A 144,179-nucleotide genomic window follows, 5' to 3' on the forward strand; every position below is an offset into this window, starting at 1 on the left:
ATAATCGGGTGCAAGGCAGAAAATATATATAAAACTGGAACTGAAAGAAGGCACAAGGATGTTTTCAAAGACTGGTAGGATCTCTAAAACATTTTTAAAGGACATGTCATTGATAAAGCTAAATAATCACAGGTTGTGTAATACAACAGATTAATCATTGAGAAGAGTGAAATTATGCTGTTTTGAAAACTATGGCAGGTCAGATTTTCTGCCTAATTATATAAGAAGATTTCTCTACAAAATACACATTATTTCAAAGACAATTGGCTGTGAAATATGTTAAGGGTATTTCAAAAGGCTTGTCTGCCAAGCAAGGTGAGATGTAGCGAATCACAGAAAGTCGAGGTGAAAATAGGTCAATATATACATTGCTATATGGTGAACTAAGCCTTAGGCCAGCAACAATGGAGAGGACCTGACCCTTAGAAACGTACAAGTAAGCTGTAATCTTCAAAAGTTCAAATCTTTACAAGTAAAAAGATTTATTAAAATGAAAAACGAAGTGTTTTAATTGACATCAGAAGATGAAAACAATAAACCCTGAGAACATAGAAAAAAGATAATTAAAGTTAGGAGCAGAACTTAATACAACCGAAAACGTATAATATTCAGGTGATTTAGTAAGTCCAAAGAATCTTCTTTGAAAAGATTTAAAAGACACACTTTGATTAAGGAAAACAAAAATATAAGTAAAGAATACACAGAAAGAATCAGGACAATGTTAGAGCAGAGAATATATGAAATGCCAGTAAATTTGAACATTTCTGTAAAGTGGACCATTTCCTAGCTCCTAAAGTTTACCTAAACTGACACAAGAGGAAATCATTTAAGGTCATCATGTCTGCCCTTGGCATTCTCAGAACGCCCTGGCCTCAGAATGCAGCCTCTGTAGTCCATGGTAACCTGCGGAGTGGGGGCGGGGTTGAGGGAGGTTGGAACACTGCCCTCACTGAGGGAGTGGTTGTGGCCATCTCTGCTGTGACTGAACAAAGGGCAGGGGAGCAGGGGGCCCAGGGCAGGGCCCTCAGAGCCCGGCAGGCCCAGTGGAGTGTCACAAGCATTTAGGCCCTGGCCAAAGGACCCCTTCTTTGTCTGCACAGCTGCCCAAACTCTCACCTTTCCACTCAGGACGCCCTCTTACTTGAAGTGTGTGTGGAACCTGTCCGTGCAGTACACCTCACTGCACAGCTAACCATAGGTCTGGGCATCGTAGCTTCCTGCCAGGTGACCGAGGTTCTCAGGCAGATGGGTCCCTGGGACACACGCGGAGAGGCTCCTGCCCGGGTCACAGGCCGCCCAGAGCCCCTGCCCCAGATCGGAGGCCGCAAAGCAGCCCTGTCTGAGTCCCCTGCCTCTAGATGGAGTATTGGACCAACACTTGTAGCAAACGGGGTGCTTGCGGGCCACTCATTGTAGGGACACAAATAAATCTTTGCCGACTTTCTGCTGAAACTTACGAGCGTTCACACCTAAGCCTCTTACAAGGTCAGCTGTTTAGCTAAACATGAGCTCATGATCTAAATTTACACAATAATGAAGAAAGCAGCTACAAGGGGAGACAATCAGCAAAAACAATCAATACCAGAATTAGATTCCTAAGGCCATCCATCAGAGGTAGGAATAATCGGGTGCAAGGCAGAAAATATACATAAAACTAGAACTGAAAGAAGGCACAAGGATGTTTTCAAAGACTGGTAGGATCTCTAAAACATTTTTAAAGGACATGTCATTGATAAATCTAAATACTCACAGGTTGTGTAATACAACAGATTAATCATTGAGAAGAGTGAATTTATGCTGTTTTGAAAACTATGGCAGGTCAGATTTTCTGCCTAATTATATAAGAAGATTTCTCTACAAAATACACATTATTTCAAAGACTTATTGGCTGTGAAAGAAGTTAAGGGTATTTCAAATGGCTTGTCTGCAAAGAAAGGTGAGATGTAGGGAATCACAGAAATTCGAGGGGAAAACAAGTCAATATATACATTGCTATATGGTGAACTAAGGCTTAGGCCAGCAACAATGGAGAGGACCTGACGCTTAGAAACGTACAAGTAAGCTGGAATCTTCAAAAGTTCAAATCTTTATAAGTAAAAAGATTTATTAAAATGAACAACCAAGGGTTTTAATTGACATCAGAAGATGAAAACAATAAACCCTGAGAACAGAGAAAAAAGATAAATAAAGATATGAGCAGAACTTAATACAACAGAAAACGTATAAAATTGAGGTGATTTAGTAAGTCCAAAGAATCTTCTTTGAAAAGATTTAAAAGACACACTTTGATTAAGGAAAACAAAAACATAAGTAAAGAATATACAGAAAGAGTCAGGACAATGTTAGAGCAGAGAATATATGAAATGCCAGTAAATTTGAACATTTCTGTAAAGGGGACCATTTCCTAGCTCCTAAAGTTTACCAAAACTGACACAAGAGGAAATCATTTAAGGTCATCATATCTGCCCTTGCATTCTCAGAATGCCCTTGCAACAGAATGCAGCCTCTGTAGTCCATGGTAACCTGCGGAGAGGGTGCGGGGCTGAGAGAGGTTGGAACACTGCCCCCACTGAGGGAGTGGGTGTGGCCATCTCTGCTGTGACTGAACAAAGGGCAGGGAAGCAGGGGGCCCAGGGCAGGACCCTCAGAACAGGGCAGGCCCAGTGTAGAGTCACAAGCATTTAGGCCCAGGCCAAAGGGCGCCTTCTTTGTCTGAACAGCTGCCCAAACTCTCAACTTTCCACTCAGGCAGCCCTCTTACTTGAAGTGTGTGTGGAACCTGTCTGCGCAGTGCACCTCGCTGCACAGCAAACCATAGGTCTGGGCATCATAGCTTCCTGCCAGGTGACCGAGTTTCACAGGCAGATGGGTCCATGGGACACACGTGGAGAGGCTCCTGCCCGGGCCACTGGCCGCCCACTGCCCCTGCCCCAGATCGGGTGTCGCAAAGCAGCCCAGTCTGAATCCCCTTCCTCTAGAGGGAATATTGGACCAACACTTGTAGAAAACGTGGTCCTTGCGGGCCACCCATTGGAGGGACACAAATAAATCTTTGCCAACTTTCTGCTGAACCTTATGAGCATTCACACCTAAACCTCTTACAATGTCAACTGTTTAGCTAAACATGAGCTCATGATCTAAATTTACACAATAATGAAGACAGCACCTACAAGGGGAGACAATCAGCAAAAACAATCAATACCAGAATTAGATTCCCAAGGCCATCCATCAGAGGTAGGAATAATTGGGTGCAAGGCAGAAAATATACATAAAACTGGAACTGAAACAAGGCACAGGGATGTTTTCAAAGACTGGTAGGATCTCTAAAACATTTTTAAAGGACATGTCATTGATAAATCTAAATACTCACAGGTTGTGTAATACAACAGATTAATCATTGAGAAGAGTGAAATTATGCTGTTTTGAAAACTATGGCAGGTCAGATTTTCTGCCTAATTATATAAGAAGATTTCTCTAAAAAATACACATTATTTCAAAGCCTTATTGGCTGTGAAATAAGTTAAGGGTTTTTCAAATGGCTTGTCTGCAAAGAAAGGTGAGATGTAGGGGATCACAGAAAGTCGAGGGGAAAATAGGTCAATATATACATTGCTATATGGTGAACTAAGCCTTAGGCCAGCAACAATGGAGAGGACCTGACCCTTAGAAACGTACAAGTAAGCTGGAATCTTCAAAAGTTCAAATCTTTATAAGTAAAAAGATTTATTAAAATGAATAAACAAGTGTTTTAATTGACATCAGAAGATGAAAACAATAAACCCTGAGAACATAGAAAAAAGTTAAATAAAGATATCTGCAGAATTTAATACAACAGAAAACGTATAAAATTCAGGTGATTTAGTAAGTCCAAAGAATCTTCTTTGAAAAGAATTAAAAGACACACTTTGATTAAGGAAAACAAAAACATAAGTAAAGAATATACAGAAAGAGTCAGGACAATGTTAGAGCAGAGAATATATGAAATGCCAGTAAATTTGAACATTTCTGGAAAGTGGACCATTTCCTAGATCCTAAAGTTTACCAAAACTGACACAAGAGGAAATCATTTAAGGTCATCATGTCTGCCCTTGGCATTCTCAGAATGCCCTGGCCTCAGAATGCAGCCTCTGTAGTCCATGGTAACCTGCGGAGAGGGGGCGGGGCTGAGGGAGTTTGGAACACTGCCCTCACTGAGGGAGTGGGTGTGGCCATCTCTGCTGTGACTGAACAAAGGGCAGGGGAGCAGGGGGCCCAGGGCAGGGCCCTCAGAGCCCGGCAGGCCCAGTGGAGTGTCACAGCATTTAGGCCCAGGCAAAAGGGCGCTTTCTTGGTCTGCACAGCTGCCCAAACTCTCGCCTTTCCACTCAGGCCGCCTTCTTACTTGAAGTGTGTGTGGAACCTGTCCATGCAGTACACCTCGCTGCACAGCTAACCATATGTCTGGGCATCGTAGCTTCCTGCCAGGTGACCGAGGCTCGCAGGCAGATGGGTCCCTGGGACACACGCGGAGAGGCTCCTGCCCGGACCACAGGCCACCCACTGCCCCTGCCACAGATCGGGGGCCACAAAGCAGCCCTGTCTGAATCCCCTGCGTCTAGAGGGAGTATTGGACCAAAACTTGTAGAAAACGGGGTCCTTGCGGGCCACTCATTGGAGGGACACAAAGAAATCTTTGCCGACTTTCTGCTGAAACTTACGAGCGTTCACACCTAAGCCTCTTACAAGGTCAGCTGTTTAGCTAAACATGAGCTCATGATCTAAATTTACACAATAATGAAGAAAGCAGCTACAAGGGGAGACAATCAGCCAAAATAATCAATACCAGAATAAGATTCCCAAGGCCATCCATCAGAGGTAGGAATAATCGGGTGCAAGGCAGAAAATATACATAAAACTGGAACTGAAACAAGGCACGAGGATGTTTTCAAAGACTGGTAGAATCTCTAAAACATTTTTAAAGTATATGTCATTGATAAAGCTAAATACACAAAGGTTGTGTAATACAACAGATTAATCATTGAGAAGAGTGAAATTATGCTGTTTTGAAAACTATGGCAGGTCAGATTTTCTGCCTAATTATATAAGAAGATTTCTCTAAAAAATACACATTATTTCAAAGCCTTATTGGCTGTGAAATATGTTAAGGGTTTTTCAAATGGCTTGTCTGCAAAGAAAGGGGAGATGTAGGGGATCACAGAAAGTCGAGGGGAAAATAGGTCAATATATACATTGCTATATGGTGAACTAAGCCTTAGGCCAGCAACAATGGAGAGGACCTGACCCTTAGAAACGTACAAGTAAGCTGGAATCTTCAAAAGTTCAAATCTTTATAAGTAAAAATTTTATTAAAATGAATAACCAAGTGTTTTAATTGACATCAGAAGATGAAAAGAATAAACCCTGAGAACATAGAAAAAAGTTAAATAAAGATATGAGCAGAACTTAATACAACAGAAAACGTATAAAATTCAGGTGATTTAGTAAGTCCAAAGAATCTTCTTTGAAAAGATTTAAAAGACACACTTTGATTAAGGAAAAGAAAAACATAAGTAAAGAATATACAGAAAGAGTCAGGACAATGTTAGAGCAGAGAATATATGAAATGCCAGTAAGTTTGAACATTTCTGTCAAGTGGACCATTTCCTAGCTCCTAAAGTTTACCAAAACTGACACAAGAGGAAATCATTTAAGGTCTTCATGTCTGCCCTTGGAATTCTCGGAACGCCCTGGCCTCAGAATGCAGCCTCTGTAGTCCATGGTAACCTGCGGAGAGGGGGCGGGGCTGAGGGAGATTGGAACACTGCCCTCACTGAGGGAGTGGGTGTGGCCTTCTCTGCTGTGACTGAACAAAGGGCAGGGGAGCAGGGGGCCCAGGGCAGGGCCCTCAGAGCCCGGCAGGCCCAGTGCAGTGTCACAAGCATATAGGCCCAGGCCAAAGGGCGCTTTCCTTGTCTGCAGAGCTGCCCAAACTCTCACCTTTCCACTCAGGCCGACCTCTTACTTGAAGTGTGTGTGGAAGCTGTCCACGCAGTACACCTCGCTGCACAGCTAAGCATAGGTCTGGGCATCGTAGCTTCCTGCCTGGTGACCGAGGCTTGCAGGCAGATGGGACCCTGGGACACACCCGGAGAGGCTCCTGCCCGGGCAACAGGCCGCCCACTGCCCCTGCCCCAGATCGGGGGCCTCAAAACAGCCCTGTCTGAGTCCCCTGCCTCTAGAGGGAGTATTGGACCAACACTTGTAGAAAACGGGGTCCTTGTGGCCCACTCATGGGAGGGACACAAATAAATCTTTGCCGACTTTCTGCTGAAAGTTACGAGCGTTCACACCTAAGCCTCTTAAAAGGTCAGCTGTTTAGCTAAACATGAGCTCATGATCTAAATTTACACAATAATGAAGAAATCAGCTACGAGCGTAGACAATCAGTAAAGACTATCAATACCAGAATTAGATTCCCAAGGCCATCCATCAATTGTTGGAATAATCAGGTGCAAGGCAGAATATATACATAAAACTGGAACTGAAACAAGGCACGAGGATGTTTTCAAAGACTGGTAGGATCTCTAAAACATTTTTAAAGGACATGTCATTGATAAAGCTAAATACACAAAGGTTGTGTAATACAACAGATTAATCATTGAGAAGAGTGAAATTATGCTGTTTTGAAAACTATGGCAGGTCAGATTTTCTGCCTAATTATATAAGAAGATTTCTCTAAAAAATACACATTATTTCAAAGCCTTATTGGCTGTGAAATAAGTTAAGGGTTTTTCAAATGGCTTGTCTGCAAAGAAAGGTGAGATGTAGGGGATCACAGAAAGTCGAGGGGAAAATAGGTCAATATATACATTGCTATATGGTGAACTAAGCCTTAGGCCAGCAACAATGGAGAGGACCTGACCCTTAGACACGTACAAGTAAGCTGGAATCTTCAAAAGTTCAAATCTTTATAAGAAAAAGTTTTATTAAAATGAATAACCAAGTGTTTTAATTGACATCAGAAGATGAAAAGAATAAACCCTGAGAACATAGAAAAAAGTTAAATAAATATATGTGCAGAATTTAATACAAAAGAAAACGTATAAAATTCAGGTGATTTAGTAAGTCCAAAGAATCTTCTTTGAAAAGAATTAAAAGACACACTTTGATTAAGGAAAACAAAAACATAAGTAAAGAATATACAGAAAGAGTCAGGACAAAGTTAGAGAAGAGAATATATGAAATGCCAGTAAATTTGAATATTTCTGGAAAGTGGACCATTTCCTAGATCCTAAAGTTTACCAAAACTGACACAAGAGGAAATCATTTAAGGTCATCATGTCTGCCCTTGGCATTCTCAGCATGCCCTGGCCTCAGAATGCAGCCTCTGTAGTCCATGGTAACCTGCGGAGAGGGGGCGGGGCTGAGGGAGTTTGGAACACTGCCCTCACTGAGGGAGTGTGTGTGGCCATCTCTGCTGTGACTGAACAAAGGGCAGGGGAGCAGGGGGCCCAGGGCAGGGCCCTCAGAGCCCGGCAGGCCCAGTGGAGTGTCACAAGCATTTAGGCCCAGGCAAAAGGGCGCTTTCTTTATCTGCACAGCTGCCCAAACTCTCACCTTTCCACTCAGGCCGCCCTCTTACTTGAAGTGTGTGTGGAACCAGACCGCGCAGTACACCTCGCTGCACAGCTAACCATAAGTCTGGGCATCGTAGCTTCCTGCCAGGTGACCGAGGCTCGCAGGCAGATGGGTCCCTGGGACACATGCAGAGAGGCTCCTGCCCGGGCCACAGGCCGCCCACTGCCCCTGCCCCAGATCGGGGGCCGCAAAGCAGCCCTGTCTGAGTCCCCTGCCTCTAGAGGGAGTATTGGACCAACACTTGTAGCAAACGGGGTGCTTGCGGGCCACTCATTGGAGGGACACAAATAAATCTTTGCCGACTTTCAGCTGAAACTTACGAGCGTTCACACCTAAGCCTCTTACAAGGTCAGCTGTTTAGCTAAACATGAGCTCATGATCTAAATTTACACAATAATGAAGAAAGCAGCTACAAGGGGAGACAATCAGCCAAAACAATCATTACCAGTATTAGATTCCCAAGGCCATCCATCAGATGTAGGAATAATCGGGTGCAAGGCAGAAAATATACCTAAAACTGGAACTGAAACAAGGCACGAGGATGTTTTCAAAGTCTGGTAGGACCTCTAAAACATTTTTAAAGGATATGTCATTGATAAAGCTAAATACACAAAGGTTGTGTAATACAACAGATTAATCATTGAGAAGAGTGAAATTATGCTGTTTTGAAAACTATGGCAGGTCAGATTTTCTGCCTAATTATATAAGAAGATTTCTCTAAATAATACACATTATTTCAAAGCCTTATTGGCCGTGAAATATGTTAAGGGTTTTTCAAATGGCTTGTCTGCAAAGAAAGGTGAGATGTAGGGGATCACAGAAAGTCGAGGGGAAAATAGGTCAATATATACATTGCTATATGGTGAACTAAGCCTTAGGCCAGCAACAATGGAGAGGACCTGACCCTTAGAAACGTACAAGTAAGCTGGAATCTTCAAAAGTTCAAATCTTTATAAGTAAAAATTTTATTAAAATGAATAACCAAGTGTTTTAATTGACATCAGAAGATGAAAACAATAAACCCTGAGAACATAGAAAAAAGTTAAATAAAGATATGAGCAGAACTTAATACAACAGAAAACGTATAAAATTCAGGTGATTTAGTAAGTCCAAAGAATCTTCTTTGAAAAGATTTAAAAGACACACTTTGATTAAGGAAAACAAAAACATAAGTAAAGAATATACAGAAAGAGTCAGGACAATGTTAGAGCAGAGAATATATGAAATGCCAGTAAGTTTGAACATTTCTGTCAAGTGGACCATTTCCTAGCTCCTAAAGTTTACCAAAACTGACACAAGAGGAAATCATTTAAGGTCTTCATGTCTGCTCTTGGCATTCTCGGAACGCCCTGGCCTCAGAATGCAGCCTCTGTAGTCCATGGTAACCTGCGGAGAGGGGGCGGGGCTGAGGGAGATTGGAACACTGCCCTCACTGAGGGAGTGGGTGTGGCCATCTCTGCTGTGACTGAACAAAGGGCAGGGGAGCAGGGGGCCCAGGGCAGGGCCCTCAGAGCCCGGCAGGCCCAGTGCAGTGTCACAAGCATATAGGCCCAGGCCAAAGGGCGCTTTCCTTCTCTGCAGAGCTGCCCAAACTCTCACCTTTCCACTCAGGCCGACCTCTTACTTGAAGTGTGTGTGGAAGCTGTCCGCGCAGTACACCTCGCTGCACAGCTAACCATAGGTCTGGGCATCGTAGCTTCCTGCCAGGTGACCGAGGCTCACAGGCAGATGAGTCCCTGGGACTCACGCGGAGAGGCTCCTGCCCGGGCCACAGGCCGCCCACTGCACCTGCCCCAGATCGGGGGCCGCAAAGCAGCGCTGTGTGATTCCCCTGCCTCTAGAGGGAGTATTGGACCAACACTTGTAGAAAACGGGGTCCTTGAGGGCCACTCATTGGAGGGACACAAATAAATCTTTGCCGACTTTCTGCTGAAACTTACGAGCGTTCACACCTAAGCCTCTTACAAGGTCAGCTGTTTAGCTAAACATGAGCTCATGATCTAAATTTACACAATAATGAAGAAAGCAGCTACAAGGGGAGACAATCAGCCAAAACAATCAATACCAGAATTAGATTACCAAGGCCATCCATCAGATGTAGGAATAATTGGGTGCAAGGCAGAAAATATACATAAAACTGGAACTGAAACAAGGCACGAGGATGTTTTCAAAGACTGGTAGGATCTCTAAAACATTTTTAAAGGACATGTCATTGATAAAGCTAAATACACAAAGGTTGTGTAATACAACAGATTAATCATTGAGAAGAGTGAAATTATGCTGTATTGAAAACTATGGCAGGTCAGATTTTCTGCCTAATTATATAAGAAGATTTCTCTAAAAAATACTCATTATTTCAAAGCCTTATTGGCTGTGAAATATGTTAAGGGTATTTCAAATGGCTTGTCTTCAAAGAAAGGTGAGATGTAGGGGATCACAGAAAGTCTAGGGGAAAATAGGTCAATATATACATTGCTATATGGTGAACTAAGCCTTAGGCCGGCAACAATGGAGAGGACCTGACCCTTAGAAACGTACAAGTAAGCTGGAATCTTCAAAAGTTCAAATCTTTATAAGTAAAAAGATTTATTAAAATGAATAACCAAGTGTTTTAATTGACATCAGAAGATGAAAACAATAAACCCTGAGAACATAGAAAAAGTTAAATAAAGATATGAGCAGAACTTAATACAACAGAAAACGTATAAAATTCAGGTGATTTAGTAAGTCCAAGGAATCTTCTTTGAAAAGATTTAAAAGACACACTTTGATTAAGGAAAACAAAAACATAAGTAAAGAATATACAGAATGAGTCAGGACAATGTTAGAGCAGAGAATATATGAAATGCCAGTAAATTTGAACATTTCTGTCAAGTGGACCATTTCCTAGCTCCTAAAGTTTACCAAAACTGACACAAGAGGAAATCATTTAAGGTCATCATGTCTGCCCTTGGCATTCTCGGAACGCCCTGGCCTCAGAATGCAGCATCTGTAGTCCATGGTAACCTGCGGAGAGGGGGCAGGGCTGAGGGAGGTTGGGACACTGCCCTCACTGAGGGAGTGGGTGTGGCCATCTCTGCTGTGACTGAACAAAGGGCAGGGGAGCATGGGGCCCAGGGCAGGGCCCTCAGAGCCCGGCAGGCCCAGTGGAGTGTCACAAGCATTTAGGCCCAGGCCAAAGGGCGCTTTCTTTGTCTGCACAGCTGCCCAAACTCTCACCTTTCCACTCAGGCCGCCCTCTTACTTGAAGTGTGTGTGGAACCTGTCCGCGCAGTACACCTCGCTGCACAGCTAACCATAGGTCTGGGCATCGTAGCTTCCTGCCAGGTGACCGAGGCTCGCAGGCAGATGGGTCCCTGGGACAAACGCGGAGAGGCTCCTGCCCGGGCCACAGGCCGCCCACTGCCCCTGCCCCAGATCGGGGGCCGCAAAGCAGCCCTGTCTGAGTCCCCTGCCTCTAGAGGGAGTATTGGACCAACACTTGTAGAAAACGGGGTCCTTGCGGGCCACTCATTGGAGGGACACAAATAAATCTTGGCCGACATTCTGCTGAAACTTACGAGCGTTCACACCTAAGCCTCTTACAAGGTCAGCTGTTTAGCTAAACATGAGCTCATGATCTAACTTTACACAATAATGAAGAAAGCAGCTACAAGGGGAGACAATCAGCCAAAACAATCAATACCAGAATAAGATTCCCAAGGCCATCCATCAGATGTAGGAATAATCGGGTGCAAGGCAGAAAATATACATAAAACTGGAACTGAAACAAGGCACAAGGATGTTGTCAAAGACTGGTAGGATCTCTAAAACATTTTTAAAGGACATGTCATTGATAAAGCTAAATACACAAAGGTTGTGTAATACAACAGATTAATCATTGAGAAGAGTGAAATTATGCTGTTTTGAAAACTATGGCAGGTCAGATTTTCTGCCTAATTATATAAGAAGATTTCTCTAAAAAATACCCATTATTTCAAAGACTTATTGGCTGTGAAATAAGTTAAGGGTATTTCAAATGGCTTGTCTTCAAAGAAAGGTGAGATGTAGGGGATCACAGAAAGTCGAGGGGAAAATAGGTCAATATATACATTGCTATATGGTGAACTAAGCCTTAGGCCAGCAACAATGGAGAGGACCTGACCCTTAGAAACGTACAAGTAAGCTGGAATCTTCAAAAGTTCAAATCTTTATAAGTAAAAAGATTTATTAAAATGAATAACCAAGTGTTTTAATTGACATCAGAAGATGAAAACAATAACCCTGAGAACATAGAAAAAGTTAAATAAAGATATGAGCAGAACTTAATACAACAGAAAACGTATAAAATTCAGGTGATTTAGTAAGTCCAAGGAATCTTCTTTGAAAAGATTTAAAAGACACACTTTGATTAAGGAAAACAAAAACATAAGTAAAGAATATACAGAAAGAGTCAGGACAATGTTAGAGCAGAGAATATATGAAATGCCAGTAAATTTGAACATTTCTGTCAAGTGGACCATTTCCTAGCTCCTAAAGTTTACCAAAACTGACACAAGAGGAAATCATTTAAGGTCATCATGTCTGCCCTTGGCATTCTCGGTACGCCCTGGCCTCAGAAAGCAGCCTCTGTAGTCCATGGTAACCTGCGGAGAGGGGGCGGGACTGAGGGAGGTTGGGACACTGCCCTCACTGAGGGAGTAGGTGTGGCCATCTCTGCTGTGACTGAACAAAGGGCAGGGGAGCAGTGGGCCCAGGGCAGGGCCCTCAGAGCCCAGCAGGCCCAGTGGAGTGTCACAAGCATTTAGGCCCAGGCCAAAGGGCGCTTTCTTTGTCTGCACAGCTGCCCAAACTCTCACCTTTCCACTCAGGCCGCCCTCTTACTTGAAGTGTGTGTGGAACCTGTCCGCGCAGTACACCTCTCTGCACAGCTAAGCATAGGTCTGGGCATCGTAGCTACCTGCCAGGTGACCGAGGCTCACAGGCAGATGGGTCCCTGGGACACACGCGGAGAGGCTCCTGCCCGGGCCACAGGCTGCCCACTGCCCCTGCCCCAGATCGGGGCCCGCAAAGCAGCCCTGTCTGAGTCCCCTGCCCCTAGAGGGAATATTGGACCAACACTTGTAGAAAACGGGGTCCTTGCGGGCCTCTCATTGGAGGGACACAAATAAATCTTGGCCGACTTTCTGCTGAAACTTACGAGCGTTCACACCTAAGCCTCTTACAAGGTCAGCTGTTTAGCTAAACATGAGCTCATGATCTAACTTTACACAATAATGAAGAAAGCAGCTACAAGGGGAGACAATCAGCCAAAACAATCAATACCAGAATTAGATTCCCAAGGCCATCCATCAGATGTAGGAATAATCGGGTGCAAGGCAGAAAATATACATAAAACTGGAACTGAAACAAGGCACAAGGATGTTTTCAAAGACTGGTAGGATCTCTAAAACATTTTTAAAGGACATGTCATTGATAAAGCTAAATACACAAAGGTTGTGTAATACAACAGATTAATCATTGAGAAGAGTGAAATTATGCTGTTTTGAAAACTATGGCAGGTCAGATTTTCTGCCTAATTATATAAGAAGATTTCTCTAAAGAATACACATTATTTCAAAGACTTATTGGCTGTGAAATAAGTTAAGGGTATTTCAAATGGCTTGTCTTCAAAGAAAGGTGAGATGTAGGGGATCACAGAAAGTCGAGGGGAAAATAGGTCAATATATACATTGCTATATGGTGAACTAAGCCTTAGGCCAGCAACAATGGAGAGGACCTGACCCTTAGAAACGTACAAGTAAGCTGGAATCTTCAAAAGTTCAAATCTTTATAAGTAAAAAGATTTATTAAAATGAATAACCAAGTGTTTTAATTGACATCAGAATATGAAAACAATAAACCCTGAGAACATAGAAAAAAGTTAAATAAAGATATGAGCAGAACTTAATACAACAGAAAACGTATAAAATTCAGGTGATTTAGTAAGTCCAAAGAATCTTCTTTGAAAAGATTTAAAAGACACAATTTGATTAAGGAAAACAAAAACATAAGTAAAGAATATACAGAAAGAGTCAGGACAATGTTAGAGCAGAGAATATATGAAATGCCAGTAAGTTTGAACATTTCTGTCAAGTGGACCATTTCCTAGCTCCTAAAGTTTAACAAAACTGACACAAGAGGAAATCATTTAAGGTCTTCATGTCAGCCCTTGGCATTCTCGGAACGCCCTGGCCTCAGAATGCAGCCTCTGTAGTCCATGGTAACCTGTGGAAAGGGGGCGGAGCTGAGGGAGGTTGGAACACTGCCCTCACTGAGGGAGTGGGTGTGGCCATCTCTGCTGTGACTGAACAAAGGGCAGGGGAGCAGGGGGCCCAGGGCAGGGTCCTCAGAGCCCGGCAGGCCCAGTGGAGTGTCACAAGCATTTAGGCCCAGGCCAAAGTGCGCTTTCTTTGTCTGCACAGCTGCCCAAACTCTCACCTTTCCACTCAGGCCGCCCTCTTACTTGAAGTGTGTGTGGAACCTGTCCGCGCAGTACACATCGCTGCACAGCTAACCATAGGTCTGGGCATCGTAGCTTCCTGCCAGGTGACCGAGGCTCCCAGGCAGATGGGACCCTGGGACACACGCGGAGAGGCTCCTGCCCGGGCCACAGGGCCCCACTGCCCCTGCCCCAGAACGCGGGCCGCAAAGCAGCCCTGTCTGTGTCTCCTGCCTCTAGAGGGAGTATTGGACCAACACTTGTAGAAAACGGGGTCCTTGCGGGCCACTCATTGGAGGGACACAAATAAATCTTTGCCGACTTTCTGCTGAAACTTACGAGCGTTCACACCTAAGCCTCTTACAAGGTCAGCTGTTTAGCTAAACATGAGCTCATGATCTAAATTTACACAATAATGAAGAAAGCAGCTACAAGGGGAGACAATCAGCCAAAACAATCAATACCAGAATTAGATTCCCAAGGCCATCCATCAGATGTAGGAATAATCGGGTGCAAGGCAGAAAATATACATAAAACTGGCACTGAAACAAGGCACAAGGATGTTGTCAAAGACTGGTAGGATCTCTAAAACATTTTTAAATGACATGTGATTGATAAAGCTAAATACACAAAGGTTGTGTAATACAACAGATTAATCATTGAGAAGAGTGAAATTATGCTGTTTTGAAAACTATGGCAGGTCAGATTTTCTGCCTAATTATATAAGAAGATTTCTCTAAAAAATACACATTATTTCAAAGACTTATTGGCTGTGAAATAAGTTAAGGGTATTTCAGATGGCTTGTCTGCAAAGAAAGGTGAGATGTAGGGGATCACAGAAAGTCGAGGGGAAAATAGGTCAATATATACATTGCTCTATGGTGAACTAAGCCTTAGGCCAGCAACAATGGAGAGGACCTGACCGTTAGAAACGTACAAGTAAGCTGGAATCTTCAAAAGTTCAAATCTTTATATGTAAAAAGATTTATTAAAATGAATAACCAAGTGTTTTAATTGACATCAGAAGATGAAAACAATAAACCCTGAGAACATAGAAAAAAGTTAAATAAAGATATGAGCAGAACTTAATACAACAGGAAACGTATAAAACTCAGGTGACTTAGTAAATCCGAAGAATCTTCTTTGAAAAGATTTAAAAGACACACTTTGACTAAGGAAAACAAAAACATAAGTAAAGAATATACAGAAAGAGTCAGGACAATGTTAGAGCAGAGAATATATGAAATGCCAGTAAATTTGAACATTTCTGTAAAGTGGACCATTTCCTAGCTCCTAAAGTTTACCAAAACTGACACAAGAGGAAATCATTTAAGGTCATCATGTCTGCCCTTGGCATTCTCGGAACACCCTGGCCTCAGAATGCAGCCTCTGTAGTCCATGGTAACCTGCGGAGAGGGGGCGGGGCTGAGTGAGGTTGGAACACTGCCCTCACTGAGGGAGTGGGTGTGGCCATCTCTGCTGTGACTGAACAAAGGGCAGGGGAGCAGAGGGTCCAGGGCAGGGCCCTCAGAGCCCGGCAGGCCCAGTGGAGTGTCACAAGCATTTAGGCCCAGGCCAAAGGGCGCTTTCTTTGTCTGCACAGCTGCCCAAACTCTCACCTTTCCACTCAGGCCGCCCTCTTACTTGAAGTGTGTGTGGAACCTGTCCGCGCAGTACACCTCGCTGCACAGCTAACCATAGGTCTGGGCATCGTAGCTTCTTGCCAGGTGACCGAGGCTCGCAGGCAGATGGGTCCCTGGGACACACGCGGAGAGGCTCCTGCCCGGGCCACAGGCCGCCCACTGCCCCTGCCCCAGATCGGGGGCCGCAAAGCAGCCCTGTCTGAGTCCCCTGCCTCTAGAGGGAGTATTGGACCAACACTTGTAGAAAACGGGGTCCTTGCGGGCCACTCATTGGAGGGACACAAATAAATCTTGGCCGACATTGTGCTGAAACTTACGAGCGTTCACACCTAAGCCTCTTACAAGGTCAGCTGTTTAGCTAAACATGAGCTCATGATCTAACTTTACACAATAATGAAGAAAGCAGCTACAAGGGGAGACAATCAGCCAAAACAATCAATACCAGAATAAGATTCCCAAGGCCATCCATCAGATGTAGGAATAATCGGGTGCAAGGCAGAAAATATACATAAAACTGGAACTGAAACAAGGCACAAGGATGTTGTCAAAGACTGGTAGGATCTCTAAAACATTTTTAAAGGACATGTCATTGATAAAGCTAAATACACAAAGGTTGTGTAATACAACAGATTAATCATTGAGAAGAGTGAAATTATGCTGTTTTGAAAACTATGGCAGGTCAGATTTTCTGCCTAATTATATAAGAAGATTTCTCTAAAAAATACCCATTATTTCAAAGACTTATTGGCTGTGAAATAAGTTAAGGGTATTTCAAATGGCTTGTCTTCAAAGAAAGGTGAGATGTAGGGGATCACAGAAAGTCGAGGGGAAAATAGGTCAATATATACATTGCTATATGGTGAACTAAGCCTTAGGCCAGCAACAATGGAGAGGACCTGACCCTTAGAAACGTACAAGTAAGCTGGAATCTTCAAAAGTTCAAATCTTTATAAGTAAAAAGATTTATTAAAATGAATAACCAAGTGTTTTAATTGACATCAGAAGATGAAAACAATAACCCTGAGAACATAGAAAAAGTTAAATAAAGATATGAGCAGAACTTAATACAACAGAAAACGTATGAAATTCAGGTGATTTAGTAAGTCCAAGGAATCTTCTTTGAAAAGATTTAAAAGACACACTTTGATTAAGGAAAACAAAAACATAAGTAAAGAATATACAGAAAGAGTCAGGACAATGTTAGAGCAGAGAATATATGAAATGCCAGTAAATTTGAACATTTCTGTCAAGTGGACCATTTCCTAGCTCCTAAAGTTTACCAAAACTGACACAAGAGGAAATCATTTAAGGTCATCATGTCTGCCCTTGGCATTCTCGGTACGCCCTGGCCTCAGAAAGCAGCCTCTGTAGTCCATGGTAACCTGCGGAGAGGGGGCGGGACTGAGGGAGGTTGGGACACTGCCCTCACTGAGGGAGTGGGTGTGGCCATCTCTGCTGTGACTGAACAAAGGGCAGGGGAGCAGCGGGCCCAGGGCAGGGCCCTCAGAGCCCGGCAGGCCCAGTGGAGTGTCACAAGCATTTAGGCCCAGGCCAAAGGGCGCTTTCTTTGTCTGCACAGCTGCCCAAACTCTCACCTTTCCACTCAGGCCGCCCTCTTACTTTAAGTGTGTGTGGAACCTGTCCGCGCAGTACACCTCTCTGCACAGCTAAGCATAGGTCTGGGCATCGTAGCTACCTGCCAGGTGACCGAGGCTCGCAGGCAGATGGGTCCCTGGGACACACGCGGAGAGGCTCCTGCCCGGGCCACAGGCTGCCCACTGCCCCTGCCCCAGATCGGGGCCCGCAAAGCAGCCCTGTCTGAGTCCCCTGACCCTAGAGGGAATATTGGACCAACACTTGTAGAAAACGGGGTCCTTGCGGGCCACTCATTGGAGGGACACAAATAAATCTTGGCCGACTTTCTGCTGAAACTTACGAGCGTTCACACCTAAGCCTCTTACAAGGTCAGCTGTTTAGCTAAACATGAGCTCATGATCTAACTTTACACAATAATGAAGAAAGCAGCTACAAGGGGAGACAATCAGCCAAAACAATCAATACCAGAATTAGATTCCCAAGGCCATCCATCAGATGTAGGAATAATCGGGTGCAAGGCAGAAAATATACATAAAACTGGAACTGAAACAAGGCACAAGGATGTTTTCAAAGACTGGTAGCATCTCTAAAACATTTTTAAAGGACATGTCATTGATAAAGCTAAATACACAAAGGTTGTGTAATACAACAGATTAATCATTGAGAAGAGTGAAATTATGCTGTTTTGAAAACTATGGCAGGTCAGATTTTCTGCCTAATTATATAAGAAGATTTCTCTAAAAAATACCCATTATTTCAAAGACTTATTGGCTGTGAAATAAGTTAAGGGTATTTCAAATGGCTTGTCTTCACAGAAAGGTGAGATGTAGGGGATCACAGAAAGTCGAGGGGAAAATAGGTCAATATATACATTGCTATATGGTGAACTAAGCCTTAGGCCAGCAACAATGGAGAGGACCTGACCCTTAGAAACGTACAAGTAAGCTGGAATCTTCAAAAGTTCAAATCTTTATAAGTAAAAAGATTTATTAAAATGAATAACCAAGTGTTTTAATTGACATCAGAAGATGAAAACAATAAACCCTGAGAACATAGAAAAAAGTTAAATAAAGATATGAGCAGAACTTAATACAACAGAAAACGTATAAAATTCAGGTGATTTAGTAAGTCCAAATAATCTTCTTTGAAAAGATTTAAAAGACACACTTTGATTAAGGAAAACAAAAACATAAGTAAAGAATATACAGAATGAGTCAGGACAATGTTAGAGCAGAGAATATATGAAATGCCAGTAAATTTGAACATTTCTGTAAAGTGGACCATTTCCTAGCTCCTAAAGTTTACCAAAACTGACACAAGAGGAAATCATTTAAGGTCATCATGTCTGCCCTTGGCATTCTCGGAACGCCCTGGCCTCAGAATGCAGCCTCTGTAGTCCATGGTAACCTGCGGAGAGGGGGCGGGGCTGAGGGAGGTTGGGACACTGCCCTCATTGAGGGAGTGGGTGTGGCCATCTCTGCTGTGACTGAACAAAGGGCAGGGGAGCAGGGGGCCCAGGGCAGGGCCCTCAGAGCCCGGCAGGCCCAGTGGAGTGTCACAAGCATTTAGGCCCAGGCCAAAGGGCGCTTTCTTTGTCTGCACAGCTGCCCAAACTCTCACCTTTCCACTCAGGCCGCCCTCTAACTTGAAGTGTGTGTGGAACCTGTCCGCGCAGTACACCTCGCTGCACAGCTAACCATAGGTCTGGGCATCGTAGCTTCCTGCAAGGTGACCGAGGCTCGCAGGCAGATGGGTCCCTGGGACACACGCGGAGAGGCTCCTGCCCGGGCCACAGGCCGCCCACTGCCCCTGCCCCAGATCGGGGACCGCAAAGCAGCCCTGTCTGAGTCCCCTGCCTCTAGAGGGAGTATTGGACCAACACTTGTAGAAAACGGGGTCCTTGCGGGCCACTCATTGGAGGGACACAAATAAATCTTGGCCGACTTTCTGCTGAAACTTACGAGCGTTCACACGTAAGCCTCTTACAAGGTCAGCTGTTTAGCTAAACATGAGCTCATGATCTAACTTTACACAATAATGAAGAAAGCAGCTACAAGGGGAGACAATCAGCCAAAACAATCAATACCAGAATAAGATTCCCAAGGCCATCCATCAGATGTAGGAATAATTGGGTGCAAGGCAGAAAATATATATAAAACTGGAACTGAAACAAGGCACAAGGATGTTGTCAAAGACTGGTAGGATCTCTAAAACATTTTTAAAGGACATGTCATTGATAAAGCTAAATACACAATGGTTGTGTAATACAACAGATTAATCATTGAAAAGAGTGAAATTATGCTGTTTTGAAAACTATGGCAGGTCAGATTTTCTGCCTAATTATATAAGAAGATTTCTCTAAAAAATACCCATTATTTCAAAGACTTATTGGCTGTGAAATAAGTTAAGGGTATTTCAAATGGCTTGTCTTCAAAGAAAGGTGCGATGTAGGGGATCACAGAAAGTCGAGTGGAAAATAGGTCATTATATACATTGCTATATGGTGAACTAAGCCTTAGTCCAGCAACAATGGAGAGGACCTGACCCTTAGAAACGTACAAGTAAGCTGGAATCTTCAAAAGTTCAAATCTTTATAAGTAAAAAGATTTATTAAAATGAATAACCAAGTGTTTTAATTGACATCAGAAGATGAAAACAATAAACCCTGAGAACATAGAAAAAAGTTAAATAAAGATATGAGCAGAACTTAATACAACAGAAAACGTATAAAATTCAGGTGATTTAGTAAGTCCAAGGAATCTTCTTTGAAAAGATTTAAAAGACACACTTTGATTAAGGAAAACAAAAACATAAGTAAAGAATATACAGAATGAGTCAGGACAATGTTAGAGCAGAGAATATATGAAATGCCAGTAAATTTCAACATTTCTGTCAAGTGGACCATTTCCTAGCTCCTAAAGTTTACCAAAACTGACACAAGAGGAAATCATTTAAGGTCATCATGTCTGCCCTTGGCATTCTCGGAACGCCCTGGCCTCAGAATGCAGCATCTGTAGTCCATGGTAACCTGCGGAGAGGGGGCGGGGCTGAGGGAGGTTGGGACACTGCCCTCACTGAGGGAGTGGGTGTGGCCATCTCTGCTGTGACTGAACAAAGGTCAGGGGAGCAGGGGGCCCAGGGCAGGGCCCTCAGAGCCCGGCAGGCCCAGTGGAGTGTCACAAGCATTTAGGCCCAGGCCAAAGGGCGCTTTCTTTGTCTGCACAGCTGCCCAAACTCTCACCTTTCCACTCAGGCCGCCCTCTTACTTGAAGTGTGTGTGGAACCTGTCCGCGCAGTACACCTCGCTGCACAGCTAACCATAGGTCTGGGCATCGTAGCTTCCTGCCAGGTGACCGAGGCTTGCAGGCAGATTGGTCCCTGGGACACACGCAGAGGGGCTCCTGCCCGGGGCACAAGACGCCCACTGCCCCTTCCTCAGATCGGGGGCCGCAAAGCAGCCCTGTCTGAGTCCCCTGCCTCTAGAGGGAGTATTGGACCAACACTTGTAGAAAACGGGGTCCTTGCGGGCCACTCATTGGAGGGACACAAATAAATCTTTGCCGTCTTTCTTCTGAAACTTACGAGCGTTCACACCTAAGCCTCTTACAAGGTCAGCTGTTTAGCTAAACATGAGCTCATGATCTAAATTTACACAATAATGAAGAAAGCAGTTACAAGGGGAGACAATCAGCCAAAACAATCAATACCAGAATTAGATTCCCAAGGCCATCCATCAGATGTAGGAATAATCGGGTGCAAGGCAGAAAATATACATAAAACTGGAACTGAAACAAGGCACGAGGATGTTTTCAAAGACTGGTAGGATCTCAAAAACATTTTTCAAGGACATGTCATTGATAAAGCTAAATACTCCAAGGTTGTGTAATACAACAGATTAATCATTGAGAAGAGTGAAATTATGCTGTTTTGAAAACTATGGCAGGTCAGATTTTCTGCCTAATTATAGAAGAAGATTTCTCTAAAAAATACACATTATTTCAAAGACTTATTGGCTGTGAAATAAGTTAAGGGTATTTCAAATGTCTTGTCTGCAAAGAAAGGTGAGATGTAGGGAATCACAGAAAGTCGAGGGGAAAATAAGTCAATAAATACATTGCTGTATGGTGAACTAAGCCTTAGGCCAGCAATAATGGAGAGGACCTGACCCTTAGACACGTACAAGTAAGCTGAAATCTTCAAAAGTTCAAAACTTTATAAGTAAAAAGATTTATTAAAATGAATAACCAAGTGTTTTAATTGACATCAGAAGATGAAAACAATAAACCCTGAGAACATAGAAAAAAGATAAATAAAGATATGAGCAGAACTTAATACAACAGAAAACGTATAAAATTCAGGTGATTTAGTAAGTCCAAAGAATCTTCTTTGAAAAGATTTAAAAGACACACTTTGATTAAGGAAAACCAAAACATAAGTAAACAATATACAGAAAGAGTCAGGACAATGTTAGAGCAGAGAATATATGAAATGCCAGTAAATTTGAACATTTCTGTAAAGTGGACCATTTCCTAGCTCCTAAACTTTACCAACACTGACACAAGAGGAAATCATTTAAGGTCATCATGTCTGCCCCTGGCATTCTCGGTACACCCTGGCCTCAGAATGCAGCCTCTGTAGTCCATGGTAACCTGCAGAGAGGGGGCGAGGCTGAGGGAGGTTGGAACACTGCCCTCACTGAGGGAGTGGTTGTGGCCATATCTGCTGTGACTGAACAAAGGGCAGAGGGGCCGGGGGCCCAGGGCAGGGCCCTCAGAGCCCGGCAGGCCCAGTGGAGTGTCACAAGCTTTTAGGCCCAGGCCAAAGGGCGCCTTCTTTGTCTGCACAGCTGCCCAAACTCTCACCTTTCCACTCAGGCCGCCCTCTTACTTGAAATGTGTGTGGAACGTGTCTGCGCACTACACCGCGCTGCACAGCTAAGCATAGGTCTGGGCATCGTAGCTTCCTGCCAGGTGACCGAAGTTCGCAGGCAGATGGGTCCCTGGGACACACGCGGAGAGCCTCCTGCCCGGGTCACAGGCCGCCCACTGCCCCTGCCCCAGATCGCGGGCTGCAAACAGCCCTGTCTGAGTCACCTGCCTCTAGATGGAGTATTGGACCAACACTTGTAGAAAACGGGGTCCTTGCGGGCCACTCATTGGAGGGACAGAAAAAAATCTTTGCCGACTCTCTGCTGAAACTCACGAGCGTTCACACCTAAGCCTCTTACCAGGTCAGCTGTTTAGCTAAACATGAGCTCATGATCTAAATTTACACAATAATGAAGAAAGAAGCCAGAAGGGGAGACAATCAGCCAAAACCATCAATACCAGAATTAGATTCCCAAGGCCATCCATCAGATGTAGGAATAATCGGGTGCAACGCAGAAAATATACATAAAACTGGAACTGAAACAAGGCACAAGGATGTTTTCAAAGACTGGTAGGATCTCTAAAACATTTTTCAAGGACATGTCATTGATAAAGCTAAATACTCCAAGGTTGTGTAATACAACAGATTAATCATTGAGAAGAGTGAAATTATGCTGTTTTGAAAACTATGGCAGGTCAGATTTTCTGCCTAATTATAGAAGAAGATTTCTCTAAAAAATACACATTATTTCAAAGACTTATTGGCTGTGAAATAAGTTAAGGGTATTTCAAATGTCTTGTCTGCAAAGAAAGGTGAGATGTAGGGAATCACAGAAATTCGAGGGGAAAATAGGTCAATATATACATTGCTGTATGGTGAAATAAGCCTTAGGCCAACAACAATGGAGAGGACCTGACCATTAGACATGTACATGTAAGCTGGAATCTTCAAAAGTTCAAATCTTTATAAGTAAAAAGATTTATTAAAATGAATAACCAAGTGTTTTAATTGACATCAGAAGATGAAAACAATAAACCCTGAGAACATAGAAAAAAGATAAATAAAGATAGGAGCAGAACTTAATACAACAGAAAACGTATAAAATTCAGGTGATTTAGTAAGTCCAAAGAATCTTCTTTGAAAAGATTTAAAAGACACACTTTGATTAAGGAAAACCAAAACATAAGTAAAGAATATACAGAAAGAGTCAGGACAATGTTAAAGCAGAGAATATATGAAATGCCAGTAAATTTGAACATTTCTGTCAAGTGGACCATTTCCTAGCTCCTAAAGTTTACCAACACTGACACAAGAGGAAATCATTTAAGGTCATCATGTCTGCCCTTGGCATTCTCGGAACGACCTGGCCTCAGAATGCAGCCTCTGTAGTCCATGGTAACCTGCGGAGATGGGGCGGGGCTGAGGGAGTTTGGAACACTGCCCTCACTGAGGGAGTGGGTGTGGCCATCTCTGCTGTGACTTAAGAAATGGCAGGGGAGCAGGGGGCCAAGGGCAGGGCCCTCAGAGCCCGGCAGGCCCAGTGGACTGTCACAAGCTTTTAGGCCCAGGCCAAAGGGCGCCTTCTTTGTCTGCACAGCTGCCCAAACTCTCACCTTTCCACTCAGGCCGCCCTCTTACTTAAAGTGTGTATGGAACGTGTCCACGCAGTACACCGCGCTGCACAGCTAAGCATAGGTGTGGGCATCGTAGCTTCCTGCCAGGTGACCGAAGTTCGCAGGCAGATGGGTCCCTGGGACACACGCGGAGAGGCTCCTTCCCGGGTCACAGGCCGCCCACTGCCCCTGCCCCAGATCGGGGCCCGCCAAGCAGCCCTGTCTGAGTCCCCTGCCTCTAGAGGGAGTATTGGACCAACACTTGTAGAAAACGGGGTCTTTGTGGGCCACTCATTGTAGAGACACAAATAAATCTTTGCCGACTCTGCTGAAACTTACGAGCATTCACACCTAAGCCTCTTACAAGGTCAGGTGTTTAGCTAAACATGAGCTCATTATCTAAATTTACACAGTAATGAAGAAAGCAGCTACAAGGGGAGACAATAAGCCAAAATCATCAATACCAGAATTAGATTCCAAAGGCCATCCATCAGATGTAGGAATAATCGGGTGCAAGGCAGAAAATATACATAAATCTGGAACTGAAACAAGGCACAAGGATGTTTTCAAAGACTGGTAGGATCTCTAAAACATTTTTCAAGGACATGTCATTGATAAAGCTAAATACTCCATGGTTGTGTAATACAACAGATTAATCATTGAGAAGAGTGAAATTATGCTGTTTTGAAAACTATGGCATGTCAGATTTTCTGCCTTATTATATAAGAAGATTTCTCTAAAAAATACACATTATTTCAAAGACTTATTGGCTGTGAAATAAGTTAAGGGTATTTCAAATGGCTTGTCTGCAAAGAAAGGTGAGATGTAGGGAATCACAGAAAGTCGAGGGGAAAATAGGTCAATATATACATTGCTGTATGGTGAACTAAGCCTTAGGCCAGCAACAATGGAGAGGACCTGACCCTTAGACACGTACAAGTAAGCTGGAATCTTCAAAAGTTCAGATCTTTATAAGTAAAAAGATTTATCAAAATGAATAACCAAGTGTTTTAATTGACATCAGAAGATGAAAACAATAAACCCTGAGAACATAGAAAAAAGATAAATAAAGATATGAGCAGAACTTAATACAACAGAAAACGTATAAAATTCAGGTGATTTAGTAAGTCCAAAGAATCTTCTTTGAAAAGATTTAAAAGACACACTTTGATTAAGGAAAACCAAAACATAAGTAAAGAATATACAGAAAGAGTCAGGACAATGTTAGAGCAGAGAATATATGAAATGCCAGTAAATTTGAACATTTCTGTCAAGTGGACCATTTCCTAGCTCCTAAAGTTTACCAACACTGACACAATAGGAAATCATTTAGGGTCATCATATCTGCCCTTGGCATTCTTGTAACGACCTGGCCTCAGAATGCAGCCTCTGTAGTCCATGGTAACCTGCGGAGAGGGGGCGGGGCTGAGGGAGGTTGGGACACTGCCCTCATTGAGGGAGTGGGTGTGGCCATCTCTGCTGTGACTGAACAAAGGGCAGGGGAGCAGGGGGCCCAGGGCAGGGCCCTCAGAGCCCGGCAGGCCCAGTGGAGTGTCACAAGCATTTAGGCCCAGGCCAAAGGGCGCTTTCTTTGTCTGCACAGCTGCCCAAACTCTCACCTTTCCACTCAGGCCGCCCTCTAACTTGAAGTGTGTGTGGAACCTGTCCGCGCAGTACACCTCGCTGCACAGCTAACCATAGGTCTGGGCATCGTAGCTTCCTGCAAGGTGACCGAGGCTCGCAAGCAGATGGGTCCCTGGGACACACGCGGAGAGGCTCCTGCCCGGGCCACAGGCCGCCCACTGCCCCTGCCCCAGATCGGGGGCCGCAAAGCAGCCCTGTCTGAGTCCCCTGCCTCTAGAGGGAGTATTGGACCAACACTTGTAGAAAACGGGGGCCTTGCGGGCCACTCATTGGAGGGACACAAATAAATCTTGGCCGACTTTCTGCTGAAACTTACGAGCGTTCACACGTAAGCCTCTTACAAGGTCAGCTGTTTAGCTAAACATGAGCTCATGATCTAACTTTACACAATAATGAAGAAAGCAGCTACAAGGGGAGACAATCAGCCAAAACAATCAATACCAGAATAAGATTCCCAAGGCCATCCATCAGATGTAGGAATAATTGGGTGCAAGGCAGAAAATATATATAAAACTGGAACTGAAACAAGGCACAAGGATGTTGTCAAAGACTGGTAGGATCTATAAAACATTTTTAAAGGACATGTCATTGATAAAGCTAAATACACAATGGTTGTGTAATACAACAGATTAATCATTGAGAAGAGTGAAATTATGCTGTTTTGAAAACTATGGCAGGTCAGATTTTCTGCCTAATTATATAAGAAGATTTCTCTAAAAAATACCCATTATTTCAAAGACTTATTGGCTGTGAAATAAGTTAAGGGTATTTCAAATGGCTTGTCTTCAAAGAAAGGTGCGATGTAGGGGATCACAGAAAGTCGAGGGGAAAATAGGTCATTATATACATTGCTATATGGTGAACTAAGCCTTAGTCCAGCAACAATGGAGAGGACCTGACCCTTAGAAACGTACAAGTAAGCTGGAATCTTCAAAAGTTCAAATCTTTATAAGTAAAAAGATTTATTAAAATGAATAACCAAGTGTTTTAATTGACATCAGAAGATGAAAACTATAAACCCTGAGAACATAGAAAAAAGTTAAATAAAGATATGAGCAGAACTTAATACAACAGAAAACGTATAAAATTCAGGTGATTTAGTAAGTCCAAGGAATCTTCTTTGAAAAGATTTAAAAGACACACTTTGATTAAGGAAAACAAAAACATAAGTAAAGAATATACAGAATGAGTCAGGACAATGTTAGAGCAGAGAATATATGAAATGCCAGTAAATTTGAACATTTCTGTCAAGTGGACCATTTCCTAGCTCCTAAAGTTTACCAAAACTGACACAAGAGGAAATCATTTAAGGTCATCATGTCTGCCCTTGGCATTCTCGGAACGCCCTGGCCTCAGAATGCAGCATCTGTAGTCCATGGTAACCTGCGGAGAGGGGGCGGGGCTGAGGGAGGTTGGGACACTGCCCTCACTGAGGGAGTGGGTGTGGCCATCTCTGCTGTGACTGAACAAAGGGCAGGGGAGCAGGGGGCCCAGGGCAGGGCCCTCAGAGCCCGGCAGGCCCAGTGGAGTGTCACAAGCATTTAGGCCCAGGCCAAAGGGCGTTTTCTTTGTCTGCACAGCTGCCCAAACTCTCACCTTTCCACTCAGGCCGCCCTCTTACTTGAAGTGTGTGTGGAACCTGTCCGCGCAGTACACCTCGCTGCACAGCTAACCATAGGTCTGGGCATCGTAGCTTCCTGCCAGGTGACCGAGGCTTGCAGGCAGATGGGTCCCTGGGACACACGCAGAGGGGCTCCTGCCCGGGGCACAGGACGCCCACTGCCCCTGCCTCAGATCGGGGGCCGCAAAGCAGCCCTGTCTGAGTCCCCTGCCTCTAGAGGGAGTATTGGACCAACACTTGTAGAAAACGGGGTCCTTGCGGGCCACTCATTGGAGGGACACAAATAAATCTTTGCCGTCTTTCTTCTGAAACTTACGAGCGTTCACACCTAAGCCACTTACAAGGTCAGCTGTTTAGCTAAACATGAGCACATGATCTAAATTTACACAATAATGAAGAAAGCAGTTACAAGGGGAGACAATCAGCCAAAACAATCAATACCAGAATTAGATTCCCAAGGCCATCCATCAGATGTAGGAATAATCGGGTGCAAGGCAGAAAATATACATAAAACTGGAACTGAAACAAGGCACGAGGATGTTTTCAAAGACTGGTAGGATCTCAAAAACATTTTTCAAGGACATGTCATTGATAAAGCTAAATACTCCAAGGTTGTGTAATACAACAGATTAATCATTGAGAAGAGTGAAATTATGCTGTTTTGAAAACTATGGCAGGTCAGATTTTCTGCCTAATTATAGAAGAAGATTTCTCTAAAAAATACACATTATTTCAAAGACTTATTGGCTGTGAAATAAGTTAAGGGTATTTCAAATGTCTTGTCTGCAAAGAAAGGTGAGATGTAGGGAATCACAGAAAGTCGAGGGGAAAATAAGTCAATAAATACATTGCTGTATGGTGAACTAAGCCTTAGGCCAGCAATAATGGAGAGGACCTGACCCTTAGACACGTACAAGTAAGCTGAAATCTTCAAAAGTTCAAAACTTTATAAGTAAAAAGATTTATTAAAATGAATAACCAAGTGTTTTAATTGACATCAGAAGATGAAAACAATAAACCCTGAGAACATAGAAAAAAGATAAATAAAGATATGAGCAGAACTTAATACAACAGAAAACGTATAAAATTCAGGTGATTTAGTAAGTCCAAAGAATCTTCTTTGAAAAGATTTAAAAGACACACTTTGATTAAGGAAAACCAAAACATAAGTAAACAATATACAGAAAGAGTCAGGACAATGTTAGAGCAGAGAATATATGAAATGCCAGTAAATTTGAACATTTCTGTAAAGTGGACCATTTCCTAGCTCCTAAACTTTACCAACACTGACACAAGAGGAAATCATTTAAGGTCATCATGTCTGCCCCTGGCATTCTCGGTACACCCTGGCCTCAGAATGCAGCCTCTGTAGTCCATGGTAACCTGCAGAGAGGGGGCGAGGCTGAGGGAGGTTGGAACACTGCCCTCACTGAGGGAGTGGTTGTGGCCATATCTGCTGTGACTGAACAAAGGGCAGAGGGTCCGGGGGCCCAGGGCAGGGCCCTCAGAGCCCGGCAGGCCCAGTGGAGTGTCACAAGCTTTTAGGCCCAGGCCAAAGGGCGCCTTCTTTGTCTGCACAGCTGCCCAAACTCTCACCTTTCCACTCAGGCCGCCCTCTTACTTGAAGTGTGTGTGGAACGTGTCTGCGCACTACACCGCGCTGCACAGCTAAGCATAGGTCTGGGCATCGTAGCTTCCTGCCAGGTGACCGAAGTTCGCAGGCAGATGGGTCCCTGGGACACACGCGGAGAGCCTCCTGCCCGGGTCACAGGCCGCCCACTGCCCCTGCCCCAGATCGCGGGCTGCAAACAGCCCTGTCTGAGTCACCTGCCTCTAGATGGAGTATTGGACCAACACTTGTAGAAAACGGGGTCCTTGCGGGCCACTCATTGGAGGGACAGAAAAAAATCTTTGCCGACTCTCTGCTGAAACTTACGAGCGTTCACACCTAAGCCTCTTACCAGGTCAGCTGTTTAGCTAAACATGAGCTCATGATCTAAATTTACACAATAATGAAGAAAGAAGCCAGAAGGGGAGACAATCAGCCAAAACCATCAATACCAGAATTAGATTCCCAAGGCCATCCATCAGATGTAGGAATAATCGGGTGCAACGCAGAAAATATACATAAAACTGGAACTGAAACAAGGCACAAGGATGTTTTCAAAGACTGGTAGGATCTCTAAAACATTTTTCAAGGACATGTCATTGATAAAGCTAAATACTCCAAGGTTGTGTAATACAACAGATTAATCATTGAGAAGAGTGAAATTATGCTGTTTTGAAAACTATGGCAGGTCAGATTTTCTGCCTAATTATAGAAGAAGATTTCTCTAAAAAATACACATTATTTCAAAGACTTATTGGCTGTGAAATAAGTTAAGGGTATTTCAAATGGCTTGTCTGCAAAGAAAGGTGAGATGTAGGGAATCACAGAAATTCGAGGGGAAAATAGGTCAATATATACATTGCTGTATGGTGAAATAAGCCTTAGGCCAACAACAATGGAGAGGACCTGACCATTAGACATGTACATGTAAGCTGGAATCTTCAAAAGTTCAAATCTTTATAAGTAAAAAGATTTATTAAAATGAATAACCAAGTGTTTTAATTGACATCAGAAGATGAAAACAATAAACCCTGAGAACATAGAAAAAAGATAAATAAAGATAGGAGCAGAACTTAATACAACAGAAAACGTATAAAATTCAGGTGATTTAGTAAGTCCAAAGAATCTTCTTTGAAAAGATTTAAAAGACACACTTTGATTAAGGAAAACAAAAACATAAGTAAAGAATATACAGAAAGAGTCAGGACAATGTTAGAGCAGAGAATATATGAAATGCCAGTAAATTTGAACATTTCTGTCAAGTGGACCATTTCCTAGCTCCTAAAGTTTACCAACACTGACACAAGAGGAAATCATTTAGGGTCATCATGTCTGCCCTTGGCATTCTCGGAACGACCTGGCCTCAGAATGCAGCCTCTGTAGTCCATGGTAACCTGCGGAGATGGGGCGGGGCTGAGGGAGTTTGGAACACTGCCCTCACTGAGGGAGTGGGTGTGGCCATCTCTGCTGTGACTGAAGAAATGGCAGGGGAGCAGGGGGCCAAGGGCAGGGCCCTCAGAGCCCGGCAGGCCCAGTGGACTGTCACAAGCTTTTAGGCCCAGGCCAAAGGGCGCCTTCTTTGTCTGCACAGCTGCCCAAACTCTCACCTTTCCACTCAGGCCGCCCTCTTACTTAAAGTGTGTATGGAACGTGTCCACGCAGTACACCGCGCTGCACAGCTAAGCATAGGTGTGGGCATCGTAGCTTCCTGCCAGGTGACCGAAGTTCGCAGGCAGATGGGTCCCTGGGACACACGCGGAGAGGCTCCTTCCCGGGTCACAGGCCGCCCACTGCCCCTGCCCCAGATCGGGGCCCGCCAAGCAGCCCTGTCTGAGTCCCCTGCCTCTAGAGGGAGTATTGGACCAACACTTGTAGAAAACGGGGTCCTTGTGGGCCACTCAATGGAGAGACACAAATAAATCTTTGCCGACTCTGCTGAAACTTACGAGCATTCACACCTAAGCCTCTTACAAGGTCAGCTGTTTAGCTAAACATGAGCTCATTATCTAAATTTACACAGTAATGAAGAAAGCAGCTACAAGGGGAGACAATAAGCCAAAATCATCAATACCAGAATTAGATTCCAAAGGCCATCCATCAGATGTAGGAATAATCGGGTGCAAGGCAGAAAATATACATAAATCTGGAACTGAAACAAGGCACAAGGATGTTTTCAAAGACTGGTAGGATCTCTAAAACATTTTTCAAGGACATGTCATTGATAAAGCTAAATACTCCATGGTTGTGTAATACAACAGATTAATCATTGAGAAGAGTGAAATTATGCTGTTTTGAAAACTATGGCAGGTCAGATTTTCTGCCTTATTATATAAGAAGATTTCTCTAAAAAATACACATTATTTCAAAGACTTATTGGCTGTGAAATAAGTTAAGGGTATTTCAAATGGCTTGTCTGCAAAGAAAGGTGAGATGTAGGGAATCACAGAAAGTCGAGGGGAAAATAGGTCAATATATACATTGCTGTATGGTGAACTAAGCCTTAGGCCAGCAACAATGGAGAGGACCTGACCCTTAGACACGTACAAGTAAGCTGGAATCTTCAAAAGTTCAAATCTTTATAAGTAAAAAGATTTATTAAAATGAAAAACCAAGTGTTTTAATTGACATCAGAAGATGAAAACAATAAACCCTGAGAACATAGAAAAAAGATAAATAAAGATATGAGCAGAACTTAATACAACAGAAAACGTATAAAATTCAGGTGATTTAGTAAGTCCAAAGAATCTTCTTTGAAAAGATTTAAAAGACACACTTTGATTAAGGAAAACAAAAACATAAGTAAAGAATATACAAAAAGAGTCAGGACAATGTTAGAGCAGAGAATATATGAAATGCCAGTAAATTTGAACATTTCTGTCAAGTGGACCATTTCATAGCTCCTAAAGTTTACCAACACTGACACAAGAGGAAATCATTTAAGGTCATCATGTCTGCCCTTGGCATTCTCGGAACGCCCTGGCCTCAGAATGCAGCCTCTGTAGTCCATGGTAAACTGCGGAGAGGGCGCGGGGCTGAGGGAGGTTGGAACACTGCCCTCACTGAGGGAGTGTGTGTGGCCATCTCTGCTGTGACTGAACAAAGGGCAGGGGAGCAGGGGGCCCAGGGCAGGGCCCTCAGAGCCCGGCAGGCCCAGTGGACTGTCACAAGCTTTTAGGCCCAGGCCAAAGGGCGCCTTCTTTGTCTGCACAGCTGCCCAAACTCTCACCTTTCCACTCAGGCCGCCCTCTTACTTGAAGTGTGTGTGGAACGTGTTCGCGCAGTACACCGCGCTGCATAACTAAGCATAGGTCTGGGCATCGTAGCTTCCTGCCAGGTGACCAAAGTTCGCAGGCAGATGGGTCCCTGGGACACACGTGGAGAGGCTCCTGCCCGGGCCACAGGCCGCCCACTGCCACTGCCCCAGATCGGGGGCGGCAAAGCAGCCCTGTCTGAGTCCCCTGCCTCTAGAGGGAGTATTGGACCAACACTTGTAGAAAACGGGGTCCTTGCGGGCCACTCATTGGAGGGACACAAATAAATCATTGCCGACTCTCTGCTGAAACTTACGAGCGTTCACACCTAAGCCTCTTACAAGGTCAGCTGTTTAGCTAAACATGAGCTCATGATCTAAATTTACACAATAGTGAAGAAAGCAGCTACAAGGGGAGACAATCAGCCAAAACAATCAATACCAGAATTAGATTCCCAAGGCCATCCATCAGATGTAGGAATAATCGGGTGCAAGGCAGAAAATATACATCAAACTGGAACTGAAACAAGGCACAAGGATGTTTTCAAAGACTGGTAGGATCTCTAAAACATTTGTATAGGACATGTCATTGATAAAGCTAAATACTCCAAGGTTGTGTATTACAACAGATTAATCATTGAGAAGAGTGAAATTATGCTGTTTTGAAAACTATGGCAGGTCAGATTTTCTGCCTAATTATATAAGAAGATTTCTCTAAAAAATACACATTATTTCAAAGACTTATTGGCTGTGAAATAAGTTAAGGGTTTTTCAAATGGCTTGTCTGCAAAGAAAGGTGAGATGTAGCAGATCACAGAAAGTCGAGGGGAAAATAGGTCATTATATACATTGATATATGGTGAAATAAGCCTTAGGCCGGCAACAATGGAGAGGACCTGACCCTTAGAAACGTACAAGTAAGCTGGAATCTTCAAAAGTTCAAATCTTTATAAGTAAAAAGATTTATTAAAATGAATAACCAAGTGTTTTAATTGACATCAGAAGATGTAAACAATAAACCCTGAGAACATAGATAAATAAAGATATGAGCAGAACTTAATACAACAGAAAACGTATAAAATTCAGGTGATTTAGTAAGTCCAAAGAATCTTCCTTGAAAAGGTTTAAAAGACACACTTTGATTAAGGAAAACCAAAACATAAGTAAAGAATATACAGAAAGAGTCAGGACAATGTTAGAGCAGAGAATATATGAAATGCCAGTAAATTTGAACATTTCTGCAAGTGGACCATTTCCTAGCTCCTAAAGTTTACCAACACTGACACAAGAGGAAATCATTTAAGGTCATCATGTCTGCCCTTGGCATTCTCGGAACGCCCTGGCCTCAGAATGCAGCCTCTGTAGTCCATGGTAACCTGCGGAGAGGGGGCGGGGCTGAGGTAGGTTGGAACACTGCCCTCACTGAGGGAGTGGGTGTGGCCATCTCTGCTGTGACTGAACAAAGGGCAGGGGAGCCGGGGTCCCAGGGCAGGGCCCTCAGAGCCCGGCAGGCCCAGTGGAGTGTCACAAGCTTTTTGGCCCTGGCCAAAGGGCGCCTTCTTTGTCTGCACAGCTGCCCAAACTCTCAACTTTCCACTCAGGGCGCCCTCTTACTTGAAGTGTGTATGGAACGTGTCCGCGCAGTACAACGCATTGCACAGATAAGCATAGGTGTGGGCATCGTAGCTTCCTGCCAGGTGACCGAAGTTCGCAGGCAGATGGGTCCCTGGGAAACACGCGGAGAGGCTCCTGCCCGGGTCACAGGCCGCCCACTGCCCCTGCCCCAGATAGGGGGCCGCCAAGCAGCCCTGTCTGAGTCCCCTGCCTCTAGAGGGAGTATTGGACCAACACTTGTAGAAAACGGGGTCCTTGCGGGCCACTCATTGGAGGGACACAAATAAATCTTTGCCAACTTTCTGCTGAAACTTACGAGCGTTCACACCTAAGCCTCTTACAAGGTCAGCTGTTAAGCTAAACATGAGCTCATTATCTAAATTTACACAATAATGAAGAAAGCAGCTACAAGGGGAGACAATCACCCAAAACAATCAATACCAGAATTAGATTCCCAAGGCCATCCATCAGATGTAGGAATAATCGGGTGCAAGGAAGAAAATATACATAAAACTGGAACTGAAACAAGGCACATGGATGTTTTCAAAGACTTTTAGGATCTCTAAAACATTTTTCAAGGACATGTCATTGATAAAGCTAAATACTCCAAGGTTGTGTAATACAACAGATTAATCATTGAGAAGAGTGAAATTATGCTGTTTTGAAAACTATGGCAGGTCAGATTTTCTGCCTAATTATATAAGAAGATTTCTCTAAAAAATACACATTATTTCAAAGACTTATTGGCTGTGAAATAAGTTAAGGGTATTTCAAATGGCTTGTCTGCAAAGAAAGGTGAGATGTAGGGAATCACAGAAAGTGGAGGGGAAAATAGGTCAATATATACATTGCTGTATGGTGAACTAAGCCTTAGGCCAGCAACAATGGAGGGGACCTGACCCTTAGACACGTACAAGTAAGCTGGAATCTTCAAAAGTTCAAATCTTTATAAGTAAAAAGATTTATTAAAATGAAAAACCAAGTGTTTTAATTGACATCAGAAGATGAAAACAATAAACCCTGAGAACATAGAAAAAAGTTAAATAAAGATATGAGCAGAACTTAATACAACAGAAAACGTATAAAATTCAGGTGATTTAGTAAGTCCAAAGAATCTTCTTTGAAAAGATTTAAAAGACACAATTTGATTAAGGAAAACCAAAACATAAGTAAAGAATATACAGAAAGAGTCAGGACAATGTTAGAGCAGAGAATATATGAAATGCCAGTAAATTTGAACATTTCTGCAAGTGGACCATTTCCTAGCTCCTAAAGTTTACCAACACTGACACAAGAGGAAATCATTTAAGGTCATCATGTCTGCCCTTGGCATTCTCAGAACGCCCTGGCCTCAGAATGCAGCCTCTGTAGTCCATGGTAACCTGCGGAGAGGGGGCGGGGCTGAGGGAGGTTGGAACACTGCCCTCACTGAGGGAGTGGGTGTGGCCATCTCTGCTGTGACTGAACAAAGGGCAGGGGAGCCGGGGCCCAAGGGCAGGGCCCTCAGAGCCCGGCAGGCCCAGTGGAGTGTCACAAGCTTTTAGGCCCTGGCCAAAGGGCGCCTTCTTTGTCTGCACAGCTGCCCAAACTCTCAACTTTCCACTCAGGCCGCCCTCTTACTTGAAGTGTGTGTGGAACGTGTCCGCGCAGTACAACGCACTGCACAGCTAAGCATAGGTGTGGGCATCGTAGCTTCCTGCCAGGTGACCGAAGTTCGCAGGCAGATGGGTCCCTGGGACACACGCGGAGAGGCTCCTGCCCGGGTCACAGGCCGCCCACTGCCCCTGCCCCAGATCGGGGGCCGCCAAGCAGCCCTGTCTGAGTCCCCTGCCTCTAGAGGGAGTATTGGACCAACACTTGTAGAAAACGGGGTCCTTGTGGGCCACTCATTGGAGGGACACAAATAAATCTTTGCCGACTTTCTGCTGAAACTTACGAGCGTTCACACCTAAGCCTCTTACAAGGTCAGCTGTTAAGCTAAACATGAGCTCATTATCTAAATTTACACAATAATGAAGAAAGCAGCTACAAGGGGAGACAATCAGCCAAAACCATCAATACCAGAATTAGATTCCCAAGGCCATCCATCAGATGAAGGAATAATCGAGTGCAAGGCAGAAAATATACATAAAACTGGAACTGAAACAAGGCACATGGATGTTTTCAATGACTGGTAGGATCTCTAAAACATTTTTCAAGGTCATGTCATTGATAAAGCTAAATACTCCAAGGTTGTGTAATACAACAGATTAATCATTGAGAAGAGTGAAATTATGCTGTTTTGAAAACTATGGCAGGTCAGATTTTCTGCCTAATTATAGAAGAAGATTTCTCTAAAAAATACACATTATTTCAAAGCCTTATTGGCTGTGAAATAAGTTCAGGGTATTTCAAATGGCTTGTCTGCAAAGAAAGGTGAGATGTAGGGAATCACAGAAAGTGGAGGGGAAAATAGGTCAATATATACATTGCTGTATGGTGAACTAAGCCTTAGGCCAGCAACAATGGAGAGGACCTGACCCTTAGACACGTACAAGTAAGCTGGAATCTTCAAAAGTTCAAATCTTTATAAGTAAAAAGATTTATTAAAATGAAAAACCAAGTGTTTTAATTGACATCAGAAGATGAAAACAATAAACCCTGAGAACATAGAAAAAAGATAAATAAAGATAGGAGCAGAACTTAATACAACAGAAAACGTATAAAATTCAGGTGATTTAGTAAGTCCAAAGAATCTTCTTTGAAAAGATTTAAAAGACACACTTTGATTAAGGAAAACAAAAACATAAGTAAAGAATATACAGAAAGAGTCAGGACAATGTTAGAGCAGAGAATATATGAAATGCCAGTAAATTTGAACATTTCTGTCAAGTGGACCATTTCCTAGCTCCTAAAGTTTACCAACACTGACACAAGAGGAAATCATTTAAGGTCATCATGTCTGCCCTTGGCATTCTCGGAACGCCCTGGCCTCAAAATGCAGCCTCTGTAGTCCATGGTAACCTGCGGAGAGGGGGCGGGGCTGAGGGAGGTTGGAACACTGCCCTCACTGAGGGAGTGTGTGTGGCCATCTCTGCTGTGACTGAACAAAGGGCAGGGGAGCAGGGGGCCCAGGGCAGGGCCCTCAGAGCCCGGCAGGCCCAGTGGAGTGTCACAAGCTTTTAGGCCCTGGCCAAAGGGCGCCTTCTTTGTCTGCACAGCTGCCCAAACTCTCAACTTTCCACTCAGGCCGCCCTCTTACTTGAAGTGTGTGTGGACCGTGTCCGCGCAGTACAACGCACTGCACAGCTAAGCATAGGTGTGGGCATCGTAGCTTCCTGCCAGGTGACCGAAGTTCGCAGGCAGATGGGTCCCTGGGACACACGCGGAGAGGCTCCTGCCCGGGTCACAGGGCGCCCAATGCCCCTGCCCCAGATCGGGGGCCGCCAAGCAGCCCTGTCTGAGTCCCCTGCCTCTAGAGGGAGTATTGGACCAACACTTGTAGAAAACGGGGTCCTTGTGGGCCACTCATTGGAGGGACACAAATAAATCTTTGCCGACTTTCTGCTAAAACTTACGAGCGTTCACACCTAAGCCTCTTACAAGGTCAGCTGTTAAGCTAAACATGAGCTCATTATCTAAATTTACACAATAATGAAGAAAGCAGCTACAAGGGGAGACAATCAGCCAAAACCATCAATACCAGAATTAGATTCCCAAGGCCATCCATCAGATGAAGGAATAATCGAGTGCAAGGCAGAAAATATACATAAAACTGGAACTGAAACAAGGCACATGGATGTTTTCAAAGACTGGTAGGATCTCTAAAATATTTTTCAAGGACATGTCATTGATAAAGCTAAATACTCCAAGGTTGTGTAATACAACAGATTAATCATTGAGAAGAGTGAAATTATGCTGTTTTGAAAACTATGGCAGGTCAGATTTTCTGCCTAATTATAGAAGAAGATTTCTCTAAAAAATACACATTATTTCAAAGACTTATTGACTGTGAAATAAGTTAAGGGTATTTCAAATGGCTTGTCTGCAAAGAAAGGTGAGATGTAGGGAATCACAGAAAGTGGAGGGGAAAATAGGTCAATATATACATTGCTGTATGGTGAACTAAGCCTTAGGCCAGCAACAATGGAGAGGACCTGACCCTTAGACACGTACAAGTAAGCTGGAATCTTCAGAAGTTCAAATCTTTATAAGTAAAAAGATTTATTAAAATGAAAAACCAAGTGTTTTAATTGACATCAGAAGATGAAAACAATAAACCCTGAGAACATAGAAAAAAGATAAATAAAGATATGAGCAGAACTTAATACAACAGAAAACGTATAAAATTCAGGTGATTTAGTAAGTCCAAAGAATCTTCTTTGAAAAGATTTAAAAGACACAATTTGATTAAGGAAAACCAAAACATAAGTAAAGAATATACAGAAAGAGTCAGGACAATGTTAGAGCAGAGAATATATGAAATGCCAGTAAATTTGAACATTTCTGTCAAGTGGACCATTTCCTAGCTCCTAAAGTTTACCAAAACTGACACAAGAGGAAATCATTTAAGGTCATCATGTCTGCCCTTGGCATTCTCGGAACGCCCTGGCCTCAGAATGCAGCCTCTGTAGTCCATGGTAAACTGCGGAGAGGGGGCGGGGCTGAGGGAGGTTTGAACACTGCCCTCACTGAGGGAGTGGGTGTGGCCATCTCTGCTGTGACTGAACAAAGGGCAGGGGAGCAGGGGGCCCAGGGCAGGGCCCTCAGAGCACGGCAGGCCCAGTGGACTGTCACAAGCTTTTAGGCCCAGGCCAAAGGGCGCCTTCTTTGTCTGCACAGCTGCCCAAACTCTCACCTTTCCACTCAGGCCGCCCTCTTACTTGAAGTGTGTGTGGAACGTGTTCGCGCAGTACACCGCGCTGCACAGCTAAGCATAGGTCTGGGCATCGTAGCTTCCTGCCAGGTGACCGAAGTTTGCAGGCAAATGGGTCCCTGGGACACACGCGGAGAGGCTCCTGCCCGGGCCACAGGCCGCCCACTGCCCCTGCCCCAGATTGGGGGCGGCAAAGCAGCCCTGTCTGAGTCCCCTGCCTCTAGAGGGAGTATTGGACCAACACTTGTAGAAAACGGGGTCCTTGCGGGCCACTCATTGGAGGGACACAAATAAATCTTTGCCGACTCTCTGCTGAAACTTACGATCGTTCAAACGTAAGACTCTTACAAGGTCAGCTGTTTAGCTAAACATGAGCTCATGATCTAAATTTACACAATAGTGAAGAAAGCAGCTACAAGGGGAGACAATCAGCAAAAACAATCAATACCAGAATTAGATTCCCAAGGCCATCCACCAGAAGTAGGAACAATCGGGTGCAAGGCAGAAAATATACATAAAACTGGAACTGAAACAAGGCACAAGGATGTTTTCAAAGACTGGTAGGATCTCTAAAACATTTGTATAGGACATGTCATTGATAAAGCTAAATACTCCAAGGTTGTGTATTACAACAGATTAATCATTGAGAAGAGTGAAATTATGCTGTTTTGAAAACTATGGCAGGTCAGATTTTCTGCCTAATTATATAAGAAGATTTCTCTAAAAAATACACATTATTTCAAAGACTTATTGGCTGTGAAATAAGTTAAGGGTTTTTCAAATGGCTTGTCTGCAAAGAAAGGTGAGATGTAGGAGATCACAGAAAGTCGAGGGGAAAATAGGTCATTATATACATTGATATATGGTGAACTAAGCCTTAGGCCGGCAACAATGGAGAGGACCTGACCCTTAGAAACGTACAAGTAAGCTGGAATCTTCAAAAGTTCAAATCTTTATAAGTAAAAAATTTATTAAAATGAATAACCAAGTGTTTTAATTGACATCAGAAGATGTAAACAATAAACCCTGAGAACATAGATAAATAAAGATATGAGCAGAACTTAATACAACAGAAAACGTATAAAATTCAGGTGATTTAGTAAGTCCAAAGAATCTTCCTTGAAAAGGTTTAAAAGACACACTTTGATTAAGGAAAACCAAAACATAAGTAAAGAATATACAGAAAGGGTCAGGACAATGTTAGAGCAGAGAATACATGAAATGCCAGTAAATTTGATCATTTCTGTCAAGTGGACCATTTCCTAGCTCTAAAGTTTACCAACACTGACACAAGAGGAAATCATTTAAGGTCATCATGTCTGCCCTTGGCATTCTCGGAACGCCCTGGCCTCAGAATGCAGCCTCTGTAGTCCATGGTAACCTGCGGAGAGGGGGCGGGGCTGAGGGAGGTTGGAACACTGCCCTCACTGAGGGAGTGTGTGTGGCCATCTCTGCTGTGACTGAACAAAGGGCAGGGGAGCAGGGGGCCCAGGGCAGGGCCCTCAGAGCCCGGCAGGCCCAGTGGAGTGTCACAAGCTTTTAGGCCCTGGCCAAAGGGCGCCTTCTTTGTCTGCACAGCTGCCCAAACTCTCAACTTTCCACTCAGGCCGCCCTCTTACTTGAAGTGTGTGTGGAACTTGTCCGCGCAGTACAACGCACTGCACAGCTAAGCATAGGTGTGGGCATCGTAGCTTCCTGCCAGGTGACCGAAGTTCGCAGGCAGATGGGTCCCTGGGACACACGCGGAGAGGCTCCTGCCCGGGTCACAGGCCGCCCACTGCCCCTGCCCCAGATCGGGGGCCGCCAAGCAGCCCTGTCTGAGTCCCCTGCCTCTAGAGGGAGTATTGGACCAACACTTGTAGAAAACGGGGTCCTTGTGGGCCACTCATTGGAGGGACACAAATAAATCTTTGCCGACTTTCTGCTGAAACTTACGAGCGTTCACACCTAAGCCTCTTACAAGGTCAGCTGTTAAGCTAAACATGAGCTCATTATCTAAATTTACACAATAATGAAGAAAGCAGCTACAAGGGATGACAATCAGCCAAAACCATCAATACCAGAATTAGATTCCCAAGGCCATCCATCAGATGAAGGAATAATCGAGTGCAAGGCAGAAAATATACATAAAACTGGAACAAAAAAAAGGCACATGGATGTTTTCAAAGACTGGTAGGATCTCTAAAACATTTTTCAAGGACATGTCATTGATAAAGCTAAATACTCCAAGGTTGTGTAATACAACAGATTAATCATTGAGAAGAGTGAAATTATGCTGTTTTGAAAACTATGGCAGGTCAGATTTTCTGCCTAATTATAGAAGAAGATTTCTCTAAAAAATACACATTATTTCAAAGACTTATTGACTGTGAAATAAGTTAAGGGTATTTCAAATGGCTTGTCTGCAAAGAAAGGTGAGATGTAGGGAATCACAGAAAGTGGAGGGGAAAATAGGTCAATATATACATTGCTGTATGGTGAACTAAGCCTTAGGCCAGCAACAATGGAGAGGACCTGACCCTTAGACACGTACAAGTAAGCTGGAATCTTCAAAAGTTCAAATCTTTATAAGTAAAAAGATTTATTAAAATGAAAAACCAAGTGTTTTAATTGACATCAGAAGATGAAAACAATAAACCCTGAGAACATAGAAAAAAGATAAATAAAGATATGAGCAGAACTTAATACAACAGAAAACGTATAAAATTCAGGTGATTTAGTAAGTCCAAAGAATCTTCTTTGAAAAGATTTAAAAGACACACTTTGATTAAGGAAAACCAAAACATAAGTAAAGATTATACAGAAAGAGTCAGGACAATGTTAGAGCAGAGAATATATGAAATGCCAGTAAATTTGAACATTTCTGTCAAGTGGACCATTTCCTAGCTCATAAAGTTTACCAACACTGACACAAGAGGAAATCATTTAAGGTCATCATGTCTGCCCTTGGCATTCTCGGAACGCCCTGGCCTCAGAATGCAGCCTCTGTAGTCCATGGTAACCTGCGGAGAGGGGGCGGGGCTGAGGGAGGTTGGAACACTGCCCTCACTGAGGGAGTGGGTGTGGCCATCTCTGCTGTGACTGAACAAAGGGCAGGGGAGCAGGGGGCCCACGGTAGGGGCCTCAGAGACCGGCAGGCCCAGTGGAGTGTCACAAGCATTTAGGCCCAGGCCAAAGGGCGCTTTCTTTGTCTGCACAGCTGCCCAAACTTTCACCTTTCCACACAGGCCGCCCTCTTACTGGAAGTGTGTGTGGAACCTGTCCGCACAGTACACCTCGCTGCACAGCTAAGCATAGGTCTGGGCTTTGTAGCCTCCTGCCAGGTGACCGAGGCTCACCGGCAGATGGGTCCCTGGGACACACGCGGAGAGGCTCCTGCCCGGGCCACAGGCCGCCCACTGCGCCTGCCCCAGATCGGGGGCCGCAAAGCAGCCCTGTCTGAGTCCCCTGCCTCTAGAAGGAGTATTGGACCAACACTTGTAGAAAACAGGGTCCTTGAGGGCCACTCATTGGAGGGACACAAATAAATCTTTGCCGTCTTTCTTCTGAAACTTACGAGCGTTCACACCTAAGCCTCTTACAAGGTCAGCTGTTTAGCTAAACATGAGCTCATGATCTAAATTTACACAATAATGAAGAAAGCAGCTACAAGGGGAGACAATCACCCAAAACAATCAATACCAGAATTAGATTCCCAAGGCCATCCATCAGATGTAGGAATAATCGGGTGCAAGGCAGAAAATATACATAAAACTGGAACTGAAACAAGGCACGAGGATGTTTTCAAAGACTGGTAGGATCTCTAAAACATTTTTAAAGATCATGTCATTAATAAAGCTAAATACACAAAGGTTGTGTAATACAACAGATTAATCATTGAGAAGAGTGAAATTATGCTGTTTTGAAAACTATGGCAGGTCAGATTTTCTGCCTAATTATATAAGAAGATTTCTATAAAAAATAAACTTTATTTCAAAGCCTTATTGGCTGTGAAATAAGTTAAGGGTATTTCAAATGGCTTGTCTGCAAAGAAAGGTGAGATGTAGTGGATCACAGAAAGTCGAGGGGAAAATAGGTCAATATATACATTGCTATATGGTGAACTAAGCCTTAGGCCGGCAACAGTGGAGAGGACCTGACCCTTAGAAACGTACAAGTAAGCTGGAATCTTCAAAAGTTCAAATCTTTATAAGTAAAAAGATTTATTAAAATGAATAACCAAGTGTTTTAATTGACATCAGAAGATGAAAACAATAAACCCTGAGAACATAGAAAAAAGTTAAATAAAGATATGAGCAGAACTTAATACAGCAGAAAACGTATAAAATTCAGGTGATTTAGTCAGTCCAAAGAATCTTCTTTGAAAAGATTTAAAAGACACACTTTGATTTAGGAAAACAAAAACATAAGTAAAGAATATACAGAAAGAGTCATGACAATGTTAGAGCAGAGAATATATGAAATGCCAGTAAATTTGAACAGTTCTGTAAAGTGGACCATTTCCTAGCTCCTAAAGTTTACCAAAACTGACACAAGAGGAAATCATTGAAGGTCATCATGTCTGCCCTTGGCATTCTCGGAACGCCCTGGCCTCAGAATGCAGCCTCTGTAGTCCATGGTAACCTGCGGAGAGGGGGCGGGGCTGAGGGAGGTTGGAACACTGCCCTCACTGAGGGAGTGGGTGTGGCCATCTCTGCTGTGACTGAACAAAGGGCAGGGGAGCAGGGGGCCCAGGGCAGGGCCCTCAGAGCCCGGCAGGCCCAGTGGAGTGTCACAAGCATTTAGGCCCAGGCCAAAGGGCGCTTTCTTTGTCTGCACAGCTGCCCAAACTCTCACCTTTCCACTCAGGCTGCCCTCTTACTTGAAGTGTGTGTGGAACCTGTCCGCGAAGTACACCTCGCTGCACAGCTAAGCATAGGTCTGGGCATCGTAGCTTCCTGCCAGGTGACCGAGGCTCACAGGGAGATGGGTCCCAGGGACACACGCGGAGAGGCTCCTGCCCGGGCCACAGGCCGCCCACTGCCCCTGCCCCAGATTGGGGGCTGCAAAGCAGCCCTGTCTGAGTCCCCTGCCTCTAGAGGGAGTATTATACCAACACTTGTAGATAACGGGGTCCTTGAGGGCCACTCATTGGAGGGACACAAATAAATCTTTGCCGTCTTTCTTCTGAAACTTATGAGCGTTCACACCTAAGCCTCTTACAAGGTCAGCTGTTTAGCTAAACATGAGCTCATGATCTAAATTTACACAATAATGAAGAAAGCAGCTACAAGGGGAGACAATCAGCCAAAACAATCAATACCAGAATTAGATTCCCAAGGCCATCCATCAGATGTAGGAATAATCGGGTGCAAGGCAGAAAATATACATAAAACTGGAACTGAAACAAGGCACGAGGATGTTTTCAAAGACTGGTAGGATCTCTAAAACATTTTTAAAGATCATGTCATTGATAAAGCTAAATACACAAAGGTTGTGTAATACAACAGATTAATCATTGAGAAGAGTGAAATTATGCTGTTTTGAAAACTATGGCAGGTCAGATTTTCTGCCTAATTATATAAGAAGATTTCTCTAAAAAATAAACTTTACTTCAAAGCCTTATTGGCTGTGAAATAAGTTCAGGGTATTTCAAATGGCTTGTCTGCAAAGAAAGGTGAGATGTAGTGGATCACAGAAAGTCGAGGGGAAAATAGGTCAATATATACTTTGCTATATGGTGAACTAAGCCTTAGGCCGGAACAGTGGAGAGGACCTGAACCTTAGAAACGTACAAGTAAGCTGGAATCTTCAAAAGTTCAAATCTTTATAAGTAAAAAGATTTATTAAAATGAATAACCAAGTGTTTTAATTGACATCAGAAGATGAAAACAATAAACCCTGAGAACATAGAAAAAAGTTAAATAAAGATATGAGCAGAACTTAATACAGCAGAAAACGTATAAAATTCAGGTGATTTAGTAAGTCCAAAGAATCTTCTTTGAAAAGATTTAAAAGACACACTTTGATTAAGGAAAACAAAAACATAAGTAAAGAATATACAGAAAGAGTCAGGACAATGTTAGAGCAGAGAATATATGAAATGCCAGTAAGTTTGAACATTTCTGTCAAGTGGACCATTTCCTAGCTCCTAAAGTTTAACAAAACTGACACAAGAGGAAATCATTTAAGGTCTTCATGTCAGCCCTTGGCATTCTCGGAACGCCCTGGCCTCAGAATGCAGCCTCTGTAGTCCATGGTAACCTGCGGAGAGGGGGCGGGGCTGAGTGAGGTTGGAACACTGCCCTCACTGAGGGAGTGGGTGTGGCCATCTCTGCTGTGACTGAACAAAGGGCAGGGGAGCAGAGGGTCCAGGGCAGGGCCCTCAGAGCCCGGCAGGCCCAGTGGAGTGTCACAAGCATTTAGGCCCAGGCCAAAGGGCGCTTTCTTTGTCTGCACAGCTGCCCAAACTCTCACCTTTCCACTCAGGCCGCCCTCTTACTTGAAGTGTGTGTGGAACCTGTCCGCGCAGTACACCTCGCTGCACAGCTAACCATAGGTCTGGGCATCGTAGCTTCCTGCCAGGTGACCGAGGCTCGCAGGCAGATGGGTCCCTGGGACACACGCGGAGAGGCTCCTGCCCGGGCCACAGGCCGCCCACTGCCCCTGCCCCAGATCGGGGGCCGCAAAGCAGCCCTGTCTGAGTCCCCTGCCTCTAGAGGGAGTATTGGACCAACACTTGTAGAAAACGGGGTCCTTGCGGGCCACTCATTGGAGGGACACAAATAAATCTTGGCCGACATTCTGCTGAAACTTACGAGCGTTCACACCTAAGCCTCTTACAAGGTCAGCTGTTTAGCTAAACATGAGCTCATGATCTAACTTTACACAATAATGAAGAAAGCAGCTACAAGGGGAGACAATCAGCCAAAACAATCAATACCAGAATTAGATTCCCAAGGCCATCCATCAGATGTAGGAATAATCGGGTGCAAGGCAGAAAATATACATAAAACTGGCACTGAAACAAGGCACAAGGATGTTGTCAAAGACTGGTAGGATCTCTAAAACATTTTTAAAGGACATGTGATTGATAAAGCTAAATACACAAAGGTTGTGTAATACAACAGATTAATCATTGAGAAGAGTGAAATTATGCTGTTTTGAAAACTATGGCAGGTCAGATTTTCTGCCTAATTATATAAGAAGATTTCTCTAAAAAATACACATTATTTCAAAGACTTATTGGCTGTGAAATAAGTTAAGGGTATTTCAAATGGCTTGTCTGCAAAGAAAGGTGAGATGTAGGGGATCACAGAAAGTCGAGGGGAAAATAGGTCAATATATACATTGCTCTATGGTGAACTAAGCCTTAGGCCAGCAACAATGGAGAGGACCTGACCGTTAGAAACGTACAAGTAAGCTGGAATCTTCAAAAGTTCAAATCTTTATATGTAAAAAGATTTATTAAAATGAATAACCAAGTGTTTTAATTGACATCAGAAGATGAAAACAATAAACCCTGAGAACATAGAAAAAAGTTAAATAAAGATATGAGCAGAACTTAATACAACAGGAAACGTATAAAACTCAGGTGACTTAGTAAATCCGAAGAATCTTCTTTGAAAAGATTTAAAAGACACACTTTGACTAAGGAAAACAAAAACATAAGTAAAGAATATACAGAAAGAGTCAGGACAATGTTAGAGCAGAGAATATATGAAATGCCAGTAAATTTGAACATTTCTGTAAAGTGGACCATTTCCTAGCTCCTAAAGTTTACCAAAACTGACACAAGAGGAAATCATTTAAGGTCATCATGTCTGCCCTTGGCATTCTCGGAACACCCTGGCCTCAGAATGCAGCCTCTGTAGTCCATGGTAACCTGCGGAGAGGGGGCGGGGCTGAGGGAGGTTGGAACACTGCCCTCACTGAGGGAGTGGGTGTGGCCATCTCTGCTGTGACTGAACAAAGGGCAGGGGAGCAGAGGGTCCAGGGCAGGGCCCTCAGAGCCCGGCAGGCCCAGTGGAGTGTCACAAGCATTTAGGCCCAGGCCAAAGGGCGCTTTCTTTGTCTGCACAGCTGCCCAAACTCTCACCTTTCCACTCAGGCCGCCCTCTTACTTGAAGTGTGTGTGGAACCTGTCCGCGCAGTACACCTCGCTGCACAGCTAACCATAGGTCTGGGCATCGTAGCTTCCTGCCAGGTGACCGAGGCTCGCAGGCAGATGGGTCCCTGGGACACACGCGGAGAGGCTCCTGCCCGGGCCACAGGCCGCCCACTGCCCCTGCCCCAGATCGGGGGCCGCAAAGCAGCCCTGTCTGAGTCCCCTGCCTCTAGAGGGAGTATTGGACCAACACTTGTAGAAAACGGGGTCCTTGCGGGCCACTCATTGGAGGGACACAAATAAATCTTGGCCGACATTGTGCTGAAACTTACGAGCGTTCACACCTAAGCCTCTTACAAGGTCAGCTGTTTAGCTAAACATGAGCTCATGATCTAACTTTACACAATAATGAAGAAAGCAGCTACAAGGGGAGACAATCAGCCAAAACAATCAATACCAGAATAAGATTCCCAAGGCCATCCATCAGATGTAGGAATAATCGGGTGCAAGGCAGAAAATATACATAAAACTGGAACTGAAACAAGGCACAAGGATGTTGTCAAAGACTGGTAGGATCTCTAAAACATTTTTAAAGGACATGTCATTGATAAAGCTAAATACACAAAGGTTGTGTAATACAACAGATTAATCATTGAGAAGAGTGAAATTATGCTGTTTTGAAAACTATGGCAGGTCAGATTTTCTGCCTAATTATATAAGAAGATTTCTCTAAAAAATACCCATTATTTCAAAGACTTATTGGCTGTGAAATAAGTTAAGGGTATTTCAAATGGCTTGTCTTCAAAGAAAGGTGAGATGTAGGGGATCACAGAAAGTCGAGGGGAAAATAGGTCAATATATACATTGCTATATGGTGAACTAAGCCTTAGGCCAGCAACAATGGAGAGGACCTGACCCTTAGAAACGTACAAGTAAGCTGGAATCTTCAAAAGTTCAAATCTTTATAAGTAAAAAGATTTATTAAAATGAATAACCAAGTGTTTTAATTGACATCAGAAGATGAAAACAATAACCCTGAGAACATAGAAAAAGTTAAATAAAGATATGAGCAGAACTTAATACAACAGAAAACGTATAAAATTCAGGTGATTTAGTAAGTCCAAGGAATCTTCTTTGAAAAGATTTAAAAGACACACTTTGATTAAGGAAAACAAAAACATAAGTAAAGAATATACAGAAAGAGTCAGGACAATGTTAGAGCAGAGAATATATGAAATGCCAGTAAATTTGAACATTTCTGTCAAGTGGACCATTTCCTAGCTCCTAAAGTTTACCAAAACTGACACAAGAGGAAATCATTTAAGGTCATCATGTCTGCCCTTGGCATTCTCGGAACGCCCTGGCCTCAGAATGCAGCATCTCTAGTCCATGGTAACCTGCGGAGAGGGGGCGGGGCTGAGGGAGGTTGGGACACTGCCCTCACTGAGGGAGTGGGTGTGGCCATCTCTGCTGTGACTGAACAAAGGGCAGGGGAGCAGGGGGCCCAGGGCAGGGCCCTCAGAGCCCGGCAGGCCCAGTGGAGTGTCACAAGCATTTAGGCCCAGGCCAAAGGGCGCTTTCTTTGTCTGCACAGCTGCCCAAACTCTCACCTTTCCACTCAGGCCGCCCTCTTACTTGAAGTGTGTGTGGAACCTGTCCGCGCAGTACACCTCGCTGCACAGCTAACCATAGGTCTGGGCATCGTAGCTTCCTGCCAGGTGACCGAGGCTTGCAGGCAGATGGGTCCCTGGGACACACGCAGAGGGGCTCCTGCCCGGGGCACAGGACGCCCACTGCCCCTGCCTCAGATCGGGGGCCGCAAAGCAGCCCTGTCTGAGTCCCCTGCCTCTAGAGGGAGTATTGGACCAACACTTGTAGAAAACGGGGTCCTTGCGGGCCACTCATTGGAGGGACACAAATAAATCTTTGCCGTCTTTCTTCTGAAACTTACGAGCGTTCACACCTAAGCCTCTTACAAGGTCAGCTGTTTAGCTAAACATGAGCTCATGATCTAAATTTACACAATAATGAAGAAAGCAGTTACAAGGGGAGACAATCAGCCAAAACAATCAATACCAGAATTAGATTCCCAAGGCCATCCATCAGATGTAGGAATAATCGGGTGCAAGGCAGAAAATATACATAAAACTGGAACTGAAACAAGGCACGAGGATGTTTTCAAAGACTGGTAGGATCTCTAAAACATTTTTCAAGGACATGTCATTGATAAAGCTAAATACTCCAAGGTTGTGTAATACAACAGATTAATCATTGAGAAGAGTGAAATTATGCTGTTTTGAAAACTATGGCAGGTCAGATTTTCTGCCTAATTATAGAAGAAGATTTCTCTAAAAAATACACATTATTTCAAAGACTTATTGGCTGTGAAATAAGTTAAGGGTATTTCAAATGGCTTGTCTGCAAAGAAAGGTGAGATGTAGGGAATCACAGAAATTCGAGGGGAAAATAGGTCAATATATACATTGCTGTATGGTGAAATAAGCCTTAGGCCAACAACCATGGAGAGGACCTGACTATTAGACATGTACATGTAAGCTGGAATCTTCAAAAGTTCAAATCTTTGTAAGTAAAAAGATTTATTAAAATGAATAACCAAGTGTTTTAATTGACATCAGAAGATGAAAACAATAAACCCTGAGAACATAGAAAAAAGATAAATAAAGATAGGAGCAGAACTTAATACAACAGAAAACGTATAAAATTCAGTTGATTTAGTAAGTCCAAAGAATCTTCTTTGAAAAGATTTAAAAGACACACTTTGATTAAGGAAAACCAAAACATAAGTAAAGAATATACAGAAAGAGTCAGGACAATGTTAGAGCAGAGAATATATGAAATGCCAGTAAATTTGAACATTTCTGTCAAGTGGACCATTTCCTAGCTCCTAAAGTTTACCAACACTGACACAAGAGGAAATCATTTAAGGTCATCATGTCTGCCCTTGGCATTCTCGGAACGACCTGGCCTCAGAATGCAGCCTCTGTAGTCCATGGTAACCTGCGGAGATGGGGCGGGGCTGAGGGAGTTTGGAACACTGCCCTCACTGAGGGAGTGGGTGTGGCCATCTCTGCTGTGACTGAAGAAATGGCAGGGGAGCAGTGGGCCCAGGGCAGGGCCCTCAGAGCCCGGCAGGCCCAGTGGACTGTCACAAGCTTTTAGGCCCAGGCCAAAGGGCGCCTTCTTTGTCTGCACAGCTGCCCAAACTCTCACCTTTCCACTCAGGCCGCCCTCTTACTTAAAGTGTGTATGGAACGTGTCCACGCAGTACACCGCGCTGCACAGCTAAGCATAGGTGTGGGCATCGTAGCTTCCTGCCAGGTGACCGAAGTTCGCAGGCAGATGGGTCCCTGGGACACACGCGGAGAGGCTCCTTCCCGGGTCACAGGCCGCCCACTGCCCCTGCCCCAGATCGGGGGCCGCCAAGCAGCCCTGTCTGAGTCCCCTGCCTCTAGAGGGAGTATTGGACCAACACTTGTAGAAAACGGGGTCCTTGTGGGCCACTCATTGGAGAGACACAAATAAATCTTTGCCGACTCTGCTGAAACTTACGAGCATTCACACCTAAGCCTCTTACAAGGTCAGCTGTTTAGCTAAACATGAGCTCATTATCTAAATTTACACAGTAATGAAGAAAGCAGCTACAAGGGGAGACAATAAGACAAAATCATCAATACCAGAATTAGATTCCAAAGGCCATCCATCAGATGTAGGAATAATCGGGTGCAAGGCAGAAAATATACATAAATCTGGAACTGAAACAAGGCACAAGGATGTTTTCAAAGACTGGTAGGATCTCTAAAACATTTTTCAAGTACATGTCATTGATAAAGCTAAATACTCCAAGGTTGTGTAATACAACAGATTAATCATTGAGAAGAGTGAAATTATGCTGTTTTGAAAACTATGGCAGGTCAGATTTTCTGCCTTATTATATAAGAAGATTTCTCTACAAAATACACATTATTTCAAAGACTTATTGGCTGTGAAATAAGTTAAGGGTATTTCAAATGGCTTGTCTGCAAAGAAAGGTGAGATGTAGGGAATCACAGAAAGTCGAGGGGAAAATCGATCAATATATACATTGCTGTATGGTGAACTAAGCCTTAGGCCAGCAACAATGGAGAGGACCTGACCCTTAGACACGTACAAGTAAGCTGGAATCTTCAAAAGTTCAGATCTTTATAAGTAAAAAGATTTATCAAAATGAATAACCAAGTGTTTTAATTGACATCAGAAGATGAAAACAATAAACCCTGAGAACATAGAAAAAAGATAAATAAAGATATGAGCAGAACTTAATACAACAGAAAACGTATAAAATTCAGGTGATTTAGTAAGTCCAAAGAATCTTCTTTGAAAAGATTTAAAAGACACACTTTGATTAAGGAAAACCAAAACATAAGTAAAGAATATACAGAAAGAGTCAGGACAATGTTAGAGCAGAGAATATATGAAATGCCAGTAAATTTGAACATTTCTGTCAAGTGGACCATTTCCTAGCTCCTAAAGTTTACCAACACTGACACAATAGGAAATCATTTAGGGTCATCATATCTGCCCTTGGCATTCTTGGAATGACCTGGCCTCAGAATGCAGCCTCTGTAGTCCATGGTAACCTGCGGAGAGGGGGCGGGGCTGAGGGAGGTTGGAACACTGCCCTCACTAGGGAGTGGGTGTGGCCATCTCTGCTGTGACTGAACAAAAGGCAGGGGAGCAGGGAGCCCAGGGCAGGGCCCTCAGAGCCCGGCAGGCCCAGTGGAGTGTCACAAGCTTTTAGGCCCAGGCCAAAGGTTGCCTTCTTTGTCTGCACAGCTGCCCAAACTCTCACCTTTCCACTCAGGCCGCCCACTTACTTGAAGTGTGTGTGGAACGAGTCCGCCGCAGTACACCGTGCTGCACAGCTAAGCATAGGTCTGGGCATCGTAGCTTCCTGCCAGGTGACCGAAGTTCGCAGGCAGATGTGTCCCTGAGACACTCGCGGAGAGGCTCCTGCCCGGGTCACAGGCCGCCCACTGCCCCTGCCCCAAATCGCGGGCCGCAAAGCAGCCCTGTCTGAGTCGCCTGCCTCTAGAGGGAGTATTGGACCAACACTTGTAGAAAACGGGGTCCTTGCGGGCCACTCATTGGAGGGACACAAATAAATCTTTCCCGACTTTCTACTGAAACTTACGAGCGTTCACACCTAAGACTCTTACAAGGTCAGCTGTTTAGCTAAACATGAGCTCATGATCTAAATTTACACAATAATGAAGAAAGCAGCTACAAGGGGAGACAATCAGCCAAAACCATCAATACCAGAATTAGATTCCCAAGGCCATCCATCAGATGTAGGAATAATCGGGTGCAAGGCAGAAAATATACATAAAACTGGAACTAAAACAAGGCACAAGGATGTTTTCAAAGACTGGTAGGATCTCTAAAACATTTTTCAAGGACATGTCATTGATAAAGCTAAATACTCCAAGGTTGTGTAATACAACAGATTAATCATTGAGAAGAGTGAAATTATGCTGTTTTGAAAACTATGGCAGGTGAGATTTTCTGCCTAATTATATAAGAAGATTTCTCTAAAAAATACACATTATTTCAAAGACTTATTGGCGGTGAAATAAGTTAAGTGTATTTCAATTGGCTTGTCTGGAAAGAAAGGTGAGATGTAGGGAATCACAGAAATTCGAGGGGAAATTAGGTCAATATATACATTGCTGTATGTGGAACTAAGCATTAGGCCAGCAACAATGGAGAGGACCTAACCCTTAGAAACGTACAAGTAAGCTGGAATCTTCAAAAGTTCAAATCTTTATAAGTAAAACGATTTATTAAAATGAATAACCAAGTGTTTTAATTGACATCAGAAGATGAAAACAATAAACCCTGAGAACACAGAAAAAAGATAAATAAAGATATGAGCAGAACTTAATACAACAGAAAACGTATAAAATTCAGGTGATTTAGTAAGTCCAAAGAATCTTCTTTGAAAAGATTTAAAAGACACACTTTGATTAAGGAAAACCAAAACATAAGTAAAGAATATACAGAAAGAGTCAGGACAATGTTAGAGCAGAGAATATATGAAATGCCAGTAAATTTGAATATTTCTGTCAAGTGGACCATTTCCTAGCTCCTAAAGTTTACCAACACTGACACAAGAGGTAATCATTTAAGGTCATCATGTCTGCCCTTGGCATTCTCGAAACGCCCTGGCCTCAGAATGCAGCCTCTGTAGTCCATGGTAACCTGCGGAGAGGGGCGGGGCTGAGGGAGGTTGGAACACTGCCCTCACTGAGGGACTGGGTGTGGTCATCTCTGCTGTGACTGAACAAAGGGCAGGGGAGCAGGGGACCCAGGGCAGGGCCCTCAGAGCCAGGCAGGTCCAGTGGGGTGTCACAAGCATTTAGGCCCAGGCCAAAGGGCGCCTTCTTTGTGTGCACTGCTGCCCAAACTCTCACCTTTCCACTCAGGCCGACCTCTTACTTGAAGTGTGTGTGGAACGTGTCCGTGCACTACACCGCGCTGCACAGCTAAGCATAGGTCTGGGCATCGTAGCTTCCTGCCAGGTGACCGAAGTTCGCAGGCAGATGGGTCCCTGGGACACACGCGGGGAGGCTCCTGCCCGGGTCACAGGCCGCCCACTGCCCCTGCCCCAGATCGGGGGCCGCCAAGCAGCCATGTCTGAGTCCCCTGCTTCTAGAGGGAGTATTGGACCAACACTTGTAGAAAACGGGGTCCTTGTGGGCCACTCATTGGAGGGACACAAATAAATCTTTGCCGACTTTCTGCTGAAACTTACGAGCGTTCACACCTAAGCCTCTTACAAGGTCAGCTGTTAAGCTAAACATGAGCTCATTATCTAAATTTACACAATAATGAAGAAAGCAGCTACAAGGGATGACAATTAGCCAAAACCATCAATACCAGAATTAGATTCCCAAGGCCATCCATCAGATGAAGGAATAATCGAGTGCAAGGCAGAAAATATACATAAAACTGGAACTGAAACAAGGCACATGGATGTTTTCAAAGACTGGTAGGATCTCTAAAACATTTTTCAAGGACATGTCATTGATAAAGCTAAATACTCCAAGGTTGTGTAATACAACAGATTAATCATTGAGAAGAGTGAAATTATGCTGTTTTGAAAACTATGGCAGGTCAGATTTTCTGCCTAATTATAGAAGAAGATTTCTCTAAAAAATACACATTATTTCAAAGACTTATTGGCTGTGAAATAAGTTAAGGGTATTTCAAATGGCTTGTCTGCAAAGAAAGGTGAGATATAGGGAATCACAGAAAGTGGAGGGGAAAATAGGTCAATATATACATTGCTGTATGGTGAACTAAGCCTTAGGCCAGCAACAATGGAGAGGACCTGACCCTTAGACACGTACAAGTAAGCTGGAATCTTCAAAAGTTCAAATCTTTATAAGTAAAAAGATTTATTAAAATGAAAAACCAAGTGTTTCAATTGACATCAGAAGATGAAAACAATAAACCCTGAGAACATAGAAAAAAGATAAATAAAGATATGAGCAGAACTTAATACAACAGAAAACGTATAAAATTCAGGTGATTTAGTAAGTCCAAAGAATCTTCTTTGAAAAGATTTAAAAGACACACTTTGATTAAGGAAAACAAAAACATAAGTAAAGAATATACAAAAAGAGTCAGGACAATGTTAGAGCAGAGAATATATGAAATGCCAGTAAATTTGAACATTTCTGTCAAGTGGACCATTTCATAGCTCCTAAAGTTTACCAACACTGACACAAGAGGAAATCATTTAAGGTCATCATGTCTGCCCTTGGCATTCTCGGAACGCCCTGGCCTCAGAATGCAGCCTCTGTAGTCCATGGTAAACTGCGGAGAGGGCGCGGGGCTGAGGGAGGTTGGAACACTGCCCTCACTGAGGGAGTGTGTGTGGCCATCTCTGCTGTGACTGAACAAAGGGCAGGGGAGCAGGGGGCCCAGGGCAGGGCCCTCAGAGCCCGGCAGGCCCAGTGGACTGTCACAAGCTTTTAGGCCCAGGCCAAAGGGCGCCTTCTTTGTCTGCACAGCTGCCCAAACTCTCACCTTTCCACTCAGGCCGCCCTCTTACTTGAAGTGTGTGTGGAACGTGTTCGCGCAGTACACCGCGCTGCATAACTAAGCATAGGTCTGGGCATCGTAGCTTCCTGCCAGGTGACCAAAGTTCGCAGGCAGATGGGTCCCTGGGACACACGTGGAGAGGCTCCTGCCCGGGCCACAGGCCGCCCACTGCCACTGCCCCAGATCGGGGGCGGCAAAGCAGCCCTGTCTGAGTCCCCTGCCTCTAGAGGGAGTATTGGACCAACACTTGTAGAAAACGGGGTCCTTGCGGGCCACTCATTGGAGGGACACAAATAAATCTTTGCCGACTCCCTGCTGAAACTTACGAGCGTTCACACCTAAGCCTCTTACAAGGTCAGCTGTTTAGCTAAACATGAGCTCATGATCTAAATTTACACAATAGTGAAGAAAGCAGCTACAAGGGGAGACAATCAGCAAAAACAATCAATACCAGAATTAGATTCCCAAGGCCATCCACCAGAAGTAGGAACAATCGGGTGCAAGGCAGAAAATATACATCAAACTGGAACTGAAACAAGGCACAAGGATGTTTTCAAAGACTGGTAGGATCTCTAAAACATTTGTATAGGACATGTCATTGATAAAGCTAAATACTCCAAGGTTGTGTATTACAACAGATTAATCATTGAGAAGAGTGAAATTATGCTGTTTTGAAAACTATGGCAGGTCAGATTTTCTGCCTAATTATATAAGAAGATTTCTCTAAAAAATACACATTATTTCAAAGACTTATTGGCTGTGAAATAAGTTAAGGGTTTTTCAAATGGCTTGTCTGCAAAGAAAGGTGAGATGTAGCAGATCACAGAAAGTCGAGGGGAAAATAGGTCATTATATACATTGATATATGGTGAAATAAGCCTTAGGCCGGCAACAATGGAGAGGACCTGACCCTTAGAAACGTACAAGTAAGCTGGAATCTTCAAAAGTTCAAATCTTTATAAGTAAAAAGATTTATTAAAATGAATAACCAAGTGTTTTAATTGACATCAGAAGATGTAAACAATAAACCCTGAGAACATAGATAAATAAAGATATGAGCAGAACTTAATACAACAGAAAACGTATAAAATTCAGGTGATTTAGTAAGTCCAAAGAATCTTCCTTGAAAAGGTTTAAAAGACACACTTTGATTAAGGAAAACCAAAACATAAGTAAAGAATATACAGAAAGAGTCAGGACAATGTTAGAGCAGAGAATATATGAAATGCCAGTAAATTTGAACATTTCTGCAAGTGGACCATTTCCTAGCTCCTAAAGTTTACCAACACTGACACAAGAGGAAATCATTTAAGGTCATCATGTCTGCCCTTGGCATTCTCGGAACGCCCTGGCCTCAGAATGCAGCCTCTGTAGTCCATGGTAACCTGCGGAGAGGGGGCGGGGCTGAGGTAGGTTGGAACACTGCCCTCACTGAGGGAGTGGGTGTGGCCATCTCTGCTGTGACTGAACAAAGGGCAGGGGAGCAGGGGGCCCAGGGCAGGGCCCTCAGAGCCCGGCAGGCCCAGTGGAGTGTCACAAGCTTTTTGGCCCTGGCCAAAGGGCGCCTTCTTTGTCTGCACAGCTGCCCAAACTCTCAACTTTCCACTCAGGGCGCCCTCTTACTTGAAGTGTGTATGGAACGTGTCCGCGCAGTACAACGCACTGCACAGATAAGCATAGGTGTGGGCATCGTAGCTTCCTGCCAGGTGACCGAAGTTCGCAGGCAGATGGGTCCCTGGGACACACGCGGAGAGGCTCCTGCCCGGGTCACAGGCCGCCCACTGCCCCTGCCCCAGATAGGGGGCCGCCAAGCAGCCCTGTCTGAGTCCCCTGCCTCTAGAGGGAGTATTGGACCAACACTTGTAGAAAACGGGGTCCTTGCGGGCCACTCATTGGAGGGACACAAATAAATCTTTGCCAACTTTCTGCTGAAACTTACGAGCGTTCACACCTAAGCCTCTTACAAGGTCAGCTGTTAAGCTAAACATGAGCTCATTATCTAAATTTACACAATAATGAAGAAAGCAGCTACAAGGGGAGACAATCAGCAAAAACAATCAATACCAGAATTAGATTCCCAAGGCCATCCATCAGATGTAGGAATAATCGGGTGCAAGGAAGAAAATATACATAAAACTGGAACTGAAACAAGGCACATGGATGTTTTCAAAGACTTTTAGGATCTCTAAAACATTTTTCAAGGACATGTCATTGATAAAGCTAAATACTCCAAGGTTGTGTAATACAACAGATTAATCATTGAGAAGAGTGAAATTATGCTGTTTTGAAAACTATGGCAGGTCAGATTTTCTGCCTAATTATAGAAGAAGATTTCTCTAAAAAATACACATTATTTCAAAGACTTATTGGCTGTGAAATAAGTTAAGGGTATTTCAAATGGCTTGTCTGCAAAGAAAGGTGAGATGTAGGGAATCACAGAAAGTGGAGGGGAAAATAGGTCAATATATACATTGCTGTATGGTGAACTAAGCCTTAGGCCAGCAACAATGGAGGGGACCTGACCCTTAGACACGTACAAGTAAGCTGGAATCTTCAAAAGTTCAAATCTTTATAAGTAAAAAGATTTATTAAAATGAAAAACCAAGTGTTTTAATTGACATCAGAAGATGAAAACAATAAACCCTGAGAACATAGAAAAAAGATAAATAAAGATATGAGCAGAACTTAATACAACAGAAAACGTATAAAATTCAGGTGATTTAGTAAGTCCAAAGAATCTTCTTTGAAAAGATTTAAAAGACACAATTTGATTAAGGAAAACCAAAACATAAGTAAAGAATATACAGAAAGAGTCAGGACAATGTTAGAGCAGAGAATATATGAAATGCCAGTAAATTTGAACATTTCTGCAAGTGGACCATTTCCTAGCTCCTAAAGTTTACCAACACTGACACAAGAGGAAATCATTTAAGGTCATCATGTCTGCCCTTGGCATTCTCGGAACGCCCTGGCCTCAGAATGCAGCCTCTGTAGTCCATGGTAACCTGCGGAGAGGGGGCGGGGCTGAGGGAGGTTGGAACACTGCCCTCACTGAGGGAGTGGGTGTGGCCATCTCTGCTGTGACTGAACAAAGGGCAGGGGAGCCGGGGCCCAAGGGCAGGGCCCTCAGAGCCCGGCAGGCCCAGTGGAGTGTCACAAGCTTTTAGGCCCTGGCCAAAGGGCGCCTTCTTTGTCTGCACAGCTGCCCAAACTCTCAACTTTCCACTCAGGCCGCCCTCTTACTTGAAGTGTGTGTGGAACGTGTCCGCGCAGTACAACGCACTGCACAGCTAAGCATAGGTGTGGGCATCGTAGCTTCCTGCCAGGTGACCGAAGTTCGCAGGCAGATGGGTCCCTGGGACACACGCGGAGAGGCTCCTGCCCGGGTCACAGGCCGCCCACTGCCCCTGCCCCAGATCGGGGGCCGCCAAGCAGCCCTGTCTGAGTCCCCTGCCTCTAGAGGGAGTATTGGACCAACACTTGTAGAAAACGGGGTCCTTGTGGGCCACTCATTGGAGGGACACAAATAAATCTTTGCCGACTTTCTGCTGAAACTTACGAGCGTTCACACCTAAGCCTCTTACAAGGTCAGCTGTTAAGCTAAACATGAGCTCATTATCTAAATTTACACAATAATGAAGAAAGCAGCTACAAGGGGAGACAATCAGCCAAAACCATCAATACCAGAATTAGATTCCCAAGGCCATCCATCAGATGAAGGAATAATCGAGTGCAAGGCAGAAAATATACATAAAACTGGAACTGAAACAAGGCACATGGATGTTTTCAATGACTGGTAGGATCTCTAAAACATTTTTCAAGGTCATGTCATTGATAAAGCTAAATACTCCAAGGTTGTGTAATACAACAGATTAATCATTGAGAAGAGTGAAATTATGCTGTTTTGAAAACTATGGCAGGTCAGATTTTCTGCCTAATTATAGAAGAAGATTTCTCTAAAAAATACACATTATTTCAAAGACTTATTGGCTGTGAAATAAGTTAAGGGTATTTCAAATGGCTTGTCTGCAAAGAAAGGTGAGATGTAGGGAATCACAGAAAGTGGAGGGGAAAATAGGTCAATATATACATTGCTGTATGGTGAACTAAGCCTTAGGCCAGCAACAATGGAGAGGACCTGACCCTTAGACACGTACAAGTAAGCTGGAATCTTCAAAAGTTCAAATCTTTATAAGTAAAAAGATTTATTAAAATGAAAAACCAAGTGTTTTAATTGACATCAGAAGATGAAAACAATAAACCCTGAGAACATAGAAAAAAGATAAATAAAGATAGGAGCAGAACTTAATACAACAGAAAACGTATAAAATTCAGGTGATTTAGTAAGTCCAAAGAATCTTCTTTGAAAAGATTTAAAAGACACACTTTGATTAAGGAAAACAAAAACATAAGTAAAGAATATACAGAAAGAGTCAGGACAATGTTAGAGCAGAGAATATATGAAATGCCAGTAAATTTGAACATTTCTGTCAAGTGGACCATTTCCTAGCTCCTAAAGTTTACCAACACTGACACAAGAGGAAATCATTTAAGGTCATCATGTCTGCCCTTGGCATTCTCGGAACGCCCTGGCTTCAAAATGCAGCCTCTGTAGTCCATGGTAACCTGCGGAGAGGGGGCGGGGCTGAGGGAGGTTGGAACACTGCCCTCACTGAGGGAGTGTGTGTGGCCATCTCTGCTGTGACTGAACAAAGGGCAGGGGAGCAGGGGGCCCAGGGCAGGGCCCTCAGAGCCCGGCAGGCCCAGTGGAGTGTCACAAGCTTTTAGGCCCTGGCCAAAGGGCGCCTTCTTTGTCTGCACAGCTGCCCAAACTCTCAACTTTCCACTCAGGCCGCCCTCTTACTTTAAGTGTGTGTGGACCGTGTCCGCGCAGTACAACGCACTGCACAGCTAAGCATAGGTGTGGGCATCGTAGCTTCCTGCCAGGTGACCGAAGTTCGCAGGCAGATGGGTCCCTGGGACACACGCGGAGAGGCTCCTGCCCGGGTCACAGGCCGCCCAATGCCCCTGCCCCAGATCGGGGGCCGCCAAGCAGCCCTGTCTGAGTCCCCTGCCTCTAGAGGGAGTATTGGACCAACACTTGTAGAAAACGGGGTCCTTGTGGGCCACTCATTGGAGGGACACAAATAAATCTTTGCCGACTTTCTGCTGAAACTTACGAGCGTTCACACCTAAGCCTCTTACAAGGTCAGCTGTTAAGCTAAACATGAGCTCATTATCTAAATTTACACAATAATGAAGAAAGCAGCTACAAGGGGAGACAATCAGCCAAAACCATCAATACCAGAATTAGATTCCCAAGGCCATCCATCAGATGAAGGAATAATCGAGTGCAAGGCAGAAAATATACATAAAACTGGAACTGAAACAAGGCACATGGATGTTTTCAAAGACTGGTAGGATCTCTAAAATATTTTTCAAGGACATGTCATTGATAAAGCTAAATACTCCAAGGTTGTGTAATACAACAGATTAATCATTGAGAAGAGTGAAATTATGCTGTTTTGAAAACTATGGCAGGTCAGATTTTCTGCCTAATTATAGAAGAAGATTTCTCTAAAAAATACACATTATTTCAAAGACTTATTGGCTGTGAAATAAGTTAAGGGTATTTCAAATGGCTTGTCTGCAAAGAAAGGTGAGATGTAGGGAATCACAGAAAGTGGAGGGGAAAATAGGTCAATATATACATTGCTGTATGGTGAACTAAGCCTTAGGCCAGCAACAATGGAGAGGACCTGACCCTTAGACACGTACAAGTAAGCTGGAATCTTCAAAAGTTCAAATCTTTATAAGTAAAAAGATTTATTAAAATGAAAAACCAAGTGTTTTAATTGACATCAGAAGATGAAAACAATAAACCCTGAGAACATAGAAAAAAGATAAATAAAGATATGAGCAGAACTTAATACAACAGAAAACGTATAAAATTCAGGTGATTTAGTAAGTCCAAAGAATCTTCTTTGAAAAGATTTAAAAGACACAATTTGATTAAGGAAAACCAAAACATAAGTAAAGAATATACAGAAAGAGTCAGGACAATGTTAGAGCAGAGAATATATGAAATGCCAGTAAATTTGAACATTTCTGTCAAGTGGACCATTTCCTAGCTCCTAAAGTTTACCAACACTGACACAAGAGGAAATCATTTAAGGTCATCATGTCTGCCCTTGGCATTCTCGGAACGCCCTGGCCTCAGAATGCAGCCTCTGTAGTCCATGGTAAACTGCGGAGAGGGGGCGGGGCTGAGGGAGGTTTGAACACTGCCCTCACTGAGGGAGTGGGTGTGGCCATCTCTGCTGTGACTGAACAAAGGGCAGGGGAGCAGGGGGCCCAGGGCAGGGCCCTCAGAGCACGGCAGGCCCAGTGGAGTGTCACAAGCTTTTAGGCCCAGGCCAAAGGGCGCCTTCTTTGTCTGCACAGCTGCCCAAACTCTCACCTTTCCACTCAGGCCGCCCTCTTACTTGAAGTGTGTGTGGAACGTGTTCGCGCAGTACACCGCGCTGCACAGCTAAGCATAGGTCTGGGCATCGTAGCTTCCTGCCAGGTGACCGAAGTTTGCAGGCAAATGGGTCCCTGGGACACACGCGGAGAGGCTCCTGCCCGGGCCACAGGCCGCCCACTGCCACTGCCCCAGATCGGGGGCGGCAAAGCAGCCCTGTCTGAGTCCCCTGCCTCTAGAGGGAGTATTGGACCAACACTTGTAGAAAACGGGGTCCTTGCGGGCCACTCATTGGAGGGACACAAATAAATCTTTGCCGACTCTCTGCTGAAACTTACGATCGTTCAAACGTAAGACTCTTACAAGGTCAGCTGTTTAGCTAAACATGAGCTCATGATCTAAATTTACACAATAGTGAAGAAAGCAGCTACAAGGGGAGACAATCAGCAAAAACAATCAATACCAGAATTAGATTCCCAAGGCCATCCACCAGAAGTAGGAACAATCGGGTGCAAGGCAGAAAATATACATAAAACTGGAACTGAAACAAGGCACAAGGATGTTTTCAAAGACTGGTAGGATCTCTAAAACATTTGTATAGGACATGTCATTGATAAAGCTAAATACTCCAAGGTTGTGTATTACAACAGATTAATCATTGAGAAGAGTGAAATTATGCTGTTTTGAAAACTATGGCAGGTCAGATTTTCTGCCTAATTATATAAGAAGATTTCTCTAAAAAATACACATTATTTCAAAGACTTATTGGCTGTGAAATAAGTTAAGGGTTTTTCAAATGGCTTGTCTGCAAAGAAAGGTGAGATGTAGGAGATCACAGAAAGTCGAGGGGAAAATAGGTCATTATATACATTGATATATGGTGAACTAAGCCTTAGGCCGGCAACAATGGAGAGGACCTGACCCTTAGAAACGTACAAGTAAGCTGGAATCTTCAAAAGTTCAAATCTTTATAAGTAAAAAGATTTATTAAAATGAATAACCAAGTGTTTTAATTGACATCAGAAGATGTAAACAATAAACCCTGAGAACATAGATAAATAAAGATATGAGCAGAACTTAATACAACAGAAAACGTATAAAATTCAGGTGATTTAGTAAGTCCAAAGAATCTTCCTTGAAAAGGTTTAAAAGACACACTTTGATTAAGGAAAACCAAAACATAAGTAAAGAATATACAGAAAGGGTCAGGACAATGTTAGAGCAGAGAATACATGAAATGCCAGTAAATTTGATCATTTCTGTCAAGTGGACCATTTCCTAGCTCTAAAGTTTACCAACACTGACACAAGAGGAAATCATTTAAGGTCATCATGTCTGCCCTTGGCATTCTCGGAACGCCCTGGCCTCAGAATGCAGCCTCTGTAGTCCATGGTAACCTGCGGAGAGGGGGCGGGGCTGAGGGAGGTTGGAACACTGCCCTCACTGAGGGAGTGTGTGTGGCCATCTCTGCTGTGACTGAACAAAGGGCAGGGGAGCAGGGGGCCCAGGGCAGGGCCCTCAGAGCCCGGCAGGCCCAGTGGAGTGTCACAAGCTTTTAGGCCCTGGCCAAAGGGCGCCTTCTTTGTCTGCACAGCTGCCCAAACTCTCAACTTTCCACTCAGGCCGCCCTCTTACTTGAAGTGTGTGTGGAACTTGTCCGCGCAGTACAACGCACTGCACAGCTAAGCATAGGTGTGGGCATCGTAGCTTCCTGCCAGGTGACCGAAGTTCGCAGGCAGATGGGTCCCTGGGACACACGCGGAGAGGCTCCTGCCCGGGTCACAGGCCGCCCACTGCCCCTGCCCCAGATCGGGGACCGCCAAGCAGCCCTGTCTGATTCCCCTGCCTCTAGAGGGAGTATTGGACCAACACTTGTAGAAAACGGGGTCCTTGTGGGCCACTCATTGGAGGGACACAAATAAATCTTTGCCGACTTTCTGCTGAAACTTACGAGCGTTCACACCTAAGCCTCTTACAAGGTCAGCTGTTAAGCTAAACATGAGCTCATTATCTAAATTTACACAATAATGAAGAAAGCAGCTACAAGGGATGACAATCAGCCAAAACCATCAATACCAGAATTAGATTCCCAAGGCCATCCATCAGATGAAGGAATAATCGAGTGCAAGGCAGAAAATATACATAAAACTGGAACAAAAAAAAGGCACATGGATGTTTTCAAAGACTGGTAGGATCTCTAAAACATTTTTCAAGGACATGTCATTGATAAAGCTAAATACTCCAAGGTTGTGTAATACAACAGATTAATCATTGAGAAGAGTGAAATTATGCTGTTTTGAAAACTATGGCAGGTCAGATTTTCTGCCTAATTATAGAAGAAGATTTCTCTAAAAAATACACATTATTTCAAAGACTTATTGACTGTGAAATAAGTTAAGGGTATTTCAAACGGCTTGTCTGCAAAGAAAGGTGAGATGTAGGGAATCACAGAAAGTGGAGGGGAAAATAGGTCAATATATACATTGCTGTATGGTGAACTAAGCCTTAGGCCAGCAACAATGGAGAGGACCTGACCCTTAGACACGTACAAGTAAGCTGGAATCTTCAAAAGTTCAAATCTTTATAAGTAAAAAGATTTATTAAAATGAAAAACCAAGTGTTTTAATTGACATCAGAAGATGAAAACAATAAACCCTGAGAACATAGAAAAAAGATAAATAAAGATATGAGCAGAACTTAATACAACAGAAAACGTATAAAATTCAGGTGATTTAGTAAGTCCAAAGAATCTTCTTTGAAAAGATTTAAAAGACACACTTTGATTAAGGAAAACCAAAACATAAGTAAAGATTATACAGAAAGAGTCAGGACAATGTTAGAGCAGAGAATATATGAAATGCCAGTAAATTTGAACATTTCTGTCAAGTGGACCATTTCCTAGCTCATAAAGTTTACCAACACTGACACAAGAGGAAATCATTTAAGGTCATCATGTCTGCCCTTGGCATTCTCGGAACGCCCTGGCCTCAGAATGCAGCCTCTGTAGTCCATGGTAACCTGCGGAGAGGGGGCGGGGCTGAGGGAGGTTGGAACACTGCCCTCACTGAGGGAGTGGGTGTGGCCATCTCTGCTGTGACTGAACAAAGGGCAGGGGAGCAGGGGGCCCACGGTAGGGGCCTCAGAGACCGGCAGGCCCAGTGGAGTGTCACAAGCATTTAGGCCCAGGCCAAAGGGCGCTTTCTTTGTCTGCACAGCTGCCCAAACTCTCACCTTTCCACACAGGCCGCCCTCTTACTGGAAGTGTGTGTGGAACCTGTCCGCGCAGTACACCTCGCTGCACAGCTAAGCATAGGTCTGGGCTTTGTAGCCTCCTGCCAGGTGACCGAGGCTCACAGGCAGATGGGTCCCTGGGACACACGCGGAGAGGCTCCTGCCCGGGCCACAGGCCGCCCACTGCGCCTGCCCCAGATCGGGGGCCGCAAAGCAGCCCTGTCTGAGTCCCCTGCCTCTAGAAGGAGTATTGGACCAACACTTGTAGAAAACGGGGTCCTTGAGGGCCACTCATTGGAGGGACACAAATAAATCTTTGCCGTCTTTCTTCTGAAACTTACGAGCGTTCACACCTAAGCCTCTTACAAGGTCAGCTGTTTAGCTAAACATGAGCTCATGATCTAAATTTACACAATAATGAAGAAAGCAGCTACAAGGGGAGACAATCACCCAAAACAATCAATACCAGAATTAGATTCCCAAGGCCATCCATCAGATGTAGGAATAATCGGGTGCAAGGCAGAAAATATACATAAAACTGGAACTGAAACAAGGCACGAGGATGTTTTCAAAGACTGGTAGGATCTCTAAAACATTTTTAAAGATCATGTCATTAATAAAGCTAAATACACAAAGGTTGTGTAATACAACAGATTAATCATTGAGAAGAGTGAAATTATGCTGTTTTGAAAACTATGGCAGGTCAGATTTTCTGCCTAATTATATAAGAAGATTTCTATAAAAAATAAACTTTATTTCAAAGCCTTATTGGCTGTGAAATAAGTTAAGGGTATTTCAAATGGCTTGTCTGCAAAGAAAGGTGAGATGTAGTGGATCACAGAAAGTCGAGGGGAAAATAGGTCAATATATACATTGCTATATGGTGAACTAAGCCTTAGGCCGGCAACAGTGGAGAGGACCTGACCCTTAGAAACGTACAAGTAAGCTGGAATCTTCAAAAGTTCAAATCTTTATAAGTAAAAAGATTTATTAAAATGAATAACCAAGTGTTTTAATTGACATCAGAAGATGAAAACAATAAACCCTGAGAACATAGAAAAAAGTTAAATAAAGATATGAGCAGAACTTAATACAGCAGAAAACGTATAAAATTCAGGTGATTTAGTCAGTCCAAAGAATCTTCTTTGAAAAGATTTAAAAGACACACTTTGATTAAGGAAAACAAAAACATAAGTAAAGAATATACAGAAAGAGTCATGACAATGTTAGAGCAGAGAATATATGAAATGCCAGTAAATTTGAAGATTTCTGTCAAGTGGACCATTTCCTAGCTCCTAAAGTTTACCAAAATTGACACAAGAGGAAATCATTTAAGGTCATCATGTCTGCCCTTGGTATTCTCGGAACGCCCTGGCCTCAGAATGCAGCCTCTGTAGTCCATGGTAACCTGCGGAGAGGGGGCGGGGCTGAGGGAGGTTGGAACACTGCCCTCACTGAGGGAGTGGGTGTGGCCATCTCTGCTGTGACTGAACAAAGGGCAGGGGAGCAGGGGGCCCAGGGCAGGGCCCTCAGAGCCCGGCAGGCCCAGTGGAGTGTCACAAGCATTTAGGCCCAGGCCAAAGGGCGCTTTCTTTGTCTGCACAGCTGCCCAAACTCTCACCTTTCCACTCAGGCTGCCCTCTTACTTGAAGTGTGTGTGGAACCTGTCCGCGAAGTACACCTCGCTGCACAGCTAAGCATAGGTCTGGGCATCGTAGCTTCCTGCCAGGTGACCGAGGCTCACAGGGAGATGGGTCCCAGGGACACACGCGGAGAGGCTCCTGCCCGGGCCACAGGCCGCCCACTGCCCCTGCCCCAGATTGGGGGCTGCAAAGCAGCCCTGTCTGAGTCCCCTGCCTATAGAGGGAGTATTATACCAACACTTGTAGATAACGGGGTCCTTGAGGGCCACTCATTGGAGGGACACAAATAAATCTTTGTCGTCTTTCTTCTGAAACTTATGAGCGTTCACACCTAAGCCTCTTACAAGGTCAGCTGTTTAGCTAAACATGAGCTCATGATCTAAATTTACACAATAATGAAGAAAGCAGCTACAAGGGGAGACAATCAGCCAAAACAATCAATACCAGGATTAGATTCCCAAGGCCATCCATCAGATGTAGGAATAATCGGGTGCAAGGCAGAAAATATACATAAAACTGGAACTGAAACAAGGCACGAGGATGTTTTCAAAGACTGGTAGGATCTCTAAAACATTTTTAAAGATCATGTCATTGATAAAGCTAAATACACAAAGGTTGTGTAATACAACAGATTAATCATTGAGAAGAGTGAAATTATGCTGTTTTGAAAACTATGGCAGGTCAGATTTTCTGCCTAATTATATAAGAAGATTTCTCTAAAAAATAAACTTTACTTCAAAGCCTTATTGGCTGTGAAATAAGTTCAGGGTATTTCAAATGGCTTGTCTGCAAAGAAAGGTGAGATGTAGTGGATCACAGAAAGTCGAGGGGAAAATAGGTCAATATATACTTTGCTATATGGTGAACTAAGCCTTAGGCCGGAACAGTGGAGAGGACCTGACCCTTAGAAACGTACAAGTAAGCTGGAATCTTCAAAAGTTCAAATCTTTATAAGTAAAAAGATTTATTAAAATGAAAAACCAAGTGTTTTAATTGACATCAGAAGATGAAAACAATAAACCCTGAGAACATAGAAAAAAGATAAATAAAGATATGAGCAGAACTTAATACAACAGAAAACGTATAAAATTCAGGTGATTTAGTAAGTCCAAAGAATCTTCTTTGAAAAGATTTAAAAGACACACTTTGATTAAGGAAAACCAAAACATAAGTAAAGATTATACAGAAAGAGTCAGGACAATGTTAGAGCAGAGAATATATGAAATGCCAGTAAATTTGAACATTTCTGTCAAGTGGACCATTTCCTAGCTCATAAAGTTTACCAACACTGACACAAGAGGAAATCATTTAAGGTCATCATGTCTGCCCTTGGCATTCTCCGAACGCCCTGGCCTCAGAATGCAGCCTCTGTAGTCCATGGTAACCTGCGGAGAGGGGGCGGGGCTGAGGGAGGTTGGAACACTGCCCTCACTGAGGGAGTGGGTGTGGCCATCTCTGCTGTGACTGAACAAAGGGCAGGGGAGCAGGGGGCCCACGGTAGGGGCCTCAGAGACCGGCAGGCCCAGTGGAGTGTCACAAGCATTTAGGCCCAGGCCAAAGGGCGCTTTCTTTGTCTGCACAGCTGCCCAAACTCTCACCTTTCCACACAGGCCGCCCTCTTACTGGAAGTGTGTGTGGAACCTGTCCGCGCAGTACACCTCGCTGCACAGCTAAGCATAGGTCTGGGCTTTGTAGCCTCCTGCCAGGTGACCGAGGCTCACAGGCAGATGGGTCCCTGGGACACACGCAGAGAGGCTCCTGCCCGGGCCACAGGCCGCCCACTGCGCCTGCCCCAGTTCGGGGGCCGCAAAGCAGCCCTGTCTGAGTCCCCTGCCTCTAGAAGGAGTATTGGACCAACACTTGTAGAAAACGGGGTCCTTGAGGGCCACTCATTGGAGGGACACAAATAAATCTTTGCCGTCTTTCTTCTGAAACTTACGAGCGTTCACACCTAAGCCTCTTACAAGGTCAGCTGTTTAGCTAAACATGAGCTCATGATCTAAATTTACACAATAATGAAGAAAGCAGCTACAAGGGGAGACAATCACCCAAAACAATCAATACCAGAATTAGATTCCCAAGGCCATCCATCAGATGTAGGAATAATCGGGTGCAAGGCAGAAAATATACATAAAACTGGAACTGAAACAAGGCACGAGGATGTTTTCAAAGACTGGTAGGATCTCTAAAACATTTTTAAAGATCATGTCATTAATAAAGCTAAATACACAAAGGTTGTGTAATACAACAGATTAATCATTGAGAAGAGTGAAATTATGCTGTTTTGAAAACTATGGCAGGTCAGATTTTCTGCCTAATTATATAAGAAGATTTCTATAAAAAATAAACTTTATTTCAAAGCCTTATTGGCTGTGAAATAAGTTAAGGGTATTTCAAATGGCTTGTCTGCAAAGAAAGGTGAGATGTAGTGGATCACAGAAAGTCGAGGGGAAAATAGGTCAATATATACATTGCTATATGGTTAACTAAGCCTTAGGCCGGCAACAGTGGAGAGGACCTGACCCTTAGAAACGTACAAGTAAGCTGGAATCTTCAAAAGTTCAAATCTTTATAAGTAAAAAGATTTATTAAAATGAATAACCAAGTGTTTTAATTGACATCAGAAGATGAAAACAATAAACCCTGAGAACATAGAAAAAAGTTAAATAAAGATATGAGCAGAACTTAATACAGCAGAAAACGTATAAAATTCAGGTGATTTAGTCAGTCCAAAGAATCTTCTTTGAAAAGATTTAAAAGACACACTTTGATTAAGGAAAACAAAAACATAAGTAAAGAATATACAGAAAGAGTCATGACAATGTTAGAGCAGAGAATATATGAAATGCCAGTAAATTTGAACATTTCTGTCAAGTGGACCATTTCCTAGCTCCTAAAGTTTACCAAAACAGACACAAGAGGAAATCATTTAAGGTCATCATGTCTGCCCTTGGTATTCTCGGAACGCCCTGGCCTCAGAATGCAGCCTCTGTAGTCCATGGTAACCTGCGGAGAGGGGGCGGGGCTGAGGGAGGTTGGAACACTGCCCTCACTGAGGGAGTGGGTGTGGCCATCTCTGCTGTGACTGAACAAAGGGCAGGGGAGCAGGGGGCCCAGGGCAGGGCCCTCAGAGCCCGGCAGGCCCAGTGGAGTGTCTCAAGCATTTAGGCCCAGGCCAAAGGGCGCTTTCTTTGTCTGCACAGCTGCCCAAACTCTCACCTTTCCACTCAGGCTGCCCTCTTACTTGAAGTGTGTGTGGAACCTGTCCGCGAAGTACACCTCGCTGCACAGCTAAGCATAGGTCTGGGCATCGTAGCTTCCTGCCAGGTGACCGAGGCTCACAGGGAGATGGGTCCCAGGGACACACGCGGAGAGGCTCCTGCCCGGGCCACAGGCCGCCCACTGCCCCTGCCCCAGATTGGGGGCTGCAAAGCAGCCCTGTCTGAGTCCCCTGCCTCTAGAGGGAGTATTATACCAACACTTGTAGATAACGGGGTCCTTGAGGGCCACTCATTGGAGGGACACAAATAAATCTTTGCCGTCTTTCTTCTGAAACTTATGAGCGTTCACACCTAAGCCTCTTACAAGGTCAGCTGTTTAGCTAAACATGAGCTCATGATCTAAATTTACACAATAATGAAGAAAGCAGCTACAAGGGGAGACAATCAGCCAAAACAATCAATACCAGAATTAGATTCCCAAGGCCATCCATCAGATGTAGGAATAATCGGGTGCAAGGCAGAAAATATACATAAAACTGGAACTGAAACAAGGCACGAGGATGTTTTCAAAGACTGGTAGGATCTCTAAAACATTTTTAAAGATCATGTCATTGATAAAGCTAAATACACAAAGGTTGTGTAATACAACAGATTAATCATTGAGAAGAGTGAAATTATGCTGTTTTGAAAACTATGGCAGGTCAGATTTTCTGCCTAATTATATAAGAAGATTTCTCTAAAAAATAAACTTTACTTCAAAGCCTTATTGGCTGTGAAATAAGTTCAGGGTATTTCAAATGGCTTGTCTGCAAAGAAAGGTGAGATGTAGTGGATCACAGAAAGTCGAGGGGAAAATAGGTCAATATATACTTTGCTATATGGTGAACTAAGCCTTAGGCCGGAACAGTGGAGAGGACCTGACCCTTAGAAACGTACAAGTAAGCTGGAATCTTCAAAAGTTCAAATCTTTATAAGTAAAAAGATTTATTAAAATGAATAACCAAGTGTTTTAATTGACATCAGAAGATGAAAACAATAAACCCTGAGAACATAGAAAAAAGTTAAATAAAGATATGAGCAGAACTTAATACAGCAGAAAACGTATAAAATTCAGGTGATTTAGTAAGTCCAAAGAATCTTCTTTGAAAAGATTTAAAAGACACACTTTGATTAAGGAAAACAAAAACATAAGTAAAGAATATGAAGAAAGAGTCATGACAATTTTAGAGCAGAGAATATATGAAATGCCAGTAAATTTGAACATTTCTGTCAAGTGGACCATTTCCTAGCTCCGAAAGTTTACCAAAACTGACACAAGAGGCAATCATTTAAGGTCATCATGTCTGCCCTTGGCATTCTCGGAACGCCCTGGCCTCAGAATGCAGCCTTTGTAGTCCATGGTAACCTGCGGAGAGGGGGCGGGGCTGAGGGAGGTTGGAACACTGCCCTCACTGAGGGATTGGGTGTGGCCATCTCTGCTGTGACTGAACAAAGGGCAGGGGAGCAGGGGGCCCAGGGCAGGGCCCTCAGAGCCCGGCAGGCCCAGTGGAGTGTCACAAGCATTTAGGCCCATGCCAAAGGGCGATTTCTTTGTCTGCACAGCTGCCCAAACTCTCACCTTTCCACTCAGGCCGCCCTCTTACTTGAAGTGTGTGTGGAACCTGTCCGCGCAGTACACCTCGCTGCACAGCTAAGCATAAGTCTGGGCATCGTAGCCTCCTGCAAGGTGACCGAGGCTCACAGGCAGATGGGTCCCTGGGACACACGCGGAGAGGCTCCTGCCCGGGCCACAGGCCGCCCACTGCCCCTGCCCCAGATCGGGGGCCGCAAAGCAGCCCTGTCTGAGTCCCCTGCCTCTAGAGGGAGTATTGGACCAACACTTTTAGAAAACGTGGTCCTTGAGGGCCACTCATTGGAGGGACACAAATAAATCTTTGCCGTCTTTCTTCTGAAACTTACGAGCGTTCACACCTAAGCCTCTTACAAGGTCAGCTGTTTAGCTAAACATGAGCTCATGATCTAAATTTACACAATAATGAAGAAAGCAGCTACAAGGGGAGACAATCAGCCAAAACCATCAATACCAGTATTAGATTCCCAAGGCCATCCATCAGATGTAGGAATAATCGGGTGCAAGGCAGAAAATATACATAAAACTGGAACTGAAACAAGGCACGAGGATGTTTTCAAAGACTGGTAGGATCTCTAAAACATTTTTAAAGGACATGTGATTGATAAAGCTAAATACACAAAGGTTGTGTAATACAACAGATTAATCATTGAGAAGAGTGAAATTATGCTGTTTTGAAAACTATGGCAGGTCAGATTTTCTGCCTAATTATATAAGAAGATTTCTCTAAAAATAAACTTTATTTCAAAGCCTTATTGGCTGTGAAATAAGTTAAGGGTATTTCAAATGGCTTGTCTGCAAAGAAAGGTGAGATGTAGTGGATCACAGAAAGTCGAGGGGAAAATAGGTCAATATATACATTGCTATATGGTGAACTAAGCCTTAGGCCGGCAACAGTGGAGAGGACCTGACCCTTAGAAACGTACATGTAAGCTGGAATCTTCAAAAGTTCAAATCTTTATAAGTAAAAAGATTTATTAAAATGAATAACCAAGTGTTTTAATTGACATCAGAAGATGAAAACAATAAACCCTGAGAACATAGAAAAAAGTTAAATAAAGATATGAGCAGAACTTAATACAGCAGAAAACGTATAAAATTCAGGTGATTTAGTAAGTCCAAAGAATCTTCTTTGAAAAGATTTAAAAGACACATTTTGATTAAGGAAAACAAAAACATAAGTAAAGAATACACAGAAAGTGTCATGACAATGTTAGAGCAGAGAATATATGAAATGCCAGTAAATTTGAACATTTCTGTCAAGTGGACCATTTCCTAGCTCCTAAAGTTTACCAAAACTGACACAAGAGGCAATCTTTTAAGGTCATCATGTCTGCCCTTGGCATTCTCGGAACGCCCTGGCCTCAGAATGCAGCCTCTGTAGTCCATGGTAACCTGCGGAGAGGGGCGGGGATGAGGGAGGTTGGAACACTGCCCTCACTGAGGGAGTGTGTGTGGCCATCTCTGCTGTGACTGAACAAAGGGCAGGGGACCAGGGGGCCCAGTGCAGGGCCCTCAGAGCCCGGCAGGCCCAGTGGAGTGTCACAAGCATTTAGGCCCAGGCCAAAGGGCGCTTTCTTTGTCTGCACATCTGCCCAAACTCTCACCTTTCCAGTCAGGCCGACCTCTTACTTGAAGTGTGTGTGGAACCTGTCCGCGCAGTACACCTCGCTGCACAGCTAAGCATAGGTCTGGGCATTGTAGCCTCCTGCCAGGTGACCGAGGCTCACAGGCAGATGGGTTCCTGGGACACACGCGGAGAGGCTCCTGCCCGGGCCACCGGCCGCCCACTGCCCCTGCCTCAGATCGGGGGCCGCAAAGCAGCCCTGTCTGAGTCCCCTGCCTCTAGAGGGAGTATTGGACCAACACTTGTAGAAAACGGGGTCCTTGAGGGCCACTCATTGGAGGGACACATATAAATCTTTGCCGTCTTTCTTCTGAAAATTACGAGCGTTCACACCTAAGCCTCTTACAAGGTCAGCTGTTTAGCTAAACATGAGCTCATGATATAAATTTACACAATAATGAAGAAAGCAGCTACAAGGGGAGACAATCAGCCAAAACAATCAATACCAGAATTAGATTCCTAAGGCCATCCATCAGATGTAGGAATAATCGGGTGCAAGAAAGAAAATATACATAAAACTGGAACTGAAACAAGGCACGAGGATGTTTTCAAAGACTGGTAGGATCTCTAAAACATTTTTAAAGATCATGTCATTGATAAAGCTAAATACACAAAGGTTGTGTAATACAACAGATTAATCATTGAGAAGAGTGAAATTATGCTGTTTTGAAAGCTATGGCAGGTCAGATTTTCTGCCTAATTATATAAGAAGATTTCTCTAAAAAATACACAATATTTCAAAGCCTTATTGGCTGTGAAATAAGTTAAGGGTATTTCAAATGGCTTGTCTGCAAAGAAAGGTGAGATGTAGTGGATCACAGAAAGTCGAGGGGTAAATAGGTCAATATGTACATTGCTATATGGTGAACTAAGCCTTAGGCCGGCAACAGTGGAGAGGACCTGACCCTTAGAAATGTATAAGTAAGCTGAAATCTTCAAAAGTTCAAATCTTTATAAGTAAAAATATTTATTAAAATGAATAACCAAGTGTTTTAATTGACATCAGAAGATGAAAGCAATAAACCCTGAGAACATAGAAAAAAGTTAAATAAAGATATGAGCAGAACTTAATACAACAGAAAACGTATAAAATTCAGGTGATTTAGTAAGTCCAAAGAATCTTCTTTGAAAAGATTTAAAAGACACACTTTGATTAAGGAAAACAAAAACATAAGTAAAGAATATACAGAAAGAGTCAGGACAATGTTAGAGCAGAGAATATATGAAATGCCAGTAAATTTGAACATTTCTGTCAAGTGGACCATTTCCTAGCTCCTAAAGTTTACCAAAACTGACACAAGAGGAAATCATTTAAGGTCATCATGTTTGCCCTTGGCATTCTCGGAACGCCCTGGCCTCAGAATGCAGCCTCTGTTGTCCATGGTAACCTGCGGAGAGGGGGCGGGTCTGAGGGAGTTTGGAACACTGCGCTCACTGAGGGAGTGGGTGTGGCCATCTCTGCTGTGACTGAACAAAGGGCAGGGGAGCAGGTGGCCCAGGGCAGGGCCCTCAGAGACCGGCAGGCCCAGTGGAGTGTCACAAGCATTTAGGCCCAGGCCAAAGGGCGCTTTCTTTGTCTGCACAGCTGCCAAAACTCTCACCTTTCCACTCAGGCCGCCCTCTTACTTGAAGTGTGTGTGGAACCTGTCCGCGCAGTACACCTCGCTGCACAGCTAACCATAGGTCTGGGCATCGTAGCTTCCTGCCAGGTGACCGAGGCTCGCAGGCAGATGGGTCCCTGGGACACACGCGGAGAGGCTCCTGCCCGGGCCACCGGCCGCCCACTGCCCCTGCCCCAGATCGGGGGCCGCAAAGCAGCCCTGTCTGAGTCCCCTGCCTCTAGAGGGAGTATTGGACAAACACTTGTCGAAAACGGGGTCCTTGCGGGCCACTCATTGGAGGGACACAAATAAATCTTTGCCGACTTTCTGCTAAAACTTACGATCATTCACAACTAAGCCTCTTACAAGGTCAGCTGTTTAGCTAAACATGAGCTCATGATCTAAATTTACACAATAATGAAGAAAGCAGCTACAAGGGGAGACAATCAGCCAAAACAATCAATACCAGTATTAGATTCCCAAGGCCATCCATCAGATGTAGGAATAATCGGGTCCAAGGCAGAAAATATACATAAAACTCAACTGAAACAAGGCACAAGGATGTTTTCAAAGACTGGTAGGATCTCTAAAACATTTTTAAAAGACATGTCATTGATAAAGCTAAATACACAAAGGTTTTGTAATACAACAGTTTAATCATTGAGAAGAGTGAAATTATGCTGTTTTGAAAACTATGGCAGGTCAGATTTTCTGCCTAATTATATAAGAAGCTGTCTCTAAAAAATAAACATTATTTCAAAGCCTTATTGGCTGTGAAATAACTTAAGGGTATTTCGAATGGCTTGTCTTCACAGAAAGGTGAGATGTAGTGGATCACAGAAAGTCGAGGGGAAAATAGGTCAATATATACCTTGCTATATGTTGAACTAAGCGTTAGGCCGGCAACAGTGGAGAGGACCTGACCCTTAGAAACGTACAAGTAAGCTGGAATCTTCAAAAGTTCAAATCTTTATAAGTAAAAATATTTATTAAAATTTATAACCAAGTGTTTTAATTGACATCAGAAGATGAAAACAATAAAACCTGAGAACATAGAAAAAAGTTAAATAAAGATATGAGCAGAACTTAATACAGCAGAAAACGTATAAAATTCAGGTGATTTAGTAAGTCCAAAGAATCTTCTTTGAAAAGATTTAAAAGACACAATTTGATTAAGGAAAACAAAAACATAAGTAAAGAATATACAGAAAGAGTCATGACAATGTTAGAGCAGAGAATATATGAAATGCCAGTAAATTTGAACATTTCTGTCAAGTGGACCATTTCCTAGCTCCTAAAGTTTACCAAAATTGACACAAGAGGAAATCATTTAAGGTCATCATGTCTGCCCTTGGTATTTTCGGAACGCCCTGGCCTCAGAATGCAGCCTCTGTAGTCCATGGTAACCTGCGGAGAGGGGGCGGGGCTGAGGGAGGTTGGAACACTGCCCTCACTGAGGGAGTGGGTGTGGCCATCTCTGCTGTGACTGAACAAAGGGCAGGGGAGCAGGGGGCCCAGGGCAGGGCCCTCAGAGCCTGGCAGGCCCAGTGGAGTGTCACAAGCATTTAGGCCCAGGCCAAAGGGCGCTTTCTTTGTCTGCACAGCTGCCCAAACTCTCACCTTTCCACTCAGTCCGCCCTCTTACTTGAAGTGTGTGTGGAACCTGTCCACGAAGTACACCTCGCTGCACAGCTAAGCATATGTCTGGGCATCGTAGCTTCCTGCCAGGTGACCGAGGCTCACAGGCAGATGGGTCCCTGGGACACCCGCGGAGAGGCTCCTGCCCGGGCCACAGGCCGCCCACTGCCCCTGCCCCAGATCGGGGGCCGCAAAGCAGCCCTGTCTGAGTCCCCTGCCTCTAGAGGGAGTATTGGACCAACACTTGTAGAAAACGGGGTCCTTGAGGGCCACTCATTGGAGGGACACAAATAAATCTTTGCCGTCTTTCTTCTGAAACTTACGAGCGTTCACACCTAAGCCTCTTACAAGGTCAGCTGTTTAGCTAAACATGAGCTCATGATCTAAATTTACACAATAATGAAGAAAGCAGCTACAAGGGGAGACAATCAGCCAAAAAAATCAATACCAGAATTAGATTCCCAAGGCCATCCATCAGATGTAGGAATAATCGGGTGCAAGGCAGAAAATATACATAAAACTGGAACTGAAACAAGGCACGAGGATGTTTTCAAAGACTGGTAGGATCTCTAAAACATTTTTAAAGATCATGTCATTGATAAAGCTAAATACACAAAGGTTGTGTAATACAACAGATTAATCATTGAGAAGAGTGAAATTATGCTGTTTTAAAAACTATGGCAGGTCAGATTTTCTGCCTAATTATATAAGAAGATTTCTCTAAAAAATACACATTATTTCAAAGACTTATTGGCTGTGAAATAAGTTAAGGGTATTTCAAATGGCTTGTCTGCAAAGAAAGGTGAGATGTAGTGGATCACAGAAAGTCGAGGGGAAAATAGGTCAATATATACACTTCTATATGGTGAACTAAGCCTTAGGCCGGCAACAGTGGAGAGGACCTGACCCTTAGAAACGTACAAGTAAGCTGGAATCTTCAAAAGTTCAAATCTTTATAAGTAAAAAGATTTATTAAAATGAATAACCAAGTGTTTTAATTGACATCAGAAGATGAAAACAATAAACCCTGAGAACATAGAAAAAAGTTAAATAAAGATATGAGCAGAACTTAATACAGCAGAAAACATATAAAATTCAGGTGATTTAGTAAGTCCAAAGAATCTTCTTTGAAAAGATTTAAAAGACACACTTTGATTAAGGAAAACAAAAACATAAGTAAAGAATATACAGAAAGAGTCAGGACAATGTTAGAGCAGAGAATATATGAAATGCCAGTAAATTTGAACATTTCTGTCAAGTGGACCATTTCCTAGCTCCTAAAGTTTACCAAAACTGACACAAGAGGAAATCATTTAAGGTCATCATGTCTGCCCTTGGTATTCTCGGAACGCCCTGGCCTCAGAATGCAGCCTCTGTAGTCCATGGTAACCTGCGGAGAGGGGGCGGGGCTGAGGGAGGTTGGAACACTGCCCTCACTGAGGGAGTGGGTGTGGCCATCTCTGCTGTGACTGAACAAAGGGCAGGGGAGCAGGGGGCCCAGGGCAGGGCCCTCAGAGCCCGGCAGGCCCAGTGGAGTGTCACAAGCATTTAGGCCCAGGCCAAAGGGCGCTTTCTTTGTCTGCACAGCTGCCCAAACTCTCACCTTTCCACACAGGCCGCCCTCTTACTGGAAGTGTGTGTGGAACCTGTCCACGCAGTACACCTCGCTGCACAGCTAAGCATAGGTCTGGGCATTGTAGCCTCCTGCCAGGTGACCGAGGCTCACAGGCAGATGGGTCCCTGGGACACACGCGGAGAGGCTCCTGCCCGGGCCACAGGCCGCCCACTGCCCCTGCCCCCGATTGGGGGCCGCAAAGCAGCCCTGTCTGAGTCCCCTGCCTCTAGAGGGAGTATTGGACCAACACTTGTAGAAAACGGGGTCCTTGAGGGCCACTCATTGGAGGGACATAAATAAATCTTTGCCGTCTTTCTTCTGAAAATTACGAGTGTTCACACCTAAGCCTCTTACAAGGTCAGCTGTTTAGCTAAACATGAGCTCATGATATAAATTTACACAATAATGAAGAAAGCAGCTACAAGGGGAGACAATCAGCCAAAACAATCAATACCAGAATTAGATACCTAAGGCCATCCATCAGATGTAGGAATAATCGGGTGCAAGGAAGAAAATATTCATAAAACTGGAACTGAAACAAGGCACGAGGATGTTTTCAAAGACTGGTAGGATCTCTAAAACATTTTTAAAGATCATGTCATTGATAAAGCTAAATACACAAAGGTTGTGTAATACAACAGATTAATCATTGAGAAGAGTGAAATTATGCTGTTTTAAAAACTATGGCAGGTCAGATTTTCTGCCTAATTATATAAGAAGATTTCTCTAAAAAATACACATTATTTCAAAGACTTATTGGCTGTGAAATAAGTTAAGGGTATTTCAAATGGCTTGTCTGCAAAGAAAGGTGAGATGTAGTGGATCACAGAAAGTCGAGGGGAAAATAGGTCAATATATACACTGCTATATGGTGAACTAAGCCTTAGCCCGGCAACAGTGGAGAGGACCTGACCCTTAGAAACGTACAAGTAAGCTGGAATCTTCAAAAGTTCAAATCTTTATAAGTAAAAAGATTTATTAAAATGAATAACCAAGTGTTTTAATTGACATCAGAAGATGAAAACAATAAACCCTGAGAACATAGAAAAAAGTTAAATAAAGATATGAGCAGAACTTAATACAGCAGAAAACATATAAAATTCAGGTGATTTAGTAAGTCCAAAGAATCTTCTTTGAAAAGATTTAAAAGACACACTTTGATTAAGGAAAACAAAAACATAAGTAAAGAATATACAGAAAGAGTCAGGACAATGTTAGAGCAGAGAATATATGAAATGCCAGTAAATTTGAACATTTCTGTCAAGTGGACCATTTCCTAGCTCCTAAAGTTTACCAAAACTGACACAAGAGGAAATCATTTAAGGTCATCATGTCTGCCCTTGGTATTCTCGGAACGCCCTGGCCTCAGAATGCAGCCTCTGTAGTCCATGGTAACCTGCGGAGAGGGGGCGGGGCTGAGGGAGGTTGGAACACTGCCCTCACTGAGGGAGTGGGTGTGGCCATCTCTGCTGTGACTGAACAAAGGGCAGGGGAGCAGGGGGCCCAGGGCAGGGCCCTCAGAGCCCGGCAGGCCCAGTGGAGTGTCACAAGCATTTAGGCCCAGGCCAAAGGGCGCTTTCTTTGTCTGCACAGCTGCCCAAACTCTCACCTTTCCACACAGGCCGCCCTCTTACTGGAAGTGTGTGTGGAACCTGTCCACGCAGTACACCTCGCTGCACAGCTAAGCATAGGTCTGGGCATTGTAGCCTCCTGCCAGGTGACCGAGGCTCACAGGCAGATGGGTCCCTGGGACACACGCGGAGAGGCTCCTGCCCGGGCCACAGGCCGCCCACTGCCCCTGCCCCCGATTGGGGGCCGCAAAGCAGCCCTGTCTGAGTCCCCTGCCTCTAGAGGGAGTATTGGACCAACACTTGTAGAAAACGGGGTCCTTGAGGGCCACTCATTGGAGGGACATAAATAAATCTTTGCCGTCTTTCTTCTGAAAATTACGAGTGTTCACACCTAAGCCTCTTACAAGGTCAGCTGTTTAGCTAAACATGAGCTCATGATATAAATTTACACAATAATGAAGAAAGCAGCTACAAGGGGAGACAATCAGCCTAAACAATCAATACCAGAATTAGATACCCAAGGCCATCCATCAGATGTAGGAATAATCGGGTGCAAGGCAGAAAATATACATAAAACTGGAACTGAAACAAGGCACGAGGATGTTTTCAAAGACTGGTAGGATCTCTAAAACATTTTTAAAGATCATGTCATTGATAAAGCTAAATACACAAAGGTTGTGTAATACAACAGATGAATCATTGAAAAGAGTGAAATTATGCTGTTTTGAAAACTATGGCAGGTCAGATTTTCTGCCTAATTATATAAGAAGATTTCTCTAAAAAATAAACTTTATTTCAAAGCCTTATTGGCTGTGAAATAAGTTAAGGGTATTTCAAATGGCTTGTCTGCAAAGAAAGGTGAGATGTAGTGGATCACAGAAAGTCGAGGGGAAAATAGGTCAATATATGCATTGCTATACGCTGAACTAAGCCTTAGGCAGGCAACAGTGGAGAGGACCTGACCCTTAGAAACGTACAAGTAAGCTGGAATCTTCAAAAGTTCAAATCTTTATAAGTAAAAAGATTTATTGAAATGAATAACCAAGTGTTTTAATTGACATCAGAAGATGAAAACAATAAACCCTGAGAACATAGAAAAAAGTTAAATAAAGATATGAGCAGAACTTAATACAACAGAAAACGTATAAAATTCAGGTGATTTAGTAAGTCCAAAGAATCTTCTTTGAAAAGATTTAAAAGACACACTTTGATTAAGGAAAATAAAAACATAAGCAAAGAATATACAGAAAGAGTCAGGACAATGTTAGAGCAGAGAATATATGAAATGCCAGTAAATTTGAACATTTCTGTCAAGTGGACCATTTCCTAGCTCCTAAAGTTTACCAAAACTGACACAAGAGGAAATCATTTAAGGTCATCATGTCTGCCCTTGGCATTCTCGGAACGCCCTGGCCTCAGAATGCAGCCTCTGTAGTCCATGGTAACCTGCGGAGAGGGGGCGGGGCTGAGGGAGGTTGGAACACTGCCCTCACTGAGGGAGTGGGTGTGGCCATCTCTGCTGTGACTGAACAAAGGGCAGGGGAGAAGGGGGCCCAGGGCAGGGCCCTCAGAGCCCGGCAGGCCCAGTGGAGTGTCACAAGCATTTAGGCCCAGGCCAAAGGGCGCTTTCTTTGTCTACACAGCTGCCCAAACTCTCACCTTTCCACTCAGGCCGCCCTCTTACTGGAAGTGTGTGTGGAACCTGTCCGCGCAGTACACCTCGCTGCACAGCCAAGCATAGGTCTGGGCATTGTAGCCTCCTGCCAGGTGACCGAGGCTCACAGGCAGATGGGTCCCTGGGACACACGCGGAGAGGCTCCTGCCCGGGCCACAGGCCGCCCACTGCCCCTGCCCCAGATCGGGGGCCGCAAAGCAGCCCTGTCTGAGTCCCCTGCCTCTAGAGGGAGTATTGGACCAACACTTGTAGAAAACGGGGTCCTTGAGGGCCACTCATTGGAGGGACACAAATAAATCTTTGCCGTCTTTCTTCTGAAACTTACGAGCGTTCACACCTAAGCCTCTTACAAGGTCAGCTGTTTAGCTAAACATGAGCTCATGATCTAAATTTACACAATAATGAAGAAAGCAGCTACAAGGGGAGACAATCAGCCAAAACAATCAATACCAGAATTAGATTCCCAAGGCCATCCATCAGATGTAGGAATAATCGGGTGCAAGGCAGAAAATATACATAAAACTGGAACTGAAACAAGGCACGAGGATGTTTTCAAAGACTGGTAGGATCTCTAAAACATTTTTAAAGGACATGTCATTGATAAAGCTAAATACACAAAGGTTGTGTAATACAACAGATTAATCATTGAGAAGAGTGAAATTATGCTGTTTTGAAAACTATGGCAGGTCAGATTTTCTGCCTAATTATATAAGAAGATTTCTCTAAAAAATAAACTTTATTTCAAAGCCTTATTGGCTGTGAAATAAGTTAAGGGTATTTCAAATGGCTTGTCTGCAAAGAAAGGTGAGATGTAGTGGATCACAGAAAGTCGAGGGGAAAATAGGTCAATATATACATTGAAATATGGTGAACTAAGCCTTAGGCCGGCAACAGTGGAGAGGACCTGACCTTTAGAAACGTACAAGTAAGCTGGAATCTTCAAAAGTTCAAATCTTTATAAGTAAAAAGATTTATTGAAATGAATAACCAAGTGTTTTAATTGACATCAGAAGATGAAAACAATAAACCCTGAGAACATAGAAAAAAGTTAAATAAAGATATGAGCAGAACTTAATACAGCAGAAAACATATAAAATTCAGGTGATTTAGTAAGTCCAAAGAATCTTCTTTGAAAAGATTTAAAAGACACACTTTGATTAAGGAAAACAAAAACATAAGTAAAGAATATACAGAAAGAGTCAGGACAATGTTAGAGCAGAGAATATATGAAATGCCAGTAAATTTGAACATTTCTGTCAAGTGGACCATTTCCTAGCTCCTAAAGTTTACCAAAACTGACACAAGAGGAAATCATTTAAGGTCATCATGTCTGCCCTTGGTATTCTCGGAACGCCCTGGCCTCAGAATGCAGCCTCTGTAGTCCATGGTAACCTGCGGAGAGGGGGCGGGGCTGAGGGAGGTTGGAACACTGCCCTCACTGAGGGAGTGGGTGTGGCCATCTCTGCTGTGACTGAACAAAGGGCAGGGGAGCAGGGGGCCCAGGGCAGGGCCCTCAGAGCCCGGCAGGCCCAGTGGAGTGTCACAAGCATTTAGGCCCAGGCCAAAGGGCGCTTTCTTTGTCTGCACAGCTGCCCAAACTCTCACCTTTCCACACAGGCCGCCCTCTTACTGGAAGTGTGTGTGGAACCTGTCCACGCAGTACACCTCGCTGCACAGCTAAGCATAGGTCTGGGCATTGTAGCCTCCTGCCAGGTGACCGAGGCTCACAGGCAGATGGGTCCCTGGGACACACGCGGAGAGGCTCCTGCCCGGGCCACAGGCCGCCCACTGCCCCTGCCCCCGATTGGGGGCCGCAAAGCAGCCCTGTCTGAGTCCCCTGCCTCTAGAGGGAGTATTGGACCAACACTTGTAGAAAACGGGGTCCTTGAGGGCCACTCATTGGAGGGACATAAATAAATCTTTGCCGTCTTTCTTCTGAAAATTACGAGTGTTCACACCTAAGCCTCTTACAAGGTCAGCTGTTTAGCTAAACATGAGCTCATGATATAAATTTACACAATAATGAAGAAAGCAGCTACAAGGGGAGACAATCAGCCAAAACAATCAATACCAGAATTAGATACCTAAGGCCATCCATCAGATGTAGGAATAATCGGGTGCAAGGAAGAAAATATTCATAAAACTGGAACTGAAACAAGGCACGAGGATGTTTTCAAAGACTGGTAGGATCTCTAAAACATTTTTAAAGATCATGTCATTGATAAAGCTAAATACACAAAGGTTGTGTAATACAACAGATTAATCATTGAGAAGAGTGAAATTATGCTGTTTTAAAAACTATGGCAGGTCAGATTTTCTGCCTAATTATATAAGAAGATTTCTCTAAAAAATACACATTATTTCAAAGACTTATTGGCTGTGAAATAAGTTAAGGGTATTTCAAATGGCTTGTCTGCAAAGAAAGGTGAGATGTAGTGGATCACAGAAAGTCGAGGGTAAAATAGGTCAATATATACACTGCTATATGGTGAACTAAGCCTTAGGCCGGCAACAGTGGAGAGGACCTGACCCTTAGAAACGTACAAGTAAGCTGGAATCTTCAAAAGTTCAAATCTTTATAAGTAAAAAGATTTATTAAAATGAATAACCAAGTGTTTTAATTGACATCAGAAGATGAAAACAATAAACCCTGAGAACATAGAAAAAAGTTAAATAAAGATATGAGCAGAACTTAATACAGCAGAAAACATATAAAATTCAGGTGATTTAGTAAGTCCAAAGAATCTTCTTTGAAAAGATTTAAAAGACACACTTTGATTAAGGAAAACAAAAACATAAGTAAAGAATATACAGAAAGAGTCAGGACAATGTTAGAGCAGAGAATATATGAAATGCCAGTAAATTTGAACATTTCTGTCAAGTGGACCATTTCCTAGCTCCTAAAGTTTACCAAAACTGACACAAGAGGAAATCATTTAAGGTCATCATGTCTGCCCTTGGTATTCTCGGAACGCCCTGGCCTCAGAATGCAGCCTCTGTAGTCCATGGTAACCTGCGGAGAGGGGGCGGGGCTGAGGGAGGTTGGAACACTGCCCTCACTGAGGGAGTGGGTGTGGCCATCTCTGCTGTGACTGAACAAAGGGCAGGGGAGCAGGGGGCCCAGGGCAGGGCCCTCAGAGCCCGGCAGGCCCAGTGGAGTGTCACAAGCATTTAGGCCCAGGCCAAAGGGCGCTTTCTTTGTCTGCACAGCTGCCCAAACTCTCACCTTTCCACACAGGCCGCCCTCTTACTGGAAGTGTGTGTGGAACCTGTCCACGCAGTACACCTCGCTGCACAGCTAAGCATAGGTCTGGGCATTGTAGCCTCCTGCCAGGTGACCGAGGCTCACAGGCAGATGGGTCCCTGGGACACACGCGGAGAGGCTCCTGCCCGGGCCACAGGCCGCCCACTGCCCCTGCCCCCGATTGGGGGCCGCAAAGCAGCCCTGTCTGAGTCCCCTGCCTCTAGATGGAGTATTGGACCAACACTTGTAGAAAACGGGGTCCTTGAGGGCCACTCATTGGAGGGACATAAAAAAATCTTTGCCGTCTTTCTTCTGAAAATTACGAGTGTTCACACCTAAGCCTCTTACAAGGTCAGCTGTTTAGCTAAACATGAGCTCATGATATAAATTTACACAATAATGAAGAAAGCAGCTACAAGGGGAGACAATCAGCCAAAACAATCAATACCAGAATTAGATACCTAAGGCCATCCATCAGATGTAGGAATAATCGGGTGCAAGGAAGAAAATATACATAAAACTGGAACTGAAACAAGGCACGAGGATGTTTTCAAAGACTGGTAGGATCTCTAAAACATTTTTAAAGATCATGTCATTGATAAAGCTAAATACACAAAGGTTGTGTAATACAACAGATTAATCATTGAGAAGAGTGAAATTATGCTGTTTTGAAAACTATGGCAGGTCAGATTTTCGGCCTAATTATATAAGAAGATTTATCTAAAAAATAAACATTATTTCAAAGCCTTATTGGCTGTGAAATAACTTAAGGGTATTTCGAAAGGCTTGTCTGCAAAGAAAGGTGAGATGTAGTGGATCACAGAAAGTCGAGGGGAAAATAGGTCAATATATACATTGCTATATGGTGAACTAAGCGTTAGGCCGGCAACAGTGGAGAGGACCTGACCCTTAGAAACGTACAAGTAAGCTGGAATCTTCAAAAGTTCAAATCTTTATAAGTAAAAAGATTTATTAAAATGAATAACCAAGTGTTTTAATTGACATCAGAAGATGAAAACAATAAAACCTGAGAACATAGAAAAAAGATAAGTAAAGATATGAGCAGAACTTAATACAACAGAAAACGTATAAAATTCAGGTGATTTAGTAAGTCCAAAGAATCTTCTTTGAAAAGATTTAAAAGACACACTTTGATTAAGGAAAACAAAAACATAAGTAAAGAATATACAGAAAGAGTCATGACAATGTTAGAGCAGAGAATATATGAAATGCCAGTAAATTTGAACATTTCTGTCAAGTGGACCATTTCCAAGCTCCTAAAGTTTACCAAAACTGACACAAGAGGAAATCATTAAAGGTCTTCATGTCTGCCCTTGGCATTTTCGGTACGCCCTGGCCTCAGAATGCAGCCTCTGTAGTCCATGGTAACCTGCGGAGAGGGGGCGGGGATGAGGGAGGTTGGAACACTTCCCTCACTGAGGGAGTGGGTGTGGCCATCTCTGCTGTGACTGAACAAAGGGCAGGGGAGCAGGGGGCCCAGGGCAGGGCCCTCAGAGCCCGGCAGGCCCAGTGGAGTGTCACAAGCATTTAGGCCCAGGCCAAAGGGCGCTTTCTTTGTCTGCACAGCTGCCCAAACTCTCACCTTTCTACTCAGGCCGCCCTCTTACTTGAAGTGTGTGTGGAACCTGTCCGCGCAGTACACCTCGCTGCACAGCTAATCATAGGTCTGGGCATTGTAGCTTCCTGCCAGGTGACGGAGGCTCACGGGCAGATGGGTCCCTGGGACACACGCGGAGAGGCTCCTGCCCGGGCCACAGGCCGCCCACTGCCCCTGCCCCAGATCGGAGCCGCAAAGCAGCCCTGTCTGTGTCCCCTGCTTCTAGAGGGAGTATTGGACCAACACTTGTAGAAAACGGGGTCCTTGAGGGCCACTCATTGGAGGGACACAAATAAATCTTTGCCGTCTTTTTTCTGAAACTTACGAGCGTTCACACCTAAGCCTCTTACAAGGTCAACTGTTTAGCTAAACATGAGCTCATGATCTAAATTTACACAATAATGAAGAAAGCAGCTACAAGGGGAGACAATCAGCCTAAACAATCAATACCAGAATTAGATTCCCAAGGCCATCCATCAGATGTAGGAATAATCGGGTGCAAGGCAGAAAATATACATAAAACTGGAACTGAAACAAGGCACGAGGATGTTTTCAAAGACTGGTAGGATCTCTAAAACATTTTTAAAGATCATGTCATTGATAAAGCTAAATACACAAAGGTTGTGTAATACAACAGATGAATCATTGAGAAGAGTGAAATTATGCTGTTTTGAAAACTATGGCAGGTCAGATTTTCTGCCTAATTATATAAGAAGATTTCTCTAAAAAATAAACTTTATTTCAAAGCCTTATTGGCTGTGAAATAAGTTAAGGGTATTTCAAATGGCTTGTCTGCAAAGAAAGGTGAGATGTAGTGGATCACAGAAAGTCGAGGGGAAAATAGGTCAATATATGCATTGCTATACGCTGAACTAAGCCTTAGGCAGGCAACAGTGGAGAGGACCTGACCCTTAGAAACGTACAAGTAAGCTGGAATCTTCAAAAGTTCAAATCTTTATAAGTAAAAAGATTTATTGAAATGAATAACCAAGTGTTTTAATTGACATCAGAAGATGAAAACAATAAACCCTGAGAACATAGAAAAAAGTTAAATAAAGATATGAGCAGAACTTAATACAACAGAAAACGTATAAAATTCAGGTGATTTAGTAAGTCCAAAGAATCTTCTTTGAAAAGATTTAAAAGACACACTTTGATTAAGGAAAATAAAAACATAAGCAAAGAATATACAGAAAGAGTCAGGACAATGTTAGAGCAGAGAATATATGAAATGCCAGTAAATTTGAACATTTCTGTCAAGTGGACCATTTCCTAGCTCCTAAAGTTTACCAAAACTGACACAAGAGGAAATCATTTAAGGTCATCATGTCTGCCCTTGGCATTCTCGGAACGCCCTGGCCTCAGAATGCAGCCTCTGTAGTCCATGGTAACCTGCGGAGAGGGGGCGGGGCTGAGGGAGGTTGGAACACTGCCCTCACTGAGGGAGTGGGTGTGGCCATCTCTGCTGTGACTGAACAAAGGGCAGGGGAGAAGGGGGCCCAGGGCAGGGCCCTCAGAGCCCGGCAGGCCCAGTGGAGTGTCACAAGCATTTAGGCCCAGGCCAAAGGGCGCTTTCTTTGTCTACACAGCTGCCCAAACTCTCACCTTTCCACTCAGGCCGCCCTCTTACTGGAAGTGTGTGTGGAACCTGTCCGCGCAGTACACCTCGCTGCACAGCCAAGCATAGGTCTGGGCATTGTAGCCTCCTGCCAGGTGACCGAGGCTCACAGGCAGATGGGTCCCTGGGACACACGCGGAGAGGCTCCTGCCCGGGCCACAGGCCGCCCACTGCCCCTGCCCCAGATCGGGGGCCGCAAAGCAGCCCTGTCTGAGTCCCCTGCCTCTAGAGGGAGTATTGGACCAACACTTGTAGAAAACGGGGTCCTTGAGGGCCACTCATTGGAGGGACACAAATAAATCTTTGCCGTCTTTCTTCTGAAACTTACGAGCGTTCACACCTAAGCCTCTTACAAGGTCAGCTGTTTAGCTAAACATGAGCTCATGATCTAAATTTACACAATAATGAAGAAAGCAGCTACAAGGGGAGACAATCAGCCAAAACAATCAATACCAGAATTAGATTCCCAAGGCCATCCATCAGATGTAGGAATAATCGGGTGCAAGGCAGAAAATATACATAAAACTGGAACTGAAACAAGGCACGAGGATGTTTTCAAAGACTGGTAGGATCTCTAAAACATTTTTAAAGGACATGTCATTGATAAAGCTAAATACACAAAGGTTGTGTAATACAACAGATTAATCATTGAGAAGAGTGAAATTATGCTGTTTTGAAAACTATGGCAGGTCAGATTTTCTGCCTAATTATATAAGAAGATTTCTCTAAAAAATAAACTTTATTTCAAAGCCTTATTGGCTGTGAAATAAGTTAAGGGTATTTCAAATGGCTTGTCTGCAAAGAAAGGTGAGATGTAGTGGATCACAGAAAGTCGAGGGGAAAATAGGTCAATATATACATTGCAATATGGTGAACTAAGCCTTAGGCCGGCAACAGTGGAGAGGACCTGACCCTTAGAAACGTACAAGTAAGCTGGAATCTTCAAAAGTTCAAATCTTTATAAGTAAAAAGATTTATTAAAATGAATAACCAAGTGTTTTAATTGACATCAGAAGATGAAAACAATAAACCCTGAGAACATAGAAAAAAGTTAAATAAAGATATGAGCAGAACTTAATACAACAGAAAACGTATAAAATTCAGGTGATTTAGTAAGTCCAAAGAATCTTCTTTGAAAAGATTTAAAAGACACACTTTGATTAAGGAAAACAAAAACATAAGTAAAGAATATACAGAAAGAGTCAGGACAATGTTAGAGCAGAGAATATATGAAATGCCAGTAAATTTGAACATTTCTGTCAAGTGGACCATTTCCTAGCTCCTAAAGTTTACCAAAACTGACACAAGAGGGAATCATTTAAGGTCATCATGTCTGCCCTTGGCATTCTCGGAATGGCCTGGCCTCAGAATGCAGCCTCTGTAGTCCATGGTAACCTGCGGAGAGGGGGCGGGGCTGAGGGAGGTTGGAACACTGCCCTCACTGAGGGAGTGGGTGTGGCCATCTCTGCTGTGACTGAACAAAAGGCAGGGGAGCAGTGGGCCCAGGGCAGGGCCCTCAGAGCCCGGCAGGCCCAGTGGAGTGTCACAAGCATTTAGGCCCAGGCCAAAGGGCGCTTTCTTTGTCTGCACAGCTGCCCAAACTCTCACCTTTCCACACAGGCCGCCCTCTTACTGGAAGTGTGTGTGGAACCTGTCCGCGCAGTACACCTCGCTGCACAGCTAAGCATAGGTCTGGGCATTGTAGCCTCCTGCCAGGTGACCGAGGCTCACAGGCAGATGGGTCCCTGGGACACACGCGGAGAGGCTCCTGCCTGGGCCACAGGCCGCCCACTGCCCCTGCCCCAGATCGGGGGCCGCAAAGCAGCCCTGTCTGAGTGCCCTGCCTCTAGAGGGAGTATTGGACCAACACTTGTAGAAAACGGGGTCCTTGAGGGCCACTCATTGGAGGGACACAAATAAATCTTTGCCGTCTTTCTTCTGAAACTTACGAGCGTTCACACCTAAGCCTCTTACAAGGTCAGCTGTTTAGCTAAACATGAGCTCATGATCTAAATTTACACAATAATGAAGAAAGCAGCTACAAGGGGAGACAATCAGCCAAAACAATCAATACCAGAATTCGATTCCCAAGGCCATCCATCAGATGTAGGAATAATCGGGTGCAAGGCAGAAAATATACATAAACTGGAACTGAAACAAGGCACGAGGATGTTTTCAAAGACTGGTAGGATCTCTAAAACATTTTTAAAGGACATGTCATTGATAAAGCTAAATACACAAAGGTTGTGTAATACAACAGATTAATCATTGAGAAGAGTGAAATTATGCTGTTTTGAAAACTATGGCAGGTCAGATTTACTTCCTAATTATATAAGAAGATTTCCTAAAAAATAAACTTTATTTCAAAGCCTTATTGGCTGTGAAATATGTTAAGGGTATTTCAAATGGCTTGTCTGCAAAGAAAGGTGAGATGTAGTGGATCACAGAAAGTCGAGGGGAAAATAGGTCAATATATACATTGCTATATGGTGAACTAAGCCTTAGGCCGGCAACAGTGGAGAGGACCTGACCCTTAGAAACGTACAAGTAAGCTGGAATCTTCAAAAGTTCAAATCTTTATAAGTAAAAAGATTTATTAAAATGAATAACCAAGTGTTTTAATTGACATCAGAAGATGAAAACAATAAACCCTGAGAACATAGAAAAAAGTTAAATAAAGATAGGAGCAGAACTTAATACAGCAGAAAACGTATAAAATTCAGGTGATTTAGTAAGTCCAAAGAATCTTCTTTGAAAAGATTTAAAAGACACACTTTGATTAAGGAAAACAAAAACATAAGTAAAGAATATACAGAAAGAGTCAGGACAATGTTAGAGCAGAGAATATATGAAATGCCAGTAAATTTGAACATTTCTGTCAAGTGGACCATTTCCTAGCTCCTAAAGTTTACCAAAACTGACACAAGAAGAAATCATTTAAGGTCATCATGTCTGCCCTTGGCATTCTCGGAATGCCCTGGCCTCAGAATGCAGCCTCTGTAGTCCATGGTAACCTGCAGAGAGGGGGCGGGTCTGAGGTAGTTTGGAACACTGCGCTCACTGAGGGAGTGGGTGTGGCCATCTCTGCTGTGACTGAACAAAGGGCAGGGGAGCAGGTGGCCCAGGGCAGGGCCCTCAGAGACCGGCAGGCCCAGTGGAGTGTCACAAGCATTTAGGCCCAGGCCAAAGGGCGCTTTCTTTGTCTGCACAGCTGCCCAAACTCTCACCTTTCCACTCTGGCCGCCCTCTTACTTGAAGTGTGTGTGGAACCTGTCCGCGCAGTACACCTCGCTGCACAGCTAACCATAGGTCTGGGCATCGTAGCTCCCTGCCAGGTGACCGAGGCTCGCAGGCAGATGGGTCCCTGGGACACACGCGGAGAGGCTCCTGCCCGGGCCACCGGCCGCCCACTGCCCCTTCCCCAGATCGGGGGCCGCAAAGCAGCCCTGTCTGAGTCCCCTGCCTCTAGAGGGAGTATTGGACAGACACTTGTCGAAAACGGGGTCCTTGCGGGCCACTCATTGGAGGGACACAAATAAATCTTTGCCGACTTTCTGCTGAAACTTACGATCATTCACAACTAAGCCTCTTACAAGGTCAGCTGTTTAGCTAAACATGAGCTCATGATCTAAATTTACACAATAATGAAGAAAACAGCTACAAGGGGAGACAATCAGCCAAAACAATCAATACCAGTATTAGATTCCCAAGGCCATCCATCAGATGTAGGAATAATCGGGTCCAAGGCAGAAAATATACATAAAACTCAACTGAAACAAGGCACAAGGATGTTTTCAAAGACTGGTAGGATCTCTAAAACATTTTTAAAAGACATGTCATTGATAAAGCTAAATACACAAAGGTTTTGTAATACAACAGTTTAATCATTGAGAAGTGTGAAATTATGCTGTTTTGAAAACTATGGCAGGTCAGATTTTCTGCCTAATTATATAAGAAGCTGTCTCTAAAAAATACACATTATTTCAAAGCCTTATTGGCTGTGAAATAAGTTAAGGGCATTTCAAATGGCTTGTCTGCAAAGAAAGGTGAGATGTAGGGGATCACAGAAAGTCGAGGGGAAAATAGGTCAATATATACATTGCTATATGGTAAACTAAGCCTTAGGCCAGCAACAGTGGAGAGGACCTGACCCTTAGAAACGTACAAGTAAGCTGGAATCTTCAAAAGTTCAAATCTTTATAAGTAAAAAGATTTATTAAAATGAATAACCAAGTGTTTTAATTGACATCAGAAGATGAAAACAATAAACCCTGAGAACATAGAAAAAAGTTAAATAAAGATATGAGCAGAACTTAATACAACAGAAAACGTATAAAATTCAGGTGATTTAGTAAGTCCAAAGAATCTTCTTTGAAAAGATTTAAAAGACACACTTTGATTAAGGAAAACAAAAACATAAGTAAAGAATATACAGAAAGAGTCATGACAATGTTAGAGCAGAGAATATATGAAATGCCAGTAAATTTGAACATTTCTGTCAAGTGGACCATTTCCTAGCTCCTAAAGTTTACCAAAACTGACACAAGAGGAAATCATTTAAGGTCATCATGTCTGCCCTTGGCATTCTCAGAACGCCCTGGCCTCAGAATGCAGCCTCTGTAGTCCATGGTAACCTGCGGAGAGGGGGCGGGGCTGAGGGAGGTTGGAACACTGCCCTCACTGAGGGAGTGGGTGTGGCCATCTCTGCTGTGACTGAACAAAGGGCAGGGGAGCAGGGGGCCCAGGGCAGGGCCCTCAGAGCCCGGCAGGCCCAGTGGAGTGTCACAAGCATTTAGGCCCAGGCCAAAGGGCGCTTTCTTTGTCTGCACAGCTGCCCAAACTCTCACCTTTCCACTCAGGCCGCCCTCTTACTTGAAGTGTGTGTGGAACCTGTCCGCGAAGTACACCTCGCTGCACAGCTAATCATAGGTCTGGGCATCGTAGCTTCCTGCCAGGTGACCGAGGCTCACAGGCAGATGGGTCCCTGGGACACACGCGGAGAGGCTCCTGCCCGGGCCACCGGCCGCCCACTGCCCCTGCCCCAGATCGGGGGCCGCAAAGCAGCCCTGTCTGAGTCCCCTGCCTATAGAGGGAGTATTGGACCAACACTTGTAGAAAACGTGGTCCTTGAGGGCCACTCATTGGAGGGACACATATAAATCTTTGCCGTCTTTCTTCTGAAAATTACGAGCGTTCACACCTAAGCCTCTTACAAGGTCAGCTGTTTAGCTAAACATGAGCTCATGATATAAATTTACACAATAATGAAGAAAGCAGCTACAAGGGGAGACAATCAGCCAAAACAATCAATACCAGAATTAGATTCGTAAGGCCATCCATCAGATGTAGGAATAATCGGGTGCAAGAAAGAAAATATACATAAAACTGGAACTGAAACAAGGCACGAGGATGTTTTCAAAGACTGGTAGGATCTCTAAAACATTTTTAAAGATCATGTCATTGATAAAGCTAAATACACAAAGGTTGTGTAATACAACAGATTAATCATTGAGAAGAGTGAAATTATGCTGTTTTGAAAACTATGGCAGGTCAGATTTTCTGCCTAATTATATAAGAAGATTTCTCTAAAAAATAAACATTATTTCAAAGCCTTATTGGCTGTGAAATAACATAAGGGTATTTCGAATGGCTTGTCTGCAAAGAAAGGTGAGATGTAGTGGATCACAGAAAGTCGAGGGGAAAATAGGTCAATATATACCTTGCTATATGTTGAACTAAGCGTTAGGCCGGCAACAGTGGAGAGGACCTGACCCTTAGAAACGTACAAGTAAGCTGGAATCTTCAAAAGTTCAAATCTTTATAAGTAAAAATATTTATTAAAATTTATAACCAAGTGTTTTAATTGACATCAGAATATGAAAACAATAAAACCTGAGAACATAGAAAAAAGTTAAATAAAGATATGAGCAGAACTTAATACAACAGAAAACGTATAAAATTCAGGTGATTTAGTAAGTCCAAAGAATCTTCTTTGAAAAGATTTAAAAGACACACTTTGATTAAGGAAAACCAAAACATAAGTAAAGAATATACAGAAAGAGTCAGGACAATGTTAGAGCAGAGAATATATGAAATGCCAGTAAATTTGAACATTTCTGTCAAGTGGACCATTTCCTAGCTCCTAAAGTTTACCAAAACTGACACAAGAGGAAATCATTTAAGGTCATCATGTCTGCCCTTGGCATTCTCGGAACGCCCTGGCCTCAGAATGCAGCCTCTGTAGTCCATGGTAACCTGCAGAGAGGGGGCGGGTCTGAGGGAGTTTGGAACACTGCGCTCACTGAGGGAGTGGGTGTGGCCATCTCTGCTGTGACTGAACAAAGGGCAGGGGAGCAGGTGGCCCAGGGCAGGGCCCTCAGAGACCAGCAGGCCCAGTGGAGTGTCACAAGCTTTTAGGCCCAGGCCAAAGGGCGCTTTCTTTGTCTGCACAGCTGCCCAAACTCTCACCTTTCCACTCAGGCCGCCCTCTTACTTGAAGTGTGTGTGGAACCTGTCCGTGCAGTACACCTCGCTGCACAGCTAACCATAGGTCTGGGCATCGTAGCTTCCTGCCAGGTGACCGAGGCTCGCAGGCAGATGGGTCCCTGGGACACACGCGGAGAGGCTCCTGCCCGGGCCACCGGCCGCCCACTGCCCCTGCCCCAGATCGGGGGCCGCAAAGCAGCCCTGTCTGAGTCCCCTGCCTCTAGAGGGAGTATTGGACAGACACTTGTCGAAAACGGGGTCCTTGCGGGCCACTCATTGGAGGGACACAAATAAATCTTTGCCGACTTTCTGCTGAAACTTACGATCATTCACAACTAAGCCTCTTACAAGGTCAGCTGTTTAGCTAAACATGAGCTCATGATCTAAATTTACACAATAATGAAGAAAACAGCTACAAGGGGAGACAATCAGCCAAAACAATCAATACCAGTATTAGATTCCCAAGGCCATCCATCAGATGTAGGAATAATCGGGTCCAAGGCAGAAAATATACATAAAACTCAACTGAAACAAGGCACAAGGATGTTTTCAAAGACTGGTAGGATCTCTAAAACATTTTTAAAAGACATGTCATTGATAAAGCTAAATACACAAAGGTTTTGTAATACAACAGTTTAATCATTGAGAAGTGTGAAATTATGCTGTTTTGAAAACTATGGCAGGTCAGATTTTCTGCCTAATTATATAAGAAGCAGTCTCTAAAAAATACACATTATTTCAAAGCCTTATTGGCTGTGAAATAAGTTAAGGGTATTTCAAATGGCTTGTCTGCAAAGAAAGGTGAGATGTAGGGGATCACAGAAAGTCGAGGGGAAAATAGGTCAATATATACATTGCTATATGGTAAACTAAGCCTTAGGCCAGCAACAGTGGAGAGGACCTGACCCTTAGAAACGTACAAGTAAGCTGGAATCTTCAAAAGTTCAAATCTTTATAAGTAAAAAGATTTATTAAAATGAATAACCAAGTGTTTTAATTGACATCAGAAGATGAAAACAATAAACCCTGAGAACATAGAAAAAAGTTAAATAAAGATATGAGCAGAACTTAATACAACAGAAAACGTATAAAATTCAGGTGATTTAGTAAGTCCAAAGAATCTTCTTTGAAAAGATTTAAAAGACACACTTTGATTAAGGAAAACAAAAACATAAGTAAAGAATATACAGAAAGAGTCATGACAATGTTAGAGCAGAGAATATATGAAATGCCAGTAAATTTGAACATTTCTGTCAAGTGGACCATTTTCTAGCTCCTAAAGTTTACCAAAACTGACACAAGAGGAAATCATTTAAGGTCATCATGTCTGCCCTTGGCATTCTCAGAACGCCCTGGCCTCAGAATGCAGCCTCTGTAGTCCATGGTAACCTGCGGAGAGGGGGCGGGGCTGAGGGAGGTTGGAACACTGCCCTCACTGAGGGAGTGGGTGTGGCCATCTCTGCTGTGACTGAACAAAGGGCAGGGGAGCAGAGGGCCCAGGGCAGGGCCCTCAGAGCCCGGCAGGCCCAGTGGAGTGTCACAAGCATTTAGGCCCAGGCCAAAGGGCGCTTTCTTTGTCTGCACAGCTGCCCAAACTCTCACCTTTCCACTCAGGCCGCCCTCTTACTTGAAGTGTGTGTGGAACCTGTCCGCGAAGTACACCTCGCTGCACAGCTAATCATAGGTCTGGGCATCGTAGCTTCCTGCCAGGTGACCGAGGCTCACAGGCAGATGGGTCCCTGGGACACACGCGGAGAGGCTCCTGCCCGGGCCACCGGCCGCCCACTGCCCCTGCCCCAGATCGGGGGCCGCATAGCAGCCCTGTCTGAGTCCCCTGCCTCTAGAGGGAGTATTGGACCAACACTTGTAGAAAACGGGGTCCTTGAGGGCCACTCATTGGAGGGACACATATAAATCTTTGCCGTCTTTCTTCTGAAAATTACGAGCGTTCACACCTAAGCCTCTTACAAGGTCAGCTGTTTAGCTAAACATGAGCTCATGATATAAATTTACACAATAATGAAGAAAGCAGCTACAAGGGGAGACAATCAGCCAAAACAATCAATACCAGAATTAGATTCGTAAGGCCATCCATCAGATGTAGGAATAATCGGGTGCAAGAAAGAAAATATACATAAAACTGGAACTGAAACAAGGCACGAGGATGTTTTCAAAGACTGGTAGGATCTCTAAAACATTTTTAAAGATCATGTCATTGATAAAGCTAAATACACAAAGGTTGTGTAATACAACAGATTAATCATTGAGAAGAGTGAAATTATGCTGTTTTGAAAACTATGGCAGGTCAGATTTTCTGCCTAATTATATAAGAAGATTTCTCTAAAAAATAAACATTATTTCAAAGCCTTATTGGCTGTGAAATAACTTAAGGCTATTTCGAATGGCTTGTCTGCAAAGAAAGGTGAGATGTAGTGGATCACAGAAAGTCGAGGGGAAAATAGGTCAATATATACCTTGCTATATGTTGAACTAAGCGTTAGGCCGGCAACAGTGGAGAGGACCTGACCCTTAGAAACGTACAAGTAAGCTGGAATCTTCAAAAGTTCAAATCTTTATAAGTAAAAATATTTATTAAAATTTATAACCAAGTGTTTTAATTGACATCAGAAGATGAAAACAATAAAACCTGAGAACATAGAAAAAAGTTAAATAAAGATATGAGCAGAACTTAATACAGCAGAAAACGTATAAAATTCAGGTGATTTAGTAAGTCCAAAGAATCTTCTTTGAAAAGATTTAAAAGACACAGTTTGATTAAGGAAAACAAAAACATAAGTAAAGAATATACAGAAAGAGTCATGACAATGTTAGAGCAGAGAATATATGAAATGCCAGTAAATTTGAACATTTCTGTCAAGTGGACCATTTCCTAGCTCCTAAAGTTTACCAAAATTGACACAAGAGGAAATCATTTAAGGTCATCATGTCTGCCCTTGGTATTTTCGGAACGCCCTGGCCTCAGAATGCAGCCTCTGTAGTCCATGGTAACCTGCGGAGAGGGGGCGGGGCTGAGGGAGGTTGGAACACTGCCCTCACTGAGGGAGTGGGTGTGGCCATCTTTGCTGTGACTGAACAAAGGGCAGGGGAGCAGGGGGCCCAGGGCAGGGCCCTCAGAGCCCGGCAGGCCCAGTGGAGTGTCACAAGCATTTAGGCCCAGGCCAAAGGGCGCTTTCTTTGTCTGCACAGCTGCCCAAACTCTCACCTTTCCACTCAGTCCGCCCTCTTACTTGAAGTGTGTGTGGAACCTCTCCGCGCATTACACCTCGCTGCACAGCTAATCATAGGTCTGGGCATTGTAGCTTCCTGCAAGGTGACCGAGGCTCACGGGCAGATGGGTCCCTGGGACACACGCGGAGAAGCTCCTGCCCGGGCCACAGGCCGCCCACTGCCCCTGCCCCATATCGGAGCCGCAAAGCAGCCCTGTCTGTGTCCCCTGCCTCTAGAGGGAGTATTGGACCAACACTTGTAGAAAACGGGGTCCTTGAGGGCCACTCATTGGAGGGACACAAATAAATCTTTGCCGTCTTTCTTCTGAAACTTACGAACGTTCACACCTAAGCCTCTTACAAGGTCAGCTGTTTAGCTAAACATGAGCTCATGATCTAAATTTACACAATAATGAAGAAAGCAGCTACAAGGGGAGACAATCAGCCTAAACAATCAATACCAGAATTAGATTCCCAAGGCCATCCATCAGATGTAGGAATAATCGGGTGCAAGGCAGAAAATATACATAAAACTGGAACTGAAACAAGGCACGAGGATGTTTTCAAAGACTGGTAGGATCTCTAAAACATTTTTAAAGATCATGTCATTGATAAAGCTAAATACACAAAGGTTGTGTAATACAACAGATGAATCATTGAGAAGAGTGAAATTATGCTGTTTTGAAAACTATGGCAGGTCAGATTTTCTGCCTAATTATATAAGAAGATTTCTCTAAAAAATACACATTATTTCAAAGCCTTATTGGCTGTGAAATAAGTTAAGGGTATTTCAAATGGCTTGTCTGCAAAGAAAGGTGAGATGTAGTGGATCACAGAAAGTCGAGGGGAAAATAGGTCAATATATACATTGCTATATGGTGAACTAAGCCTTAGGCCGGCAACAGTGGAGAGGACCTGACCCTTAGAAACGTACAAGTAAGCTGGAATCTTCAAAAGTTCAAATCCTTATAAGTAAAAATATTTATTAAAATTTATAACCAAGTGTTTTAATTGACATCAGAAGATGAAAACAATAAAACCTGAGAACATAGAAAAAATTAAATAAAGATATGAGCAGAACTTAATACAGCAGAAAACGTATAAAATTCAGGTGATTTAGTAAGTCCAAAGAATCTTCTTTGAAAAGATTTAAAAGACACACTTTGATTAAGGAAAACAAAAACATAAGTAAAGAATATACAGAAAGAGTCATGACAATGTTAGAGCAGAGAATATATGAAATGCCAGTAAATTTGAACATTTCTGTCAAGTGGACCATTTCCTAGCTCCTAAAGTTTACCAAAATTGACACAAGAGGAAATCATTTAAGGTCATCATGTCTGCCCTTGGTATTTTCGGAACGCCCTGGCCTCAGAATGCAGCCTCTGTAGTCCATGGTAACCTGCGGAGAGGGGGCGGGGCTGAGGGAGGTTGGAACACTGCCCTCACTGAGGGAGTGGGTGTGGCCATCTCTGCTGTGACTGAACAAAGGGCAGGGGAGCAGGGGGCCCAGGGCAGGGCCCTCAGAGCCCGGCAGGCCCAGTGGAGTGTCACAAGCATTTAGGCCCAGGCCAAAGGGCGCTTTCTTTGTCTGCACAGCTGCCCAAACTCTCACCTTTCCACTCAGTCCGCCCTCTTACTTGAAGTGTGTGTGGAACCTGTCCGCGAAGTACACCTCGCTGCACAGCTAATCATAGGTCTGGGTATCGTAGCTTCCTGCCAGGTGACCGAGGCTCACAGGCAGATGGGTCCCTGGGACACCCGCGGAGAGGCTCCTGCCCAGGCCACAGGCCGCCCACTGCCCCTGCCCCAGATCGGGGGCCGCAAAGCAGCCCTGTCTGAGTCCCCTGCCTCTAGAGGGAGTATTGGACCAACACTTGTAGAAAACGGGGTCCTTGAGGGCCACTCATTGGAGGGACACAAATAAATCTTTGCCGTCTTTCTTCTGAAACTTACGAGCGTTCACACCTAAGCCTCTTACAAGGTCAGCTGTTTAGCTAAACATGAGCTCATGATCTAAATTTACACAATAATGAAGAAAGCAGCTACAAGTGGAGACAATCAGCCAAAAAAATCAATACCAGAATTAGATTCCCAAGGCCATCCATCAGATGTAGGAATAATCGGGTGCAAGGCAGAAAATATACATAAAACTGGAACTGAAACAAGGCACGAGGATGTTTTCAAAGACTGGTAGGATCTCTAAAACATTTTTAAAGATCATGTCATTGATAAAGCTAAATACACAAAGGTTGTGTAATACAACAGATTAATCATTGAGAAGAGTGAAATTATGCTGTTTTAAAAATTATGGCAGGTCAGATTTTCTGCCTAATTATATAAGAAGATTTCTCTAAAAAATACACATTATTTCAAAGCCTTATTGGCTGTGAAATAAGTTAAGGGTATTTCAAATGGCTTGTCTGCAAAGAAAGCTGAGATGTAGTGGATCACAGAAAGTCGAGGGGAAAATAGGTCAATATATACATTGCTATATGGTGAACTAAGCGTTAGGCCGGCAACAGTGGAGAGGACCTGACCCTTAGAAACGTACAAGTAAGCTGGAATCTTCAAAAGTTCAAATCTTTATAAGTAAAAAGATTTATTAAAATGAATAACCAAGTGTTTTAATTGACATCAGAAGATGAAAACAATAAAACCTGAGAACATAGAAAAAAGATAAGTAAAGATATGAGCAGAACTTAATACAATAGAAAACGTATAAAATTCAGGTGATTTAGTAAGTCCAAAGAATCTTCTTTGAAAAGATTTAAAAGACACACTTTGATTAAGGAAAACCAAAACATAAGTAAAGATTATACAGAAAGAGTCAGGACAATGTTAGAGCAGAGAATATATGAAATGCCAGTAAATTTGAACATTTCTGTCAAGTGGACGATTTCCTAGCTCATAAAGTTTACCAACACTGACACAAGAGGAAATCATTTAAGGTCATCATGTCTGCCCTTGGCATTCTCGGAACGCCCTGGCCTCAGAATGCAGCCTCTGTAGTCCATGGTAACCTGCGGAGAGGGGGCGGGGATGAGGGAGGTTGGAACACTTCCCTCACTGAGGGAGTGGGTGTGGCCATCTCTGCTGTGACTGAACAAAGGGCAGGGGAGCAGGGGGCACAGGGCAGGGCCCTCAGAGACCGGCAGGCCCAGTGGAGTGTCACAAGAATTTAGGCCCAGGCCAAAGGGCGCTTTCTTTGTCTGCACAGCTGCCCAAACACTCACCTTTCTACTCAGGCCGCCCTCTTACTTGAAGTGTGTGTGGAACCTGTCCGCGCATTACACGTCGCTGCACAGCTAATCATAGGTCTGGGCATTGTAGCTTCCTGCCAGGTGACGGAGGCTCACGGGCAGATGGGTCCCTGGGACACACGCGGAGAAGCTCCTGCCCGGGCCACAGGCCGCCCACTGCCCCTGCCCCAGATCGGAGCCGCAAAGCAGCCCTGTCTGTGTCCCCTGCCTCTAGAGGGAGTATTGGACCAACACTTGTAGAAAACGGGGTCCTTGAGGGCCACTCATTGGAGGGACACAAATAAATCTTTGCCGTCTTTATTCTGAAACTTACGAGCGTTCACACCTAAGCCTCTTACAAGTTCAGCTGTTTAGCTAAACATGAGCTCATGATCTAAATTTACACAATAATGAAGAAAGCAGCTACAAGGGGAGACAATCAGCCAAAACAATCAATACCAGAATTAGATTCCCAAGGCCATCCATCAGATGTAGGAATAATCGGGTGCAAGGCAGAAAATATACATAAAACTGGAACTGAAACAAGGCACGAGGATGTTTTCAAAGACTGGTAGGATCTCTAAAACATTTTTAAAGGACATGTCATTGATAAAGCTAAATACACAAAGGTTGTGTAATACAACAGATTAATCATTGAGAAGTGTGAAATTATGCTGTTTTGAAAACTATGGCAGGTCAGATTTTCTGCCTAATTATATAAGAAGATTTCTCTAAAAAATAAACTTTATTTCAAAGCCTTATTGGCTGTGAAATAAGTTAAGGGTATTTCAAATGGCTTGTCTGCAAAGAAAGGTGAGATGTAGTGGATCACAGAAAGTCGAGGGGAAAATAGGTCAATATATACATTGCTATATGGTGAACTAAGCCTTAGGCCGGCAACTATGGAGAGGACCTGACCCTTAGAAACGTACAAGTAAGCTGGAATCTTCAAAAGTTCAAATCTTTATAAGTAAAAAGATTTAGTAAAATGAATAACCAAGTGTTTTAATTGACATCAGAAGATGAAAACAATAAACCCTGAGAACATAGAAAAAAGTTAAATAAAGATATGAGCAGAACTTTATACAACAGAAAACTTATAAAATTCAGGTGATTTAGTAAGTCCAAAGAATCTTCTTTGAAAAGATTTAAAAGACACACTTTGATTAAGGAAAACAAAAACATAAGTAAAGAATATACAGAAAGAGTCAGGACAATGTTAGAGCAGAGAATATATGAAATGCCAGTAAATTTGAACATATCTGTCAAGTGGACCATTTCCTAGCTCCTAAAGTTTACCAAAACTGACACAAGAGGAAATCATTTAAGGTCATCATGTCTGCCCTTGGCATTCTCGGAATGGCCTGGCCTCAGAATGCAGCCTCTGTAGTCCATGGTAACCTGCGGAGAAGGGGCGGAGCTGAGGGAGGTTGGAACACTGCCCTCACTGAGGGAGTGGGTGTGGCCATCTCTGCTGTGACTGAACAAAAGGCAGGGGAGCAGGGGGCCCAGGGCAGGGCCCTCAGAGCCCGGCAGGCCCAGTGGAGTGTCACAAGCATTTAGGCCAAGGCCAAAGGGCGCTTTCTTTGTCTGCACAGCTGCCCAAACTCTCACCTTTCCACACAGGCCGCCCTCTTACTGGAAGTGTGTGTGGAACCTGTCCGCGCAGTACACCTCGCTGCACAGCTAAGCATAGGTCTGGGCATTGTAGCCTCCTGCCAGGTGACCGAGGCTCACAGGCAGATGGGTCCCTGGGACACACGCGGAGAGGCTCCTGCCCGGGCCACAGGCCGCCCACTGCCCCTGCCCCAGATCGGGGGCCGCAAAGCAGCCCTGTCTGAGTCCCCTGCCTCTAGAGGGAGTATTGGACCAACACTTGTAGAAAACGGGGTCCTTGAGGGCCACTCATTGGAGGGACACAAATAAATCTTGGCCGACTTTCTGCTGAAACTTACGAGCGTTCACACCTAAGCCTCTTACAAGGTCAGCTGTTTAGCTAAACATGAGCTCATGATCTAACTTTACACAATAATGAAGAAAGCAGCTACAAGGGGAGACAATCAGCCAAAACAATCAATACCAGAATTAGATTCCCAAGGCCATCCATCAGATGTAGGAATAATCGGGTGCAAGGCAGAAAATATACATAAAACTGGAACTGAAACAAGGCACGAGGATGTTTTCAAAGACTGGTAGGATCTCTAAAACATTTTTAAAGATCATTTCATTGATAAAGCTAAGTACACAATGGTTGTGTAATACAACAGATTAATCATTGAGAAGAGTGAAATTATGCTGTTTTGAAAACTATGGCAAGTAAGATTTACTGCCTAATTATATATGAAGATTTCCTAAAAAATAAACTTTATTTCAAAGCCTTATTGGCTGTGAAATATGTTAAGGGTATTTCAAATGGCTTGTCTGCAAAGAAAGGTGAGATGTAGTGGATCACAGAAAGTCGAGGGGAAAATAGGTCTATATATATACATTGCTATATGGTGAACTAAGCCTTAGGCCGGCAACAGTGGAGAGGACCTGACCCTTTGAAACGTACAAGTAAGCTGGAATCTTCAAAAGTTCAAATCTTTATAAGTAAAAAGATTTATTAAAATGAATAACCAAGTGTTTTAATTGACATCAGAAGATGAAAACAATAAACCCTGAGAACATAGAAAAAAGTTAAATAAAGATAGGAGCAGAACTTAATACAGCAGAAAACGTATAAAATTCAGGTGATTTAGTAAGTCCAAAGAATCTTCTTTGAAAAGATTTAAAAGACACACTTTGATTAAGGAAAACAAAAACATAAGTAAAGAATATACAGAAAGAGTCATGACAATGTTAGAGCAGAGAATATATGAAATGCCAGTAAATTTGAACATTTCTGTCAAGTGGACCATTTCCTAGCTCCTAAAGTTTACCAAAACTGACACAAGAGGATATCATTTAAGGTCATCATGTCTGCCCTTGGTATTCTCGGAACGCCCTGGCCTCAGAATGCAGCCTCTGTAGTCCATGGTAACCTGCGGAGAGGGGGCGGGGCTGAGGGAGGTTGGGACACTGCCCTCATTGAGGGAGTGGGTGTGGCCATCTCTGCTGTGACTGAACAAAGGGCAGGGGAGCAGGGGGCCCAGGGCAGGGCCCTCACAGCCCGGCAGGCCCAGTGGAGTGTCACAAGCATTTAGGCCCAGGCCAAAGGGCGCTTTCTTGTCTGCACAGCTGCCCAAACTCTCACATTTCCACTCAGGCCGCCCTCTTACTGGAAGTGTGTGTGGAACCTGTACGCGCAGTACACCTCGCTGCACAGCTAACCATAGGTCTGGGCATCGTAGCTTCCTGCCAGGTGACCGAGGCTCGCAGGCAGATGGGTCCCTGGGACACACGCAGAGAGGCTCCTGCCCGGGCCACTGGCCGCCCACTGCCCCTGCCCCAGATCGGGGGCCGCAAAGCAGCCCTGTCTGAGTCCCCTGCCTCTAGAGGGAGTATTGGACCAACACTTGTAGAAAACGGGGTCCTTGCGGGCCACTCATTGGAGGGACACAAATAAATCTTGGCCGACTTTCTGCTGAAACTTATGAGCGTTCACACCTAAGCCTCTTACAAGGTCAGCTGTTTAGCTAAACATGAGCTCATGATCTAACTTTACACAATAATGAAGAAAGCAGCTACAAGGGGAGACAATCAGCCAAAACAATCAATACCAGAATTAGATTCCCAAGGCCATCCATCAGATGTAGGAATAATCGGGTGCAAGGCAGAAAATATACATAAAAGTGGAACTGAAACAAGGCACGAGGATGTTTTCAAAGACTGGTAGGATCTCTAAAACATTTTTAAAGGACATGTCATTGATAAAGCTAAATACACAAAGGTTGTGTAATACAACAGATTAATCATTGAGAAGAGTGAAATTATGCTGTTTTGAAAACTATGGCAGGTCAGATTTTCTGCCTAATTATATAAGAAGATTTCTCTAAAAAATACACATTATTTCAAAGCCTTATTGGCTGTGAAATAAGTTAAGGGTATTTCAAATGGCTTGTCTGCAAAGAAAGGTGAGATGTAGGGGATCACAGAAAGTCGAGGGGAAAATAGGTCAATATATACATTGCTATATGGTGAACTAAGCCTTAGGCCAGCAACAATGGAGAGGACCTGACCCTTAGAAACGTACAAGTAAGCTGGAATCTTCAAAAGTTCAAATCTTTATATGTAAAAAGATTTATTAAAATGAATAACCAAGTGTTTTAATTGACATCAGAAGATGAAAACAATAAACCCTGAGAACATAGAAAAAAGTTAAATAAAGATATGAGCAGAACTTAATACAACAGAAAACATATAAAACTCAGGTGACTTAGTAAATCCGAAGAATCTTCTTTGAAAAGATTTAAAAGACACACTTTGATTAAGGAAAACAAAAACATAAGTAAAGAATATACAGAAAGAGTCAGGACAATGTTAGAGCAGAGAATATATGAAATGCCAGTAAATTTGAACATTTCTGTCAAGTGGACCATTTCCTAGCTCCTAAAGTTTACCAAAACTGACACAAGAGGAAATCATTGAAGGTCATCATGTCTGCCCTTGGCATTCTCAGAACGCCCTGGCCTCAGAATGCAGCCACTGTAGTCCATGGTAACCTGTGGAGAGGGGGCGGGGCTGAGGGAGGTTGGAACACTGCCCTCACTGAGGGAGTGGGTGTGGCCATCTCTGCTGTGACTGAACAAAGGGCAGGGGAGCAGGGCGCCCAGGGCAGGGCCCTCAGAGCCCGGCAGGCCCAGTGGAGTGTCACAAGCATTTAGGCCCAGGCCAAAGGGCGCTTTCTTTGTCTGCACAGCTGCCCAAACTCTCACCTTTCCACTCAGGCCGCCCTCTTATTGGAAGTGTGTGTGGAACCTGTCCGCGCAGTACACCTCGCTGCACAGCTAACCATAGGTCTGGGCATCGTTGCTTCCTGCCAGGTGACCGAGGCTCCCAGGCAGATGGGACCCTGGGACACACGCGGAGAGGCTCCTGCCCGGGCCACAGGCCGCCCACTGCCCCTGCCCCAGAACGGGGGCCGCAAAGCAGCCCTGTCTGAGTCTCCTGCCTCTAGAGGGAGTATTGGACCAACACTTGTAGAAAACGGGGTCCTTTCGGCCCACGCATTTTAGGGACACAAATAAATCTTTCCCGACTTTCTGCTGAAACTTACGAGCGTTCACACCTAAGCCTCTTACAAGGTCAGCTGTTTAGCTAAACATGAGCTCATGATCTAAATTTACACAATAATGAAGAAAGCAGCTACAAGGGGAGACAATCAGCCAAAACAATCAATACCAGAATTAGATTCCCAAGGCCATCCATCAGATGTAGGAATAATCGGGTGCAAGGCAGAAAATATACATAAAACTGGCACTGAAACAAGGCACAAGGTTGTTTTCAAAGACTGGTAGGATCTCTAAAACATTTTTAAAGGACATGTGATTGATAAAGCTAAATACACAAAGGTTGTGTAATACAACAGATTAATCACTGAGAAGAGTGAAATTATGCTGTTTTGAAAACTATGGCAGGTCAGATTTTCTGCCTAATTATATAAGAAGATTTCTCTAAAAAATAAACATTATTTCAAAGCCTTATTGGCTGTGAAATAAGTTAAGGGTATTTCAAATGGCTTGTCTGCAAAGAAAGGTGAGATGTAGGGGATCACAGAAAGTCAAGGGGAAAATAGGTCAATATATACATTGCTCTATGGTGAACTAAGCCTTAGGCCAGCAACAATGGAGAGGACCTGACCCTTAGAAACGTACAAGTAAGCTGGAAGCTTCAAAAGTTCAAATCTTTATAAGTAAAAAGATTTATTAAAATGAATAACCAAGTGTTTTAATTGACATCAGAAGATGAAAACAATAAACCCTGAGAACATAGAAAAAAGTTAAATAAAGATATGAGCAGAACTTAATACAACAGAAAACGTATAAAATTCAGGTGATTTAGTAAGTCCAAAGAATCTTCTTTGAAAAGATTTAAAAGACACACTTTGATTAAGGAAAACAAAAACATAAGTAAAGAATATACAGAAAGAGTCAGGACAATGTTAGAGCAGAGAATATATGAAATGCCAGTAAATTTGAACATTTCTGTAAAGTGGACCATTTCCTAGCTCCTAAAGTTTACCAAAACTGACACAAGAGGAAATCATTTAAGGTCATCATGTCTGCCCTTGGCATTCTCGGAACGCCCTGGCCTCAGAATGCAGCCTCTGTAGTCCATGGTAACCTGCGGAGAGGGGGCGGGGCTGAGGGAGGTTGGGACACTGCCCTCACTGAGGGAGTGGGTGTGGCCATCTCTGCTGTGACTGAACAAAGGGCAGGGGAGCAGGGGGCCCAGGGCAGGGCCCTCAGAGCCCGGCAGGCCCAGTGGAGTGTCACAAGCATTTAGGCCCAGGCCAAAGGGCGCTTTCTTTGTCTGCACAGCTGCCCAAACTCTCACCTTTCCACTCAGGCCGCCCTCTTACTTGAAGTGTGTTTGGAACCTGTCCACGCAGTACACCTCGCTGCACAGCTAACCATAGGTCTGGGCATCGTAGCTTCCTGCCAGGTGACCGAGGCTCACAGGCAGATGGGTCCCTGGGACACACGCGGATAGGCTCCTGCCCGGGCCACAGGCCGCCCACTGCCCCTGCCCCAGATCTGGGGCCGCAAAGCAGCCCTGTCTGAGTCCCCTGCCTCTAGAGGGAGTATTGGACCAACACTTGTAGAAAACGGGGTCCTTGCGGGCCACTCATTGGAGGGACACAAATAAATCTTGGCCGACTTTCTGCTGAAACTTACGAGCGTTCACAGCTAAGCCTCTTACAAGGTCAGCTGTTTAGCTAAACATGGGCTCATGATCTAACTTTACACAATAATGAAGAAAGCAGCTACAAGGGGAGACAATCAGCCAAAACAATCAATACCAGAATTAGATTCCCAAGGCCATCCATCAGATGTAGGAATAATCGGGTGCAAGGCAGAAAATATACATAAAACTGGAACTGAAACAAGGCACAAGGATGTTTTCAAAGACTGGTAGGATCTCTAAAACATTTTTAAAGGACATGTCATTGATAAAGCTAAATACACAAAGGTTGTGTAATACAACAGATTAATCATTGAGAAGAGTGAAATTATGCTGTTTTGAAAACTATGGCAGGTCAGATTTTCTGCCTAATTATATAAGAAGATTTCTCTAAAAAATACCCATTATTTCAAAGACTTATTGGCTGTGAAATAAGTTAAGGGTATTTCAAATGGCTTGTCTTCAAAGAAAGGTGAGATGTAGGGGATCACAGAAAGTCGAGGGGAAAATAGGTCAATATATACATTGCTATATGGTGAACTAAGCCTCAGGCCAGCAACAATGGAGAGGACCTGACCCTTAGAAACGTACAAGTAAGCTGGAATCTTCAAAAGTTCAAATCTTTATAAGTAAAAAGATTTATTAAAATGAATAACCAAGTGTTTTAATTGACATCAGAAGATGAAAACAATAAACCCTGAGAACATAGAAAAAAGTTAAATAAATATATGAGCAGAATTTAATACAACAGAAAACGTATAAAATTCAGGTGATTTATTAATTCCAAAGAATCTTCTTTGAAAAGATTTAAAAGACACACTTTGATTAAGGAAAACATAAACATAAATAAAGAATATACAGAAAGAGTAAGGACAATGTTAGAGCAGAGAATATATGAAATGCCAGTAAATTTGAACATTTCTGTAAAGTGGACCATTTCCTAGCTCCTAAAGTTTACCAAACCTGACACAAGAGGAAATCATTTAAGGTCATCATGTCTGCCCTTGGCATTCTCGGAACGCCCTTGCCTCAGAATGCAGCCTCTGTAGTCCATGGTAACCTGCGGAGAGGGGGCGGGTCTGAGGGAGGTTGGGAAACTGCCCTCACTGAGGGAGTGGGTGTGGCCATTTCTGCTGTGACTGAACAAAGAGCAGGGGAGCAGGGGGCCCAGGGCAGGGCCCTCAGAGCCCGGCAGGCCCAGTGGAGTGTCACAAGCATTTAGGCCCAGGCCAAAGGGCGCTTTCTTTGTCTGCACAGCTGCCCAAACTCTCACCTTTCCACTCAGGCCGCCCTCTTACTTGAAGTGTGTGTGGAACCTGTACACGCAGTACACCTCGCTGCACAGCTAACCATAGGTCTGGGCATCGTAGCTTCCTGCCAGGTGACCGAGGCTCACAGGCAGATGGGTCCCTGGGACACACGCAGAGTGGCTCCTGCCCGGGCCACAGGCCGCCCACTGCCCCTGCCCCAGATCGGGGCCCGCAAAGCAGCCCTGTCTGAGTGCCCTGCCTCTAGAGGGAGTATTGGACCAACACTTGTAGAAAACGGGGTCCTTGCGGGCCACTCATTGGAGGGACACAAATAAATCTTGGCCGACTTTCTGCTGAAACTTACGAGCGTTCACACCTAAGCCTCTTACAAGGTCAGCTGTTTAGCTAAACATGAGCTCATGGTCTAACTTTACACAATAATGAAGAAAGCAGCTACAAGGGGAGACAATCAGCCAAAACTATCAATACCAGAATTACATTCCCAAGGCCATCCATCATATGTAGGAATAATCCGTTGCAAGGCAGAAAATATACATAAAACTGGAACTGAAACAAGGCACGAGGATGTTTTCAAAGACTGGTAGGATCTCTAAAACATTTTTAAAGGACATGTGATTGATAAAGCTAAATACACAAAGGTTGTGTAATACAACAGATTAATCACTGAGAAGAGTGAAATTATGCTGTTTTGAAAACTATGGCAGGTCAGATTTTCTGCCTAATTATATAAGAAGATTTCTCTAAAAAATAAACATTATTTCAAAGACTTTTTGGCTGTGAAATAAGTTAAGGGTATTTCAAATGGCTTGTCTTCAAAGAAAGGTGAGATGTAGGGGATCACAGAAAGTCGAGGGGAAAATAGGTCAATATATACATTGCTCTATGGTGAACTAAGCCTTAGGCCAGCAACAATGGAGAGGACCTGACCCTTAGAAACGTACAAGTAAGCTGGAATCTTCAAAAGTTCAAATCTTTATAAGTAAAAAGATTTAGTAAAATGAATAACCAAGTGTTTTAATTGACATCAGAAGATGAAAACAATAAACCCTGAGAACATAGAAAAAAGTTAAATAAAGATATGAGCAGAACTTTATACAACAGAAATCGTGTAAAATTCAGGTGATTTAGTAAGTCCAAAGAATCTTCTTTGAAAAGATTTAAAAGACACACTTTGATTAAGGAAAACAAAAACATAAGTAAAGAATATACAGAAAGAGTCAGGACAATGTTAGAGTAGAGAATATATGGAATGCCAGTAAATTTGATCATTTCTGTCAAGTGGACCATTTCCAAGCTCCTAAAGTTTACCAAAACTGACACAAGAGGAAATCATTAAAGGTCTTCATGTCTGCCCTTGGCATTTTCGGAACGCCCTGGCCTCAGAATGCAGCCTCTGTAGTCCATGGTTAACTGCGGAGAGGGGGCGGGGCTGAGGGAGGTTGGAACACTGCCCTCACTGAGGGAGTGGGTGTGGCCATCTCTGCTGTGACTGAACAACGGGCAGGGGAGCAGGGGGCCAGGCGCAGGGACCTCAGAGCCGGGCAGGCCCAGTGGAGTGTCACAAGAATTTAGGCCCAGGCCAAAGTGTGCTTTCTTTGTCTGCACAGCTGCCCAAACTCTCACCTTTCCACTCAGGCCGCCCTCTTACTTGAAGTGTGTGTGGAACCTGTCCGCGCAGTACACCTCGCTGCACAGCTAACCATAGGTCTGGGCATCGTAGCTTCCTGCCAGGTGACCGAGGCTCGCAGGCAGATGGGTCCCTGGGACACACGCGGAGAGGCTCATGCCCGGGCCACAGGCCGCCCACTGCCCCTGCCCCAGATCGGGGGCCGCAAAGCAGCCCTGTCTGAGTCCCCTGCCTCTAGAGGGAGTATTGGACCAACACTTGTAGAAAACGGGGTCCTTGCGGGCCACTCATTGGAGGGACACAAATAAATCTTGGCCGACTTTCTGCTGAAACTTACGAGCGTTCACACCTAAGCCTCTTACAAGGTCAGCTGTTTAGCTAAACATGGGCTCATGATCTAACTTTACACAATAATGAAGAAAGCAGCTACAAGGGGAGACAATCAGCCAAAACAATCAATACCAGAATTAGATTCCCAAGGCCATCCATCAGATGTAGGAATAATCGGGTGCAAGGCAGAAAATATACATAAAACTGGAACTGAAACAAGGCACGAGGATGTTTTCAAAGACTGGTAGGATCTCTAAAACATTTTTAAAGGACATGTCATTGATAAAGCTAAATACACAAAGGTTGTGTAATACAACAGATTAATCATTGAGAAGAGTGAAATTATGCTGTTTTGAAAACTATGGCAGGTCAGATTTTCTGCCTAATTATATAAGAAGATTTCTCTGAAAAATACCCATTATTTCAAAGACTTTTTGGCTGTGAAATAAGTTAAGGGTATTTCAAATGGCTTGTCTGCAAAGAAAGGTGAGATGTAGGGGATCACAGAAAGTCGAGGGGAAAATAGGTCAATATATACATTGCTATATGGTGAACTAAGCCTCAGGCCAGCAACAATGGAGAGGACCTGACCCTTAGAAACGTACAAGTAAGCTGGAATCTTCAAAAGTTCAAATCTTTATAGGTAAAAAGATTTATTAAAATGAATAACCAAGTGTTTTAATTGACATCAGAAGATGAAAACAATAAACCCTGAGAACATAGAAAAAAGTTAAAGAAATATATGAGCAGAATTTAATACAACAGAAAACGTATAAAATTCAGGTGATTTATTAAGTCCAAAGAATCTTCTTTGAAAAGATTTAAAAGACACACTTTGATTAAGGAAAACAAAAACATAAATAAAGAATATACAGAAAGAGTCAGGACAATGTTAGAGCAGAGAATATATGAAATGCCAGTAAATTTGAACATTTCTGTCAAGTGGACCATTTCCTAGCTCCTAAAGTTTACCAAAACTGACACAAGAGGAAATCATTGAAGGTCATCATGTCTGCCCTTGGCATTCTCGGAACGCCCTGGCCTCAGAATGCAGCCACTGTAGTCCATGGTAACCTGTGGAGAGGGGGCGGGGCTGAGCGAGGTTGGAACACTGCCCTCACTGAGGGAGTGGGTGTGGCCATCTCTGCTGTGACTGAACAAAGGGCAGGGGAGCAGGGGGCCCAGGTCAGGGCCCTCAGAGCCCGGCAGGTCCAGTGGAGTGTCACAAGCATTTAGGCCCAGGCCATAGGGCGCTTTCTTTGTCTACACAGATGCCGAAACTCTCACCTTTCCACTCAGGCCGCCCTCTTACTTGAAGTGTGTGTGGAACCTGTCCGCGCAGTACACCTCGCTGCACAGCTAACCATAGGTCTGGGCATCGTTGCTTCCTGCCAGGTGACCGAGGCTCGCAGGCAGATGGGACCCTGGGACACATGCAGAGAGGCTCCTGCCCGGGCCACAGGCCGCCCACTGCCCCTGCCCCAGAACGGGGGCCGCAAAGCAGCCCTGTCTGAGTCTCCTGCCTCTAGAGGGAGTATTGGACCAACACTTGTAGAAAACGGGGTCCTTGCGGCCCACGCATTGGAGGGACACAAATAAATCTTTGCCGACTTTCTGCTGAAACTTACGAGCGTTCACACCTAAGCCTCTTACAAGGTCAGCTGTTTAGCTAAACATGAGCTCATGATCTAAATTTACACAATAATGAAGAAAGCAGCTACAAGGGGAGACAATCAGCCAAAACAATCAATACCAGAATTAGATTCCCAAGGCCATCCATCAGATGTAGGAATAATCGGGTGCAAGGCAGAAAATATACATAAAACTGGCACTGAAACAAGGCACAAGGTTGTTTTCAAAGACTGGTAGGATCTCTAAAACATTTTTAAAGGACATGTGATTGATAAAGCTAAATACACAAAGGTTGTGTAATACAACAGATTAATCACTGAGAAGAGTGAAATTATGCTGTTTTGAAAACTATGGCAGGTCAGATTTTCTGCCTAATTATATAAGAAGATTTCTCTAAAAAATAAACATTATTTCAAAGCCTTATTGGCTGTGAAATAAGTTAAGGGTATTTCAAATGGCTTGTCTGCAAAGAAAGGTGAGATGTAGGGGATCACAGAAAGTCAAGGGGAAAATAGGTCAATATATACATTGCTATATGGTGAACTAAGCCTTAGGCTAGCAACAATGGAGAGGACCTGACCCTTAGAAACGTACAAGTAAGCTGGAAGCTTCAAAAGTTCAAATCTTTATAAGTAAAAAGATTTATTAAAATGAATAACCAAGTGTTTTAAGTGACATCAGAAGATGAAAACAATAAACCCTGAGAACATAGAAAAAAGTTAAATAAAGATATGAGCAGAACTTAATACAACAGAAAACGTATAAAATTCAGGTGATTTAGTAAGTCCAAAGAATCTTCTTTGAAAAGATTTAAAAGACACACTTTGATTAAGGAAAACAAAAACATAAGTAAAGAATATACAGAAAGAGTCAGGACAATGTTAGAGCAGAGAATATATGAAATGCCAGTAAATTTGAACATTTCTGTCAAGTGGACCATTTCCTAGCTCCTAAAGTTTACCAAAACTGACACAAGAGGAAATCATTTAAGGTCATCATGTCTGCCCTTGGCATTCTCGGAACGCCCTAGCCTCAGAATGCAGCCTCTGTAGTCCATGGTAACCTGCGGAGAGGGGGCGGGGCTGAGGGAGGTTGGGACACTGCCCTCATTGAGGGAGTGGGTGTGGCCATCTCTGCTGTGACTGAACAAAGGGCAGGGGATCAGGGGGCCCAGGGCAGGGCCCTCAGAGCCCGGCAGGCCCAGTGGAGTGTCACAAGCATTTAGGCCCAGGCCAAAGGGCGCTTTCTTTGTCTGCACAGCTGCCCAAACTCTCACCTTTCCACTCAGGCCGCCCTCTTACTTGAAGTGTGTGTGGAACCTGTCCGCGCAGTACACCTCGCTGCACAGCTAACCATAGGTCTGGGCATCGTAGCTTCCTGCCAGGTGACCGAGGCTCGCAGGCAGATGGGTCCCTGGGACACACGCGGAGAGGCTCCTGCCAGGGCCACAGGCTGCCCACTGCCCCTGCCCCAGATCGGGGGCCGCAAAGCAGCCCTGTCTGAGTCCCCTGCCTCTAGAGGGAGTATTGGACCAACACTTGTAGAAAACGGGGTCCTTGCGGGCCACTCATTGGAGGGACACAAATAAATCTTGGCCGACTTTCTGCTGAAACTTACGAGCGTTCACACCTAAGCCTCTTACAAGGTCAGCTGTTTAGCTAAACATGGGCTCATGATCTAACTTTACACAATAATGAAGAAAGCAGCTACAAGGGGAGACAATCAGCCAAAACAATCAATACCAGAATTAGATTCCCAAGGCCATCCATCAGATGTAGGAATAATCGGGTGCAAGGCAGAAAATATACATAAAACTGGAACTGAAACAAGGCACGAGGATGTTTTCAAAGACTGGTAGGATCTCTAAAATATTTTTAAAGGACATGTCATTGATAAAGCTAAATACACAAAGGTTGTGTAATACAACAGATTAATCATTGAGAAGAGTGAAATTATGCTGTTTTGAAAACTATGGCAGGTCAGATTTTCTGCCTAATTATATAAGAAGATTTCTCTAAAGAATACACATTATTTCAAAGACTTTTTGGCTGTGAAATAATTTAAGGGTATTTCAAATGGCTTGTCTGCAAAGAAAGGTGAGATGTAGGGGATCACAGAAAGTCGAGGGGAAAATAGGTCAATATACACATTGCTATATCGTGAACTAAGCCTTAGGCCGGCAACAATGGAGAGGACCTGACCCTTAGAAACGTACAAGTAAGCTGGAATCTTCAAAAGTTCAAATCTTTATAAGTAAAAAGATTTATTAAAATGAATAACCAAGTGTTTTAATTGACATCAGAAGATGAAAACAATAAACCCTGAGAACATAGAAAAAAGTTAAATAAAGATATGAGCAGAACTTAATACAACAGAAAACGTATAAAATTCAGGTGATTTAGTAAGTCCAAAGAATCTTCTTTGAAAAGATTTAAAAGACACACTTTAATTAAGGAAAACAAAAACATAAGTAAAGAATATACAGAAGGAGTCAGGACAATGTTAGGGCAGAGAATATATGAAATGCCAGTAAGTTTGAACATTTCTGTCAAGTGGACCATTTCCTAGCTCCTAAAGTTTACCAAAACTGACACAAGAGGAAATCATTAAAGGTCTTCATGTCTGCCCTTGGCATTCTCGGAACGCCCTAGCCTCAGAATGCAGCCTCTGTAGTCCATGGTAACCTGCGGAGAGGGGGCGGGGCTGAGGGAGGTTGGAACACTGCCCTCACTGAGGGAGTGGGTGTGGCCATTTCTGCTGTGACTGAACAAAGAGCAGGGGAGCAGGGGGCCCAGTGCAGGGCCCTCAGAGCCCGGCAGGCCCAGTGGAGTGTCACAAGCATTTAGGCCCAGGCCAAAGGGCGCTTTCTTTGTCTGCACAGCTGCCCAAACTCTCACCTTTCCACTCAGGCCGCCCTCTTACTTGAAGTGTGTGTGGAACCTGTACGCGCAGTACACCTCGCTGCACAGCTAAGCATAGGTCTGGGCATCGTAGCTTCCTGCCAGGTGACCGAGGCTCACAGGCAGATGGGTCCCTGGGACACACGCAGAGTGGCTCCTGCCCGGGCCACAGGCCGCCCACAGCCCCTGCCCCAGATCGGGGGCCACAAAGCAGCCCTGTCTGAGTGCCCTGCCTCTAGAGGGAGTATTGGACCAACACTTGTAGAAAACGGGGACCATGCGGGCCACTCATTGGAGGGACACAAATAAATCTTTGCCGACTTTCTGCTGAAACTTACGAGCGTTCACACCTAAGCCTCTTACAAGGTCAGCTGTTTAGCTAAACATGGGCTCATGATCTAACTTTACACAATAATGAAGAAAGCAGCTACAAGGGGAGACAATCAGCCAAAACAATCAATACCAGAATTAGATTCCCAAGGCCATCCATCAGATGTAGGAATAATCGGGTGCAAGGCAGAAAATATACATAAAACTGGAACTGAAACAAGGCACGAGGATGTTTTCAAAGACTGGTAGGATCTCTAAAACATTTTTAAAGGACATGTCATTGATAAAGCTAAATACACAAAGGTTGTGTAATACAACAGATTAATCATTGAGAAGAGTGAAATTATGCTGTTTTGAAAACTATGGCAGGTCAGATTTTCTGCCTAATTATATAAGAAGATTTCTCTAAAAAATACCCATTATTTCAAAGACTTTTTGGCTGTGAAATAAGTTAAGGGTATTTCAAATGGCTTGTCTGCAAAGAAAGGTGAGATGTAGGGGATCACAGAAAGTCGAGGGGAAAATAGGTCAATATATACATTGCTATATGGTGAACTAAGCCTCAGGCCAGCAACAATGGAGAGGACCTGACCCTTAGAACCGTACAAGTAAGCTGGAATCTTCAAAAGTTCAAATCTTTATAGGTAAAAAGATTTATTAAAATGAATAACCAAGTGTTTTAATTGACATCAGAAGACGAAAACAATAAACCCTGAGAACATAGAAAAAAGTTAAAGAAATATATGAGCAGAATTTAATACAACAGAAAACGTATAAAATTCAGGTGATTTATTAAGTCCAAAGAATCTTCTTTGAAAAGATTTAAAAGACACACTTTGATTAAGGAAAACAAAAACATAAATAAAGAATATACAGAAAGAGTCAGGACAATGTTAGAGCAGAGAATATATGAAATGCCAGTAAATTTGAACATTTCTGTCAAGTGGACCATTTCCTAGCTCCTAAAGTTTACCAAAACTGACACAAGAGGAAATCATTAAAGGTCTTCATGTCTGCCCTTGGCATTCTCGGAACGCCCTGGCCTCAGAATGCAGCCACTGTAGTCCATGGTAACCTGTGGAGAGGGGGCGGGGCTGAGCGAGGTTGGAACACTGCCCTCACTGAGGGAGTGGGTGTGGCCATCTCTGCTGTGACTGAACAAAGGGCAGGGGAGCAGGGGGCCCAGGGCAGGGCCCTCAGAGCCCGGCAGGCCTAGTGGAGTGTCACAAGCATTTAGGCCCAGGCCATAGGGCGCTTTCTGTGTCTGCACAGATGCCGAAACTCTCACCTTTCCACTCAGGCCACCCTCTTACTTGAAGTGTGTGTGGAACCTGTCCGCGCAGTACACCTCGCTGCACAGCTAACCATAGGTCTGGGCATCGTTGCTTCCTGCCAGGTGACCGAGGCTCGCAGGCAGATGGGACCCTGGGACACACGCGGAGAGGCTCCTGCCCGGGCCACAGGCCGCCCACTGCCCCTGCCCCAGAACGGGGGCCGCAAAGCAGCCCTGTCTGAGTCTCCTGCCTCTAGAGGGAGTATTGGACCAACACTTGTAGAAAACGGGGTCCTTGCGGCCCACGCATTGGAGGGACACAAATAAATCTTTGCCGACTTTCTGCTGAAACTTACGAGCGTTCACACCTAAGCCTCTTACAAGGTCAGCTCTTTAGCTAAACATGAGCTCATGATCTAAATTTACACAATAATGAAGAAAGCAGCTACAAGGGGAGACAATCAGCCAAAACAATCAATACCAGAATTAGATTCCCAAGGCCATCCATCAGATGTAGGAATAATCGGGTGCAAGGCAGAAAATATACATAAAACTGGCACTGAAACAAGGCACAAGGTTGTTTTCAAAGACTGGTAGGATCTCTAAAACATTTTTAAAGGACATGTGATTGATAAAGCTAAATACACAAAGGTTGTGTAATACAACAGATTAATCACTGAGAAGAGTGAAATTATGCTGTTTTGAAAACTATGGCAGGTCAGATTTTCTGCCTAATTATATAAGAAGATTTCTCTAAAAAATAAACATTATTTCAAAGCCTTATTGGCTGTGAAATAAGTTAAGGGTATTTCAAATGGCTTGTCTGCAAAGAAAGGTGAGATGTAGGGGATCACAGAAAGTCAAGGGGAAAATAGGTCAATATATACATTGCTATATGGTGAACTAAGCCTTAGGCTAGCAACAATGGAGAGGACCTGACCCTTAGAAACGTACAAGTAAGCTGGAAGCTTCAAAAGTTCAAATCTTTATAAGTAAAAAGATTTATTAAAATGAATAACCAAGTGTTTTAAGTGACATCAGAAGATGAAAACAATAAACCCTGAGAACATAGAAAAAAGTTAAATAAAGATATGAGCAGAACTTAATACAACAGAAAACGTATAAAATTCAGGTGATTTAGTAAGTCCAAAGAATCTTCTTTGAAAAGATTTAAAAGACACACTTTGATTAAGGAAAACAAAAACATAAGTAAAGAATATACAGAAAGAGTCAGGACAATGTTAGAGCAGAGAATATATGAAATGCCAGTAAATTTGAACATTTCTGTCAAGTGGACCATTTCCTAGCTCCTAAAGTTTACCAAAACTGACACAAGAGGAAATCATTTAAGGTCATCATGTCTGCCTTTGGCATTCTCGGAACGCCCTAGCCTCAGAATGCAGCCTCTGTAGTCCATGGTAACCTGTGGAGAGGGGGCGGGGCTGAGCGAGGTTGGAACACTGCCCTCACTGAGGGAGTGGGTGTGGCCATCTCTGCTGTGACTGAACAAAGGGCAGGGGATCAGGGGGCCCAGGGCAGGGCCCTCAGAGCCCGGCAGGCCCAGTGGAGTGTCACAAGCATTTAGGCCCAGGCCAAAGGGCGCTTTCTTTGTCTGCACAGCTGCCCAAACTCTCACCTTTCCACTCAGGCCGCCCTCTTACTTGAAGTGTGTGTGGAACCTGTCCGCGCAGTACACCTCGCTGCACAGCTAACCATAGGTCTGGGCATCGTAGCTTCCTGCCAGGTGACCGAGGCTCGCAGGCAGATGGGTCCCTGGGACACACGCGGAGAGGCTCCTGCCAGGGCCACAGGCTGCCCACTGCCCCTGCCCCAGATCGGGGGCCGCAAAGCAGCCCTGTCTGAGTCCCCTGCCTCTAGAGGGAGTATTGGACCAACACTTGTAGAAAACGGGGTCCTTGCGGGCCACTCATTGGAGGGACACAAATAAATCTTGGCCGACTTTCTGCTGAAACTTACGAGCGTTCACACCTAAGCCTCTTACAAGGTCAGCTGTTTAGCTAAACATGGGCTCATGATCTAACTTTACACAATAATGAAGAAAGCAGCTACAAGGGGAGACAATCAGCCAAAACAATCAATACCAGAATTAGATTCCCAAGGCCATCCATCAGATGTAGGAATAATCGGGTGCAAGGCAGAAAATATACATAAAACTGGAACTGAAACAAGGCACGAGGATGTTTTCAAAGACTGGTAGGATCTCTAAAACATTTTTAAAGGACATGTCATTGATAAAGCTAAATACACAAAGGTTGTGTAATACAACAGATTAATCATTGAGAAGAGTGAAATTATGCTGTTTTGAAAACTATGGCAGGTCAGATTTTCTGCCTAATTATATAAGAAGATTTCTCTGAAAAATACCCATTATTTCAAAGACTTTTTGGCTGTGAAATAAGTTAAGGGTATTTCAAATGGCTTGTCTGCAAAGAAAGGTGAGATGTAGGGGATCACAGAAAGTCGAGGGGAAAATAGGTCAATATATACATTGCTATATGGTGAACTAAGCCTCAGGCCAGCAACAATGGAGAGGACCTGACCCTTAGAAACGTACAAGTAAGCTGGAATCTTCAAAAGTTCAAATCTTTATAGGTAAAAAGATTTATTAAAATGAATAACCAAGTGTTTTAATTGACATCAGAAGATGAAAACAATAAACCCTGAGAACATAGAAAAAAGTTAAAGAAATATATGAGCAGAATTTAATACAACAGAAAACGTATAAAATTCAGGTGATTTATTAAGTCCAAAGAATCTTCTTTGAAAAGATTTAAAAGACACACTTTGATTAAGGAAAACAAAAACATAAATAAAGAATATACAGAAAGAGTCAGGACAATGTTAGAGCAGAGAATATATGAAATGCCAGTAAATTTGAACATTTCTGTCAAGTGGACCATTTCCTAGCTCCTAAAGTTTACCAAAACTGACACAAGAGGAAATCATTGAAGGTCATCATGTCTGCCCTTGGCATTCTCGGAACGCCCTGGCCTCAGAATGCAGCCACTGTAGTCCATGGTAACCTGTGGAGAGGGGGCGGGGCTGAGCGAGGTTGGAACACTGCCCTCACTGAGGGAGTGGGTGTGGCCATCTCTGCTGTGACTGAACAAAGGGCAGGGGAGCAGGGGGCCCAGGTCAGGGCCCTCAGAGCCCGGCAGGTCCAGTGGAGTGTCACAAGCATTTAGGCCCAGGCCATAGGGCGCTTTCTTTGTCTACACAGATGCCGAAACTCTCACCTTTCCACTCAGGCCGCCCTCTTACTTGAAGTGTGTGTGGAACCTGTCCGCGCAGTACACCTCGCTGCACAGCTAACCATAGGTCTGGGCATCGTTGCTTCCTGCCAGGTGACCGAGGCTCGCAGGCAGATGGGACCCTGGGACACATGCAGAGAGGCTCCTGCCCGGGCCACAGGCCGCCCACTGCCCCTGCCCCAGAACGGGGGCCGCAAAGCAGCCCTGTCTGAGTCTCCTGCCTCTAGAGGGAGTATTGGACCAACACTTGTAGAAAACGGGGTCCTTGCGGCCCACGCATTGGAGGGACACAAATAAATCTTTGCCGACTTTCTGCTGAAACTTACGAGCGTTCACACCTAAGCCTCTTACAAGGTCAGCTGTTTAGCTAAACATGAGCTCATGATCTAAATTTACACAATAATGAAGAAAGCAGCTACAAGGGGAGACAATCAGCCAAAACAATCAATACCAGAATTAGATTCCCAAGGCCATCCATCAGATGTAGGAATAATCGGGTGCAAGGCAGAAAATATACATAAAACTGGCACTGAAACAAGGCACAAGGTTGTTTTCAAAGACTGGTAGGATCTCTAAAACATTTTTAAAGGACATGTGATTGATAAAGCTAAATACACAAAGGTTGTGTAATACAACAGATTAATCACTGAGAAGAGTGAAATTATGCTGTTTTGAAAACTATGGCAGGTCAGATTTTCTGCCTAATTATATAAGAAGATTTCTCTAAAAAATAAACATTATTTCAAAGCCTTATTGGCTGTGAAATAAGTTAAGGGTATTTCAAATGGCTTGTCTGCAAAGAAAGGTGAGATGTAGGGGATCACAGAAAGTCAAGGGGAAAATATGTCAATATATACATTGCTATATGGTGAACTAAGCCTTAGGCTAGCAACAATGGAGAGGACCTGACCCTTAGAAACGTACAAGTAAGCTGGAAGCTTCAAAAGTTCAAATCTTTATAAGTAAAAAGATTTATTAAAATGAATAACCAAGTGTTTTAAGTGACATCAGAAGATGAAAACAATAAACCCTGAGAACATAGAAAAAAGTTAAATAAAGATATGAGCAGAACTTAATACAACAGAAAACGTATAAAATTCAGGTGATTTAGTAAGTCCAAAGAATCTTCTTTGAAAAGATTTAAAAGACACACTTTGATTAAGGAAAACAAAAACATAAGTAAAGAATATACAGAAAGAGTCAGGACAATGTTAGAGCAGAGAATATATGAAATGCCAGTAAATTTGAACATTTCTGTCAAGTGGACCATTTCCTAGCTCCTAAAGTTTACCAAAACTGACACAAGAGGAAATCATTTAAGGTCATCATGTCTGCCCTTGGCATTCTCGGAACGCCCTAGCCTCAGAATGCAGCCTCTGTAGTCCATGGTAACCTGCGGAGAGGGGGCGGGGCTGAGGGAGGTTGGGACACTGCCCTCATTGAGGGAGTGGGTGTGGCCATCTCTGCTGTGACTGAACAAAGGGCAGGGGATCAGGGGGCCCAGGGCAGGGCCCTCAGAGCCCGGCAGGCCCAGTGGAGTGTCACAAGCATTTAGGCCCAGGCCAAAGGGCGCTTTCTTTGTCTGCACAGCTGCCCAAACTCTCACCTTTCCACTCAGGCCGCCCTCTTACTTGAAGTGTGTGTGGAACCTGTCCGCGCAGTACACCTCGCTGCACAGCTAACCATAGGTCTGGGCATCGTAGCTTCCTGCCAGGTGACCGAGGCTCGCAGGCAGATGGGTCCCTGGGACACACGCGGAGAGGCTCCTGCCAGGGCCACAGGCTGCCCACTGCCCCTGCCCCAGATCGGGGGCCGCAAAGCAGCCCTGTCTGAGTCCCCTGCCTCTAGAGGGAGTATTGGACCAACACTTGTAGAAAACGGGGTCCTTGCGGGCCACTCATTGGAGGGACACAAATAAATCTTGGCCGACTTTCTGCTGAAACTTACGAGCGTTCACACCTAAGCCTCTTACAAGGTCAGCTGTTTAGCTAAACATGGGCTCATGATCTAACTTTACACAATAATGAAGAAAGCAGCTACAAGGGGAGACAATCAGCCAAAACAATCAATACCAGAATTAGATTCCCAAGGCCATCCATCAGATGTAGGAATAATCGGGTGCAAGGCAGAAAATATACATAAAACTGGAACTGAAACAAGGCACGAGGATGTTTTCAAAGACTGGTAGGATCTCTAAAATATTTTTAAAGGACATGTCATTGATAAAGCTAAATACACAAAGGTTGTGTAATACAACAGATTAATCATTGAGAAGAGTGAAATTATGCTGTTTTGAAAACTATGGCAGGTCAGATTTTCTGCCTAATTATATAAGAAGATTTCTCTAAAGAATACACATTATTTCAAAGACTTTTTGGCTGTGAAATAATTTAAGGGTATTTCAAATGGCTTGTCTGCAAAGAAAGGTGAGATGTAGGGGATCACAGAAAGTCGAGGGGAAAATAGGTCAATATACACATTGCTATATCGTGAACTAAGCCTTAGGCCGGCAACAATGGAGAGGACCTGACCCTTAGAAACGTACAAGTAAGCTGGAATCTTCAAAAGTTCAAATCTTTATAAGTAAAAAGATTTATTAAAATGAATAACCAAGTGTTTTAATTGACATCAGAAGATGAAAACAATAAACCCTGAGAACATAGAAAAAAGTTAAATAAAGATATGAGCAGAACTTAATACAACAGAAAACGTATAAAATTCAGGTGATTTAGTAAGTCCAAAGAATCTTCTTTGAAAAGATTTAAAAGACACACATTAATTAAGGAAAACAAAAACATAAGTAAAGAATATACAGAAGGAGTCAGGACAATGTTAGGGCAGAGAATATATGAAATGCCAGTAAGTTTGAACATTTCTGTCAAGTGGACCATTTCCTAGCTCCTAAAGTTTACCAAAACTGACACAAGAGGAAATCATTAAAGGTCTTCATGTCTGCCCTTGGCATTCTCGGAACGCCCTAGCCTCAGAATGCAGCCTCTGTAGTCCATGGTAACCTGCGGAGAGGGGGCGGGGCTGAGGGAGGTTGGAACACTGCCCTCACTGAGGGAGTGGGTGTGGCCATTTCTGCTGTGACTGAACAAAGAGCAGGGGAGCAGGGGGCCCAGTGCAGGGCCCTCAGAGCCCGGCAGGCCCAGTGGAGTGTCACAAGCATTTAGGCCCAGGCCAAAGGGCGCTTTCTTTGTCTCCACAGCTGCCCAAACTCTCACCTTTCCACTCAGGCCGCCCTCTTACTTGAAGTGTGTGTGGAACCTGTACGCGCAGTACACCTCGCTGCACAGCTAACCATAGGTCTGGGCATCGTAGCTTCCTGCCAGGTGACCGAGGCTCACAGGCAGATGGGTCCCTGGGACACACGCAGAGTGGCTCCTGCCCGGGCCACAGGCCGCCCACAGCCCCTGCCCCAGATCGGGGGCCACAAAGCAGCCCTGTCTGAGTGCCCTGCCTCTAGAGGGAGTATTGGACCAACACTTGTAGAAAACGGGGACCATGCGGGCCACTCATTGGAGGGACACAAATAAATCTTTGCCGACTTTCTGCTGAAACTTACGAGCGTTCACACCTAAGCCTCTTACAAGGTCAGCTGTTTAGCTAAACATGGGCTCATGATCTAACTTTACACAATAATGAAGAAAGCAGCTACAAGGGGAGACAATCAGCCAAAACAATCAATACCAGAATTAGATTCCCAAGGCCATCCATCAGATGTAGGAATAATCGGGTGCAAGGCAGAAAATATACATAAAACTGGAACTGAAACAAGGCACGAGGATGTTTTCAAAGACTGGTAGGATCTCTAAAACATTTTTAAAGGACATGTCATTGATAAAGCTAAATACACAAAGGTTGTGTAATACAACAGATTAATCATTGAGAAGAGTGAAATTATGCTGTTTTGAAAACTATGGCAGGTCAGATTTTCTGCCTAATTATATAAGAAGATTTCTCTAAAAAATACCCATTATTTCAAAGACTTTTTGGCTGTGAAATAAGTTAAGGGTATTTCAAATGGCTTGTCTGCAAAGAAAGGTGAGATGTAGGGGATCACAGAAAGTCGAGGGGAAAATAGGTCAATATATACATTGCTATATGGTGAACTAAGCCTCAGGCCAGCAACAATGGAGAGGACCTGACCCTTAGAACCGTACAAGTAAGCTGGAATCTTCAAAAGTTCAAATCTTTATAGGTAAAAAGATTTATTAAAATGAATAACCAAGTGTTTTAATTGACATCAGAAGATGAAAACAATAAACCCTGAGAACATAGAAAAAAGTTAAAGAAATATATGAGCAGAATTTAATACAACAGAAAACGTATAAAATTCAGGTGATTTATTAAGTCCAAAGAATCTTCTTTGAAAAGATTTAAAAGACACACTTTGATTAAGGAAAACAAAAACATAAATAAAGAATATACAGAAAGAGTCAGGACAATGTTAGAGCAGAGAATATATGAAATGCCAGTAAATTTGAACATTTCTGTCAAGTGGACCATTTCCTAGCTCCTAAAGTTTACCAAAACTGACACAAGAGGAAATCATTAAAGGTCTTCATGTCTGCCCTTGGCATTCTCGGAACGCCCTGGCCTCAGAATGCAGCCACTGTAGTCCATGGTAACCTGTGGAGAGGGGGCGGGGCTGAGCGAGGTTGGAACACTGCCCTCACTGAGGGAGTGGGTGTGGCCATCTCTGCTGTGACTGAACAAAGGGCAGGGGATCAGGGGGCCCAGGGCAGGGCCCTCAGAGCCCGGCAGGCCCAGTGGAGTGTCACAAGCATTTAGGCCCAGGTCAAAGGGCGCTTTCTTTGTCTGCACAGCTGCCCAAACTCTCACCTTTCCACTCAGGCCGCCCTCTTACTTGAAGTGTGTGTGGAACCTGTCCGCGCAGTACACCTCGCTGCACAGCTAACCATAGGTCTGGGCATCGTAGCTTCCTGCCAGGTGACCGAGGCTCGCAGGCAGATGGGTCCCTGGGACACACGCGGAGAGGCTCCTGCCAGGGCCACAGGCTGCCCACTGCCCCTGCCCCAGATCGGGGGCCGCAAAGCAGCCCTGTCTGAGTCCCCTGCCTCTAGAGGGAGTATTGGACCAACACTTGTAGAAAACGGGGTCCTTGCGGGCCACTCATTGGAGGGACACAAATAAATCTTGGCCGACTTTCTGCTGAAACTTACGAGCGTTCACACCTAAGCCTCTTACAAGGTCAGCTGTTTAGCTAAACATGGGCTCATGATCTAACTTTACACAATAATGAAGAAAGCAGCTACAAGGGGAGACAATCAGCCAAAACAATCAATACCAGAATTAGATTCCCAAGGCCATCCATCAGATGTAGGAATAATCGGGTGCAAGGCAGAAAATATACATAAAACTGGAACTGAAACAAGGCACGAGGATGTTTTCAAAGACTGGTAGGATCTCTAAAACATTTTTAAAGGACATGTCATTGATAAAGCTAAATACACAAAGGTTGTGTAATACAACAGATTAATCATTGAGAAGAGTGAAATTATGCTGTTTTGAAAACTATGGCAGGTCAGATTTTCTGCCTAATTATATAAGAAGATTTCTCTGAAAAATACCCATTATTTCAAAGACTTTTTGGCTGTGAAATAAGTTAAGGGTATTTCAAATGGCTTGTCTGCAAAGAAAGGTGAGATGTAGGGGATCACAGAAAGTCGAGGGGAAAATAGGTCAATATATACATTGCTATATGGTGAACTAAGCCTCAGGCCAGCAACAATGGAGAGGACCTGACCCTTAGAAACGTACAAGTAAGCTGGAATCTTCAAAAGTTCAAATCTTTATAGGTAAAAAGATTTATTAAAATGAATAACCAAGTGTTTTAATTGACATCAGAAGATGAAAACAATAAACCCTGAGAACATAGAAAAAAGTTAAAGAAATATATGAGCAGAATTTAATACAACAGAAAACGTATAAAATTCAGGTGATTTATTAAGTCCAAAGAATCTTCTTTGAAAAGATTTAAAAGACACACTTTGATTAAGGAAAACAAAAACATAAATAAAGAATATACAGAAAGAGTCAGGACAATGTTAGAGCAGAGAATATATGAAATGCCAGTAAATTTGAACATTTCTGTCAAGTGGACCATTTCCTAGCTCCTAAAGTTTACCAAAACTGACACAAGAGGAAATCATTGAAGGTCATCATGTCTGCCCTTGGCATTCTCGGAACGCCCTGGCCTCAGAATGCAGCCACTGTAGTCCATGGTAACCTGTGGAGAGGGGGCGGGGCTGAGCGAGGTTGGAACACTGCCCTCACTGAGGGAGTGGGTGTGGCCATCTCTGCTGTGACTGAACAAAGGGCAGGGGAGCAGGGGGCCCAGGTCAGGGCCCTCAGAGCCCGGCAGGTCCAGTGGAGTGTCACAAGCATTTAGGCCCAGGCCATAGGGCGCTTTCTTTGTCTACACAGATGCCGAAACTCTCACCTTTCCACTCAGGCCGCCCTCTTACTTGAAGTGTGTGTGGAACCTGTCCGCGCAGTACACCTCGCTGCACAGCTAACCATAGGTCTGGGCATCGTTGCTTCCTGCCAGGTGACCGAGGCTCGCAGGCAGATGGGACCCTGGGACACATGCAGAGAGGCTCCTGCCCGGGCCACAGGCCGCCCACTGCCCCTGCCCCAGAACGGGGGCCGCAAAGCAGCCCTGTCTGAGTCTCCTGCCTCTAGAGGGAGTATTGGACCAACACTTGTAGAAAACGGGGTCCTTGCGGCCCACGCATTGGAGGGACACAAATAAATCTTTGCCGACTTTCTGCTGAAACTTACGAGCGTTCACACCTAAGCCTCTTACAAGGTCAGCTGTTTAGCTAAACATGAGCTCATGATCTAAATTTACACAATAATGAAGAAAGCAGCTACAAGGGGAGACAATCAGCCAAAACAATCAATACCAGAATTAGATTCCCAAGGCCATCCATCAGATGTAGGAATAATCGGGTGCAAGGCAGAAAATATACATAAAACTGGCACTGAAACAAGGCACAAGGTTGTTTTCAAAGACTGGTAGGATCTCTAAAACATTTTTAAAGGACATGTGATTGATAAAGCTAAATACACAAAGGTTGTGTAATACAACAGATTAATCACTGAGAAGAGTGAAATTATGCTGTTTTGAAAACTATGGCAGGTCAGATTTTCTGCCTAATTATATAAGAAGATTTCTCTAAAAAATAAACTTTATTTCAAAGCCTTATTGGCTGTGAAATAAGTTAAGGGTATTTCAAATGGCTTGTCTGCAAAGAAAGGTGAGATGTAGGGGATCACAGAAAGTCAAGGGGAAAATAGGTCAATATATACATTGCTATATGGTGAACTAAGCCTTAGGCTAGCAACAATGGAGAGGACCTGACCCTTAGAAACGTACAAGTAAGCTGGAAGCTTCAAAAGTTCAAATCTTTATAAGTAAAAAGATTTATTAAAATGAATAACCAAGTGTTTTAAGTGACATCAGAAGATGAAAACAATAAACCCTGAGAACATAGAAAAAAGTTAAATAAAGATATGAGCAGAACTTAATACAACAGAAAACGTATAAAATTCAGGTGATTTAGTAAGTCCAAAGAATCTTCTTTGAAAAGATTTAAAAGACACACTTTGATTAAGGAAAACAAAAACATAAGTAAAGAATATACAGAAAGAGTCAGGACAATGTTAGAGCAGAGAATATATGAAATGCCAGTAAATTTGAACATTTCTGTCAAGTGGACCATTTCCTAGCTCCTAAAGTTTACCAAAACTGACACAAGAGGAAATCATTTAAGGTCATCATGTCTGCCCTTGGCATTCTCGGAACGCCCTAGCCTCAGAATGCAGCCTCTGTAGTCCATGGTAACCTGCGGAGAGGGGGCGGGGCTGAGGGAGGTTGGGACACTGCCCTCATTGAGGGAGTGGGTGTGGCCATCTCTGCTGTGACTGAACAAAGGGCAGGGGATCAGGGGGCCCAGGGCAGGGCCCTCAGAGCCCGGCAGGCCCAGTGGAGTGTCACAAGCATTTAGGCCCAGGCCAAAGGGCGCTTTCTTTGTCTGCACAGCTGCCCAAACTCTCACCTTTCCACTCAGGCCGCCCTCTTACTTGAAGTGTGTGTGGAACCTGTCCGCGCAGTACACCTCGCTGCACAGCTAACCATAGGTCTGGGCATCGTAGCTTCCTGCCAGGTGACCGAGGCTCGCAGGCAGATGGGTCCCTGGGACACACGCGGAGAGGCTCCTGCCAGGGCCACAGGCTGCCCACTGCCCCTGCCCCAGATCGGGGGCCGCAAAGCAGCCCTGTCTGAGTCCCCTGCCTCTAGAGGGAGTATTGGACCAACACTTGTAGAAAACGGGGTCCTTGCGGGCCACTCATTGGAGGGACACAAATAAATCTTGGCCGACTTTCTGCTGAAACTTACGAGCGTTCACACCTAAGCCTCTTACAAGGTCAGCTGTTTAGCTAAACATGGGCTCATGATCTAACTTTACACAATAATGAAGAAAGCAGCTACAAGGGGAGACAATCAGCCAAAACAATCAATACCAGAATTAGATTCCCAAGGCCATCCATCAGATGTAGGAATAATCGGGTGCAAGGCAGAAAATATACATAAAACTGGAACTGAAACAAGGCACGAGGATGTTTTCAAAGACTGGTAGGATCTCTAAAATATTTTTAAAGGACATGTCATTGATAAAGCTAAATACACAAAGGTTGTGTAATACAACAGATTAATCATTGAGAAGAGTGAAATTATGCTGTTTTGAAAACTATGGCAGGTCAGATTTTCTGCCTAATTATATAAGAAGATTTCTCTAAAGAATACACATTATTTCAAAGACTTTTTGGCTGTGAAATAATTTAAGGGTATTTCAAATGGCTTGTCTGCAAAGAAAGGTGAGATGTAGGGGATCACAGAAAGTCGAGGGGAAAATAGGTCAATATACACATTGCTATATCGTGAACTAAGCCTTAGGCCGGCAACAATGGAGAGGACCTGACCCTTAGAAACGTACAAGTAAGCTGGAATCTTCAAAAGTTCAAATCTTTATAAGTAAAAAGATTTATTAAAATGAATAACCAAGTGTTTTAATTGACATCAGAAGATGAAAACAATAAACCCTGAGAACATAGAAAAAAGTTAAATAAAGATATGAGCAGAACTTAATACAACAGAAAACGTATAAAATTCAGGTGATTTAGTAAGTCCAAAGAATCTTCTTTGAAAAGATTTAAAAGACACACATTAATTAAGGAAAACAAAAACATAAGTAAAGAATATACAGAAGGAGTCAGGACAATGTTAGGGCAGAGAATATATGAAATGCCAGTAAGTTTGAACATTTCTGTCAAGTGGACCATTTCCTAGCTCCTAAAGTTTACCAAAACTGACACAAGAGGAAATCATTAAAGGTCTTCATGTCTGCCCTTGGCATTCTCGGAACGCCCTAGCCTCAGAATGCAGCCTCTGTAGTCCATGGTAACCTGCGGAGAGGGGGCGGGGCTGAGGGAGGTTGGAACACTGCCCTCACTGAGGGAGTGGGTGTGGCCATTTCTGCTGTGACTGAACAAAGAGCAGGGGAGCAGGGGGCCCAGTGCAGGGCCCTCAGAGCCCGGCAGGCCCAGTGGAGTGTCACAAGCATTTAGGCCCAGGCCAAAGGGCGCTTTCTTTGTCTCCACAGCTGCCCAAACTCTCACCTTTCCACTCAGGCCGCCCTCTTACTTGAAGTGTGTGTGGAACCTGTACGCGCAGTACACCTCGCTGCACAGCTAACCATAGGTCTGGGCATCGTAGCTTCCTGCCAGGTGACCGAGGCTCACAGGCAGATGGGTCCCTGGGACACACGCAGAGTGGCTCCTGCCCGGGCCACAGGCCGCCCACAGCCCCTGCCCCAGATCGGGGGCCACAAAGCAGCCCTGTCTGAGTGCCCTGCCTCTAGAGGGAGTATTGGACCAACACTTGTAGAAAACGGGGACCATGCGGGCCACTCATTGGAGGGACACAAATAAATCTTTGCCGACTTTCTGCTGAAACTTACGAGCGTTCACACCTAAGCCTCTTACAAGGTCAGCTGTTTAGCTAAACATGGGCTCATGATCTAACTTTACACAATAATGAAGAAAGCAGCTACAAGGGGAGACAATCAGCCAAAACAATCAATACCAGAATTAGATTCCCAAGGCCATCCATCAGATGTAGGAATAATCGGGTGCAAGGCAGAAAATATACATAAAACTGGAACTGAAACAAGGCACGAGGATGTTTTCAAAGACTGGTAGGATCTCTAAAACATTTTTAAAGGACATGTCATTGATAAAGCTAAATACACAAAGGTTGTGTAATACAACAGATTAATCATTGAGAAGAGTGAAATTATGCTGTTTTGAAAACTATGGCAGGTCAGATTTTCTGCCTAATTATATAAGAAGATTTCTCTAAAAAATACCCATTATTTCAAAGACTTTTTGGCTGTGAAATAAGTTAAGGGTATTTCAAATGGCTTGTCTGCAAAGAAAGGTGAGATGTAGGGGATCACAGAAAGTCGAGGGGAAAATAGGTCAATATATACATTGCTATATGGTGAACTAAGCCTCAGGCCAGCAACAATGGAGAGGACCTGACCCTTAGAACCGTACAAGTAAGCTGGAATCTTCAAAAGTTCAAATCTTTATAGGTAAAAAGATTTATTAAAATGAATAACCAAGTGTTTTAATTGACATCAGAAGATGAAAACAATAAACCCTGAGAACATAGAAAAAAGTTAAAGAAATATATGAGCAGAATTTAATACAACAGAAAACGTATAAAATTCAGGTGATTTATTAAGTCCAAAGAATCTTCTTTGAAAAGATTTAAAAGACACACTTTGATTAAGGAAAACAAAAACATAAATAAAGAATATACAGAAAGAGTCAGGACAATGTTAGAGCAGAGAATATATGAAATGCCAGTAAATTTGAACATTTCTGTCAAGTGGACCATTTCCTAGCTCCTAAAGTTTACCAAAACTGACACAAGAGGAAATCATTAAAGGTCTTCATGTCTGCCCTTGGCATTCTCGGAACGCCCTGGCCTCAGAATGCAGCCACTGTAGTCCATGGTAACCTGTGGAGAGGGGGCGGGGCTGAGCGAGGTTGGAACACTGCCCTCACTGAGGGAGTGGGTGTGGCCATCTCTGCTGTGACTGAACAAAGGGCAGGGGATCAGGGGGCCCAGGGCAGGGCCCTCAGAGCCCGGCAGGCCCAGTGGAGTGTCACAAGCATTTAGGCCCAGGTCAAAGGGCGCTTTCTTTGTCTGCACAGCTGCCCAAACTCTCACCTTTCCACTCAGGCCGCCCTCTTACTTGAAGTGTGTGTGGAACCTGTCCGCGCAGTACACCTCGCTGCACAGCTAACCATAGGTCTGGGCATCGTAGCTTCCTGCCAGGTGACCGAGGCTCGCAGGCAGATGGGTCCCTGGGACACACGCGGAGAGGCTCCTGCCAGGGCCACAGGCTGCCCACTGCCCCTGCCCCAGATCGGGGGCCGCAAAGCAGCCCTGTCTGAGTCCCCTGCCTCTAGAGGGAGTATTGGACCAACACTTGTAGAAAACGGGGTCCTTGCGGGCCACTCATTGGAGGGACACAAATAAATCTTGGCCGACTTTCTGCTGAAACTTACGAGCGTTCACACCTAAGCCTCTTACAAGGTCAGCTGTTTAGCTAAACATGGGCTCATGATCTAACTTTACACAATAATGAAGAAAGCAGCTACAAGGGGAGACAATCAGCCAAAACAATCAATACCAGAATTAGATTCCCAAGGCCATCCATCAGATGTAGGAATAATCGGGTGCAAGGCAGAAAATATACATAAAACTGGAACTGAAACAAGGCACGAGGATGTTTTCAAAGACTGGTAGGATCTCTAAAACATTTTTAAAGGACATGTCATTGATAAAGCTAAATACACAAAGGTTGTGTAATACAACAGATTAATCATTGAGAAGAGTGAAATTATGCTGTTTTGAAAACTATGGCAGGTCAGATTTTCTGCCTAATTATATAAGAAGATTTCTCTGAAAAATACCCATTATTTCAAAGACTTTTTGGCTGTGAAATAAGTTAAGGGTATTTCAAATGGCTTGTCTGCAAAGAAAGGTGAGATGTAGGGGATCACAGAAAGTCGAGGGGAAAATAGGTCAATATATACATTGCTATATGGTGAACTAAGCCTCAGGCCAGCAACAATGGAGAGGACCTGACCCTTAGAAACGTACAAGTAAGCTGGAATCTTCAAAAGTTCAAATCTTTATAGGTAAAAAGATTTATTAAAATGAATAACCAAGTGTTTTAATTGACATCAGAAGATGAAAACAATAAACCCTGAGAACATAGAAAAAAGTTAAAGAAATATATGAGCAGAATTTAATACAACAGAAAACGTATAAAATTCAGGTGATTTATTAAGTCCAAAGAATCTTCTTTGAAAAGATTTAAAAGACACACTTTGATTAAGGAAAACAAAAACATAAATAAAGAATATACAGAAAGAGTCAGGACAATGTTAGAGCAGAGAATATATGAAATGCCAGTAAATTTGAACATTTCTGTCAAGTGGACCATTTCCTAGCTCCTAAAGTTTACCAAAACTGACACAAGAGGAAATCATTGAAGGTCATCATGTCTGCCCTTGGCATTCTCGGAACGCCCTGGCCTCAGAATGCAGCCACTGTAGTCCATGGTAACCTGTGGAGAGGGGGCGGGGCTGAGCGAGGTTGGAACACTGCCCTCACTGAGGGAGTGGGTGTGGCCATCTCTGCTGTGACTGAACAAAGGGCAGGGGAGCAGGGGGCCCAGGTCAGGGCCCTCAGAGCCCGGCAGGTCCAGTGGAGTGTCACAAGCATTTAGGCCCAGGCCATAGGGCGCTTTCTTTGTCTACACAGATGCCGAAACTCTCACCTTTCCACTCAGGCCGCCCTCTTACTTGAAGTGTGTGTGGAACCTGTCCGCGCAGTACACCTCGCTGCACAGCTAACCATAGGTCTGGGCATCGTTGCTTCCTGCCAGGTGACCGAGGCTCGCAGGCAGATGGGACCCTGGGACACATGCAGAGAGGCTCCTGCCCGGGCCACAGGCCGCCCACTGCCCCTGCCCCAGAACGGGGGCCGCAAAGCAGCCCTGTCTGAGTCTCCTGCCTCTAGAGGGAGTATTGGACCAACACTTGTAGAAAACGGGGTCCTTGCGGCCCACGCATTGGAGGGACACAAATAAATCTTTGCCGACTTTCTGCTGAAACTTACGAGCGTTCACACCTAAGCCTCTTACAAGGTCAGCTGTTTAGCTAAACATGAGCTCATGATCTAAATTTACACAATAATGAAGAAAGCAGCTACAAGGGGAGACAATCAGCCAAAACAATCAATACCAGAATTAGATTCCCAAGGCCATCCATCAGATGTAGGAATAATCGGGTGCAAGGCAGAAAATATACATAAAACTGGCACTGAAACAAGGCACAAGGTTGTTTTCAAAGACTGGTAGGATCTCTAAAACATTTTTAAAGGACATGTGATTGATAAAGCTAAATACACAAAGGTTGTGTAATACAACAGATTAATCACTGAGAAGAGTGAAATTATGCTGTTTTGAAAACTATGGCAGGTCAGATTTTCTGCCTAATTATATAAGAAGATTTCTCTAAAAAATAAACTTTATTTCAAAGCCTTATTGGCTGTGAAATAAGTTAAGGGTATTTCAAATGGCTTGTCTGCAAAGAAAGGTGAGATGTAGGGGATCACAGAAAGTCAAGGGGAAAATAGGTCAATATATACATTGCTATATGGTGAACTAAGCCTTAGGCTAGCAACAATGGAGAGGACCTGACCCTTAGAAACGTACAAGTAAGCTGGAAGCTTCAAAAGTTCAAATCTTTATAAGTAAAAAGATTTATTAAAATGAATAACCAAGTGTTTTAAGTGACATCAGAAGATGAAAACAATAAACCCTGAGAACATAGAAAAAAGTTAAATAAAGATATGAGCAGAACTTAATACAACAGAAAACGTATAAAATTCAGGTGATTTAGTAAGTCCAAAGAATCTTCTTTGAAAAGATTTAAAAGACACACTTTGATTAAGGAAAACAAAAACATAAGTAAAGAATATACAGAAAGAGTCAGGACAATGTTAGAGCAGAGAATATATGAAATGCCAGTAAATTTGAACATTTCTGTCAAGTGGACCATTTCCTAGCTCCTAAAGTTTACCAAAACTGACACAAGAGGAAATCATTTAAGGTCATCATGTCTGCCCTTGGCATTCTCGGAACGCCCTAGCCTCAGAATGCAGCCTCTGTAGTCCATGGTAACCTGCGGAGAGGGGGCGGGGCTGAGGGAGGTTGGGACACTGCCCTCATTGAGGGAGTGGGTGTGGCCATCTCTGCTGTGACTGAACAAAGGGCAGGGGATCAGGGGGCCCAGGGCAGGGCCCTCAGAGCCCGGCAGGCCCAGTGGAGTGTCACAAGCATTTAGGCCCAGGCCAAAGGGCGCTTTCTTTGTCTGCACAGCTGCCCAAACTCTCACCTTTCCACTCAGGCCGCCCTCTTACTTGAAGTGTGTGTGGAACCTGTCCGCGCAGTACACCTCGCTGCACAGCTAACCATAGGTCTGGGCATCGTAGCTTCCTGCCAGGTGACCGAGGCTCGCAGGCAGATGGGTCCCTGGGACACACGCGGAGAGGCTCCTGCCAGGGCCACAGGCTGCCCACTGCCCCTGCCCCAGATCGGGGGCCGCAAAGCAGCCCTGTCTGAGTCCCCTGCCTCTAGAGGGAGTATTGGACCAACACTTGTAGAAAACGGGGTCCTTGCGGGCCACTCATTGGAGGGACACAAATAAATCTTGGCCGACTTTCTGCTGAAACTTACGAGCGTTCACACCTAAGCCTCTTACAAGGTCAGCTGTTTAGCTAAACATGGGCTCATGATCTAACTTTACACAATAATGAAGAAAGCAGCTACAAGGGGAGACAATCAGCCAAAACAATCAATACCAGAATTAGATTCCCAAGGCCATCCATCAGATGTAGGAATAATCGGGTGCAAGGCAGAAAATATACATAAAACTGGAACTGAAACAAGGCACGAGGATGTTTTCAAAGACTGGTAGGATCTCTAAAATATTTTTAAAGGACATGTCATTGATAAAGCTAAATACACAAAGGTTGTGTAATACAACAGATTAATCATTGAGAAGAGTGAAATTATGCTGTTTTGAAAACTATGGCAGGTCAGATTTTCTGCCTAATTATATAAGAAGATTTCTCTAAAGAATACACATTATTTCAAAGACTTTTTGGCTGTGAAATAATTTAAGGGTATTTCAAATGGCTTGTCTGCAAAGAAAGGTGAGATGTAGGGGATCACAGAAAGTCGAGGGGAAAATAGGTCAATATACACATTGCTATATCGTGAACTAAGCCTTAGGCCGGCAACAATGGAGAGGACCTGACCCTTAGAAACGTACAAGTAAGCTGGAATCTTCAAAAGTTCAAATCTTTATAAGTAAAAAGATTTATTAAAATGAATAACCAAGTGTTTTAATTGACATCAGAAGACGAAAACAATAAACCCTGAGAACATAGAAAAAAGTTAAATAAAGATATGAGCAGAACTTAATACAACAGAAAACGTATAAAATTCAGGTGATTTAGTAAGTCCAAAGAATCTTCTTTGAAAAGATTTAAAAGACACACTTTAATTAAGGAAAACAAAAACATAAGTAAAGAATATACAGAAGGAGTCAGGACAATGTTAGGGCAGAGAATATATGAAATGCCAGTAAGTTTGAACATTTCTGTCAAGTGGACCATTTCCTAGCTCCTAAAGTTTACCAAAACTGACACAAGAGGAAATCATTAAAGGTCTTCATGTCTGCCCTTGGCATTCTCGGAACGCCCTAGCCTCAGAATGCAGCCTCTGTAGTCCATGGTAACCTGCGGAGAGGGGGCGGGGCTGAGGGAGGTTGGAACACTGCCCTCACTGAGGGAGTGGGTGTGGCCATTTCTGCTGTGACTGAACAAAGAGCAGGGGAGCAGGGGGCCCAGTGCAGGGCCCTCAGAGCCCGGCAGGCCCAGTGGAGTGTCACAAGCATTTAGGCCCAGGCCAAAGGGCGCTTTCTTTGTCTGCACAGCTGCCCAAACTCTCACCTTTCCACTCAGGCCGCCCTCTTACTTGAAGTGTGTGTGGAACCTGTACGCGCAGTACACCTCGCTGCACAGCTAAGCATAGGTCTGGGCATCGTAGCTTCCTGCCAGGTGACCGAGGCTCACAGGCAGATGGGTCCCTGGGACACACGCAGAGTGGCTCCTGCCCGGGCCACAGGCCGCCCACAGCCCCTGCCCCAGATCGGGGGCCACAAAGCAGCCCTGTCTGAGTGCCCTGCCTCTAGAGGGAGTATTGGACCAACACTTGTAGAAAACGGGGACCATGCGGGCTACTCATTGGAGGGACACAAATAAATCTTTGCCGACTTTCTGCTGAAACTTACGAGCGTTCACACCTAAGCCTCTTACAAGGTCAGCTGTTTAGCTAAACATGGGCTCATGATCTAACTTTACACAATAATGAAGAAAGCAGCTACAAGGGGAGACAATCAGCCAAAACAATCAATACCAGAATTAGATTCCCAAGGCCATCCATCAGATGTAGGAATAATCGGGTGCAAGGCAGAAAATATACATAAAACTGGAACTGAAACAAGGCACGAGGATGTTTTCAAAGACTGGTAGGATCTCTAAAACATTTTTAAAGGACATGTCATTGATAAAGCTAAATACACAAAGGTTGTGTAATACAACAGATTAATCACTGAGAAGAGTGAAATTATGCTGTTTTGAAAACTATGGCAGGTCAGATTTTCTGCCTAATTATATAAGAAGATTTCTCTAAAAAATAAACATTATTTCAAAGACTTTTTGGCTGTGAAATAAGTTAAGGGTATTTCAAATGGCTTGTCTGCAAAGAAAGGTGAGATGTAGGGGATCACAGAAAGTCGAGGGGAAAATAGGTCAATATATACATTGCTATATGGTGAACTAAGCCTCAGGCCAGCAACAATGGAGAGGACCTGACCCTTAGAACCGTACAAGTAAGCTGGAATCTTCAAAAGTTCAAATCTTTATAGGTAAAAAGATTTATTAAAATGAATAACCAAGTGTTTTAATTGACATCAGAAGATGAAAACAATAAACCCTGAGAACATAGAAAAAAGTTAAAGAAATATATGAGCAGAATTTAATACAACAGAAAACGTATAAAATTCAGGTGATTTATTAAGTCCAAAGAATCTTCTTTGAAAAGATTTAAAAGACACACTTTGATTAAGGAAAACAAAAACATAAATAAAGAATATACAGAAAGAGTCAGGACAATGTTAGAGCAGAGAATATATGAAATGCCAGTAAATTTGAACATTTCTGTCAAGTGGACCATTTCCTAGCTCCTAAAGTTTACCAAAACTGACACAAGAGGAAATCATTAAAGGTCTTCATGTCTGCCCTTGGCATTCTCGGAACGCCCTGGCCTCAGAATGCAGCCACTGTAGTCCATGGTAACCTGTGGAGAGGGGGCGGGGCTGAGCGAGGTTGGAACACTGCCCTCACTGAGGGAGTGGGTGTGGCCATCTCTGCTGTGACTGAACAAAGGGCAGGGGAGCAGGGGGCCCAGGGCAGGGCCCTCAGAGCCCGGCAGGTCCAGTGGAGTGTCACAAGCATTTAGGCCCAGGCCATAGGGCGCTTTCTTTGTCTGCACAGATGCCGAAACTCTCACCTTTCCACTCAGGCCACCCTCTTACTTGAAGTGTGTGTGGAACCTGTCCGCGCAGTACACCTCGCTGCACAGCTAACCATAGGTCTGGGCATCGTTGCTTCCTGCCAGGTGACCGAGGCTCGCAGGCAGATGGGACCCTGGGACACACGCGGAGAGGCTCCTGCCCGGGCCACAGGCCGCCCACTGCCCCTGCCCCAGAACGGGGGCCGCAAAGCAGCCCTGTCTGAGTCTCCTGCCTCTAGAGGGAGTATTGGACCAACACTTGTAGAAAACGGGGTCCTTGCGGCCCACGCATTGGAGGGACACAAATAAATCTTTGCCGACTTTCTGCTGAAAATTACGAGCGTTCACACCTAAGCCTCTTACAAGGTCAGCTGTTTAGCTAAACATGAGCTCATGATCTAAATTTACACAATAATGAAGAAAGCAGCTACAAGGGGAAACAATCAGCCAAAACAATCAATACCAGAATTAGATTCCCAAGGCCATCCATCAGATGTAGGAATAATCGGGTGCAAGGCAGAAAATATACATAAAACTGGCACTGAAACAAGGCACAAGGTTGTTTTCAAAGACTGGTAGGATCTCTAAAACATTTTTAAAGGACATGTGATTGATAAAGCTAAATACACAAAGGTTGTGTAATACAACAGATTAATCACTGAGAAGAGTGAAATTATGCTGTTTTGAAAACTATGGCAGGTCAGATTTTCTGCCTAATTATATAAGAAGATTTCTCTAAAAAATAAACATTATTTCAAAGCCTTATTGGCTGTGAAATAAGTTAAGGGTATTTCAAATGGCTTGTCTGCAAAGAAAGGTGAGATGTAGGGGATCACAGAAAGTCAAGGGGAAAATAGGTCAATATATACATTGCTATATGGTGAACTAAGCCTTAGGCTAGCAACAATGGAGAGGACCTGACCCTTAGAAACGTACAAGTAAGCTGCAAGCTTCAAAAGTTCAAATCTTTATAAGTAAAAAGATTTATTAAAATGAATAACCAAGTGTTTTAAGTGACATCAGAAGATGAAAACAATAAACCCTGAGAACATAGAAAAAAGTTAAATAAAGATATGAGCAGAACTTAATACAACAGAAAACGTATAAAATTCAGGTGATTTAGTAAGTCCAAAGAATCTTCTTTGAAAAGATTTAAAAGACACACTTTGATTAAGGAAAACAAAAACATAAGTAAAGAATATACAGAAAGAGTCAGGACAATGTTAGAGCAGAGAATATATGAAATGCCAGTAAATTTGAACATTTCTGTCAAGTGGACCATTTCCTAGCTCCTAAAGTTTACCAAAACTGACACAAGAGGAAATCATTTAAGGTCATCATGTCTGCCCTTGGCATTCTCGGAACGCCCTAGCCTCAGAATGCAGCCTCTGTAGTCCATGGTAACCTGTGGAGAGGGGGCGGGGCTGAGCGAGGTTGGAACACTGCCCTCACTGAGGGAGTGGGTGTGGCCATCTCTGCTGTGACTGAACAAAGGGCAGGGGATCAGGGGGCCCAGGGCAGGGCCCTCAGAGCCCGGCAGGCCCAGTGGAGTGTCACAAGCATTTAGGCCCAGGACAAAGGGCGCTTTCTTTGTCTGCACAGCTGCCCAAACTCTCACCTTTCCACTCAGGCCGCCCTCTTACTTGAAGTGTGTGTGGAACCTGTCCGCGCAGTACACCTCGCTGCACAGCTAACCATAGGTCTGGGCATCGTAGCTTCCTGCCAGGTGACCGAGGCTCGCAGGCAGATGGGTCCCTGGGACACACGCGGAGAGGCTCCTGCCAGGGCCACAGGCTGCCCACTGCCCCTGCCCCAGATCGGGGGCCGCAAAGCAGCCCTGTCTGAGTCCCCTGCCTCTAGAGGGAGTATTGGACCAACACTTGTAGAAAACGGGGTCCTTGCGGGCCACTCATTGGAGGGACACAAATAAATCTTGGCCGACTTTCTGCTGAAACTTACGAGCGTTCACACCTAAGCCTCTTACAAGGTCAGCTGTTTAGCTAAACATGGGCTCATGATCTAACTTTACACAATAATGAAGAAAGCAGCTACAAGGGGAGACAATCAGCCAAAACAATCAATACCAGAATTAGATTCCCAAGGCCATCCATCAGATGTAGGAATAATCGGGTGCAAGGCAGAAAATATACATAAAACTGGAACTGAAACAAGGCACGAGGATGTTTTCAAAGACTGGTAGGATCTCTAAAATATTTTTAAAGGACATGTCATTGATAAAGCTAAATACACAAAGGTTGTGTAATACAACAGATTAATCATTGAGAAGAGTGAAATTATGCTGTTTTGAAAACTATGGCAGGTCAGATTTTCTGCCTAATTATATAAGAAGATTTCTCTAAAGAATACACATTATTTCAAAGACTTTTTGGCTGTGAAATAATTTAAGGGTATTTCAAATGGCTTGTCTGCAAAGAAAGGTGAGATGTAGGGGATCACAGAAAGTCGAGGGGAAAATAGGTCAATATACACATTGCTATATCGTGAACTAAGCCTTAGGCCGGCAACAATGGAGAGGACCTGACCCTTAGAAACGTACAAGTAAGCTGGAATCTTCAAAAGTTCAAATCTTTATAAGTAAAAAGATTTATTAAAATGAATAACCAAGTGTTTTAATTGACATCAGAAGATGAAAACAATAAACCCTGAGAACATAGAAAAAAGTTAAATAAAGATATGAGCAGAACTTAATACAACAGAAAACGTATAAAATTCAGGTGATTTAGTAAGTCCAAAGAATCTTCTTTGAAAAGATTTAAAAGACACACTTTAATTAAGGAAAACAAAAACATAAGTAAAGAATATACAGAAGGAGTCAGGACAATGTTAGGGCAGAGAATATATGAAATGCCAGTAAGTTTGAACATTTCTGTCAAGTGGACCATTTCCTAGCTCCTAAAGTTTACCAAAACTGACACAAGAGGAAATCATTAAAGGTCTTCATGTCTGCCCTTGGCATTCTCGGAACGCCCTAGCCTCAGAATGCAGCCTCTGTAGTCCATGGTAACCTGCGGAGAGGGGGCGGGGCTGAGGGAGGTTGGAACACTGCCCTCACTGAGGGATTGGGGGTGGCCATTTCTGCTGTGACTGAACAAAGAGCAGGGGAGCAGGGGGCCCAGTGCAGGGCCCTCAGAGCCCGGCAGGCCCAGTGGAGTGTCACAAGCATTTAGGCCCAGGCCAAAGGGCGCTTTCTTTGTCTGCACAGCTGCCCAAACTCTCACCTTTCCACTCAGGCCGCCCTCTTACTTGAAGTGTGTGTGGAACCTGTACGCGCAGTACACCTCGCTGCACAGCTAACCATAGGTCTGGGCATCGTAGCTTCCTGCCAGGTGACCGAGGCTCACAGGCAGATGGGTCCCTGGGACACACGCAGAGTGGCTCCTGCCCGGGCCACAGGCCGCCCACAGCCCCTGCCCCAGATCGGGGGCCACAAAGCAGCCCTGTCTGAGTGCCCTGCCTCTAGAGGGAGTATTGGACCAACACTTGTAGAAAACGGGGACCTTGCGGGCCACTCATTGGAGGGACACAAATAAATCTTTGCCGACTTTCTGCTGAAACTTACGAGCGTTCACACCTAAGCCTCTTACAAGGTCAGCTGTTTAGCTAAACATGAGCTCATGGTCTAACTTTACACAATAATGAAGAAAGCAGCTACAAGGGGAGACAATCAGCCAAAACAATCAATACCAGAATTAGATTCCCAAGGCCATCCATCAGATGTAGGAATAATCGGGTGCAAGGCAGAAAATATACATAAAACTGGCACTGAAACAAGGCACAAGGTTGTTTTCAAAGACTGGTAGGATCTCTAAAACATTTTTAAAGGACATGTGATTGATAAAGCTAAATACACAAAGGTTGTGTAATACAACAGATTAATCACTGAGAAGAGTGAAATTATGCTGTTTTGAAAACTATGGCAGGTCAGATTTTCTGCCTAATTATATAAGAAGATTTCTCTAAAAAATAAACATTATTTCAAAGCCTTATTGGCTGTGAAATAAGTTAAGGGTATTTCAAATGGCTTGTCTGCAAAGAAAGGTGAGATGTAGGGGATCACAGAAAGTCAAGGGGAAAATAGGTCAATATATACATTGCTCTATGGTGAACTAAGCCTTAGGCCAGCAACAATGGAGAGGACCTGACCCTTAGAAACGTACAAGTAAGCTGGAAGCTTCAAAAGTTCAAATCTTTATAAGTAAAAAGATTTATTAAAATGAATAACCAAGTGTTTTAATTGACATCAGAAGATGAAAACAATAAACCCTGAGAACATAGAAAAAAGTTAAATAAAGATATGAGCAGAACTTAATACAACAGAAAACGTATAAAATTCAGGTGATTTAGTAAGTCCAAAGAATCTTCTTTGAAAAGATTTAAAAGACACACTTTGATTAAGGAAAACAAAAACATAAGTAAAGAATATACAGAAAGAGTCAGGACAATGTTAGAGCAGAGAATATATGAAATGCCAGTAAATTTGAACATTTCTGTCAAGTGGACCATTTCCTAGCTCCTAAAGTTTACCAAAACTGACACAAGAGGAAATCATTTAAGGTCATCATGTCTGCCCTTGGCATTCTCGGAACGCCCTGGCCTCAGAATGCAGCCTCTGTAGTCCATGGTAACCTGCGGAGAGGTGGCGGGGCTGAGGGAGGTTGGGACACTGCCCTCATTGAGGGAGTGGGTGTGGCCATCTCTGCTGTGACTGAACAAAGGGCAGGGGAGCAGGGGGCCCAGGGCAGGGCCCTCAGAGCCCGGCAGGCCCAGTGGAGTGTCACAAGCATTTAGGCCCAGGCCAAAGGGCGCTTTCTTTGTCTGCACAGCTGCCCAAACTCTCACCTTTCCACTCAGGCCGCCCTCTTACTTGAAGTGTGTGTGGAACCTGTCCGCGCAGTACACCTCGCTGCACAGCTAACCATAGGTCTGGGCATCGTAGCTTCCTGCCAGGTGACCGAGGCTCACAGGCAGATGGGTCCCTGGGACACACGCAGAGTGGCTCCTGCCCGGGCCACAGGCCGCCCACTGCCCCTGCCCCAGATCGGGGCCCGCAAAGCAGCCCTGTCTGAGTGCCCTGCCTCTAGAGGGAGTATTGGACCAACACTTGTATAAAACGGGGTCCTTGCGGGCCACTCATTGGAGGGACACAAATAAATCTTGGCCGACTTTCTGCTGAAACTTACGAGCGTTCACACCTAAGCCTCTTACAAGGTCAGCTGTTTAGCTAAACATGGGCTCATGATCTAACTTTACACAATAATGAAGAAAGCAGCTACAAGGGGAGACAATCAGCCAAAACAATCAATACCAGAATTAGATTCCCAAGGCCATCCATCAGATGTAGGAATAATCGGGTGCAAGGCAGAAAATATACATAAAACTGGAACTGAAACAAGGCACGAGGATGTTTTCAAAGACTGGTAGGATCTCTAAAACATTTTTAAAGGACATGTCATTGATAAAGCTAAATACACAAAGGTTGTGTAATACAACAGATTAATCATTGAGAAGAGTGAAATTATGCTGTTTTGAAAACTATGGCAGGTCAGATTTTCTGCCTAATTATATAAGAAGATTTCTCTAAAAAATACCCATTATTTCAAAGACTTTTTGGATGTGAAATAAGTTAAGGGTAATTCAAATGGCTTGTCTGCAAAGAAAGGTGAGATGTAGGGGATCACAGAAAGTCGAGGGGAAAATAGGTCAATATATACATTGCTATATGGTGAACTAAGCCTCAGGCCAGCAACAATGGAGAGGACCTGACCCTTAGAAACGTACAAGTAAGCTGGAATCTTCAAAAGTTCAAATCTTTATAAGTAAAAAGATTTATTAAAATGAATAACCAAGTGTTTTAATTGACATCAGAAGATGAAAACAATAAACCCTGAGAACATAGAAAAAAGTTAAATAAATATATGAGCAGAATTTAATACAACAGAAAACGTATAAAATTCAGGTGATTTATTAAGTCCAAAGAATCTTCTTTGAAAAGATTTAAAAGACACACTTTGATTAAGGAAAACAAAAACATAAATAAAGAATATACAGAAAGAGTCAGGACAATGTTAGAGCAGAGAATATATGAAATGCCAGTAAATTTGAACATTTCTGTAAAGTGGACCATTTCCTAGCTCCTAAAGTTTACCAAACCTGACACAAGAGGAAATCATTTAAGGTCATCATGTCTGCCCTTGGCATTCTCGGAACGCCCTTGCCTCAGAATGCAGCCTCTGTAGTCCATGGTAACCTGCGGAGAGGGGGCGGGGCTGAGGGAGGTTGGGACACTGCCCTCACTGAGGGAGTGGGTGTGGCCATTTCTGCTGTGACTGAACAAAGAGCAGGGGAGCAGGGGGCCCAGGGCAGGGCCCTCAGAGCCCGGCAGGCCCAGTGGAGTGTCACAAGCATTTAGGCCCAGGCCAAAGGCGCTTTATTTGTCTGCACAGCTGCCCAAACTCTCACCTTTCCACTCAGGCCGCCCTCTTACTTGAAGTGTGTGTGGAACCTGTACGTGCAGTACACCTCGCTGCACAGCTAACCATAGGTCTGGGCATCGTAGCTTCCTGCCAGGTGACCGAGGCTCACAGGCAGATGGGTCCCTGGGACACACGCAGAGTGGCTCCTGCCCGGGCCACAGGCCGCCCACTGCCCCTGCCCCAGATCGGGGCCCGCAAAGCAGCCCTGTCTGAGTGCCCTGCCTCTAGAGGGAGTATTGGACCAACACTTGTAGAAAACGGGGTCCTTGCGGGCCACTCATTGGAGGGACACAAATAAATCTTGGCCGACTTTCTGCTGAAACTTACGAGCGTTCACACCTAAGCCTCTTACAAGGTCAGCTGTTTAGCTAAACATGGGCTCATGATCTAACTTTACACAATAATGAAGAAAGCAGCTACAAGGGGAGACAATCAGCCAAAACAATCAATACCAGAATTAGATTCCCAAGGCC

Source organism: Mesoplodon mirus (assembly GCF_964341445.2).
Source record: "Mesoplodon mirus genome assembly, chromosome: 1".
NCBI classification, from domain to species: domain Eukaryota; kingdom Metazoa; phylum Chordata; class Mammalia; order Artiodactyla; family Ziphiidae; genus Mesoplodon; species Mesoplodon mirus.